Source organism: Serinus canaria, chromosome 1 (genome assembly GCF_022539315.1).
Source record: "Serinus canaria isolate serCan28SL12 chromosome 1, serCan2020, whole genome shotgun sequence".
NCBI lineage: Eukaryota > Metazoa > Chordata > Aves > Passeriformes > Fringillidae > Serinus > Serinus canaria.
Window position 1 is genome coordinate 109,432,719 of NC_066313.1, and position 126,894 is coordinate 109,559,612.

The 126,894-nt window shown below is 46.5% G+C and overlaps 4 protein-coding genes across 17 annotated transcripts; all 4 read left to right on the forward strand.

Moving 5' to 3' along the window:
- The first annotated feature begins 24,546 nt into the window (after positions 1 to 24,546).
- Positions 24,547 to 38,514, forward strand: U2AF1 (U2 small nuclear RNA auxiliary factor 1). 9 transcript variants are annotated; one of them, XM_050970170.1, is made up of 9 exons: positions 24,547 to 24,662; positions 25,501 to 26,026; positions 27,071 to 27,158; positions 29,951 to 30,017; positions 34,170 to 34,219; positions 34,835 to 34,933; positions 36,078 to 36,211; positions 36,494 to 36,586; positions 38,262 to 38,514. In XM_050970170.1, the coding sequence occupies exons 2-9, from the start codon at positions 25,857 to 25,859 to the stop codon at positions 38,395 to 38,397; spliced, it is 837 nt and encodes a 278-aa protein (XP_050826127.1). In that variant the 5' UTR covers positions 24,547 to 24,662; positions 25,501 to 25,856; the 3' UTR covers positions 38,398 to 38,514. The 9 variants fall into 9 exon arrangements, with proteins under 9 accessions (XP_050826127.1, XP_050826120.1, XP_050826130.1 ...); XM_050970163.1 differs by lacking the exon at positions 29,951 to 30,017 and adding an exon at positions 30,820 to 30,886; XM_030234124.2 differs by lacking the exons at positions 24,547 to 24,662; positions 25,501 to 26,026 and adding exons at positions 27,370 to 27,426; positions 29,335 to 29,365 and having other exon boundaries at positions 26,033 to 27,158.
- Positions 38,515 to 49,269: 10,755 nt separating this feature from the next.
- Positions 49,270 to 76,596, forward strand: LOC103815752 (cystathionine beta-synthase). 6 transcript variants are annotated; one of them, XM_018913436.3, is made up of 18 exons: positions 49,270 to 49,437; positions 55,416 to 55,546; positions 56,469 to 56,680; positions 57,501 to 57,607; positions 58,383 to 58,517; positions 61,480 to 61,559; positions 62,003 to 62,137; positions 62,652 to 62,721; positions 64,735 to 64,826; positions 65,651 to 65,776; positions 66,929 to 67,013; positions 67,182 to 67,287; positions 68,027 to 68,101; positions 68,814 to 68,948; positions 69,874 to 69,982; positions 70,282 to 70,311; positions 72,470 to 72,554; positions 73,841 to 76,596. In XM_018913436.3, exons 2-18 carry the CDS (start codon positions 55,505 to 55,507, stop codon positions 73,948 to 73,950), a joined length of 1,734 nt encoding a protein of 577 aa, XP_018768981.2. In that variant the 5' UTR covers positions 49,270 to 49,437; positions 55,416 to 55,504; the 3' UTR covers positions 73,951 to 76,596. The 6 variants fall into 6 exon arrangements, 4 of the variants coding, with proteins under 4 accessions (XP_018768981.2, XP_018768980.2, XP_009087830.2 ...); XM_018913435.3 differs by having other exon boundaries at positions 49,271 to 49,452; XM_018913437.3 differs by lacking the exon at positions 49,270 to 49,437 and adding an exon at positions 51,586 to 52,822.
- A 4,243-nt stretch (positions 76,597 to 80,839) lies between these two features.
- LOC115483834 (cystathionine beta-synthase-like) lies at positions 80,840 to 108,943 on the forward strand. The gene is given in 18 exon segments (XM_050976761.1): positions 80,840 to 80,879; positions 84,649 to 84,794; positions 84,796 to 84,831; positions 87,584 to 87,726; positions 90,886 to 90,992; positions 92,920 to 93,054; positions 94,074 to 94,153; positions 95,318 to 95,449; positions 96,317 to 96,386; positions 97,879 to 97,970; positions 100,331 to 100,456; positions 102,322 to 102,406; positions 103,963 to 104,068; positions 104,599 to 104,670; positions 105,839 to 105,973; positions 106,505 to 106,613; positions 106,957 to 107,041; positions 108,846 to 108,943. Coding segments are annotated over 18 exon segments (1,797 nt in total).
- A 4,378-nt stretch (positions 108,944 to 113,321) lies between these two features.
- Positions 113,322 to 115,997, forward strand: LOC127059801 (fibulin-2-like). Its single transcript, XM_050976767.1, has 2 exons — positions 113,322 to 113,408; positions 115,487 to 115,997. The coding sequence occupies exon 2, from the start codon at positions 115,491 to 115,493 to the stop codon at positions 115,995 to 115,997; it is 507 nt and encodes a 168-aa protein (XP_050832724.1). The 5' UTR covers positions 113,322 to 113,408; positions 115,487 to 115,490.
- The last annotated feature ends 10,897 nt before the right edge of the window (positions 115,998 to 126,894 follow it).

Below are 126,894 nucleotides of genomic sequence, written 5' to 3' on the forward strand. Positions count from 1 at the left end.
AACCAGCCAAAACCACACTAAAGACTGCTAAGAAGGCAGGCAAGGGCTTAGGTTCCACCTTATGGAGCTCCAGCAAGAAAAGGCCCCATGGTCCAGCCTTGGCTCTTAGGCATGAAGGATTTTCTAAAATCAGGTGTCAAAAAGAGATCAATCCCCCCTCAAGCCATGGAGGAAAAAGCCGCAAGAGAAACCTAGCCCCTCATTTATTCCCATTGTACCAAATCTGTCATTTTGTTTAAGGAATTAAGGGGAGGCAAACAAGTCATAAAGCACTACCAAGATTTTTTTTCAAGAACTGTGAGATTTGTCCTGGCAGTGAAAAAAAATCTCCCCTCAGCCAGTCAGTTCCAAAGACCTGCTAACCTGTATTTATCCAGCTGGCAGCAGTGACCTGATGCAGAATGCATCACCTGATGAGCAGGGTAAGAGGAAAAACGAGAGGAGAGACAGAACAAATTCAAATCCCAAAAGCACTCACTGGAACCCCCAAAGCAAGTTATTTATTTGGCTGGTGGAAGAACTCTGGGAACTGTGCTTACAAAGAAAATGAGAGAGATGTGGGGGTCTGACAGACCATTTGGGCCCCAGGTGAGGGGTGAATGCTATCCCTAAAGTTTGTTGGGAACATCCTCTCTGTGTTTCCCAAATCAGGAGTTATGGTGGGAATACAGGGAGCAATGCACACAATGGCAGGATCCTCTCTGGGCACCCTTCAGTCCTCACAAAACTTCCAAACCTTTGAGCTCTGACCTCCAGAGTGTTCCCCAGTTATTCCCTGGATTATTGAGGCCAGGAGGAAGGAAGCAGCCCAGGCTGCTCTAAGCCAAATCCAACCAGGCTTTGAACACTCCCAGGGATGGGGCAGCCACAGCTTCTCTGGACAACCTGTGCCAGTGGGCAACATACAGGGAACCAGAGCCCTCTGTATGTTCAGAGAGATGAAAAGAATTGGCTCTTTAGAGAAAAATGAGAAACACGTCTTCAAGTGAATTTAATCTGAATTTATGTCTATTACCACACGCTCAGATAATTGAAAAGTATCAGCCAACTTTGTGGTTTTATGCCTTTACTTTCTTCTGGACCTACATTTTCATGGCTTTCCCTAGAATTAATCATATCCATATGTCTTAGGCAGACATTTTTGTCTTTTGTGGGCAAAAATATTTCACTGAAATGTAAATTTCATTTACAGGGTTTTTTTATGATGCAGACTTCACACTGCCTGTATATCTCTGGAGGAAAAAAAAAATCTCCTGAGATGCATCACATGTGATTTCCAATGGCCTAAACCTTTTGTGTCCTGTTCAGATGAGTTGTCCATGCTGCCTGTCCAGCCAGTGGAGGGACAGATGCCTCCAGGTCACATCATCATGTGGGTGGGCAGGAAAGGTGAAATGAGACCCCTTTCAGCAGTGTCTGTGTCTCAGGAGGGAGCTGACGAGGCAGTTCTAATTCTAATCTCCTTCTGGACAAGCAAAGCTGCTGAGATGAATCCCATCCAGTGGGAATTTGGTATGAGAAGAGAAAGTGATCACTTTGCATCAGTTCAGCAGACCAGACCTCACAAGACACACAACATTTGATCATCATTATCACCTGCTGAGCAACAGCAGTGAGATTTGTTGGCAGAAATTGAATGGAAGAAAATGAATGCATCTGGTCATGAGCACATCCAAGAGCAATGCATCAAAGGCAGATTTTTCCCAAAGATTCATTGCAAGTTTAGAACATGAGTCAAACTTAGAAATTCCTTCAGAATGTTCTGCTGTCCAGCTTACCTTTGACATAATCCCTTCCTAAGCCATGATGTGTAATTGCCAGCATGTGAGTGAGACATTTAGTAAAGGAAAAACTGCAGAAATCCCAGACCATGTTCCTGAGAAAAGCTGCCATCAGCAATCCCAGCCCTCGCTTGTGTTTAGCTGCTCTCAGTTTGTCTCCATGACTGACTCCCACCTCCCCATTTCCAGGAGAGCCCAGGGCTGTCTCCATCCCCCTTGCCAAGCTCTGTGCAAGCCCAGGGTGAAGAAAAAAACAAATTTTGAAGTGGAGGAGTCACTGGTCAGGTGTAGTGACTGGTCAGCAGTGACTGGGGAGAGTTTGTAGGAGATTCTGAAGTGCTGACAGAAGAGAGGTTCCTGTTCCCAGCTGCTTTGCTGCAGCTCCAGGAGAGCCAAGAAAGGCAGACTCTGCTCTGATCTGCCTTTCTGCTCAAGTGTACCCTGTTGTCACTGTCATATTTTCTGAAAAATCCCTTCACCAGGATTTTTTCTCCTGAGAAGCTGAGAAGCCTCAGAGAATTATCTGATTGCTTCTCCTGTGTTTGGCTGCTTTGGAATGTGGTTGGAGATGGTTTATCCAACAGGTGAATGTTTGATTGGTTTCATGTGAATTGTTTTTACTTAATGGCCAATCACCATCAACTGTGTCAGACTCTGAGGAATCAGTCATGAGTTTTTAATTAGCATCTTGTTAAGCCTTCTGTCTGTATCCTTTCTCTATTCTTTAGTATAGTTTTATACTATTCTTTAGTATAGTTTAAGTACAGTATTCTTTAATATAATATAAGCACATAAAATAATAAATTAGCCTTCTAAGAACATGGAGTCAGATTCTCAAGTCTTCCTTCATCCTGGGGACCCTAGCACATACCACACCCTGTCACCCTGCAGAGGATGCAACTCTTCAGATAGATCTCACGGAAAACAGGAATGCATCCCACTGCTTATTTTTTCAAAATGCACATATCTACCCCCAAAGCACAACTGTACTCTTAAAAGGTCCTCTCTGTTTAGATGTCAGCTGTTTAGTGATGATATAAAGGATTGAGCAATCTCTGGCAATATTTAATGATAAAATTGTTTCAGCATGCCAGTCAGACTGTTTCCACTTCATAGAAATCTATGAGTTACAAAAACAAGATCATGAGAGGGACATGAAGGTAGAGTAAATAATAATGTGATTTTTTGCAAGTTTTCTTCCTGCCACTCTTGCTGAAGTGGAAATGACCACTTAACATGTGTAAGAAAGCTGGTGAGTGGGGAAAAGAAACAAAAGACCATGTTTTTCCTAATCTTGCATAGATCAAGCTTTGGAAAGGATGCAAGAAGTCAGTATGAAGTCACAGAAACCAGAATGCAAGCAGTCAAGCACAAAGGGCAGGCTCACTCCTGGTTATCAGTTTTGGCTGCTAAGCACTTACTGAAAGCTTTTCCTAGAAATGACCACAGAGCATCTGTTTCTTTCTCTTTAAGGGAAGAGCCCTTGTTTTTTATAAGACTCCTTTCCTGTTCCTTATGGCCAGGAGCTTCAAAACTTTCCACCATGGGCAACCTGGGATGCTGCTGGAGGAAGGAGCAGGTGATTGCAAGAGCAGTGAGACTCATTTCCCTCCCCACCAGCCACCATGGAAAGCAGGACAGCAGTGATCCTGATGAGTTCTGGATGCTGGTGACATCTTGCTGAAGTTTATAAGGGATGGGAGGAGGGGAGGCCAAGTTATCAGTGCAGTTTGCACAATGCTTATCTGGGGTTGGGGCTGCAGGGCAGTGCAATGGCAGGCCTGGCATGAGAAATGGCAGGTGCTATTTTTTTAAAAATTAGATTAATTAGTGATTCTTATTAAAAGCAAAGAGCACTTGAAAACAACTCTTGGGGGATAGTTCACAGCAAAAAAGGAAGCCAGTTAGTAGGAAGGTCACTACATGCTGAGCACCTTTGAAAAAACAAACAAAAAAAAACCAAACAAAAAACCACCACCAAACTGGGCTTGCTTTCCTTGTAAAGAGAGACCAGCATATCCCTGAGAGCCCTGCAAATTCCTGTGCCTCTCAAACGGCCCTGAGCTGACCAGCTGGGAGCAGGTGGGCAGCCCCTGCCCTCCAGACTCTTGGCCAAGCTTGTCCTGGTACAAACTACCACAACTCTCCCTTCCCTCGCCTCTGCAGCTCCTGCCTAAGGAGTGGTCAGCCCTGTACCCCAAAGTTTGTCCCAGGTGGTCCCCACTCATACTGACATGGCTTTTGTCCCACAGGGACTGTGGCTGCAAAGTTGCTGAACAACAGAGCCAGGGAGGGAACAATCACAGTGGGGACAAGTCGTGGAGGGGACATTTTTGGTTTTCTACTGACAAAGAAATCTTCGCCTCACCACTTTTAAGGCATAATCATCTATTTCATTGCTGCTCTTTGTGATTCTTTTTCTACTCCAACATTTCCTTTTTGCCCTTTTTAGAGGGATGGGGCAATTTTCATTTTACAGCAATCCACAGTCAGCTTTACAATTCAGCTGTACACTGGAAAAGTTAAACATCCACTCTACTTATCCCAAGACTGATATTTATTTTATCTAAAGAATTTATATAATATCAACAGTCTGCCTTGGTGCAGCCAAAGAGGCTTAAAAAATTACTAGCAATCCCTTTTTTCCACATCAGAGCCCACATCCTAAACACTGAACAAATCCCATCAGTGTTTAGGGCACATAATATCATTGTTGTCAAATCAATGGTGAATTTACGTGCTGCTAATCCTTGGCACTTAGTCAAACAAGCTCAGCAAGTTTTAGCAGCACAATGCATTTTATGTTTTCATCAATGGATTTGCATAGGGAATGAGGGATGCTCTTTGCTTCCCAGCCTGCAGCAGCTCCCAGAGGGTGGGAGATGTGGAGAGAGCATCTCACACACCCCCAGAGAGCAGGAGAACGGGGACAGGAGCAGGTCTGGAAGTTTACAGCTGCTTAGCAGTGATGCTTCTCCCCATCTGTAGATCTAAGGTGAGTATCATCCTGTAAAATGACTTGGCAGAGGTACAATTTCAGCCCTTTCCACTCCCCTGGTCCTTTCTTTAAAAAAAAAACATCTTGCTTGCAACTCCACAGAGCTTGCTGCTGAGTTCCCCTGCCTTGCAACCAGATCTCATCTCCCTGAGCCTTCCATGGCCCCTCATTCTACTGTATAAAATATTCTCTTGGCTCTGAAATTGGACCTATTTTTATTTTAAGGCCAGAGAATTGGAGGGCGTAGGGTTGTTTTGTGACATGATGTTTACTTGTCTAAAGCAAATGATTATTGCAAATGAGGGAACACCTTGAGGAATTAAAATCTGGGTATTTTTTCAGAAGAAAGGAGAAATTATGTCTATTCTTGGTTTGGTGTGAACCTCAAAAAAAAAAAAAATCTCTTCAGATAGAGATCCCTCCAAAAATAAATCACAACTTGCCATAACTTTGAATCCATAGAGTAATCTTCTTTTTTCTTCCAGTGTTCTTGTCTGTTTACATGTGGGTTATTTCTTTACAGTCCACATGAGCATTCCTGCACTGAGCAGATCATTCTACAGAGCCCACTGCAGGGTGATCATATAGAATTTTCTTCTCCAAAGGTTTGATATTTTCTTCTCCAAAGGATTGATACCCAGCCTTTGCACTGGGAAAGTATGGAATACAGGGAGGAGTGGGTAGCCAGGAAGAGGAGTGAGTAGCCAGAAAGAAAAGTGGCTTTATCTGCTGGTGTGGGGAGAGTGGTGGTGGTGTAGTGGGGAAGGAGAGGCAAGAGGAGGAGGTCTGGAAGAAAGAAGACTGGAAGAGAAGATACCATGGAAAGAGAGTGGTCTGATCAGGACAAGCAGCTCTGTAAAAGGCATTCTGCAAATCCTGTAACCACTTGGTGATGGTGCAGTAATAACCCAGTCCTGGTTTGAGTCTGCCTCTCTCTGTCTGAGCAGGGCTTGGAAGGGAAGCACTAAACATTGAATGCAGACATCATTGCATGAATCATGAAGCCACCCAGGAAAGCTCCAAAAGCTGTCTGATTGCAGGTGATGCTGCAGGAGTTGTTTAGTGCTCAGGGGCAATGGGGGACTGGGAATTGAGCTGCTTGTCAGTACAGATTGCCTTGCAGAGATGGTGGACAGGACAAGAAGGCAGTATCAGATCCAGAGGGACACTGATGAAGGGGGTTTGGACAGGCAAGGCTTGCTATTGACTCAGGCTGGAGAGTGAGAGGTATTGAGGCACATGCTGGTACCACAGACACTGAAACCAACTCGATTCTCCACCAGCTTCTGAGTGCACACAGGCTACCTGTACAACTAGGTTCTTTAAAGTTAAACTAGCAAACCTACAGTGATTGAACAGCACACATCCAGAGACTGCTCCAGGGAGCAGGACTCTTCACAGGAGTGAATCTCTCTGAACCTCCACCTGAGCTGCACCACGGGATCTGCAAATCTGCCCGTGCTGAGGAGAAACACAAAATAATCACAGCTTTTATCTGGCTTGCAGGGACCCATTCTGCCCATCCAGCAACCTAACTGAGAGCAAAACAAGCCATCTCTTGATGGGATAATGATCTTTGTCCCTCACTCCTGGATGCCAGACAAGTCTGTTAGGCTGGCAGCTGTCTGGTGACTTCAAGAATTTATTTTTACAGTAGCTTGGTGATGGGAACCTCAGGAAAAAAAACCATCCCTTGGCAGAGAAAAGACCCTAATGAACCATTTGTCTAAGCTGCTCCCAAATCCTCTTGCTGGATTGGAGTGCACTCATGTGAGGATGAGCATTAGCAGGAGGTGCTGGGGGTTACTGGAGGAAAGATTAGCGCGGCAGAGCGGCGAGACTGAGCCTGGCTCTGTGCGTCACCGCGCCCAGCCTGACCCAGCAGGGCTTCTCAGCTGCTGCTCAGCTCCAGGGCTGCTCTGCATCCCCAGGGCACGGGAAAGAGTCACAACAGAGCCACAAAATCCCCCCTGACGTCTCCTTCAGAGCTTGTGAGGCAAACAGAGCACACGGGCTTGTAGCTCTCAGGTTTCTGTGGTTGAGATGATCCCGAGGTATTAGAGAGTCTTTTCTTTCCAGCCCCATGACTGAAGAAGAAGTCGAGATTTGTTGGTTTTGCTTTTCAAGGTTGTTTATTTTTTCTTATCTATCACATTCTTTCTCTGACCTGCTGAGGTCTGTCCAGCAGGTTGGGTTGTGGCACAGTGACTGCCCTTAGGGTGGTCACTGTGCCACATATAACTTTTTATACAACAAATTATGTGTACTTTATTTACAATAATTTTCCAATACCCATCACCTATGTTAGACAGTCTGTCTCTAGTCTAAACCAATCCAGCAGTGCCACCATCCCAGCAGAAGATGGACAACAAGAAGAAGGAGAAGAACAGGACATGCCCAGATTCCTCCAACTTGCTTCTTGAACCCCCATTCTAAATCCCCAAAATTCTACTTTTGCACCCTGTGACAAATTCACTATCATTCTACTCAAACTCTTGTGGCTTGTAAATCTTCACACAAAGTTGGTAATTGTTTCCATGGGCTAAAATCAAAGGCACAGATGTTTTTGACTCTGTGCCAAGGTCTCTGAGCCCCCTTCCAGGGTCTCGAATCACCCAGGGCAGCCAGAGGAATGTCCTGGGTCCTGACATGTAGCCACATTTCTCTTCACAGAGAAAAGCAAGGCACAATTTTTCCCAAGAATATTTCTGGGTTTCACATTCTCTGAACCTCAGAGAAGGGAAGGACAATTCCTGTCTCATTTGCTGTGCTGTGTTTGTGCAAAAGTAGAATGCAATATGGAGATTGTTTACCCAGAGTAATGTTTTGTTTTCATTGGCCTGTCAGGGCCAGGTGTGTGTTTGTTGGGACTGTGGGCTGACAGTCACGAGATTCTGGGCAGTGGAGTGCAGTTGAGTGCTTGGCAGATTCAGTTTAGATGTAATGTAATATAATATAGAATAATATAGTATAATAAAGTAATTAATTAGCCTTCTGATAAGATGGAGTCCCATGCATCATTTCTCTCCCCTTCGTTGGGGGTGAAAATAAATATCCACTGTACAGGCCAGACAGGAGCACGCTCCAGGGGAGGAGACACAGACTAAGGGACAATCAAACTGGAGAGCATCACATTTCCCAGACTTTAACCCACAGCACAGTGCTGTGCTCAGGCACAGCAGATGGGATCATTGGTGCTGCTGATGCTACACCAGTGGCCATGGCTCTGCTGTGTATAATTTAGGTTAAATGATAAAGATTGTCACAGCATCTGCAGTCTGAAACAACCCCTCTTTTCACTTTCTTTTTTTTTTTTTCCCCTTCCCAGATGTTGTATGCATTTTGCCAAAAGGTCATAGATGGGGGACCAAATATAGTGAGGGAAAACAAGCAAACAGAAAAATCCCTGCTGCAGCTGCTGAGTAAAAGATATAAAAGAATTTGTACGTTAGTTCTGGGAAAAGTGGTGCAGTGGAGGGGACTTGCAGCTGTGGGTGCAATAACAGAGGAAAATTCTGAACAATCATTTTTAAATGCAAGGTCCCAAATCTAAACTCTCAGCATGCAAACATAAAAGTATTTGAATAACATTTCTCACTCCCTAGGCTGACACAGTGACCTGTAGATCACAGAAGGGCTTTTCAGGGACCCAAAGAAGGTGCTCTCAGTTATAAAGGTTTAAATAATGCACTTTATGATCAGCTGTGGATGGAGGAGAATGGTTCTGGAGCCTTCTCACAGCTTTCAGGCAGATGAGCAAATGAAACTGCAGTCGATTGCCCAAGGCTTGGTGTTCTTTCTCCACCTAGAGCACAACAGGAGGAATGTTCTGCAGCCACACAGAGATGTGAGAGGGAACTCTCCTTCAGTGATAGCCACTGTTTTGCCACTGATTGAGTGGGCTTAACCTTCCTTTCTACCTCCAAAGCGTTGTCCTCACCTCACTCTGACTCTCAGTTTTATATTCACCAGGAAATCTGTGTATTTCTGTGCTGTGGAGTGATTAAAACCTGTCAGTGCTCTTCAGCCTTCCTCTGGGAATGCTGACCTTCCCAGAGGAAGATTCTATCCCAGAAGATAGACCTGTTCCAGGGTTCCTAAAAGAGTTGGCGCTTCTAAAGAGCTTTTAGATCCAGTTAAAAGCATGCCACCATTCTCTGAAGGGTATGAGATTTCACTGCTGTTGTGTCCCTGTTGTGCCCATCCTCTTCCTATCCCAGCCTGTGTTGGAAGCTGGCTCCTGCCCCAGGAGCACAGGAGGGATAAGAGACAGAGGGCAGACATTAAATCATCCCTATGGATGATTTAAATCATGACATTAAAAAATGACATTAAATCATCCCTATGTCCCCAACAAAATATGGTCCTGGGGGCTCCATCAGCTCTGCTCCTCTTGAGGGTGGGCACTGCTTCCCAGGTGGAAGGAGACATTCCTCACCTGCAAGGAGACATTGACACTTTGGTGCTGATTACCCTGGAAAGGGGAAAAGGGGATCCAGGCATGACCACACTGTCTGTGGTACTGGCCCTACTCAAAATGGGTGTAAAGAAAGCATCCACAGAGGGCAAAGGGACTTTTCCTATGGGAATAGTATTCCTGAGAGTCACAACTCACTCTGACACACAGCACCCTTCCTCCTGCTCTTCCAACCCACAGCACTAAACCTAGCCAGTCCCTGGGCATTCTGTTTCTCCTCTCATGCACCACCTTCTTCTGGAATTTGGGGGGGGTTCATTTTTTACTGAAGACAAGAGTTTCAAGAGGCTGCAACTGTGAATGAGCCAGTCCTTCAGCCACTGTGCACTGCTGCAGCTGCGACACTTTATTTGCAAACACTGATCCAGGGGGATGGATTATCTTGACTTTCAAGATCCACTTGGGTTGAAGAAATAAAAAATTAGCCAAGAGAATACCTGCTGTGATCCATAAATCATCAAAAAATATTGGCATGTATCTTTAAGAAATTGAGGCCAACCTTCCCAAAAACTGCATCTGTCCCTCTGGGATTCCCATAACCTGAGAATTCCAGGCCATGTGAGTAGAAGTGCAGTCCTTGTAAGGACATGTAATAAATGTCTTCACACTGAAAGGAATGACAGATTTTGTCTTTCCAAACAAGCTGTGGGTCTGCTGGTGGATAAAACCAGCACTGGGAGATAAAAGAAACAATGGGAAGGATTACACTGATTGATGAATGGAAGAAGATGTTTGCTTTTGCAAATAAACTTTAGGTTTGCTGATAAATGAAATTAGACATTGAAAGATAAAATAAACAATGGGGAAGACCCTAAATTCCATAAGAATTAAAAATTAAAAAGGAGGGTTATACATTAGAGGGAAATCTCTGGTATCAGGTGTTTTGGGAAGCCTGTACCTCTCAAGTACCTCAGCCAATGGGGAAAGAGAGAAGGGAAATGTGCCCAGGAAATTGGGATAAAAAGGAGGATGCATCCTCCAAAAATCCAAGAGACCCCAGAGGAATGCTCCATGGCCTCTCCCTTTATTAGAATAAAGTTACAGGACTCCTCTGTCTCCTTTTTGGACATAAACCTCTGGTTGTTTGTGGATTAATTTTCTTGACAGCACCAAGCAGAAGGGACATTGCCCTTCTCCAGTGAATGTTATTCCAAGGGTTTGGATGTGGCTGCTCCATGGCTTACAGTGGCTGGCAAGGGCTTTTTATCCCCAGAAACTGTAGTGCTGGCAGTTTTTCCAGTGTGTTCACAGCATATCAGATGCAATGTGCAGCCTTCAGTTGAGATCACAATATGCTCTACATCCATTTAACATCTATTCCCAGAGGTTGCCACACTGCAGAGTTGGCTTTTCCTTTACAAAGCACTCAGGCAAAATATGCTCCAGGGTCTGCAAATCTACCCCCTCTGGAAGGGGTTCTGAGGGGTCCTTGTTACCATTCCCAGGCACTGCAAAAGGCTTTTCCAAACCTCTGGAAAGCACCAACACCCAAACTGCCAAGAAGACCTGAATTAATCAGGAATCTCATCCATCCCAGCGACTTGCTCTGTTAGCTGTCTGTTATTCCCTGCATAAGGGACAAACAGTAGATGCCTTATTCTCACCTTTAAATCACATCTGATTTTCAAAGTGTTCATGTCCCAGCCCATTTTGGTCCATAAACATTAAGATTTTCCCAAGCAGCCCCCAGGAAATGGGCTATATTCTTCTAATACCTGGTGCAGATAGGCAAGAGGCAGGGAAATCCTATTATCAACCAAACAAAAGGAGGTGCAAAGGAAAGAGCTGAGGTTTCCCAAGGTGCTGCTGCCTTGTTTCACACCTCTTTAGCTCATGTCCCAGAGCAGCACCCTTTGGAGGTAAGCACTGGCTTTAACTTGCCCATGCAGGATGACTTCTCAACCTGAGCTCATTCCCTAAATCCTTCCAACTGCAATGGGAAGTTCAGCTCCAGAGCAAAGCCTTGTTACAGGACCCTCAGCCTAAAAGCCATTGTAGAGAATCCAGAGCTGAAAGGTACAGCCTGAGCCCTCCTCAGGCTGCTGCATCCACGGCCAGGGAGCCTCCTGTCCTCCCACATGAGGCATGCTCTGGCCATTGCACCAAGTGCTCAGCTAGCCCAAAAGTGGCACACAGACCTCCCAGCTGGATCTGTGCTGCAGATGGCACTCTGTGCTCCACTGGCCTCGGGGATAGACCAGGGATGGGCATCGCCAGGAAAAATGAACAGAGCAGCAAGTTTTTCCTTCCTGACCTTTAGGTGGATGTAGGAGTGCTCAGGACCAGACACACACTATCTACCTGTGAAAAACACCAATCACTTGTTTTGAAATTTTTAAAAAGTTTAGTGATGATAAAATGGCTATAAAAATAGCAATATAATTAGAGTAATAATAATTTGGACAATTTGGATCAGGACAATATGAGACAAGAGAAACAAAGAGTTATGGACAGTCCAGGTACCTCTTTCTGGGCAAAATAAGCCCAAAAAAGGACCCACGTTAACAGAGGATTAACCCTTAAAAGCAATAGCCTGTTGCATATTCATACACCTCATAGATGATGCATAAATTCCATTCAAACACAGGATTCTGTCTGGTCAGTGTCAGCTTCTTCCTCTGAATCCTGACGGCATCTTCAGAACTGAGTGAGGCAGGAAGAAGTTCATTTCTTCTGATAATGGGGCAATAAATTATTTTTCTCTGAAAGATTTAGGTGTCCTGTGGCTGCTATCTGGTGTGAGTACCTCATTACTTTCTTAAAAAATATCCCACATACATAGTTCCTATTTAACTACAAAAGTTACATTTTAACTGCAAAACTACATTTACCATACTATTAAAATGTTACCACAGCACTACTAATCAATACAACAAAATACATATAGTAAATATCTGCCTAGAGCCATATAATATGGACTTTTCACATGCCACATCAAAACAGAGTGAGGAATGACAGCCTGTAGGATTTGACCTTGTTAATCCAGCTATTTAGTAGAATGTGTAATTAGACAGCAGCTGTAGGTGAGCCTGCACTGATACACCTGCTCAATACCCAGGCACTGCTAACAGGACATTTTTTGCAGCCATGATTTTAGGGCCACTTCTGGTCTAGAAACACATCAAGATTCCCATGACATTCCAGTGAAGACAACTGCTTAGGACAGCAGTTTATGTGGGGGGAATAAAACAAGCAGGCTGTTTTGTAGGCATTGGCAGAGTGATTAAAGGGCCATGGATCTTGCCTTAGGGTCCTCACTGCAGCTCCCATTTGTTGAGAGAGACAAAGGGCACAGAGCCTGTGTGGAAAAGGGTTGGGATGGGCGTGAGCTGCTGCTCTGCCACTGCAGATGTGGAAGTAGTTGGGTTTAATGACTGCCACAGAGGTACAGCAGGAATCCCTCTTCACCTTGTGGAGGTAATTCCCACATTCACAGAATTGCAGAATGGTTTGGGTTGGAAAAGACCTTCAAGATCATCTTATTTCAACTCCCTTCTGTAGACAGAGATACCTCCCACTAGAGCAGTTTGCTCAAAGCCCCATCCAGCCTGAACACCTGGCCTTGAACACTTCCAAGGATGGGGCAGCCACAGCTTCTCTGGGCAACTTGTGCCAGGGCCTCACCATCCTCACAAGGAATTTCTTCCCAATATCTAATCTAAATCTCTCCTCTTTTAGTTTAAAATCAATCCTCCTTGACCTATCACTGTCTGCCCTTACACAAAATCAGACTCCCTCCTTTTTTTGAACTCACTTTAAATACTGAAAGCCCACAAGAAGGTCTCCCCAGAACCTTCTCCAGGTTGAACAACTCCAGCTCTCTCAGGCTGAATCTGCAGCAAAGGTGCTCCTGTCCCTGCATCATCTTTGTGGCCTCCTGTGGACCTGCTCCAATTGGACTTTCTTTTGCTGAGGACCCCAGGGGGGTCTCGTGAGGGAAGAGTAGAGTGGGAGAATCACCTCCCTTGCCTGCTGGACACCCCCCTTGTTTTGCAGCCCAGGACATGGGGAGTTTCAGTTCCAGTGCACATTTTTGGCTCATGTCCAGCAGCATCCCCAAGTCCTTCTCTGTGGGAGCCCAGGAAATCCCTCTAGCTGTCCTGGGGGGCTCAAGACCCTGCCCAGGGGGCTCAGAGACCTTGGCATAGAGCCCAAGACCCCTGTGCCTTTTATTTAGCCCTTGGAAAAAACAATTACCAACCTTTATATGAAGGATTACAAGCCACAAAGTTGAAGTAGAATGATAGTGATTTTATCATTTATTTATTTAGTGAAAAATAGATTTTTGGGGTTTTAGAACGGGGGTTCAGGGGGCAAGAGGGAGGAATCTGGGTGTGTCCAGTCTTTCTCCTTCTTCTTCTTCTTGGCCTCCATCTTCTGCTGTGATGGTGGCACTTTTGGTTTGGTTTAGAGTAGAAGCTCACTGTCTAACACAGGTGATAGGTATTGGGAAGTGATTGTAAATGTTGTACATGTAGTTTTTAGTATAAAGACATAACACTGCCCTGGGGGCAGGCAGAGTGTCCTGGGCTGTCCTGCTGAACAGACCTCAGCTGGACAGGAGAAAGAATTTTATAGATAAAGAACAATAAACAACCTTGAGACCGAGAAATGAAGAGCCCTGACTCCTCCTTCGAGTGCCAGACTGGGAAAAGGGACTTTCTAACTTATCTCAGGGTCACTGTGACCAGCCAGAGACCCCGAGACTTCTCCAGGGCTGCTCTCAGTAAATTCTTCTTCCAGTCTGTGCTCGTGTCTGGGATTGCCCTGCCCCAGGTACAGCACCCTGCACTTGGCCTTGTTGAACCTCATGAGGTTCTTGTGCTTTCACTTCCCAAGCTTGCTCAGGTCCCTCTGCATGGTCCCATCCTTCCACAGTGTCACCTGCCCTTCTCAGCTTCCCAACCCCTGCAAACGTGCTGAGGGTGAGTTGGATCCACTGTCTGTGTCATTGGGGAAGCCATGCAAGAGCCCTGGGGCCAAGGCAGAGCCCTGAGGGACACCACCCATCCCAGCCTGCAGCTGGACATGGAGCGACTGCCCACAACTCTCTGGCTGTGTCTAGTCAAGATCCACTTCAGGCTGGTGAACAACCTGCTTACACACCACAGATACCATTTCCTTCAAAAGAACTTTTACACTGCGCTTTCCAAAACTGTAGTTAAGTACTGCATGTACTTAACTGTAGTTAAGTACTACATGCAAGTACTGCATGCACTTCTTGCAACAACTGATTTTTTTTTTTTTAATAAAGTCTAATATTTGGTGGCAGGTGAGGGTGAGCCAGCTACTTTCAGCCTCTGGTTAACAACCTCTTCCCTAGAGGTGTGTCAGGTTCATGGAGAGATCCCAAGCAGAGGGAAGGAATCAGGTGGCTCCTGGGAGCCCCTTGCTGCAGGCTCGCATCAGTCTAACTCCATCTTCAGCGCTTTCATCTCTTGTTTTGGTAAGGACAGCAATGAAATAAAATTCAGGCCCTTTTTGGGGTAGATGAGACCCCAAAATTCACTGGGACCTGTGAGATCAGCTCATTGAGATTGCAGCAGCACAGTTCTAAAGTCTCCTGGCCTCCCTTTGGAATCTCTCTGGGATCAGCCTGGAGGGTGTCTGCAGTCTGGGAGCTGGAGGGAGCTGAGGGGAGGGACTCAGGTCCCTTGGCAGCTGCCAGCCCAGAGCCAGCAGCTGCCTGGGCTCCTGCACAGGGTCCATGGGGAGGCTTTTGGCCATTCAGCACAAACAGAAGCAAAACAGGCCAGAGAACTGAAATCAGCAGTGCACACCTGAGCCCAGGGGCTGCAGGAAAGCTGCTCCAGGTGCAGTGGGAAAAACCTTGCAGCAGCATCCATGAATGTACAGGGAGACTGTTTAATTTGGGCTAAATGGCTGACTAGCCTCATGCCAGCTGTGCCTTCAGCTGCCTTCCAGCACAGTTCAGGTTCCTTCTTTGTGACACTTCCGGCTCTCTCAAACCAACAAAGTTAACAGGAACCAATGCTCTTGCCTGTGGTTGTTTCAAACAGATTTTAATCTTGTGGGGAAACTGCTGTCTAGTATTACTCCAGCATTCAGTATTGCTCTGCTCTGAAATCTCACCCCACAAGTGGGCTCCTGGGAAGCTCCCTTGGTCTTTTGCTAATGCAGAGTAGAGCAGATCCTTCCCAGGATCCAGGTGGTGCAACACCCAAAGGACATTTCAACAGCCATGCAGTGCTGCGTGGGTTTCCTGTAAGAGATTCACACCCCAAGTGTTACTTTCTGAGCTGGTGTTCCTTCAGCTAGAGCTGCTTCACAGTGCTAAAACCAGTGCTGTAAATACAATTGATCTTGGGCCCTGCTCTGCAAAAAAACAGTTCTGCTGGGTGTTGAGAACATTTACTTCTTGCTAAGCTCCTGGGAAATGCTTTAAGAGCATATAGCTTAGCAACAACACTGACCTTTTTTTAATCTTTTTTTTTCTTTTTTTTTTTTCCTGAACCTCATTGCTTCCTTAGTCAGGTGGCAGCAAAGTCTGTTGTTGCAGTGACTGACTTGAAATTAGGAGCTAAAACAACAATGGGAAGAATTCACATGAGGCACCACAGCTCGCGTCAGAGGCAGCAGCTTTGATGCCTGTGCTTTCACAGGGCTGACTAAAAGATCTGCATCAGCCATCCTGCAAGGCATAATTGGAAACAATATTTTCACAGGATTAGAGCTCCTTGCTCTGAAAATTAGCAGCTTAACTTCGGGTAAAATTTTCCAAGGCACCTGTGAGGAGCAGAGAGCAGAAACTGGCTTCAGCTCAGGTCATCAGCAGCTTACCTGGCTCTGAGGGGTGATGCTGGCAGGGGAGAAATGAGAGTTTGGGCTCAGGCTTCACCTCAGGCTGCCCCTCTGAACCTGTTTGCTGGCAGGTTTCCACTGCCATCACTTTTGCAGGTGTAACTCCTCACCTGTGGTACCCAAGGCCACAAACACAGCCCCACGTGCAGCTTTGCCTGTTGTCCATCTGTGTGCTCACATCAGGGACAGTCTGAGCAGGAGTGACCCCCATCTCCTGCTCATGTTGGGAATGATTTGTGTGAAGGCAGGATGAGCACAGCATAGCAGGGACACCTGGGCAGTGCAGCTGTGCAGGGCAGAGGGAGCTGAACAAAACCCCGTGGCAAAACTGCATTCTTCTTGCCCAGCTCTGGCTGCCTGGGGAAGCAGGAGGGATTCCAAGCAGTCTCCATGGAGCTCGCTGCCTTCCAGAGGGGCTGCTGGGAGCCAGGAGAGCAGAGCTCACACACCACAGCCTTTCTTAGGCACTCCACACGAAGCCAGGGGATCCTGTTTGCACCCTGTGAGCTCCTGAGGGGGTTCTCATCCCCTCTCGGGGCCTGGCTGTAGCCATCCTGCTTCTCTCTCTGCACCAGGAGATGTCACCTCACAAGTGACACAACCAGAGGACACAGTCTCAAGCTGTGCCACGGGAAATACAGGTTGGATATTAGGAAAAAGTTTTTTATGGAAAGGGTGATAAAGTTCTGGAATGGCTGCCCAGGGAGGTAGTGGAGTCCCCATCCCTGGGTGTGTTTAACAAAGCCTGGATGTGGCACTGGGTGCCAGGGTTTAGTTGGGGTGCTGGGGCTGGGTTGGACTCGATAGTCTTGAAGGTCTCTTCCAACCCAGTGATTCTGTGATTCTGTGATTCTGTGAGCTCAGGCTGGTCTGGTAACGCTTTCCTAAGGGCTGCCATGCCAGCAGCTTTTCCCAGGTTGTCCCTCCCTCCTGCCCCTAAATGAATCCCACACCTGGGTCCCCTCACAAGCATCTTCTGTTCCCCCAGGACCCTCACAGCTCCAAGAGGACACAGCAGGCCCCCTGGCACCACCCAGCACCTCTGTACTGAGGTGAATGCAGGCAGCACAACCCTTGGCACCTTGTTTCACATGCCAGCAGGAGACATGGAGGTATAAAATTCCTTGTGGCATCTACATTATCGTACATCAGCAGGGGATCCTGCTGCTCAGAGGGCTCCTGGTGCGGACAGGGCAGCAGCAGCTGCACTGGGGAGAGTCCACACTGCAGAAACCATCCTGCTGAAGCAAATCTGTTCCTGGAGCACAGGGTCACTCACAGCCCTGCTCTGGGCTTTGCTGTCCCCTCGGTGCCCATCCCATGTGACCCACGTGCTCAGCGGGGTCCTGGTGGTGTCACGAAAATTAATCCACAAACACCAGAGGTTTATGTCCAAAAAGGAGACAGAGTAGTCCTTTTACTTTATTGGAATAAAGAGAGAGGCCATGGGGCATTCCCCTGGGGTCTCTCGGATTTTTGGAGGGCACAGCCTCCTTTTTATCCCAATTTCCCAGCTGCATTTCCCTTTTCTCTTTCCCCATTGGCTGAGGTACTTGAGAGGTACAGATTTCCCAAAACACCTGATACCAGAGATTTCCCTCTAATGTATAACGCTCCCTTTTAATTTTTAATTCTTATGGAATTTAGGGCTTTTTCTTCCCCATTATTTCTTTCATCTCTCAACGTCTAATTTCGTTTATAAGCAAACCTAAAGTTTATTTGCAAAAGCAAATATCTTTTTCCATTCATCAATCAGTGGAAACCACTGTTTCTTTTACCTCCCAGTGCTACTTTTATCTACCAGCAGACCCCCAGCAGATTTGTAAAGACAAATCAGCTATTCCTCTCAGAGGGAATCCTGCCCTGGATGATGCCCGGCTCAGCTCCTGCCAAGCACTGGCACCGCTGCGGGGTCTGAGCCCTCCCAGCCGGTGCCAGCGGAGGGAGCTCCAGCAAAGGCAATAGGAAGCTTCTGCATGCCCCCTGGAACTGCGCCTTCCCCTGAGCATCCCCCTGCATCCCCCTGGAACTGCGCCTTCCCCCGAGCATCCCCCTGGAACTGCGCCTTCCTCCCGGAGCATCCCCCTGCATCCCCCTGGAACTGCGCCTTCCCCCGAGCATCCCCCGCGCCGCCGGAGCGATTATTCCGTGTGCGGTCACGGAAAGCAGCACCTCTGCCGCCAGGAGGGGTCCAGCACACACCTCAGGCTGCTTCTTGGCTAAAGCACAGGCAGAAAAGCTTTAGAGCCCCCATGGAGTGCCTGAGTCACAGCCTCTTCACCTGCACTGCCTCCCCTCGCCTGGCCAGGACAGCTCCCAGTGGATTTGGGGAGGTTTTGTCTGAGCCGGGCAAGCAGCAGTGAGCCTGCTGTGGGTGTATGGTGCCTTGCCTTTCTGCAGCTTTCTGTTACAACCGGGCTCTGTGAGAAATAGTTACTCACTTTTCATAGTTTACGAAGGTTTATTAAACCTTATAAAAATACAACAGAAGGCTGAATAGAGAAAAGGTTACAGCAAAGGGAGCAAAGGATTTTCCCCACCATGTGCTCACCCACACAATGGAAGTTTTGCCTTTTAACCCTTTAACCCCTCCCAAAATTCTGTCCATTGACTCCTTCTTCACTGTCTAGTGTGGAGTTTACTTCCTCAAATCCTGATTGGAGTTCAGATGTCACCATAGTGACAAGCAGCCCTCCCAAATATCCCAACCCTGGCTGTCCCTTGATAACAACACAAGGGGGTACAACATAACTATAAATCTATAAATTTTCTTAACCTATACACATGATATTTATCTGTTAATTGTGAGAGTCAATCATTGCATTACTCATCTATCACAGCACTTTCCCTAAACTAAGAATTTTCTGTAAATATATTTCAGGATAAGCCTGGCACGATCCCTTTTTTTGTGAATGTGGAGCTATGAGCAGAGTTCAACTGCAGACAGCAAAGGGAATGTGCAGGAGGGTTTTGTCCCTCCTACAACAACTTTCTCTGATACTTCTGCTCTGCTTCTCTGGCAGAAACACCTGCTATTTTTAGATTTAATATTTGCTGATAAAAAAGCTCCACTGTGAGGGTACAGTCCCATGACAGGCTTGAACTGAACAACTTGGCTGCTACAGAAAAGGAAAAGCTTTCTTTCTTTCTTTTCTTTGCTTTCTTTCTTTCTTTCTTTCTTTCTTCTTTCTTTCTTGCTTCTTTCTCTTGCTTTCTTTCTTTCTTTCTTGTCTTTCGTTCTTGGTCGGGGGGAGGCTGCGTGAGGGCGGGCTGTTGGGCGGGAGTTCGTCTTTGCTTTCTTGCGGTGTCGGGCGTGCTGTACTTGCTTTTCGTTCTTGCTGTCTGTCTTTGTGTCTGGGCGTGCGGTCTTGCGTCTTTGCTTTCTGGGTGCGGTCTGTCTTGCTGGTGGCTTGCGTTCTGGGTGCTTTCTTTCGTTCTTTCGTTTGGTTTCTTTCTTTCTTTCTTTCTTTCTGTGTCTTTCTTCTTTCTTTCTTTCTTGCGTTCTTTCTTGTTTCTTCTGTCATTTCGTTCTGTTCTTTCTTTCTTTCTTTCTTTCTTTCTTCTTTCTTTCTTTCTGCCCGTCCTTCCCTTCCTCCCCTTCTCTCGGTTTTTCCTCCTTCTCTCTTTCTCTCTTTCTTTTTTTTTCTCCTTCTACCCCACCCTTCATGATTTCCCTCTCTCCTCCGGCAGTGCTCCCATCTCTGCAGTGCAGCTTCATTTCCCCATCCTGACTGCAAGATGAAATGATCCAGCTGGTTGACTTGGTCATTTGAGCAAGTTCAAGGCACTCACAATGTGGCCAGACAGGTGTGGGAGATGGAATAAAATAAGCTTGGGAGGGGTGGAGGGAACCCTGCGCCATGACCCTGGGCTGAGCCCATGTGAGCCAAGGTCCTGCTGTACCAGGAAACCACAACCAAATGAAGACAGCCTGAAAACAAACAAAATTATGGGATGGGCACAGCAGATCTGCAAGATTCTTTCCTGTGTGTAGAGGGCTGACTGCTGGCCAAATGCCAGAGCACTCAGGAAAAGAAAATCATCCACTCTGACCCTTTTTCCTTTTCACCAAAAAACCAAGCTATTTCAAACTGCCACACTGTGCAAAGAGCTTGTATGGATAAGTCATTGGAGGAGAGATGTAATAAGAGATTTCCACCAAATTCTCTCCTTTCACTGCCTTGGTGTCCTCTTGGTCCTCAAAGTACCAGAGGGCAGCAAGCAAGCAATACCTGGAGAATTCCTCAAAGAATACTCAGAAAGGTCAGAAGACATCAGCTGCCCCCACAAAATGCTTCACCCAAACTGCCCAGGACAGCCCAGAGAGGAATTTCCCTCAAAGGAGCAGCTGGGTTTGCTTATGAGATGGACTTTGCTTATTTTCCAGTGAATCCTTTTGGAGTGTGGAGGTGGATCAGGGACAGCCCTGGGCAGCACTTCAGAAGGCTGGGAGAGGAGGTGTGAGATAGGAGAGCCAGGATTACACTCACACTGAAAGCAGGAGAAAAGAGATTTTTCTTCTTTTCTTGGTGAACAGGGATGCCATCCCCCATGGCCACAGTACAGTGATGTTGCCCAATTGCCCACATTTGGGGAAAGCACAGGGATGAGCTCAGAGAGAGGCCAAGGGATGGGGTTCACCTTGAGAAAACACCCACATGGTTTTAGAGCTCTCCTGCCAGGCTGGAATTGCTACAGTCTCTAGTGACACCTTCTCTTCTGGGCCAGGCTAGCACATATCCTGAACAAAACCTGGAATTCCTGCCTAGCAAGGGGGGCATGGGAGGGAAGAACAGGGAGAAAACAAGTAATTTGCACCCAGATAAGGAGAGTGTTGACAATGGGGTTAAAAAAAAAAATTAAAAAATCAAGAAATGGTTCTGGAGGAGCCAGAAGTGAAGCTCCAGCTGTGGGCACCAGATGTTACTTGTGCACTGAGTCATGAAGGAGGCCACAAACACACCAGTGCTAATCAAAGTGCAGAATATTTCTCTTTCTGTCTCCTCACCCTCACAGCCAGCTCAGAGGTCCTGCTGCCTCGTGTGTGAGCAAGGAGACTGCATGTGCAGCCTGGTGAACACTCCAGCTGAGCCAATGAGGCTATCCCTAAATTCTTACCCTCATTCTGCTCATCTCCTGCCCACCTTGAGGCGAGGAAAATCACCTGCTCTCTCTGTCTCTGTAAAGGGGGGAAGATGGCATTTTTGTCTAGCTTGTAAGGAGAGAGGGCTTTTTACAAACAGCAACTGCCTAATGATGGCCTTGACCCCAGACTGCACAGCAGCTTGCTGGATGAAAGTTCTAATCACATCAAATATTGTGTTGAACTTACAAGCCCTGCAATTTTATTAATTTTGCTGATTTAAAATTGTAAAGCTGTCCCTAACAGAAAATAAATCAGATAATAAATCAGCAGTGATCCTAATCAGGGGCTGGATCTCAAAGCCTCTCCAAGGAAAAGCTTCTCTAAGACACACAAATCCCTCAGCCACGCTCTGCAGTGTCTGCACTGCTGCCTCTCCAAGGCTCTGACTCAGCATCTCTCTCCTCTTCCCTGTCACTCCTCCAAACCCAGGGACTGCTCGTGGTGCCAGGCTGCTCCAGTACACCTCAGCCACAGCATCAGAGCAGTGTCCTCACAGCACTACAGGGCCAGGGCTCCCTGGGGGCCTCAGACAGGCTCTGTCCCCCTGTGCTTGCTGCTACAGAATGGGAGAAGCCCCGTTCACCCTGGCCGGGTGCCTGCACTAGTCCATGCCGCGTCCGCGTCCTGCCGTCCTAAACCGGCAGTAACAGTCACTTCCCTCCCTTCCCTTCCCTTCCCTTCCCTTCCCTTCCCTTCCCTTCCCCCTTTCTCCTTTCATTTCCCCTTTCCTTGCCTTGAAACTTCCTTGAAATTTCCTTCCCTTGAAATTTCCCTTCCTTTCTCCTCCTTTATCCCTCCTTTTCTTACCACAGCACTGCTGCCCCAAGAGATGAAACAAAGCCACAGCCTGTCCTCCCCCAGACCCATGGGGAAGGTACAGCTGCAAAGACCTCACCCTTCTCTCTGCTGGGCTGTGCAGCCTCTCCTGGGGTTGCTAAAATTGAGGATATTACCAAAGATCTGCTTATATAACCATGGTGATTGGTGAAGTATAGGCATGCAAGGAAATTAGATGGGGTTACCAGCTACAGCTCTGTTCTAATGTACACAGGCTGCCTTCTCAGATGATTTTTTTGACATTACAGCTTAAATTGGTTCTCTTTCCTCACAGTTGTGCCTTGTTCCAAGAGGTGTCAAGCAGAGCACTGGCAAAAGTGTTCAAAGGGCTTGCTGGCTGTGGGTCAGTAATTATCCCTGCATATGCACTGTTAGCAAAATCCCTTTAACCTGAGAAACCAAGTCCTGTGCACTAGCCTGGAACTCCAGGTACCTCTTTAGCACATAGTTCTGGGCACTGGAAACAAGAAACTGCTATTTTCCAGTGAATGCTTTAAGTACTTCATGTACTGACCCCCCAGATGAGTTTCTGTGTTTGCTTCAATCTTTTTTCTGTATCCAAGCACTGCTTTCTTTTGCTTCACAATATTTTTTTCTGCCTTTCCTCCTCTCTTAAAACCAGCTGCTTCCCTCCTCATTTTTCCTCTCAGCCCTTTTATCTCCAAACCACATCTGGGTGTCACCATTTTGTCCTGGGTTGACGACCATGGGCCTTGAAGGGTTGTGGCAGCATTAAACCCAACAGACCTGAACCATCTGGGACAGGGAGTAACCCGCAGTAAATCACTAACCTGAGATTTGCAGATAGGTATAAAAAAAAGAAACATGGAAAAAGACTGGCTGCTGCTACCATGACAGGCAGAAATCCCTCCCCCTGACTCACACCAGCACACAACCCAGCGTGTTTCAAATATTGAAAACATGTCTCGATTCCCCAGGAAAAATGTATTTTGACATATTTCAGCTGAAGGCTTTAACAAAAGCATTGGAGCAAAGATCAGTGCAAGTTTGCTGTAAGGAGCAGGGGAGCTTTACACCCCCAAAGACACAGAAAGACCACAAAGGACATGGAGCAGTGTCTGTCCTGTCCTGAGATAGGGCACAGCTCAAACCAAATCAGGAATTGCAGGAGGTGTCAGGTTGGATGGGGCTTAGAGTGGAATCTGGGACAGTGGAAGGTGTCTGTGCCCATGGCAGGGGCTTGGAATGAGGGGCTTCCACCCCAACCCATTCCATTACCCTGTGAACAGTCCAGCTGGAGCTGTGAGCTCTATGGAGTGCATTTGTTACTGCTTCAGGGAACTGCAAAATGTCTGAGATGAACTTTACTTGTCTCACATTGAGGGCTCAGTCTTGTTTTCTGAATCAGCAGAACCAGTTAGTTTATTTCCTGACTTACAGTGGTTTTCAGTGATGTACAGTACTGGAATCTTCCACATGCACTGCTGCTCCATCGCAAAAATTTCGGTTCACTGGGTTCAGCCTTGCAACTTTTGGCCTGTAAATCCATGAAACCTCCCTGTGAAAAATGTATATTTTATGATTGGATTTTCGCAAATATTAAAATGAATATTTTATGTGTTATGTTAGAAAGTTATGCTGTATTATTTTTTTAAGTAGTGTGTTAAATATAGTTTAGGTTATAACATTATGTTAAAATAGAAACTAGGTATGTGAGATATTTTTTTTAAGAAAGGAATGAGATACTCACACCAGATAGCAGCCACAGGGCACCTCAATCTTTCAGAGAAAAATAATTTATTGCCCCATTATCAGAAGAAAAGAGCTTCTTCCTGCCTCGCTCAGTCCTGAAGATGCCGTCAGGATTAAGAGGAAGCTGACGCTGACCAGACAGAATCCTGTGTTTGAATGGAATTTATGCATCATGAGTAAGGTGTGAGTGTTCAAGGCTGTTGCTTTTAAGGGTTAATCCTCTGTTAACGTGGGTCCTTTTTCGGGATTATTTTGCCCAGGAAAAGGTACTCAGACTGTCTGTAACTCTTTGTTCTTACTGTCTCATATTGTCCTAATCTCAATTGTTCACATTTTTATTAGTCTATTAATATGACTATTTTTATAACCATTTTATTAGCATTAAACTTTTAAAATTTTAAAAACAAGTGACTGGGGTTTTTCAGACTCCCAAAACAACGCTCAGAAAGAATTTGGTCCTACTTTCCGCTCTGCTTTTAACTCAAAAGCAAGGTTTTGGGTTTGGTTTTTTTTTTTTTTTAATTTAAACCAGTTCAGAACCTGCACACACACACAAAAACATTCCCTTTGCGGGAATCCCTTTATTCCAGCACTTTTGGAAGTCACGACTCCCGGTCAGCTCCGTCCCCTCAGACGCTGCCGGGGGGGGGACTCGAACCCCTGGCCTAGAGGTTCCGCCCCAGGCCCCGCCCCTCCACCCCTGCGCCCATGCCGGGCGACCCCGCGTGTGGCGCGGACCCCGCCTCCTCTCCCCCTCCCTTCCCTCAGCGCAGCGTTTCCGGCGCGGTCGTTGTGACGCGGCGGCGGCGCCGGGGCGGTCCGGCGGGCGGGCGGGCGGTGGGAGATGGCGGAGTACCTGGCCTCCATCTTCGGCACTGAGAAGGACAAGTGAGTGGCCCCATTCCCCCGCTCCCCGCGCCGCTCCCGCGGCTACGGCACCCCCGGGAGGGAGGGGGGAAGCTCGAGGGGAGGCCGGAGGCCGTAGCGGGTTGCGCGGGGACGCGGCCTGTTCCGATCGCGGCGGTCAGCCCTGCTTCCCTTTTCCCTGCCCCTCCTTCCCTGCGGGGGGACCCCCGGCCCGTTTCGCCCATTTCTTCCACTCCCGCCTCGGGGGCGCCGCCCGGGACCACGTCCCCCGCCTTTCCCATCCCGCTGGAACGCGGCGGGAAGAGGGAAGCGAGAGGCGGCCGCGCTCCCCGTTCCCTTCCCCCACCCCACCCCCTCCCCCCCCCGCCATCGCCTCCCTCAGGCCCTTCCTCTCCCCCCTCCACCCCCCCCTTTCCCAGGCGCGCGCGCCCGTCGGCGCGTGGGTTTCGCGCGTTCCCGCGCGCGCGCCCGGCGGCCCCGCCCACGCGCTTTCCTCCCCCCCCTCCCCCATCCCGGGCCGGGGCCGTTCTCGGGCACTCCCTCCCCACCCCCCACTTCTTCCTCCTCCTTCTCTTCCTCCTCTCCCTCCCTTCCCCTCCCCTGGCCGCCATGAGGGTGTGCCGCGCCTCGTGGCGCGCTGCCGCCCTCCCCCGTCCTCCCTCCGCCCTCCCCCCTTCCCCCCGCGGCTGCGCCTTCCTGCCGGGGCCGCTGGGTGCCGGAGCTTCCCGCCGCCTCCTGCCAGAAAGCGCCTCCTCCCCCTCCTGTTCCCCTTTTGTTCGTGTCCCTGAGCCTCGCAGCAGCCTGAGAGCTCCCGCTCTGCTGCAAGGACAGCGACTGGTTATTTCTCCCCCCTCCCCAGGGTGCGGAGGATTTCCCCGACTGCTGCATCCTGATCCTACAGGCTTCTGCCTGCAGCCTTCCACGCGTCCGGGAACGCCTCTAGTTTCTCTGGTTGTTGGAAGCACACACACAAAACCCTCCTAACGAAAATTTGGTCACCATCGGCCTGACCAAACCGGCGTGTTTTTCCACTCGTAAAAATGAAAAGGGGGCATCGATGTGCTGCTGGACTAAATTACTCTTGTCAGCCCCTGGCCGTGGGGCTTCTGCTCTGCTCTGTAGTGCTGCCATTCCAGGAAAGCAGTGTCGGCAGCCTCTCTTTTGAGCTCTGTTACTGTAGCATCCTTTCACACAAAGGAGATACATAGGAATTTAATGCATTACAGTTTCAGAGTCTTAATCAGGCATGAAATTCCTGTACAGCTCTTGTTTTCTGTTAAAAAAAGCAAACGGAACCTTCCAGAAGGTGCTGAAGTTGGAGGCACTATTGGAAATTTTGTAGTTAGGTATTTCTTTTTGTTTCAGGTTAGAGTTCAGAAAAGACAGTAAGTATTTTATCATGCTAAGTGTTTGTTTTCAAAAACATAATGAAGAGTGAGCATGTTGCAATTTTACAGTAGAATGCTTTGCTAGAGATCAGATGTGCTTTAGTACTTTAATAATTCTCCCCACCATGAGTTGATGTTGGTTACACAGGATTGTGGAAAATAATTGGTGTTAATTATGGGAATAATAATTTTTCTTCCAGGAGAATTCTAATATTTCATTTACCCATATATAGCCCATAATAATTTCCTTGCCCATCAGAATTTTGCATTTCCCTGTCAAGGTAACTAAACTCCTTGTGGTTTTCTTTCATCATTCTATGTGAGTTACACCTTTTTGTGGGAGTTTCAGTAGCATTTCTAAACCCAGATCATTATCAAGGTGTCCTGAGATGGATCATTCAAGAAAAGCTTGTGGTTTAAAATAAAAAGCAGCTTACTCTTAAAATCATTAATGACATTCATGGAAATGGCTTAACTAAATGGATTTATTTTGCTTATGTGTATTCTTTCTGTAACTTGATTTTCTCTTCCCTGAATTATTTTGGATACTGTGTTGGTAGCAGCCTAAGTTTCCCTTAGAGTATGACTTAAACAGGTGGCTTATAAACGTGAGAGAGGTGCAACTGTGACAGTTTTAAATCAGATTTTATTGCCCGGACCCGGGGCTGCATTCAACTCAGCCACAGAGCTCCCAGTGTCAATTTTCAGATCGTTTTTCTCGTCACTTGCCATCCCATCACCCAGTGAAACTGATGTAAAGACAAGAATGGAGAAGCAGAAGAGTAAAACAGAGATCACTTGTGTGTGGTGAATCTTAAAACCACTTTGGGGGAAGTTGGTCAGATACTGGCTGTAAATTAGGGGGAAAAGGGATGAATGTGGATAGGTTTGTTGGAATGCTTTCCTGTACAATTTTGATGTGGGTTTATTTTCTGTGTTACTTATCCACATCAAGATAAAGACATTTAGGGCATAGACTTTTTTGCAAATTAATGGTTTCTGTGCCAGTGTATAACTACCTTATTCACTTTTTTCTTGCAGAGTCAACTGCTCATTTTATTTCAAAATTGGAGCTTGTCGCCATGGAGACAGATGTTCTCGGTTGCACAACAAACCAACATTTAGCCAGGTTTGTTTCCCCTTTTTTCTCTTTCTTGTGGAAGTATACTCTGGCTTCTTTAAAACATAGATTCTCAGATATGAGTGAATAACTACCAAGCTCCAGATTAATTAGTTCAGTTTTAGCCCCAGTTTATCTGGGTCTTTGCTTTTTTTTGGGGGTATTCCATTTACTTCTCCCAGCATTTCTAATTATCTCCTGTCACCCTTAATGGCTGCAGGAAGCGATGCTGTTGTAAGCTTGCCTGTAGTAGAGACCAACCAGTGCTAACTTTCAGGTGAGTGTGCCTTCTCAGTGGTGTTCAGGCACTTAAACCATCCCAGAGTTCTTAAATCACAGACAAAGGCAGCTCGTTCCACCTGTCCCAAAGGTGGGAACTTCAATATTTTATGCATATGCTAGAAGAAAACTAATTAATGGATAGAAGTGACTCATCTGTCATTACACTTGCTCTCTGACCCAGGCTCTTAAGTTTCAAGAGTGACTCGCATACTTCCTTTGAATGTGGAAGAAATGGTTAATGAAAACAACTTGCCTGGTTGCTGGGGGTGAATTGTCAATTGGCATGACAGATTGTTTAATCTTTGGCTAAGGAATGTTAATAAGAGACATGATGTGTGACTGCATGTCTGCCAGAAATTAAAAAAAATTTGAAAAGGTGCAGGGAGTGACTAGAGTTTTCATTATTGTTGTTATATTATGAGCTGTACAATATTCACGAATTATATTCCTGGAGAAATGTATTTTTTTCCCTCTTTCTATCAATGCTGATTGTCAAGGTACACAGATTAATTTCTTTGAGAATTTTGTGCGTGAGCAGTAGTGCCTTTGGAAGTTACTGCACTCTTCATCTGCTGTAGTTTTAAAATTACAGAGAAAAAGTTCACGTAACAGCAGAGTCTTCTGCAAATTCCTTTAATCTGCTTAGGAGCAGAGTTGATGAGAAATATGAGCTGATGCTGGTTTGGGGAGAAATGAGGGAGGGGAGTGCTATCCATGTGACAGGTTCAGAGCTAGGATCATCTAGGGAAACTGTGTGGGGGCCAGGGGACTTCTAGGGGAGAATGTCAAGGTTACTGGTGGATAGGGACTTCTGGTACTTAAGCAACAAAAACACCTCTTTGCTTCTGGGATTTTAAAATTTTGTAATGCAGATATTGTATTTCAAATGAGTATTGTCCATTTTTAAAACTATCCCATGTTGCTGACCTACATGGAGTACAAGTTAAAGTGTAGTTGGTTATTTAGAGACCTAAATTTAGGTCATTGACTATGAAAAAATATTCCGAAAGCAGACTGTTTCTACAGTAGTTGTCTTTTAAGTTAAAAAAACCTACAAAAAAACCCCACAACCCTTATATTTTTTTTTAAACCAATAAAAGTTTGTGTGCAACTGCAGCTTTCTGTCAGAGCAGCCTTTTGCTTTGCTTTAGACTCTGGTTAGCAATGCCAGCTGAAGTGGGTCAGCAGGGCACATCCCATTCAGGCAGGGATGTCTGGGACTGCACAGCCTTGCGCTGTCGGCTGTGCTATGACATCTCCCGGGTCCCTGGCACTGTGTGGGGTCTGCAGAAATCTTTATTTGTGTGCAGGTTGACAATCAGCTGTGATAGAAAACAGAACAGAGATCCTGCTAATGTGAAGTTACCAGCACAATATTTTAACCTTGTGCAGCTCTTGCTGGTGCAGCTGCTTTACAGAAGAGCTGTGTTAGGAAAGGTCACACAATCCAGGGTGATCAAATTACCCCCAATCAGCAGAAACACCCTAACGAGATGCCTGTTTCTGGCACTCTCCAGTTGTAGGCTAAAGCATAGGTAGTTTAAACCTGGGCCACGGAAGCACAAAGCTTTGGTTGGTATGGCTGGACCTGTAATAAAACAAGTGTGTGATTTTAAATGTGATGGTAGAGTTGTATTTTTTTTTTACATGTTAAATGGCTAGCTTATGTGGGTGCGACATTGCTGGTCCTCTGACTTCTTTAAGCTCTGAATTCTTACTGTGACTAATAATAATAATAATGTGTAAGCTAAAGTTACTTGGGGATTGCCATTCATACTGACTAACATTGAGCTTGTATTTTAAGTAATCAAATCTCAGTTTTTGAGCTGCTTACAGTGATATGGACGTTTGGAATTTTTTTGTAATATTAGTTTACTAACTTAAACATGGTTTGTTTTTTCAGACAACTTGATTTTAAGAAGAACGGTACAAATGTAAGGTTTCAAGTCTGCCTGGGCTAATTCTTCAAGTAAAAAGCAGAAGGGCTAAAAGGATATTGTCCTTATTTGAAGGATCGGAAACATGTGAACCTATGATGCTATTATATTATTTAAACAGAAATTCCACCAAGAAAACCCTGATGCACAAAACAAGATGAAGCAGTTGCCTAAAGGCCCTTATGGTCTGGTGTAGCATTTTGGACACTGTGGCATTATATATAACATGCTGTGCACATAACACTTATTTTTTCCCCCTAGACTTGCAGTAGTGAATCTGGTCTCAAAAGTTTAGGCATCTCCAGAATACTTCATGTGACATTTTAGGTTACTGGGCCTCACACCTCCCATTTTGAGGCTAGCTGTTGAGACAAACGCAGCTCTTTCTTGGTGGTTAATTAAAACTGTTTTCATAATATGATGGTCTGGATACAATTTTGGAAGATACTCTACAAATACAAAAGGAAGTCTTATGGATAAAATATGACTTTTAGCTGTTTGCAAACAAGTTGTCTCTTTGCAATTGTCTATTATATGCACAGCAGCCAGTAGAATTCCCCTTTTTATTTTTTTTCCCCGCAGACCATCTTGATTCAAAACATCTATCGTAACCCCCAAAACAGTGCACAGACGGCTGACGGCTCACACTGTAAGTCCCACAGTTGGAGAAATTTTTTTAAAGAATGGTGTTAAAGAGCCCACTCCTAATTATGATAAAATAATGTTGGCTTCTGAGCTGCTGACATAAAGCTGTTGCAAACAGGACAAGTGACGGAACTCTTCTTGCGCACAGATCAAGAATTTGTGGAATGTGTGCAATTCTGAGTGCAGAAAGGGCTGCACAAATTGGACTTGATGCAGATTCCCTTTTGTGCTGCAAAGTGAAACTTGATTACTTAACAATACTGCATTCTTTTGAAAGGGTTAAACTGCAGACATTTCTCAAATTCTTGATATAACACAAAAAAAAAAAAAAAAAATAGGTATACATGTACGGTAAGTCCCAAACCTGGGTTTTCTTTCATCTTAACTTTTTTAGGAAAATGGAGATGTCATGTTATGCTCTAATTATTGTATTACTTCCTTTCCTGGGATTTTGCTACTAAGAAGCCGTTCAGTAATACCAAATAGAAATTATTATGCTTGTAACGTTGCTGTATTTGGATACCACCTACTTTCAGAGCTGTCTGAAATAATGCAAAACCCCTTTATAGTAATATTGGTGAATGGAGTGAAATTAAGAATACAATAATGGAGTATCATGAGATCTCTATTACTTTACAGTGTTAGGTTGATATAGAAAGGTCACCAGCTAAGTGTAAGTTCTCCTGCTTGGGAGAGAATAACCACCTCTCTTTCAGCACAGACTCGACTAAAGCGACCCTAAAGGAAACCAGTTTCTTGTTAAAATTATTTTCCATAATATAAAGTTGTTGCGTTTTGTATTTCAGACCATTGCCCTCTTGAACATTTACCGTAACCCTCAAAACTCTTCCCAGTCTGCTGACGGTTTGCGCTGTAAGTTCATACAAGTTCCTTCACTGGTTCCCTGGGCTTGATTGTCAGAGCTCAGTGTCGACTTAAACTGGTCTGCCATTTTAGTTTAACAGATCAAACTGACCACGTTTCGTTACATGTGTTCAAAACAAACACAAAAAAAATTAAACAACAACAAAAAAAAAAAAAAAAAAAAAAAAACCCAACTTTTTTGTCCCACTACCTTCTTCCCTACTCCCAAAACTATGGGGCAATCTGAATACCAACTATTAAATCAAAAAGGGTTAAAATTGTACTTCCCCTGTGAAGCAGTGTTGGTTGCACTGCTTTCTTCCTGTCACCTCTCTCCCTGCCAGTTGCCTGCATCCTAGGAATGGTTTTCTGTATGTTTTGTGCTATCCATTAGGTTCCACTATTGGAAAGAGCAGGACAGTGACACATTGACTTCATTCAGAACAAATGTCCTGCTCTGTAAATGTTAAGAGAACTTGAACTGAAACTTTTCAGACTGCATGCATAAATTTGTCCTAGGTTAATGCAGCTTCCATTTAGGGATTGCACTTTGGAAGAACATGACTGACTAACCCCTTCTGGCAGCTGTCCTTTTTGGATGGGTGCATGCTTAAAATTCTTTCCATACTTTGAAAATTCAAATTCTAATGCCATTTGGCACATTTACCTAAGACAAGTATTTTTTTTTAAGTACTTTTGAGGAGGGGAAGGCATTTGGGTATGGTCATGAAGTAATTTAATGACTCCTCCTGAGATACAAATGGGCATAAGCAAACATACCTCCTGTGAGACTGGCAGCAATTAATGCCCAGGATTGTTGATCGGCGATTAACTGATTTATCATTGCAATTGAATCATCGATATTAAAATAAGATTTAAAAAAAAAAAAAGTTTTAAAACCAAAAAAGGGTCGGTGTTCTTTTCTAACTAATCTTTCTTGTTGAAGTGAGTATTTACTGTGTGGTAATAAAGCTTTGTTTGGCTATTCTTTTTTTTTTTTTTTTTTTTTTGACTGTTGGTTTATAGACCAGTTCAGATTAGTTACCAGCATTTGATTAGAAGTGCTCTGTGAATCGGCCACTAACTTAAAAGTCAACACTGTCTCTCTTGCTTCAAAAAGGAATAATGGCTCTATTATGTAATTTGTGTTTTTGTCACACAATCAAGCTGGACATGTAAATGAGCTGTGTATTTCGTCTAGGTGCTTGACCAGTTCCATTGGTTTGTAGGCTTTCTCCTTGCAGATGCTTAGTAGTTAATGCTGTTTCAGTAGACCAAAACATTTCCATTTGGGTGTTTCCACTCTCCCTGAACTCTCAATGCGCTGGTAACTAATTTGCACAGAGTTACAGCAGTTTGGTCTGTGGAGCTGTTTAGATTTACAGCTGCAAGAGTCCTGCACAGATCCTCCAGTGTTGTAAATGCTGGTATCCAACTCTAGTTTGTTGTGACAAGCCAGTAGATGTGTGCTAGAGCCTGACTGTACCTCCTGGGGTAGAGCTGGAGCTCTGCAAGCAGTAGGTTTGCTGAAACTCCTGGCTCCTTGGTTTTTGATATTTGTCCCTACTTAAGTATTGCATGTATTTTAAATGGATAACTTGGGTAGCTATTTAATGCCTTGTCATTGTTGCTTAACTGTCTTCCTTTCTATTGCCGTCGTAGAGGATTAACCTTAGTTTGGAACAGCAGTAGTTTTTCTGAGTATTTTAATTAGTAATTGGGCTTCTCATGGTTCAGATACCATTAGCCCTGGAATATGGATGTTTGTAAAGCCTGTCATATGTATACTTCCCACTTTAGAAGGTCATTGAAGTAGTCATTAACTAACTTTTGCCTGTGATATCCTACTTTGACAAAAAACCATTTTTAGCACTTGTCCATCTGGTAAAAAGTAGTTATTCCCACTGAGGCTCCCAGAGCCCCTGTCGGATACTTCTAGAAACAAAACATAAAGATCTTTAGGTGTTAGTAGGCTGTTATCAGTGATGTTGGCAGAACCTTGGGAATATAGTTAAGTATTAAACTGCCTAGAATTACTGGTTTAATGTTTGATATTCCTTAATTCGCTATAACCATGGGGGAGAAGAAATTTCTTAAAAGCAAACATGTCTCAAATGCAGAAACACTGTCAGCCTAAACTATAAACCAAATGCCCCTTAGGCTCTTGTGGAGGTGAGCTGGGTGGAAGAACAGGAACTGCAGTTCCAGAGAGCGTGGCTGGTTTAATATTAGAGCCTTTGAAGAAAAACATAAAGTTTGTCCAGATGGTAATACTAGTCAAAAATTTTTTCATACCAGCCTGAAAATGAATAAACTCAGCCTTATTGGCTCAGTTTCTTTTCTTTCACATTCTGTTAACTAAACCAGTCTGGTTTGTAGTTTTAAACACTTCTAGCATAAAATGCAGGGTTTGTTGTAAAACTGCTCCTCTTGATCTTAATTAACCACTTAACTGCTGAAGAGCTGATCTGATGGCTTTAGTGTATACAGCTTGTTTAAAGTGCTGTAGACTGGAAAAAATAAACTGATTTTTATACATTTAATGCTTTGAAAAATAAGCCACACTTATGTTGGGTTTTGTAGCAGCAGGCAAGCAGCACTTGTTTTTGAAGTCCAGCTTGTAGCATGAAAATAATCTTAACTTGAATATAAGGCTGGCTTGTCTTGCACTGAAAGGTGTTCTGCAGGGCTGCAGAAAAATGAAGTGACCCTCAAACTTAAACTAGAAAATGACTCTCTGCAAAGCATTGAGGGCACTGAGATAAGTGTGTCATTTCAATGACTATTATCAGCAATTAAAAAAAAAATTCTGGGCTATTTTACATTGTGAGCTCTCAAATTCTAGTGAATATGCTGGAGAAGTAGGCATAATTTTCTGCCTTTAGGAAGAGGAATACTAAATTTTAGTAATATTTTAAGGTATGGAATTGTAACAAAGCACTTGCCTTCTGTTTAGGTAAAATTGTTGGTAGTTAAGAGAGTGGGACTATACATTAAATTTTAAGTGATATTTCAGAGTAATTCTTTTCCCCTTTAAATTTGTGGCATACAACTTCGGCTCTGATTAAAACTTGCTTTGATTTGATCATACCTATGTAATATTTTGACAGATACTTTGGGGACTCAAAGCTCTTCATACATCCTTATTTTGCAATATTCCTGTTAGTTAGCTCCATGCTATATGGTGTCTCTCATGCTCCAGATGGCCTCTTTAGATTGTTTTGTAGTTTGATCAAAATCTCCCCTTCCTTATTGGCAGGCTCTAATCAATCTGACTCTTTGACTTTTGCAGGTGCTGTGAGCGATGTTGAGATGCAGGAACATTATGATGAATTCTTTGAGGTATGTAAAGGTGCATTACAGTATCCCTGGATTTGTCACCACAGATAAGTTAAATGGATGTAGTGAATAGCACAATTAGATTCAGGAAAGAACCGCTTATTTCCTTGGGTGTTCCTATAAAACATACAACTTTGTATTAAATATTTCCTGGTGTAACCATTGGTTAGTTTGACCTTAATTTGACTGCTTGAAACAGTCTTTGTTTAACATCAGCAGTTTAAGTGATGTAGTACTTTGATTGTATATTCTCCTTTTTTATAAATTTGAAGTATTCCTAATATTTGTAGAAAAACAAAGTACCTGAAGCTAGCATCAGAGTTTCTGTGTTGTGTTTTCAGTGCATCCTGTGTGTTCTGTAAATGCTGTGTGTGTTTTCCATAGGTTTTTCTTGTATCTTGGTAGTGCTGTGCTTATAGAAGGCCAAGAAAGTATTCATTTAAAACCCAAAAATGTAAAAAAAAAAAAAAAAAAAAAAAAAAAAAAAAAATTAAAAAATCAAGTGATCTTGCTTTTTTCCAAGGAGGATCTTTTTTATACTTACTTAAAAGTAGATGCAATATTTTTGTACTTACAAGTAATGTGCTGCAAACTTGTGCTGGGTTGCTTTGTGCTTAGGAGGTCTTCACAGAAATGGAGGAGAAATACGGCGAAGTTGAGGAGATGAACGTTTGTGATAACCTTGGAGATCATCTAGTTGGAAATGTATACGTAAAGGTAGGATAAAGAGATGTTCATGCAGGCAGGAGGGGTGGTGTTTATTGATTGAGAATTTTAAAAGCTACTCTGTGATTGTAGATTTCATTTTATTCTTCAGGAAAGCTCTTCAGTATATAAGCTACTCTCCAACTTCACAGGAGTAAAAGTGTTCAAGGAATCCAGAAGAAATTTTAATGAATTTTGAGAAGCTTTCTTGATAGTTAAGATGCATGTAATTTTCAGAAAGATTTTTTTTCGTTTACATAGTTATAAACAGTCACCACTACTAGACTGTTTAGTTTGGCAGGGTTAGTTTGGGTTAGTCTAGCATCATGCTGTCCTTTAAGCACATCAGTATGAGACAGGTTTTATATGCCACAGGTGCAATAATTTTCTGACTTTCCAATTAAACACAATATCTCTAACCAAGTTAGATTTGGCAGTAGCTGGGTGGTTCAAGGTACAAACTGGAGCACTTAGGTTTAACTTTGCAAAGTCATTGGGATCTCTTGAATAACAAAATTGTCACCTGCAGAAATTTTACTGTGTGTTCACAGTGTGGGGGAGGTGTGAGAGAGTTCCTTTGAATATTTTGGCTGTACATTCCCTCAGTTGGCAAGTATTTTCACACCTGAAATTCTGGACTGATTAGGTCATAATCAGAAAAAAAAAAGTTATTTTAAAAAAGTTAGCTGTGAAAAAGCATTTCAAATTTAAATTCTACAGTCATTGTAAAACAGGATCTGATTTTTGTGAATTCTCATTTAAATGAATGCAAGCTCCAGTTTTTATAAAAATTTCTTTTAAATGTTTAAAAAAATGCATCACATCAGGACTGTGGTGCTCCAGAAACTATTTATAAGCATTCTCTTGGTTTAAAGCTGTACTAAGAAAACACAGTATCTTGTATTGACTAACTTTCCTACTTGAAAGACCAAACAGAGCATAATGAAGAGGAAAATCAATGTTTTTATTATCCTTTGAGTCCCAGCTAATGAAAAGCTGGCATATTTACCCTTGATTTGATGGACTGTCTGAGAAATCTGAAGTAACTTCTAATTTCATTTCTAGAACCCTGAGGCTCAGATACCACACAACTGATGTGATAGGAGTCTTTTATCTCCTCCTGTTGCTTCTCTGAAAAGGCTGATTTTGCTTTCAGTTCCGCCGTGAAGAAGATGCAGAGAAGGCTGTGATCGACCTGAACAATCGCTGGTTTAACGGGCAGCCCATCCATGCCGAGCTCTCGCCTGTGACTGACTTCAGAGAGGCCTGCTGCCGTCAATACGAGATGGGGTAAAGCAGGGCCTTCCTCTTGCCTTGGACAGCAGGGAGGGTGCTTGGGTGTGGATTTCATGTAGCTGAGTGCAGGAAGAAAACCACTTCAGGTACCAGTAGTGTGGAGGACCAGCAGTGAACTTCTTGACTTCTGCCATCTCTTGGGGATTTTCACCTAGAAGTGCAGCAGTGTCAGTAAATGATGCTCATAATTTACTGTGTCTATATTAGAGGTGTAAAGGTCTTAGCAGATAGTGTAGAGCTGGGAATTGTAACTGTGCCTCTTGAATTCTGTTTCAGAGAGTGTACACGAGGAGGTTTCTGCAACTTTATGCATTTGAAGCCCATTTCTCGAGAGTTAAGGCGCGAGTTGTATGGGCGGCGTCGTAAAAAGTAAGTTTGTTTTTAAACACTACTAAAACAAGTAATTTAGGGATCAGTTGCTGAAAAATCTGAAGGCAAATCTTTAAACTCGTGCCAAGTCCTCTTGTTTTTTCTGACACATTTCCGGCACATGCCAAAGGGCATCAAGTCAAGCTGGCAAGTGGCCAGTTTCCAACAAAGGAGTAGGGGTCTAAAAATATGGTGCTTCTTGTTCTGCAACACTATGGATTCTGAAGGTTGGAGTGGCAGGCAGGGTTCAAGGAGAAGACGACTCACTGAGTTACTGAGGACATAGGCCCTACATGTTCAGGTACTGGTGGACATCACTTGGTAGAAGTTGCTTTATGCTTTTTCTGCTTTATTCTCTTTTAAATGTGTTTGCTCATGGCCTTCGTTAGATGCAGGCTACTTGGCCAGTGGGCATTTTTGGTAGCAGGTTGGCAGCTTTCAGCATCAAGCATATCTATAGATTATACTCAGGACCCAACCTTATTTGCTTTTAACTGTTAATGGTGAAATGTTGTAGCCTGTATTCATTTCTTACTGTTAATACCAGCCAGTCACTGTATGGAGCTCACTTTTAGCTTCACACTGTGTCCCTTGATTGGAATTCCCAGTAGGAGAAAGGAGAAGTAATTTTACTTAATGGTAAAAAAAAAAAAAAAAAAAATTGATCAAGACATTTCATTATGTATTAAATTATTCATTTATTGAGGAACCTTGCAGAAAGGCTTTTACCACTGCTGTTACTGTAATGGTTCACTTGGAACTGGATTCAATCTGGTTGCATTTAAAACCTTGTTATTTGGAATAGGCATATAAAATTTTTGATCTTGCTTTTTTATATAGAGTATGTTTTTTGTAGATTTCTGTCAGTCATACAAGGACCCTGGGATTGTGAATGTGTTTTTCCTATAAACATCTCTTGGCAGTGTTTCAGAATCTGTGATGATGAATTTAACTTTGAAAATTACAGATTGTGTTGCTTAGCCACATGTATTTCTGGCTAAGTAAATTTTTCATATATTTGAATGCTTTATGAAAAAGACCACATGTGTTTTTTATATTAACCTTTGATCACTGCTACAAATTTGGAACTCTCAGGTTCAATAATGCTGATTGGTAGTGGCTGTGATAGCAGTATGTTGTGGGTGGTTTTAGCTCCCTTCCTGAATTTATCAACCTAAGAGACAGGGAAGATAATTTGCCAGTGCTTGTGTCCTGCAGGGGTAGAAATCACATAGAGGGAGCAACAACAGAGAACTGGTTTTTAATTGCTAATTAATGCAGTTGATTTAATACAAGTGAACTTAGAAGCAGCTGTAGGCTTTTGGTGTGTGTTGCTAAGAGCTATTCCTGTCTGCCAAAGCAGGTGTCCCCTTCTCCTGCTTTAAATAACAGCAGTGTAACCGTGCCTCTCCTTAGGGCTTGCACATCCATTGTAAGAGGTGACTGCAGGGAGCAGCCAGTTCTTGTACCTGTTTATGCTGACTCCTGAAATTTGGGCAGTTTGTAAATACATTGGGCTTTGCAGCCCAAGTGCCCATTAACCAATCCTTCTAATGACACACTGCCTTTCTTCTCCCTCATCACTCCCATTCTTAATTATGTGTTCTGCTGTGTGGTACTGCAAGTAAATCACTGCCTGAGGTGAAACAGTAAAATGTCCAAACTCTCTTTGAAGGCATCGATCCAGGTCGAGGTCCCGCGAGCGCCGGTCTAGATCCAGAGATCGCGGCCGTGGAGGTGGAGGAGGCGGCGGCGGCCGCGAGCGTGACAGGAGGCGGTCAAGGGATCGCGAACGATCCGGTCGATTCTGAGCCATGCCATTTTTACTGTATGTCTGCTAGAAAGTGTTGTAGTTTGACCAAACAAGTTCATAATGACATTTTTTTTAAAGATGGGCTTCTGAATAAAAAATTTGTAGTGATACAGTATTCTTTGTGTAACTTGTTTCTTGTGGGGGGAGTCTTTTTAACTGTCATTCCTCTATCTTGACAAATACCTGGATAAGTCTGCCTGAAGGAAAGGTGGTAAATGTATTGGAGGAGCGCCAGTTCTGGTTTGGGGTTTTTTTAATTTTATTTGGGTATAATTTGAACTGTTGATGAAAATGTGTGTGTATATAATATAAAATATTATATACATAGTAAAAATAATATACTGCTTAAGAAACAGTTACTCACATAAGTTTCCCTTTTCTGCTATGCTGTCTGCTTATTTAGGTTAGTTTAGGCACATTTAAGAGGAAGGCTGTGCAAAATGCATTTATTTACTGAGTAGAAACGCTTAATTACAAAAATGTATGTTTGTTTGTTACCAGAAGTCTGTGCTCTGTCTATCAATGTGACTGTGGCATTTACAATAAATCCAATTCTTGGTGTAAAATCTAAAGCCTATTTTCTAAGCACTCTGGAGTAGTTGAGTTGCTACTCCTGGCTGCCTATTTTCTAAGCGCTCTGGCATAGTTGAGTGGCTGCTCCTGGCTGTGCCAGAGTTTGTAGTTCAGGTTTTTATAATTCTTGACTAAACTCCTTTCTTTTGCTGGAAAGAAAGTTGCCTAGTGCAGTGTGGGAAAAGATAATATTTTTATTGCAATGATTCATAATAGGCAGGTGAGGGTTTTGTGGAAAAAAAAAACCACCAAAATTATGCTTCATGCAACAAAATAGACAAGTGCTATTGAAGGAATTGCAAGGTCCTGAATGCAAGGATCAAATTCCTTAACACAAATTTTTTTCTAATCTATGCTCTCTCGCCTGTCGTTTAATTAAAAGCATTTTGTTGGCATTCAAGGTCATAGAAAACTAATTGGATGCTAGTGGAAAATGAATCTTATTTCCACCTTTCTGATGGTCAGGAGTGTGATGAAAGCTAATGGACAGATGGCAGTTCCTTCACAAATACTTTTTTTTTTTTTGAGCTCGAATTGCTCAATCACTGAACATTGTCAGTTGTGTCCCAAAGCATTAAAGCTCCAGTGAAAATGTTGGCATTCTGAGAGACAGTTTGTACAATGGTTGACTTGCAGTTTCACCTCATTCATGTCTGCTTTTATTCAAAGTGTAATGTAGCAAGAACTTTTGGTCATTGATCATATTTCTGCAAAATGGAACTGTGTGTACACAAAGCTACGCAATAAAACACAGCTTTCCAGTGGGAGAGAGAATTTGCTAGAGCTTCCTTAGTTCTGAGCCGGATAACTTGCTAAATGATAAATCTCCTTGGTGATTCTTTTTAAAAAAATGGAAATAGGATGCATCACATAGTCAGATGATTAACAAACCAGCTTCTTTCTGCCTCTTAAGTATAAAACCATTCTTCTTTCTGGAATTTGGAAAACAAAACAATATAAAAAATGAATTTTTCTAAATTAATCTGCTTTGCTTCTTAAACTAAATTCTTGTATCACTTCAATTTGAATTTTTTTTGTTCCCACTGGATGGTTTGGCTAACCAGACTTTGGAATTTGGTGTGCCAGGACTCTTTTTGATGAAATATCACTCAAGCAGTGAAGCCCATCTCCACATGATATTTTGTTGTAAGTTCATAAATCAAATGATGCTTTACTGGAAATTGAGTAGTGCCTGGCATTAAATGATTGAGATGAAATGTATTTCTGCTGGGCATTAGGAACTTCACATTGATAATTTAGTTCTTAGAGTTTACAGGATATTAATCCAGTTTCATATTTCTCTTAAGTGAGATTCAGGATTATTGGTGAGCTAATTTAAATCTCAGGCTACAAAAGGTGAGGATAGTTTTTGGTTTTTAAACAGTACCTAATACAGTGTGGATAGTATTTAAAAGGTTTAAGATTTGCTCTATAAAGCTAGTTTAAAAGTTAGTTGTTCTATGAAGTTAGTATAAAACAAGTACAAATGTGTCCCTGTAATGGCTTTAATCTGTTTCTCTAAATCCTGTTTCACTGCAGGTATATTTTTGCATGAACAGATAGTGGAAGGTGGATTTTTCTATCTCCCCTAACACAATTTTACTGAAAAAAGCATTCTAGAATTCTACCAAATGTATAATTTTGTGATCTGATTGCACAGCTGCCCAAAAATTCCCCAAGTAACTGGAATATGTTGGAATGGGCACTGAAAGCAGTGAATTTTACTGGATACTCTAATGGGTACCTGTAACAGCATTCAGCATATGAACTAAGCTCATGACATATCTTGTTAGGTTCACCTTTTGAGACTGGTTTACCAGTAAAAGTCATCAAATTTGAAGTTTAAACTGCACCAATTTGGTTAAAACATTGACACCTGACAGACCCAAGTGTTGGTTCACCAATACAAGCCAAGTGGAAATCCTACCTCCCCCTTCTCTTGTTGCCCACAATGTCTTTAAGATTTGTTTTTTCCCCCTCCTCCCCAAGGTTCTTACTTCTCAAATATTTCATTGTTGACTCTTCTGTTGAACAGTGGATCTTAATTTATGGAATTCCTTTACCTCAAATAAGTGACAGCATACAGGATTTTCTGAAGTCTGAGTCAATTAGGTTGAAATTGTTAATCCCAAGTGGCTTTCTCTTTGTATTTGGCTCTTATTCTGTGAAAATGCTGCTTGTCCATGAATATGATGTATGTTGAGACTGTAAAACCAAATGGAGAAAACTTGTTCAAAATAAAGCCTTTTTTTTATAAGAATCTGACAAAAATTATCCCTTTCCTTTAGACTGGATGCCACTCTCTATCTAGTGAGCACTTAGACTAAAGTTTCAAATTCTTATGTCTTCAGCTATTTTTTGAGCATATCTGTTTTTCAGAGCTGGTGAAGCATGTCTTCAGCTAAAATAACCCCAGGCTCTCCATATTTACATGATCAAGTTGAATTTTAAGAGCGCAACTTGGGGTTATGAGTTGGGGAGGGTTGGTTTGGGTTCTTTCAGTTGATAAATCTTTTGGTTAGGTTGTTAAGGTTAGGAAGAGCCTGCAAATTTCTATTGTGGTCTGCAGAGGACAAGAAAGTTCATTTTTACAGAAAGAATGTGTTTAATTGAAAAAAATAGGTAATCAAAGAGAGTTAGGACTTTTTAAAGATAATTCCTCCTGGTGTTGCACCATTCAGGCTGCAAAATTTTGGGTGTTAATGATTGTAACATCAGCACTTAAAACTGCATCTGTTGTCTATTCCATTGGAAGTGAAACTGCTTTCATGGCAGCTGTGGGTAAATAATTTCATTCTGACACTGCTGTACTGAAGATTCCCTAAAAACAGTCCTTGTCAGAAAAAGTTCCAGCTGAAAAGCAGAGCTGGGTTGGTGTTTTCCTTGTAGCTGGTAAGAAAGTTATGTCTGAGTGGCAAGGCTGTCACAGGAGAGAATGTTTGTAGCTGCATTTATCACCTACTGCAAGGCTGGAGCTGAGCTGTGTTACTGTACAGTTTTACCCTGGAGCAAATAGATTTCAGTTTTGAAAAAATAGCAAAATTGCATCCAGATGTCTGTAGGAAAAAATTAATGTGTCTTCACTTTGAATTGATACCTGTTGCTTTCTAAAGCCATCCACAAGTATTTCAGAATTCATGCAATTAACTGGTTTTTTATGAAGTATAAAATAATTTGAGTTGGAAGGGACCTTAATGACCACTATGTTCCAACCCCCCTGCCGTGGGCAGGGATACTTTGCACTAGACCAGGTTGCTCAGAGCCCCTTCCAGCCTGGTCTTGAACACTTCCAGGGGCAGGGAGTGCACAGCTTTTCTGTGCAACCCGTGTGGCACTGTCAGTGGTGAGCGTGTCTCCAAATTGTTCTTATATTTTGTGATTTTCCTTGTGTTAAATACATTTGTATAAAAAATTCAGCAAATCTCCTCAGCTATGTAGACAGTCCTTCCTTGTCAGCAATGTGCTCATAGCCAAAATCTTCTGATCCCATTAACCTTTCACATTTCATTTTTTACAAAATTATAACCTTAGCAAGAGGAGCCACGAGCAAGAGGCCAGCACAGTGCCACTCTGCAGCCCTGTGGTCCTCCAGCAGCAGACCTGCTTTAGCAGGTCCGTGTCTCCCTGCTGATGGTTTCTGCCAGGAGAGGAGTTAATTCCAGGAGGAGGTAATTGATCTCAAGTTTCAACTGTAAATTGGATGTGTGGGATCGGTGGAACGGTGGCAGCCAAGAGCCCAGGTCAGCTGCCAGCAGCCTGGCTCTAGTAGCCAGCGGCTCGTTTGAGGTATCAAAGGCTGGAGGAGGCAGGGTGTGCTTATCTCTGATTATCTCTGCTCAGATGCAAGTGCCAGGATCGGGTCAGATACTTTTGCATAATTTGTGTTGTTTGGGTGTTTGCTTTCCAACAAGATTGTTTTTACAGGAAGACTGATGAAGGGGTGGGATGTGAGTGAGGGGTGGGCAGCAGCTTGTGTGTGTGTGGCCCCTTTGATCCGAGTGCCTTAACAACATTCGTGGAGCTGCTTTCCCTAGGAAGAGATAATTACTGTGATCCAGGTGTTCCTTTGGGACAAACCCGTGTGTTAATGACAAAGGTCTGCAGAATATTGTTTTACCAAGCACTGTAGGGCTCTTCTAGCTCTGCACTTCCATGACTGCACCTGTAGTTAAGTCTGGAGGAAAAAAATAGTTTCTGCTCTTGTTGAACAGCGAGACAAAGTGGGGAGAAAGGCAGCAGGCAGCAATGGAGTCTCCCTGCCTCCTTGTTTTTCAGGGAAAAGCCTTTAGTCTGCCAGGCTGAGCCTTGCTGTGCTTTTGCCAGCACCTGGCTTCATTTCAAGTCTTGCTACCTATTCAGCTGAATATTGGATGTGTTTCAGATCCTTCTCACTGTCTTCCTGAAGCTGTCTGGGATTCTGGCCAGGCAGAGGGAGGGAGGGAGGGAGCTGCTCCCACTGCAGGCTCTGCACCAGCCTGCTCCTCGGCCTGGGGGCTGGGGGAAGAGTCAAGGAGAACCATCACTCCTCTCTTCTCTGCCACCCATTTCCTTGAGAGCTAATGCTGCTCCTGTCCTAGAGAGAAATGAGAGAGAACCTCACGGATCAGAAGAATCCTGCATCTTCCATCATCCTTTTCCTTCCTCTTCAGTGAAGATGTAAAATGTTTGCTCTTGTGTTGTAGGAAAAAAGTCCTGGAGAGAGTTGATAAAGGGACTCTAGGCAGGACATGAAGACATGAAGAACTGATTTCTGGACAAAGCACCAGTGGAGAGTGAGCAGCCAGTCCTTACTGCCTTGGGGATTGCACGCAACAATAATTATTGCAGTGCTGGACTGGAGATGGGTGAGGGAAGTTCCAAAGTCTCACCAGAATCTCACCAAGTAACAGTCTCGTTAATGTCTGGGCCATTTTTTCATTCTGCAAGGGTTTAACTTGTTATATTTTACCCTTTCATGACCACAACAATGAGATATTTAATTGCCTTTCTTGCTCAGTCTCCAAGGAGGCCAGCCTTTGGTCTTTTGGACAACCCTGGGATTCTCAAGCACACGTGTGGTGGCAGCTGTTACACCTCACTGAAAAACATCTTCAGCAAAGAGAATAGACCTGCAGTGCAGAGTCTATATCAGCAAATTGTATTATTTCTTCTTGTAGTACTTGCAGCTGATTTGAGCAAAGTTACTGACAGTCTGTTTTCTCTTCTCTGACAACTTCACTTCTTTCAGTCTTTACTCCTGGCCTGTATTTCTCTCTACAACTTCTCGCGTTCCCCGAGCCACGTCACACATGGGCCACATCATTCCAGGTGGGACAAGGTACCTCCCCACAGCACATGGGTGCTGGGAGTGCCATGTGTCCTGCAGCCTGGATCCCTGTTTGCTTAACCCTGATGTTTACTTTTTACACAACAGCACGGCCTTGTTGACTCACATTGAGCCTGCCTGGCACTGTACTCATCCCTTCCACTCCACACAATTCCTGTCCAGGTAATGGCCACACAAGCAGATTATTCCTCCTGCCTGGCTGAAAAATTTAGCCCTTGCCCTTATTGGCCACCTTCCTATTTTACTTTCTTTTCTGATTTCTCCTGTCTGCCAAAGATCATTTTGAAATATGATTCTGTTCAAATTGTGGCTTATCCCATGCAGTTAAAATAAGGAGTGATTCTTTTTGGGCTGTGTTTTCCTCCCTTTGCATAAAAACATTTCCATGAACTTGTGCAATAGGTTTCTGCTCTCCCTTCCCAAAAGGGCTCTGAGTGCCACCAAAGCTCCATTGATTCTTTTGGTGACTTCAGCTGCTGCTCACAAAAAACTTTCTCCACTTGATCTCCTCCTTCAGTGATCTTACCACAACAGCATTTACCTTTTTATTCCCCTATTTGATCACTGACTGTGCTTCTCCAAGGGGTTTCTCTTCTTGACCTTTCAGTCTTCAGCATGTCTACTCATCACTGATGCACCAAACATCATTCTCTGCTTGCCATTCCTAAAGAAGCTGTTTATTTCCATGTTAATATTCCAGCTGCTGTCACTTCACTGCTAGGCTGGTCAGATCATAATTTTGCTTTTATACCAGCCCTCACTGCAGCTCCTCTTACCCCTTGCAAGAGAAAAAAAGCCAATCACTGCCTGATCTCAGGAAATGGATGAAGTGGCTCTCCTTATGAAATTGGTGCTGATTTATGGGAACTATTCTCAAAGCTGGGATGAGGAATAATCTGTGTTCCACTGATTGGGCTAAGCCCTAATGGAGCAAATTAGTGCTGTGTATTCATTCCCAGACACCATGATTGATTTTAATGGCTTTTATGCCAATGACACAGTGTGGGCTGGTGTTGCTGTGGAGATCTTTTAAATCAGTTTATTATGTAAAACAAAATCAGTTTATTATGTATAACAAAAACTCCCTTGTAGTGGAGAGAGACTTTCTAGAAGAGCATGTAGTGACAGGACAATGGGGAATGGCCTTAAGCTGGAAGAGGGCAGGATTAGATTGGATATTAGGAAGAAATTGTTCCTTGTGAGGGTGGGCAGGCCCTGGCACAGGTTGCCCACAGAAGCTGGGGCTGCCCCATCCCTGGAAGTGTCCAAGGTCAGGCTGTTTGGGGCTTTGAGCAACCTGGGAGAGGGGAAGGTATCCCTGCATGTGGAAGGGAGGTTGGAACTAAGACTTTCTTTAAGGTTCCTTCCAAACCAAACCATTCTTCAGTTGGCTGCTGCCTTGATGGAGGAAATTGAATCTTAAGTGCAGAGCTGTGCTGCAATTACAAATCCCTCTAATTTGCCTCACACATTGTGTTCAGCTAGTTTCCAACACACTTGGAGCTGTCACTTGGTCTTACAAGTTTCTCTGAGGTGTCTGTCTTACATCTCTCAGGAGCTGGCACATCCATCTGTGCTGGCAATTCCACACCTCACCACCCATCTGCCTGAAGTTGCAGTGGTTGCTGCAAGGCTGGCACTTCTTCAGGCACAGCAGCTGACTCAGGGCCTCTTCTCCAGTCCCTCCTGAAAGGCATGGAAGGTATGGATATCCCTCCTTGGCTACTCGAGTAGTATTGCATAAGAAGCATTCACTGAAGTGGTACAAAGCTTCTGTGCAATTAACAATCTGTTTAAACCACTAAAAAGCTGTGCACACCTCTGTGAAAAACACATGTTAAAGAAATAAGAAACCCAAGAACTCTCTTTTTTTTTCCTTCAAGCCAGCAAAGAGGCAACACCTCTTGCTGTTGCAAGCAAAACTGAGCTTCAGAGAAAAGATTCGGATTCTTGAGGGATCTCTCCAAGAAAAACTCATGTTAAGTGAAGTGCCTTTAAATGCTATAGCAGTATTTACTGATGGCTCCAGGAAAACACACAAATCAGTAATAACATGACATGACCAAACAACTAAAGCATGGGAATCAGACATTCAAACAGTCAAAGGTTCTCCTCAAACTGTCAAATTAGCAGCAGTACTTAGAGCATTTCAGCTATTTCAGGAGCCTTTCAATCTGATTACAGATTCTGCTTATGTAGCTAATGTAGTTAAAAGAATAGAAGGATCAGTCTAAAAGGATGTTAAGACATCCTCAACCAGAAAATCTTAAATTAACAAAGCAAAACGACTACAGCTACCACTGCAGTTTGCCAGTGCTTGCACTCCTTCTCTTCCAAATGTTCATGGATTTTTGTATAGCTTCACCTCATGTGTGCTCTGGCATTCTTTGAGACCCAAATCAAAGGCCAGGCCTCCTTAACACCACCATTTTCACACTCTGTGCCATCCCATAATTTATCTGCACCAGGTGAAAGCCACATTCTTATTCCACATGTTTCTCCAACTGATGTTTTACCAGTGGGGCAGATGGTTACTCATGCAGATGTCACTTTATAGCATATTTCAGAGGCAGTTAACTAAGCAAACTATGATTTAGAGTAAATAATTGTTCTGTTTAGAACATTATTTATTTATTTATTTATTAAATTTTTATTTCTGTTTAGAACATTATTTTCTAGTAAACTCTTCTGTAGTAAAATTAGAATATGGAGGGTAGGGAAAAAACAGTGTCATTTCAATCAGATATTCTATTTTGATGATCCTTGTGGGTCCCTTAAACTCAGAATTTTCTGTGACTATCATTCTGTAATTTGTCATTGATGTGGATGTTTCTATGCAGGTTGTGAATTTTTAACAATGTAATGAGACAGCTGATTCAGTGTCTCTATTTATGGCAAATATAAAATATCTGGCCCTTTTCTTGATTTGTTTGTAGTTGCTCAAACAAATTTTTTGTTTTTCCTGCTTTTTTTTTTCATAAATTTCACCCTACAATCTAATCATGGTCCATTTTCTTACCAGAGAAACAAACTCTTGACTTTTTAATGCTGAAACTGGTCCCTCAGCTATAGACCAGTCCCATCCACTTGGAAAGTCTTTTCTGTCACTTTTACCACTTGATTAAACCATCCTATTTCTTATTCTTCCTATTTCTACAGCATGCAATATTCTCCAAATAGTTCCATATAATATATCCCACGTGCAGATGGAGACATGCAGCTGTCTCAACTCCTTCAATGGCCTGAAACTCATAGAACACTTCAGGGTGAATCTCATGTCCTAAAATAAACTACCTTGAACTGCTTTTCTCTGTATTAGTACTTTTTATAGATACAGAAGAAATTGCTGCTTGGACTTTCCAGAGCCACAGGCTGCATTCCTTCACAGGAGAGGACCTTCTCTTTGGTAAGGCCTTTCACTATCTTCTGCTTTCATGCAAAGTTTTCTTTGGTTTTGTTTGGTATTTTTGTCTTGTTTTGTTTTTTTAAACTTTCTGAATAATCTAGAGCAACTTTTAAGGAATTACTCTGAGATAATTTGCGTGGAGTGTATTAAATTCACCTCACCCTGTGTTCTACACCATCAAGCCCTGCTCACACCAGTGAGGATGCAGCTCTTGTGACACTGGGCAGTTTCCCAGGTGAATAACTCATGGCCACATTCTCAGAATGGCCTTTGGCTGAAGGAAGATAGGGTTTCAATACATATTAGGAAGAAATTCTTTACTGTGAAGGAGGTGAGGATCTGGCACAGGTTTCCTGAAGGTGTGACTGCCCCTGGATCCCTGGAAGTGTGTAAGACCAGGCTGGACGTAGCTCTGATCAACCTGGTCTAGTGGAAGGTGTCCCTGCCATGACAGAGGGATGGAACAGGATGGTCACTGAGGTCCCTTCCAACCCAAACCATTCCATGATTCACAGGCTCCCTGCCCTGAGATGGGCTGCCTGCACCTCTCTCCCATCTTGCTGACCTGGGCAATGCCTGCACAACCCCAAGGCCTTTTTAGGAGGAGCAGCTGACTGGTGCCCCAGCATGAAGCCCCTCACAGACCCCTCAGATGCAGCAGGAATGTCCCCCAAACCAGACAAGCAGCCACTACCACAGGCTGTGCTTGGGAGCCACTGGCAGCCACAACTGTGTCCCCCTGTGTGGTACTGCCCTTGGGGACACAAGTAAAACATCTTCCAAGGTGCCCTGGCAGAGCCCTTTCTCCAGGATCACAGGATCAATTCGGTTGGAAAACACCTCTGAGATCATCAAGTCCAACCTTTGGGTGATCTCCACCATGTCAAATAGACCATAGCACTGAGTGACACATCCAGTCTCTTCAGGGACAGTGACTCCACCATGCCCTCGGCAGCCCATCCCAACATCTAATCCTGAGTTCTGTGAAGAACCTCTTCCTAATGTCCAACCTGAACCTTCCCTGCTGCAGCTCGAGGCCATTTTCTCTTGTCCTGTTGCTGTTTGCCTAGGAGAAGAGGCTGACTCCCACCTGGCTCCAACCTGTCAGGGAGCTTGATCATCCCTGAGCCTCCTTTTCTCCAGGCTAAACACCCCCATGTCCTTCAGCCACTCCTCCTGCTCCAGACTCTTCACCACATCCCCAACCCTTCTCTGGACACGCTCCATCACCCCACTGTTCTCTCTGAATTGAGGCGACCAGAACTGGACACAGTCTCTGGAGGCCCTGGGGGTAAACCCTGGGTGTTCCCCCCGGCTTTCCCTCAGCGATCTGGCCGGACATCGCCGGACATTGTCAGATTCTGTCGGGACATCGCCGGACATTGTCAGATACTGTCGGGACATCGCGGGCATCCCCGGACATCCCCGGGCGCTCCGGCCCCGCGCACCACGCTCCCATTGGCTGACTCGGAGTGGCCAACGCCCCCGCGCTGACCAATCAGCGCTCGCCGCACCGCTCCCGCCCCTCCGGGGAGCGGCCGGGGAGGGGCCGGGGCGGGGCCGGGGCGCGCGGCGGGCGGGGCCGCGGCTCGCGGGCTCCTCTTAAACCCCGCGCATCTTCCGCACCTTCATCTTCCTCTTCCTCCTTATCACCATCATCATCATCCTCATCCTCATCCTCCTCACAGGCACCATCCCCGCCGACCCCACAGCGGCGGTGTCCTGGGCAGCGGGTTCGGATCGTGCGGGTGAGGTGGCGGCCGGAGCGGAGGGCAGGGCGGGGGCCGCCGCATCCCGATGGCCGCAGGTTGCATCATCCGCAGGATCGGGATGTGGGGGGTGAGAGCTGGAGGTGGCCGTGCCCCTCATCCCAGAGGGGACGGGGGATGGAGAGCTGCAGCGGATTGCCCACAGAGGCTGTGGAGGCTCCCTGGGTGAGGATATTCCAGAAGCGTCTGGATGCCGTCCCGTGCCATGTGCCCGGGATGGCTCTGCTGGCGCAGGGAGCTCGGACCAGGTGCCGCACTGTGGTCCCTCGCAGCCTGACCCATTCTGTGGTTCTGTGCTGCCCTTCTCTTTCGGTTTTGCTGTGAAGGAAGAGGCAGCCGCGGGCGAGGGAGCCCCGGGGCCGCCCGGGCGGTGCTGGCTCCGCTGCGGGTGCCCAGGAGGGTGCCTGGTAGCGCCTCCTCCGAGCCCGGAGCACAGATGGGCTCTCTGCTTTTCCTACAGGCTCACAGGATGACTTTGTGCCTTTTGGGTCTCTCTCGGGGTTTGGCACCGGCTCTCCGGCGGGTCTTGGCTCGCTGCCCATTGTTCTCGTGGGTGCCATGAGGTTCTCCTGCAAGGTGTCTTTGGCGAGTCTGGCCGGTGCACTGGACCATGGAGCTTATTTTTTACATTTGATTTCATATATTACCCCTCCCCAGTTGGGAGGGGTCCCAACTTGGCTAGGACCTGAGGGAGCTGTTCAGTAGCAGTGTTAATAACGCTCCCGGTGTCTTGGAGCAGCCGCAATTTCAAAGAGGAGTGATTCTTCTGTCCCTGTTTGAGTATCCGGTCTGCCGTGTGTCTCTGTGCTCCCAGAGCCTCTGAGCACGGAGGTTTTGGAGCGCTGGGCCCCGTTCCAGCAGAGTTGCTCACTCTGCTCACCTTTGCCAGGGGTTTGTTTGCTGATCTGAGGCGGAGAGCTCCCAACGCTTGCGCTGTGGAGAGGCGGAAAAACACCGAGCGTGGAGGCCGGGGAACGTGGGGATCGTGTGTGGGACAGGAAAGGCGTTCCTGGGGAGCTGGGACCTGCTCAGAGCCTGCTGCTTCCCTTCTGGATAGATCACCACTGATGAAGTGGGGTCTGGGTGCCAGTACTGGGGCATTTGCACTGAGCATCCTTCTCCAGAGCAGCTGGTGGCCCTTGGTGCCCTGCCATGCCCTCTGTGTGAGTACCCTTGGTGCTCTGCTGTGCCCTCTGCGTGAGTAACCAGCTTCCCCGAAGAGGATGAGAAGGTTAGAAGTAGAGCCTGCTTCTAACGAGGTGGTGGCAGCCAGGGGCAGGAGTGACCCATGTCCTGGAGTGTGCAGGCTCAGGGACTGAGCTGGCACTGGCAGCACGACAGCCTGCCAGGGTGGATGGCATGGGCTGGCTCCTGGCTGCTGGCCTGTGGCCTGCATGTGAGCCCAGGAGCCAGGCACACAGCAGTGCTGTGCTCTGGGGATCCTGCTCAAAACCCAGGAGCCAGGCACACAGCAGTGCTGTGCTCTGGGAATCCTGCTCAAAACCCAGGAGCCAGGCACACACACAGCAGTGCTGTGCTCCTGGCTGCCATGGGGATCCTGCCAAAAGCTCCACAGGTGCAGCCAGAGTGATGGCAGCTGTTTTTTCCCACCAAATATGCATCAGCCAAAAGCTGCCTTCCTGCCCAGCTCACTGGCAGCCTTTATCAGAGATCCCTGAGCTAGCAAAACTTGTGAAGCCTTGCAGGAGGCAGCACAGCGCTGGGGAAGGGGTGCTGTGCTTCTGCCTGTCTTACAGAGCTGGTCAAACACTGAGAGCAGCTCTCTCTTTTTGTCATGCTGGGTAACTTGTTTAATCTCTGAGCATGTCACCCTGCCTGGATCCTCCTGTCCCTGTGCTTGGTGAGCTGGGCAGATCAAGAGCACTGCTGCAGTGCTGGTCCATCTCTGTGTGCTCAGGAGAGGGAACCAGAAGCAGGGAATGAAATACTGAAAGCTTCTGACTGCAACAGGTGAAAACACAGAAAAAGCATTCTCCAGCCTTTTCTCTAATGCTGCTGTGCTCCTGAGGATATCAGTTTTCATCAGAAGAGTTATCATGTGAGTCCAGGCAGGGTGAACTCAGGACATGGAGCTGTCAGACACCTGTGTGAGGGCTGCAGGCACAGCTTCCTTTCTCTGGGGGCACAGCAAACTGAGCACTGCCCTCTTCTCCCTGGCTGGTTTCTAGAATAACAATTGCCACAGCAGTGGAAGTTGCTTTGCTGCCAGAGTTTAATCTTTGCAGTGTTGCAGAGGTGAGGGCATTAAAGAGCTGCTCCTTTCCTTCCAGAAAGTTCTGAGTGTGCCAGTCTGGCTTTTAAAGAGTGATCATCGAGAGGATGTGCATGTGCTCACCTGCTCTGTAGGAGAAAATGGAAATAAGACTTTGGATTCTTGAAGGGTCTCTTCCTAGAGCCTGATGTTAATTCATTCCCCTGTTACTTCCGGTCACTTGATACCTCCTGGCACAGGAGGGATGGCTGCTCCTGAGGAAGTGACAAAGACATACACTCACAGAGAAACCAGAGCAGCAAAACAACCCAAATGTTTGCCTTCCTCCTTAATCTCTTCCAGCTGTGGTGTTTCCAAAGGCTGGATGGGTGCTGCTGCATCTGGTTACCTACAAAGATACCCTGTGGTGCTCAGGCTGGGCAGAACAACTGTTCTGCAGTGCTTTATTTGTACCTGCTTAACACCATCAAGTTGCCCTTTCTCAGGCTGCAGCAGAGTGGAATTCTGTATCTCATCCCTGCCTGAGCAGCATTTCCCTGTGATTCAGCTCTTACACCTCCCTCACAGCTTCATCCGTGCTCCAGGCCAGGCTCAGCTCGTTTGCTGTCGCACAGGGGGTGTTTGAAGGGTGCAGTGCCTTAGTGCTGATAGCACACACTGGGCACAGCCATGGAAACTGCAGCTCCTGACTCACCTGTGCTGCTCAGCCTCTCAGGATTCATTTCACTTACTCAGGCCCTCAGTTCTGTTCTCGAGGAGCTGAGAAATAATTTAGGTCTTGGCCTCCCTGTGGAGATGGATCCAGAGGTGTGAGCCTTGCCCATGAGACTTTCTGGATCTCCCACTCCCCTTTGTGACTTAGGTTTTGTAAATTCTCTTTCTGATGAATTCTTTATTTTTTTTTTTTTTTTGCCTTGTGTGATCTTGGAACACAAACCCTGTGAGGAACGTTTGAAGGAGCTGGGGCTGTTTAGCCTGGAGAAGAGGAGGCTCAGAGGTGACCTTATTGCTCTCTGCACCTTCCTGCAGGGAGGTTGCAGACAGGTGGGGTTGGTCTCTCCCACTGGGCAGCACTGACAGAACCAGAGGACACAGTCTCCAGCTATGTCAGGGAAGGTACAGATTGGATATCAGGAAAAAATTTTCACTGAAAGAATGATAAAGTACTGGAATGCTCTTCCCAGGGAGGTGGCAGAATCACCATCTCTGGATGTGTTTAAAAAAGACTGGACATGGCACTTGGTGCTGGAGTCTGGTTGAGGTGTTAGGGCATAGGCTGGACTCGATGGTCTTAGAGGTCTCTTCCAGCCTCACTATTCTGTGATTCTGTGATCTGCAGGTATAATGGCAGGAGCTGGTCAGGCTTTTCTAGTTAGACTCTACCCACACCCCCAGCTGGTTATGGGAGTGTTCCCCTTTAGAGGAATATTAAATTCAGGCTGACAGATTTTCTTTCCTAAAGATGAGCAGCTCTTCCTGCAGCTTATCTCCCTTGGCCTCTGCTGAGCAGTGTTGAGCTGCAGCTACAGAAGCAGAGTTGCCATCCTCCTGTCCTGCTTCCCCAGGAAAAAAATGATGTTTTGGGCCTGTAGGGAGGATCAGGGTGAGGATTTGGGTGTCCTAAACCATGTCTGACCCCATTTTGCTGAGCTTGTGTCACCTAGGGCTGTAAGAAATTAATTATGTTGCTTTAGGTTAATATTTGGTGACAGGAATTTTAGCTTTTTGTCTCTCTCCTTGTTTTTGTTCAGAGTTGAAGCCCCATTATTGAAGCTTTGATCAAACATCAAGTATTGCCATTATGAAAATATGAGAGAATCTCACGGCTTATTTGAGGGCAATAAATACAGCTTTTTCTCAGTTTCTGCTGCTCAAGAAGTAATGGGAGTTGCTGTTAGTAAATTATTAATTTTTTTGCCTTACAATAAAGGAAATGAGATGCTATTGCTTTGCCCAATCCAAAAGGCAGCTTTTTGAGAGCCACATTAATTTCTTTCCTGCAGTCAATACAAAAAACAAATACTGTAAACCTCTTATTTTTATTTTTTTTTTACTGCAATGAGTTTCTTCCTCTTTCATTTCAGTTTTTGGACACTCTTGAAAGACACTGAGAGCTGGTGATTTAAAGCTTTTAAAGGTTTTGTGCTATTTTATGATAACTTGGAAGCAGAACAAAATATTCAGTTTCCTGTTTCTAAACCTTTGCTGCTTTTCTCCTCTATTTTGAAATTATTTGACCCTTTGGCAGCAAGGCCCCTTTTTAACTGGACTTTGTCAATATTGTCAGTGTTACCTGTGGCACAGGCAGTCACTGTTTGTGTCCAGTGTTTCGTGCCAGCCTGGAAACTCCTCTAGTATTTTTCCTTTCCCAAAAAAACCTCCACTGATACTCTGGACTGTGAACCAGAGTATCCTAGAAAGAGAAACGAGGGCTGGGTTTCACTCTGGAACTGGAAGTAAGCTGATTTCTGGTGGCAAAGGCAGGTTGGTGCTATATTTTGTGTATTTATGGGATCTTCGCTTTTTTTAGACTGGTGTCTCTCATTCTAACCCTGGTCAGCAGTCTAGGGCAGGTTATAATCCATCTATGACAGGTTATAATCCATTTTGGCTCTTGGGCATGTATTAACTGATTAAGTAGAATTGTATCATTTTGGTGGCCTGGAAATCTTTCTCTTGAAGGAAAATCATTTCAAGTCTTAGTCTGGAAAGTTGATCTTTTCAGAGGTTTGGTTTTGGTTTTTTTTCCCTAGAGAAGAGCAGTTTAAATGTTTCAGGCATTGAAGTGCCCAGGGCAGCAGTGGTTAGTGGTTAGTGTTAACTTGCAGGATCAACTACTAGAGGTCACTGATGCTGTGATCCAGATTTTTTTCCAGTTTTCTCACCAGACCATCAGCTCTGGGTGTTTTGTGTGCATCTGCCAGGAGGATGAGGCCAGGGATCCTTCCCAGCAAAATTCAGTAATGGAAAGAGCTGAACCTTTCTGCAAAACAGTGATGAAAAAACAAATATTAGGGGGAAAAAAATACCTCATGCTTTCCAAGATTTCAGCCAGATTTTTGTCTGTATTTGCTAGGAAGCAGCCAGGCTCTGTGAACAACTGGTAGGAGAAATGAACTTATTATTTTGTGTTTACTAATTTCTGGAGCTAGAAGCTGCTAGAAGCATGAAGTGTTTGCTGTGTGTGTTCTATGCAGCATCACTGAAGCTGTGCATGCAACACTGATTAATTTTGGGTAGGAACTTGTCAGGTTTTGCTCTCCTTGAGGGTGGAGAGGCCTCTGTTCCTGGATAAAGTCTTTTCCAAACTTGTGCCCAGGGTCTTTTGGGGACAGCACCATGAAGAGCTGTACTGAACAAACTGTATTTCCTGTGAACTGAAGTATTCCTATTACTTTTGTGTACTTTTTCGAGCTCCTGGAGTTGCAGAAGGTCTGATAAAAGATGTTTTGTGCTTACTGTGGAGGACAGGGCAGAGGGAAGATTAAGTAATGCAGCAGAGACAGGGTCAGGGCACCCCCATCAATCCTGCACAATTTCTCTGCTGCAGGATTTATTTTTAATTCTACTTGTAGAAGTCGTCTTCACTTTGTTTTGCAGCTTCTTTTTTTTTCCCCTGTGAAAAAGATGTGTGTGTTTTGCCCCTGTGAGAGAGTTCCCTGATAGTTTGGTCTTTTTTTCTTTTCCTTCTAATTTATATGATCTACAGCTTTGAAGAGGATTCCAGTCTTGTGACCCACAGCAGTCCTTCTCCTGAAGAAAATCTGGTTTTCTGTGCCACCACCCCCACCAAAAACCATGGAGAAGTTTGTGTCAGAAAGGCCTATTCCTGTCTCTAAGGTACTGACAGCTCCTTGGGGATTACTTGTTTCTTAATCAGGCTAAGCAATATTTCTTATCAAGACTATTTATTTATTTACCTATATATATATATATAAATATATACACATGTATGTATGTGTAAAAAAATACTGCCTAAATTAAGTGGTTTGTTCCTTACTTGTTGTGTCTAAAGGCTGGCTTTCCAAAATGTTTTTCATTTGAATAATTCAGAATCATAAAATGTGTTGAAATAAAGAGTTACTGAAGCAGAGCCCAAGAGAGCTCTGGAAAGTTCTGGATTCCCCCCCCCTCCCCCCCACACCCCATTCAAGGGATTAATAAATAAAAAAAAAAAAAACCTGAAGGGAATAATGCTGGGAGTACTGGAGTGGAAATGCAGGCTGAACAAGGGGAGAAATTTTCATTTTTACAATTTTTTCCATTTTTCTCTTTGGCTGGAGAACTTTCCAGGGAAGGGCCAAGACCAAGAGGTTTCAAGGCCAGGTTGGGTAGGGCTCCGAGCTGGAGGCAGGTGCTGGTGAAACCTCTCTGGAAGAGTTCTCTGTGACCACTCAGCCATGCAGAGTCCTCTGGCACAGTTTTCTAATCAGTCACCAAGCAGCCTCACTGTGTTCCAGTCTGCTTGGAACAGGGAGGTTTTATATCAGAGAGCTTTTGGTGTGGGAGGGGTGTCTCCCTTGGGAACAGCCCTGGGTTTTTTGTGTCTGTGCTGGCTGGTTACAGTGAGCCATGTGTGTTTAAATTATCTTTGTGTAGAGCACTGTGGTGAGCCTTTGCTCCCAAAGTTGCAGTGCAGGTTCTGGTGCTGGTGATAAGGCAAATCAGGATGATGCTGAAACACTTCCCCTTCCTCACAGCCCTATGGAAACATCAACTCCTTTTTTTTTCTTTCTTTTCTCTTCCTTCTCCCTACCTCAAGAATGAATTCCCTACTCTTCCCTCCCAGAAGAAGCCAGATACCAACTCATGCCCTCATGCACCTGCCAAGTCTTTTGTCTCTGGTGGGGTGGACACTGAGAACTGCAAGGCTAATGAGAAGGAGAGGCAGTGGATCCGCCCTGACACACCCAGCAAATGCACCTGGAAGCTTGGGAAGCCCCTCTCTGCCTCCCCCCACCATCATACCACCCTGTAAGTGTTACTTTATTTGCTGATTTCCAGCACAAATCTGGCTCTGATTAATCCATGTTTTAGATCAAGGTGTTGATGTTGTGAGTTTGTATCCATTGGATATTCTTTTGAACTAAAATAGCTAAAATCACCAGCCTGACAGAGGGTGTGGCAGTACCAGCTGTGGGTTTCTCTGGGTCTGGATTGAAGGCACTTGAGACAGTAATTCATGTTCTGACTCAGGTGTTTATTATTTCTTATCAGTAAAACAGTCTCACTAATGTGAGTTTGGCAGCTTTTCATTAGAAGGCACAAAATGCCCAACAATCTCTTGTTCCAAGGTCTTTCAAGACTGAACTATCCAATGAAGAACTGACACCTGGATTATTTCCCCTTTTACCCCAATAGCTGATCCCACAGAGCTGCAATGGGGACTTTTCTGCCCAATTACAAAATGCCACCCAAACCCATGGAGAAGGAGGAAGAAGAATCTTGAAAAAAAACCCAGGACCACACCCTGTGCCCTCCATCTTGCTTCCATCCACAACATGCTAAAAACCCCAAAACCTCAATTTCTCACCCAGAGACACACCTACACTGCTCTCTATAATCTATTTCACACTTTTGTGGATTCCAGTCTATCTTGAAGTTTGGGAAACTTTCTCCATGGATGAGGGTCAAAGTCAGTGCTGCCCTGGGGGTCAGGGCACCCCAGAGCAGACAGAGAAATATTCCTGGTGCCCTTGGTTTCCACAAAAGGAGAAATAAATAGCAGTAAATGCTGTGTGGTTGTTGTGTGACCCTTCTGTGAATACACTGACTTTATTTGTGTTTGTGCCAGGCCAGAGCCTCTGAAGATCCTGCCCAGCATCCTGAATAAAGTTGGCAATACACCTTTGGTGCGGATCAACAAGATTGGGAAGCACTTTGGGCTCAAGTGTGAACTCTGTGAGTTGCTGCAGGCAGAGAACAAACTACAAACACTGGTTCAGAAACTTGGGTAGATGGGGTCAGTAATGTTATATAACCTGGCCACAGGAGTGCAGGTGATTGGCAGGAAATGGTGAGGAAAAATTCCTGGTTTTCCCTGGCAGATTTAGCATTTGGTCATCTAAAACATCTTTCAGTTTGTACCTCACAAGAACAATTCCTGCAGCTTTTCCATTTCTGTAGAAAACACAAGATGTCTTTCGTTGAAAATAATTTTTTAAATTTAAAGCATTTGTGTGAAGTTTTTGACCACTTCTCCTGTTCAGAGTATTCATCAGTGTGTGCAAAAGGCAGCTCTGCAGTTATCACTAAAGATCACTGGAAATGGTTAAAGGGGTGAAATGGTCAGTGGATGGTTTCTTTTGGTTTGGTTGGGTTTTTAAACCCAGCCCATACTGTGTATTAGGAGTGCTAAGGCTGTAGATATTAGGAGGCTCTGATCAGAGTGCTGAAAGGTGGTGAAGGGATTAATGCTGGGAGTTCTGGAGGGAAAGTGCAGGCTGAGCATGGGGACAAACTTCAGGTTAATCTGAACTTTTTTGGCTGGGGAGCTTACCAGGAAAGGGGAAGGGGCAAAAAAGGTGAGGGGAAAGGGGCAAGACCAGGGTTTAAGGCCAGGTTGAATGGGGCTTAGAGCAGCTTGTTCTGGTGGAAGGTGTCAGTGCCCAGGGCAGGGTGTGGAGCTGGAGGAGCTCTGAAATGCCTTTCAGCCCTGCTGGTTGTGTGTTTGCAGTGGCCAAGTGTGAGTTCTTCAACGCCGGGGGCAGCGTGAAGGACCGCATCAGCCTCAGGATGGTGGAGGATGCTGAGAGAGCTGGGATCCTGAAGCCTGGGGACACCATCATAGAGCCAACCTCTGGGAACACAGGTAAGGCATGGAGAGGCTGAGGGAAGTGGGGGGGAAATGCTGTGGTGGTTTTCCTGGAAGAGGCAGGTTTGAGGTTGCAGCCTGTGCAGGGAGGAAAGGGAATCTCTTCCTGCCTGCGTGGTCCAGGGAGCAGTGCCTCTGCCACCTCACACAAGGAACAATTCTGAACTGTCCTCTGCTGACCAGAGCAGATGGGAAGGAGTTCTGCTCAACTGCAGAGCCTCTTTGCTTTAAAGAAAGGAAGTGCTAGGCCAGACTCATAAGAGTCTCTAGGAATTAAAGTCTGACTGAAATTATTGTGGGAAAAAGCACCTGTAAGACTGGTGTTGATGCCTTGTGAAGGCTGCCCTAGAGCAGAGGCTGGGCAGAGTCCCAGAATAAAGCAGGGATTTATTAAAAGGATCTCCTCCATGGATCCACCTTGGGCAGCACAAGAGCCCAGCCAGGGCTGCACCCAGGATGCCCCAAAATGGTCCCAAAATGCACGGCCGGGCATGGGGTCTCTCCCTGGGATCAGCTCTGCTCCATTCCCACCTTGCAGTTCATTGTCCCATCCCAGCTTTAGCCCAGGCATTCCCACCCTTCTTGTTTTTCTCTCTCCAGCCCACGGGGTTTGTGCTCCTGGGCTGAGATTTGGATCATTTGTCCTTGGTGCCCAGCTGGAGCAGGAATTGTTTTGTCTCCCTGCTCTGTGCAGAGAGTTCACCATCCCATAATATGGAGCCCAGACCCACACACTAAAGCAGCACAGAATCTGAGAAGCATAAAAGCTGAAACCTGAGGCATCAGAGTGAATCTGGATCTTTCCCTTCTTTCTGCTGGGGAAGTCCCATGGTTCCTCTGTCAGGTTTGAGGAGCAGCCTTTTCCATGCTGGTGCAGAGGAGATGGGAGATGAGCTGTATCCTTACAGCACTGCCTGGCAGAGCCCCTGCACCCCTGGATTGTCAGCAGATTCCACCTGGGCCCACATTTCCTCCTTGGAGGGCTGGAGGAAGGAGCAGTCCCCTTAGGTCAGGGGCCAGGGCAGAGCATGGACGATCTCAGCAGTCTGGAGTTAACTCTGGGCTCCTGTGTCAAAGTTGTTGTCATTGTGTTAAGCTGCTCTACTCATGGGGAGTCAAACACACCTGGAATACTCCCCCTGGAGTAAAATATAAAATTAATAAGATAGTTAAATAGAAATAGTTAAGTATCTAATACACTGCCTCCTCTGAGGAGCTCATGGGGTGAGCTACAAGCAGCCCTCCTGCCTGCTGTGCTCAGGAGAGGTGTCTGGTACTGCTCCTATACTGCACCTAAACTCTTCTCTGGGCTTCCACCCACTGCTGCTTCCTGACAGCCACAGAGCAGGCAGATTTGTTCTGATGTGACTGGAGGGGATGAACTGATCTGTGAGCAGCTCCCCAGCTGCAGCAGGAAACTGGGAAGTCACAACTGTAGGCTCAGCAGCTGATCTGGGGGGATCAGGGGACTCTGGGGACATTCAGGGGACTCTGGAGGCATTCAGGGCAGCTGAAGCCTTGGTGAGTGTGGCTGTAGATCCTGCCTGAACCATGGCCTGGAGTGGAAAATATCCTTGTGTTTTGCATTCCTCCAGTATCCAAGGTCTTACCATGACATCCCTCTCTCTGGGTCAGTACCTAATAAATGATTCTACTTGCCACAGAATCCAAAAAGGCAGAACTGAAGGAGATACAGGACAATTGCTTCAGAAAGCTAATTTTTTTTTTTTTTTGTCACATAAGAGCAAAGACCAAGGCACCCAGTAACCTGAGAGAATTGGTTTTTTGCTCTCTACTGCTCAGAGTTACTGGGTGTGTTGAATGTGAGAGCTAATGTATTATATTTTTGTCTTCTCTGCATCCCAGTTCTCCCCCAGCCAAAGTCCTGTTTTGATGTTTGCTGCATTTCCAGGTCAGTAGCAGAAAGTACAAAGTATTAGAGTTCATGTCTCAAAATCCTTTCTTGATCACAGACCATAAGGAAGATCTGGATGACTTCTCTTTGGCTTTAATGAAGCTGCTGCTGCCTTTTTTGTGTATTTGGGCAACCATATTTATCTGTAATATACTAAGAAAACTTTCCCTTCCCAATATATTAAACACTACTTGAGTTGTTTGAGGTGTGAGTTATGCTCTTACAGGAACAGTTAAAGATGATTAGGGTGGGGATTTTGTCTCCCACAAAAACCAGAGGCAGCTTTGAACAAGCAAGACTCTGTGTAGGGTGAGCTGCATGTGCTGGTGCCCAGAGGAGCAGGGGAGCTGCAGCCTGACCTCTCACACCTCTCAGCCAACCTGATCAGCTCAGCCTGTCTAGCAGAGAGGTGATCTTGATAGCAGGTGTGAGCCTGTCTTCCACAGGGACAGCACTTCTGAGCTCAGCCCTGGGGTGAGCAGGCAGGAGTCAGGCTGGAGGTGGAGATGTTCAGAGTGGAAATGAGTTGTCTGGCTCCAACAGCCAGGGTGCTTCACTGTGGTAGCAAGCTGACACAGAGTGTATTAGAACCTCAATCACCAACAGCATCCAAATAATGTGTTTTGAGACAGGACTTAGCTTCAGCACATTGCAAATAGGGATTTATGCAGCAGTGAGTCGATAGAGGCTCTACAGACCTTTGGAGAATCAAAGTGATTGCTCTCATCTCCTACAGCTTAAAGCACATTCCTTTCCCAAATAACTTCTGGAAAAAATGAAGTGGGTGAGAGGAGGAAGGTGATGTGCATGTGGCAAAGCCAGCAGTTTGCACAGGCCAAGTTCCCCCACCCTTGGCTAAACTTTCTCTGGGCTGTGAACCTCAAACAAGGATCGGCATCTGTAAACCCCACAGGCAGAAACATTCCCTCTGCCACCCCTCTGGGGGAAATGTGATGAAAGGCAGGGCGTGCCAAAGCTGGCACTGTGGGTTCTGTGCCCTGCTGCTGCTCACTGAGTGCTCTATGTGCCTTTGCTTGCTTGCAGGGATCGGGCTGGCGCTGGCGGCGGCAGTGAAGGGTTACCGCTGCATCATCGTCATGCCAGAGAAAATGAGCATGGAGAAGGTCAGAGCTGCCTCTGCTTGCAGGAATTTAAAGATAAACATGTCTGCACCTGCAGAGCTCCTGCTGCAGATCAGTGCTTCAGTAACAAAGGTGCAGGCTCTTGGCCAGGGAAAACTCTGCTGAGTTGCTGTTGCCAGTGCCCGGAGAAATCCAGGCTGGCTGCCATGGATAGAAAATGTCTTTAAGACCCATCCTCACAGCACTGCCACTTTGAAAACTCCCATAATTGTTTTAAATACAGATGTCAAGACAAACTGAGGTTTGCCTGGCACATTGAAGTGGTTACCTGTGCCCCAGGTGAGCTGTCCCTCGCTGAGCAGAGGATGAAGGAAGACAGTGCTGAAGCTTTGAATATCCTGCAAATATTCTGGCCTTGGGGCTGAGTGTGAAGGGAGCCTGTTAAGGGTGTTTTAGGGTTTTGTGACCACCTTTATTTGCTGCAGGTGGATGTCCTGAGAGCTCTGGGTGCTGAGATTGTGAGGACCCCAACAACAGCCAGATTTGATTCTCCTGAATCTCATGTGGGAGTGGCCTGGAGGTTGAAGAATGAAATCCCCAATGCACACATCCTGGACCAGGTGAGAGCCAGGGTGTCAGAGATGCAGGTGTAGCATGGAGGAGGCTCTGTGGTGTTCTGGGTTGTCTGTTCAACTCTCTCCATGTGTCTCTGGAGGAGAAGATGCTCCAAACCTAGACCTGAGCAGTCACCACGTTGTAGGAAAGGATGTTCTTACAGTCACTAGAGAGCAGCAATGAGCTGGTGTTTGCCAGAACCACAGCACTCAGGGTGTCTATTGCCAGTGAGTTGGCAATCCTGTGAGGAAGAATGGACACAGGGGTCATGTTGCTAGGAGTGCTGTCTCACAGACAAGACTGACTTTGGCATGGGAGGGTGCTGGCACCTTAGGACTGCGCTTAAATTAGGTCACTCAGGAGGCCTAGTTCCAGATAATACACAATGAAACATTCTGCAGAGAGGATTTTTTAGGTGTTGTGGGCTTTGGGGATTCTTTGAAATGTTTTTGAACTCGCTCAGAATGTGATTTTTTGTACTTCTGATCTGTTTTATGGCTGATGTGCCTTTCAATGTAGTACCGCAATGCCAGCAACCCCCTGACCCACTACGACACCACAGCTGAGGAGATCCTGCAGCAGTGTGATGGTAGGTCTGCTCTACTGCTAAACCCCTGCCAAGAGCCCCTGGCAGTGCCCTGCTCTTATGTGCTTGGAGAGTGAGCCCTCAGATGAGAAAAGCATGGACTGTGATGAAGCAACCCCCATAGATGTGCTGTGTGTCATTAGAGAGTTACCTTGTTTCAGTGGGTGTGGTATTTTCTGGGACCCCCAATGAAGGAAGGAGTGATGAATCTGACTCCACGTTCTTAGAAGGCTAATTTATTATTTTATGATCTATATTAAACTAAACTACACTAAACTATACTAAAGAATACAGAAAGGATACAGACAGAAGATGGTGATGAAAACTTGTGACTCTCTTTTCAGATCAAACACAGCTTGGCCCCAGTTGTCCATTAAGTCAAAACAATTCAGAGCAGAAACCAATGAAACAATCACCTGTTGGTAAACAGTGTCCAAACCACATGCCAAAGCAGCAAAACACAGGAGAAGCAAATCAGATACTTATTGTTTTCCTTTTTCTCTGAGGCTTCTCAACTTCCCAGGAGAAGAATCCTGGGCAAAGAGATTTTTCAGAAAATATGACAGTGACAAGTGGTCATAGTAATATTTTTTTTTTCATTAAAGAAGATTCTTTGTTTTTTAGACTTCTCTGCCTGTGAGCAGGTAGAGAAAGCAGTGGTGTTTCAGTTACCTTAAACCCCCCCCCCCCGGATAGACTGGTATGGAATAGGGTCAGTCTTTGATCACAAATTCAGAAATAGGTGTTTTAACATTCCCAGAGCAAATACTCTTATACACTGGAACCATCTTCACTTGGGAGTGAAGATGTGTGCTCCTTAGTGTGCTCCTCAGGAGCACAAGCTGCTCTGTGTCACAGCTGTCACCAGCAGGACCCTCTGGCTCTGCAGGGCTCTCTCCAGTGCTGGCTCTGGGCAGCTGAGCCCCAGAAGGGCTGAGCTGAGGCAGCAGAGCTTCAGCTTGGCTTTTCTCAGCTCAGGGACAGCTTTGAGAGCTGTTGGAGACATTCCCTGTGGTGCTGCAGCCACGTGGGCATTTCCATAGTGCACAGAAGGGAGTCCTAAGAAGGCTTCAGACTTGCCTGATTAAACAGTGTGGTTTCTGATTGGACTTTCTGATAAGAAAATCAGCAATTAAATTCATTCACATAAAGATGAGGACCACGTGGAAGGTTCTCCTCCTTCCTGCAACTCTGGCAGTTCAGAGGATTTGCCTTGTCTTTCTGTGACAAACTTGGAGATAAACTGAGTACACTTTTACAAGCTGCCATCCCACAAACTGAGAGTCTAGATGAGTTCCAGATTTAGGCTTCTTGTTTCTGTTAACTTCCCCTTACAGCCCAGGCACTGTTCAGTTATCCTTGCTTGGTGGGGTGTTATTCTTTTATTCTTCTGTCTGCTAAGAAATTGACTTTGTGTGTGAATTGGTGACCTTTTAAAAATCCTTTTTTTTTTTTTTTTTAATTAACAAAGCTGTCATGTGGATGCACCAGAGAAGCTGTAGGTGGTGACACAGGGATGAACTATCATCTCCACACTCACTCTGGGTGCTAGTGACCAAAACAGCCTTTTTCACATGAAAATGAGGGAGTAGTTGTGTTAACACTTCTCTCCAGGGATGCCTATCCCATGCTCTTGGCACTCAGTTAATTAACAAACATAATGGGCTGCTCAGTTTAACTCAGAGAATGAGTTATCTGTATCAGCATATACAGGAACAGGAAAAGTGCAGCTGTCAGCTCTGTGGGCCACATCCAGCTGTGTCCAAAGTGCCACAGATTGGTTCCTTGCCAGGCCTCTGGGGGGACATTTCAAAACCCTTGCTGGAGAAAATGATGATTGAGCAATGCAGTTTCAAGGCAGGTCTCACCACAGGTGCTGGGAAGCAAAGAGTCCTACCCTGCCCTTTTCAGCCACTTTGTGCATTTTTTGTTGTGGAAAGTCCATCCTTAGCTATGTGAGCTTTCAATCCATCCTTCTGCTGGAGATTTCACACTTTCTCCCACACCCTTAAACAGGAAAGGTGGACATGGTGGTGGCCACGGCTGGCACAGGAGGGACCATCACTGGCATCTCCAGGAAGCTGAAGGAGAAGTGTCCAGGGTGCAAAGTAAGTGAGAACTCCACTGCTTTTGCCTTTAGTGTCTCCTCAAACTGCTCCCCTTGGCACATCCCACTCCTTGTAAGGCTCTCTGTGGGAAGCTCTTGGGTGTTCTCAGTTAAAAGGTAGTTCTAGCTGCAGAGAGGGTTTCAGAAATCATCATGCTCTGGTCCCACTGGTGACCAGAGCTCAGGTTTGGCTCAGCAGATGAACACTCACCCTCAGATCCCTCCACGGGGTGCCTGGGAAACTTCCTTCAGCCTGGGAAACTTCCTTCTCTGGAAGTTTCTTCTTCTGCTGCTGTGCTCTGCAGCCTTGTGTTTCCTCCCTGGCTGTGCCTTCCCCAGCAGCTCTGGAGCTGCTGAGGTTTTCCCCAGTTTGTGGGATTGTCTCTGCACACACCAGCCTGTGGGATGTGTGAGATTTCCTCACTGAACTTGGGATCCTGCTTCAATCTTGAGAATTCTCCTACACAGGCAGGGAGTGGTAAAGAAACTAAAACTGATCTGCTTGCACTTGGCACAAAATGAGTTCTCTGTGATGATGCCTGGTGTATGAATGAGGACAGCCTTGTCTCAGGGAAAACATGTTTTCTGTTTAGACCAAGTAAAACCCGTGTGTGGAACAAGTGGTGCCATCAGCCTGAGGAGGTGGGATGGGTTTCCAAGGGGGCCAGAAGCAGCAAAAGCTTTGAATATTGCCAGGAGGAAATGAACAGGAGAGCAGGTTGGCTGTGTGCCACCAGCAGTGGCACAGTGACAAGGCCAGTGCTCACAGGGGCTGTGCTCTCCAAAGCTGTGTGCCTTGGAGGCCTGAGAGGAAATCTTCTCCAGATTATAGGTGTGGATCCTGAAGGCTCCATCCTTGCTGAACCAGAAGAACTGAACAAGACTGACAAGACAATGTATGAAGTGGAAGGAATTGGATATGATTTTGTCCCCACAGTGTTGGATAGATCTGTAAGTCAGATTGCTGGGTTTACTGCCCTTTGCCCTCTGCTGGGATGCAGGACTGAGGTTAAAGGCAGAGAAAAGCTTGGGGAAGAAAGGATTTCTTTGAGCTGGAATGGAAGGGTTGGCAGACAGAACTACTCCTGTTCTTTCCATCAGCATAAACAGCCCTTGAAAGGCTTCTGGCCACATTAGTTTTACATTGGTCAAAATGCTGTGAGTAGATAACATTTTCCTACAACACACTCTTCTTTTTATGCTTAAAAAAAAAACCCAAAACACACCTGAAAAAAAAACAATCATGAAACACACACAATAAAAATAAAACTGTTGAGTTTGTGAGGGTCCCCAGGATGAGGTGAGAGATGAGCAATTGAGAATCTGACTCCATGTTTTCAGAAGGCTGATTTACTATTTTATGATATTATATTAAAGAATGCTATAGTAAAACTATACTAAAGAAAGAGAAGGATACAGAAGGCTTAACAAGAATCAATAATAAAAACTCGTGACTGACTCTTCAGAGTCTGACACAGCTGATGGTGATTGGTCATTAAGTAAAAACAATTCACATGAAACCAATCAGACATGCACCTGTTGGTAAATAATGTTCAAACTACATTCCAAAGCAGCAAACACAGGAGAAGCAATCAGATAATTATTGTTTTCATTTCTCTCTGAGGCTTCTCAGCTTCCCAGGAGAAGAAATCCTGGCAAAGGGATTTTTCAGAAAATATGACAGTGACATAAAACAGACACACAGCAAAGAACACCAATTTACCAATCACAAAAAATACTCAAAACAACAAACCCAAACCTTCCAGCAGAGCATCCCAGCCCCTGCTGGACAAAGGGGTTAAGACTGTCCTGAGCAGAGCCTGTGTCCCTGGGATGCCTTCCAGGAGGGGAGGAAGCTGATGCTACCTGAGGCTGACTCACAGCAGCCTGCTCTCAGAAGGGTTCCAGTAAGGAGCCTTCTGTGCTGTGATATCTTACCTTGGCAAAAAATCCCACTTGGCATTTGGAGGAGGATGGAAACCCCGGGCTCAGTAGGGCAGCTGTTCCCTCAAAGAGCCAGGGCTGAATCCACACTGTTTGTGCAGTTCCCCTGTCCCTCCCCAGTTAAACAGAGCCTTGTTTCTGTCTCCTGCCCCTCCCCAGGCAGTGGACCAGTGGTACAAGAGCAATGATGAGGAGTCCTTTGCCGTGGCACGGATGATGATCCGTGAGGAGGGGCTGCTGTGCGGTAAGAGCAGGCAGGAGCCCTCTGCCTTCCTCTGATGCAGATCAGAGAGCTCCTTCCACTTCACATCTTGTTTTCCTCGCTCTGGGCTCCTCTGTTCTGTCAGCTCCTCCCTTCTGATGGCTTCCATGAAGTGGTTTGATGGTTTTGTCCCTGCTGTGTGTTCTGCAGGGGGCAGCTCGGGCAGTGCCATGTCTGTGGCTGTGAAGGCAGCCAAGGAGCTGAAGGAGGGTCAGCGCTGTGTTGTCATCTGCCCTGACTCCATCAGGAACTACATGTAAGGACCTGCTCCTCTTCTTCTCTGGGGGAGGGGTGAGGGAGTCCCTCAGACCTTGGAACAGCCAGTTATCCCAGCAAGGAATGTCTTTGGGGCACAAGTTCTGAGCTGTCTAAAAGGGGTCTGGCATATGGAGCAGGGAGGATCTTTCCCCCCCTTAAATCTGAGCTCTGATTTCAGTAGATAATCATCACTGGTTAGCATTTCTCACAGCAAAGGCCTTGCTTTCACTGTGTTATTTGTGGGGATCACTGGTTATCCCATTCCTGGAAGAGTTCCTGTGCCCACAGCAGGATCCAGTCCTGCAGCAGCAGTAGCCACACTCAGGGGGAGTTTGCAGGTGGAAATGTCAGGGCTTTGAGCTATGCTGAGAAGTTTTTCTCCAATCACATTGAAGCATACCCCCAAACATGGTATTTTTAGCTGAGTTTCCTCACCTATGTTACATCCAGCTCAATTATTAGACAAACAGAAGCTGCAGACAAGACACATCCCCATTCCAGGCTGTGTCTCTGATATTGCAAGGGGCTGATGCAGTTGGAGCTTTGTTTCCTGTGGGATTCCTTTTTCTCCCCATGAGTATTTCCTCTCTATGTCCCTGGCTGCTAAGCTTGGATGGCCAGTGATGTCGTATTTCCACTTTATCTGTTGGTGGCAGTGAGCTGTGAACAGTTGTCTCTGTTTGCTGTCAGATGTTCAAGCCCTGCTAATGAGCTTTTCACTTCCTGGTGCTCTGCAGGTCCAAGTTCTTGAGTGACAAATGGATGATTCAGAAAGGGTTCATGAAAGAAGAAGACCTTGGCAACAAGCCCTGGTAAGCCAGTCAGATCCATCTGGATTTCCATCAGTCTATTCAATTGAGTTTATGGCAGCTGCCAATTTAAAGCTCATTTCAATTTACACTTCTCCTTTGATTTAGCTGATCTTCCACGCTATTGTCTTGGGCAGCTGTTAATCAAATCTGCTTTAATTAGTTGACATCCTTTCTTGAGTTGTACGGCAGCAGCAGAAAATTTGGTACTAAATGATTGGGTTTTTTTAATGAAAAGCGTTATATCTGGAATTAAAAAAAAAAAAAAAGGAAATATGCAAAGAATCCTTCCAAAATCAGAGTTCTTGAGTGCAAAGCACTGCAGGTCTACATAGCTAGAAGGGAATCTTCCCTGAATTGTTGCCTACAATGACTGTAAATACAGATAGGTCTTTGAGTAGGAGTGCAAAATTTTCTGTGTGAGAGATAAAGAAAGAAATTGGGGAGATCAGTGCTCTCCACTGACTGTCTGTAATCAGAGAAAGCAGATGAAATGAGGAAAAGGGTTTTGATTTCCAAGCCATCTCACACTTAGAGACTTTCTGATGCTGGGAATAACACCCGAGAGCCCTGAGGCTTTATTGACTCTGGCTGAATCCTGACTCTTCCCTGCAGCCTTTTGTCATTCCTGTGCTGCTGGAGGCCACTGTGCACAAAGGGCTGGTTCTGTGCTCTCCATAAAACTGCATGGGATTGTTTTTCACTCCATCCCCAGGTGGTGGAACATCAGCATTCAGGAGCTGAGCCTCTCTGCCCCCCTGACTGTGCTTCCAACTGTTACCTGTGCAAAGACTGTGGAAATCCTCCGGGAGAAGGGATTCGACCAGGTACCAGTTGTTGATGAATCTGGGTATGTGCACATATATCACTCTTCATCCATTTGTATCACTCCCCTCACCAGCTCCTCCGGGATGTCTTTTAAATGCTTGCTGGAAATAAAATGTCTTCTCACCCATCCTTTTTCATTTCTTAGCACAGTTCAGAAGTGTTGCCTTGAACATGCCAGTGCTGGGCTTTGTGTTTTCATGCCAGGACTGTCCTGCCCTTCACATGATTCTAATGATTACTATGATATAATTACTCATTGTGTCTCTGCAGGATAATTTAATTTCTTTTCATAATACCAGTTTAACTTATAAAAGCAAAAATTCCTGTTTAAAACAACCAACCCCAAATGTGCCACATCTATCAGAGCTTTCTTCAGCACACTGTGTTACAGTGCAGGGCTGCAGTGACCCCCATAAACCAGGGTGTCCCCAGCAAGCTGGAATGTTCCTTATCACCCTTCAGCCCTCCTGCAGACAGGCTGAGTATTGAGGAGTTGCTCAATTGTGCTGACCTGAGGGATGATTTCTTGTAGATCCTCACAAGGAGAAGAGAAATGACCCCAGCTGGGGTGAGCTTGTCCCTGGCTGTCACACCTTTCAAAAGGACAGATGGGAGTGTGAAAAAACAAAGTAGTTTGTGCTTTCCAAAAGCTCTCTGAGACTGCAGGCAGTTCTCTCCAGCTGCAAGGAGCAGAGATGAAAAGGTCCTGGTGCTCAGAAGGACCTGCAGCACCTGCTGCCTTGTGTGTGAGTCGCCAAAACCTCTGAGAGCTGCACTCTCTCTCCTGCAGACACACAGAATCCAAGTGTGCCATCAATAATGCTTCATTATTACCATGAAATAGCTGAACTGACTCCTCCAGGCTGGCTGGGACTGGATGCTCATTTCTACAGGAGCCACCTGAGGCTTCCGTGTTGTTTATCTCTGTCTTGTCTCTCCTTCCCCAGGGTGATCCTGGGCATGGTTACCCTGGGTAACATGCTTTCCTCACTGCTTGCTGGAAAAGTTAAGCCTTCTGATGAAGTCAGAAAAGTAATCTACAAGCAATTTCAACAGGTAGGCAGGTGTATTCTGCAGCTCCTGGTTGCAAGTACTGGAGTAGGTGTGCTAACACTGCACAGGCTGGGTGAGGTTCACCTGAGACCATGCCAGCAGCTGTTACTGAGCACAGAATTTCCTTTTAAAAACATGGAATGCTTGACTTAGTTTCCACCAGGATTTAAGTTCCAGCACTGTCCCAAAGTGGGCTGAGGGCTGTGTTCGGGAAGTGTGTTTAATGCTTCTGTTCAACCTGTGAGCCACCCGAGGCTGCTGGTTCTTTATGGACAAATGTGGATTTATTTTTTCCTCCCCAGACAGATAATCCAGCATCATGGGGAAATGTGGTGCGTAACACAACTGCCTCGTTCATGTTCTCCCTCCCTTGGACACTTCAAGAGTTTCTGGGGCTGGTGGTGTAGGATGGTTTCTGGGGTTGCTTTGGTGCTGGCTGCATCAGCCAATTCTCTGCACTTCTGAGGTTGTGGCTCTTGCCATGGGCAGCTCAAAGGCTTCTTTAGTAAAGAACAGCTTAACCATTTCTTTTCCCTTTATTTCTGGTATTTTCTTGGTGGAGGCTGAAAGGGGAGTGACACGAGCTGTGGTACTGATGACATGTTAACTAAAAATGGTTATTTTCTATTTGAATTGATGGGTTAATGGAGAAACGTGGTGGAATGCACCTAACCTCAGAAGTACTGTGGATTTTGCTTTTCTTGCCACTTTGGTCAAGCTGATATGGCTTTTTTATGAGTGAAATTGGGAAAATGAATCATCTGTGTCACCAGAATCACTTCTGGTATTCTATATGGGATACCACAGCCTGCATCATGTAAGAGGCTTAGCCTGCAAACCTGGGCAAAAGGACATTTTGGAAAGATGGGTGCTTTGGCTTTTTTAGGTTGCTCAGAGAGTTTGTGGATTTCCCATCCCTGAAAGTGTTCAAGGCCAGGCTGGATGGGGCTCTGAGCAACCTGAGATGATGGCAGGTGTCCCTGCCCATGGCAGAAGAGCTGGATGATCCCAAAGATCCCTTCCACCCCAAACTATTCTCTGATTTTACAACATGGGCAGCCTGCTTTGGTAGGATCACCTCAATTAATTTATGATAATTCTTAGAATGGAACAGAATGGTTAGAGCTTTTTTGAGAATCCCTGGTACAATTTCAAATCTGGGGATTTGAAACACCAGTCACAGGATAATTTATCAGCCCAAACAACTGCTAGTGGAGGGAGGAGCCATCCTTGTGGAGTCAGATGTTAGTTCCAGTGGTTTGGCTTCCCAGTCATTTGTAGTGTAGTACTCACTGCCTAGAGACCTAGTAAGCTTAAAAACAAAGCCTAAATGTGGGAAAACCTGTGGGAAAAATGTTCAAGAACCTTGAACAAGCAGGTGAAAACTCTGTGGAGGTTCTGTTAAATTTCCACTGAGCATCTCCAGGCATGTTTTTGCCTTCATGGTTGTCCCAGTGCTGCCAAGGGGCTGCTTGTCCTGGTTCTCTGTAGCCTGGCCAGTCCCTGAAGGCAGATTTGGGACTGGTGGGTGACTTCATGTGGCAGATTTCCCACCTCCTTCCTTTCCTGGTCCCCAGGTTTAAGGATTGGTTCCTATAGCAGGTCTCTAAAACACAGGCTGCTGGGAATCCTCTGACTCCCAGTATGGAGACAGAGCTCTGTGCTCCAGTGCAGCCCAGCTGTTCATACTGTGGCATTTATTTCTCACAGAGAGGCTTTTTGAACCTGTAGGGCAAGACTCTGCTCTGAGTTGCTTTAATAAAAGGATGTCAGATGGTGAATGCTGGGGAGAGTCACCTGGTTCATGGAGCTTGCTGCTTCATCTCTTAACTCATGTTTGAACAGTTTTAGGCATTTTTTAAAATTATTGCAGCAGGTGATTGCTGAAGTGTTTTGGAAATATCTGTATTTTCTCAGAGCTGGCACAGGTGGTTTCTTGTTCAGTCTGAGCAAAGTTGAGCTTCACAAAGAAAATGAATTATTAAATCTTAGCTCCTTGATTTGCACCCAAGTCCTGTGTTAGCTGAGCTTCACCCTTGCTTTTGGATTTGGCTTGTTTGGGCTTTTCTGCCTTTGCAGATCATATTCATTTCCATAATGATTTGCAGCCTGATTAATTCACTTTTTCAGTCTTTTTAGAATAAAATCACCAAATATAAAGACTTTTATGGTCACTTCTTTTGTTGAGACACATGGAACATTTGACCTTCTTTGATTGCTAGCATTTTTCAGATCTTCATTCTATTCATTATGTTTACAGAACCAGAAGGAATAACTTCATGTAGTGCTTAGGGTTTTTTAAAAATTAGAAACAAAGAAAACTGATCCTTTAAGTTGGCCTTGATTTGTTGGTGTTTTCTATTGCTTCAGGTGGGAGCAGAACACAAATGCTGATGTATTGATTTTAGTTCTGTACAAAGTGTATGGGGATTATTGACTGCTAAACCTAGAAAAGAGTGTTTTATTCAAGCTTTGTAACTCTCTCCTCAGATTAACCTGAAAGACAACTTGGGGAAACTCTCTCACATCCTGGAAATAGACCACTTTGCTCTGGTGGTTCATGAACAAATTCAATGTGAGTACAAAGTGCTGCACCTTGTGGGAGCAAATCTTTGAGTGGCACCAAGAAGTAAGTGGGAGTGTGAATGTATAAAGGGAGCTCTGGAGAAGCAAAATCCTCATTCTGAGTCTAACTTTGTGCTACTGAGCCTAATTTCCATCCTTGGAGGTGTTCAAGGCCAGGCTGGATGGGGCTTGCAGCAACCTGGTCCAGTGGAAGTACCCCTGCCTGTGGCAGAGGTGGAACAAGATGGTTTTAAGGTCCCTTTCAACCCAAACCATCCTAGGATTAGTAAGACTAAATAAATATTCAAATCACTCTTATATGTGAATAATATTTTGTCCTGTTTAGTCTTCCTAGTAGCAGACAACTTTGCAAAGTTACAAACACAGAGAAATGAGACTGAAAACAATATTAAGTTGTGCCAGATAAATTAATCTTTAGCTTCTCGATTATAACTGGAAAAACTATCAATTTTGGGGTTGTTCTTGATAATCTCCATAAGGATGTGCTCTTGGCTCTGAGCTGATCATTTATAAACCTGGAGTCTCATTGGAAGCTTGCAGTGAAACAGAGATTGAGTGAAAAAAAAAAGCCCAAGACAGTCCAGCTGACTGAAAATAACTGAGAATAGAAGTATATTAAACATCTCAGTGTACAGGCAGACTTTAGGAACTGGAATTTAGACAATTGATAAAGGGCCAGAGGTCGTGTGGCCACTTGGTTCCCGGGTCAAGTCCCAAGACAATGAGAAAATCACTTGAACTTGTGCTCTCAGTGCAGCAAAGACTAAATGGCTAGTGCATTTTTTGGATATAAATGGGGTATTGTGGTTTTTACACTGACTCTGTGGTTGACAGGGATGCAGGAAGATGGTTGTGTCACATTTCCTCCTCAAAGTGTGGTTCCACTGGGCCATTCAAGTGGGGTCACAGGGTAGTGCCACTTGCAGCTGTTTCAAGTAATTAATGTTTGAGGAAAATACCCTTTACAACAAGAGGGCCTGGTTGGAATTTTTGTGTCAAGAACAATAAATCCACTGGATCCGTATCCTTCCTTCCATAAAGTTTCAGTGTCCCTTTTGATGAGGAGCCTTTCTGAGCTGAAAATCCTTGCCACTGCTCTGTGACTCTTGGCCAAAGGTGCCTTTTGGGTCCCCCCTCGGTGTGCCAGGATCACCCCACAGCTCCAGGATCATGGAGCTGGGATGGCTCAGCTCCCCATTTTACAAACACTAAAGCCAAGCAGGAGGGGGTGTGTTTGTGCCTCCTGGAGCCAGAATTGCCTTTTCTTCCCTGCAGATCACACGGATGGCTCCTCCAGCAAGCGGCAGATGGTGTTTGGCATCGTGACAGCCATCGACCTCCTGAACTTCGTCACCGCGCGCGAGCGGGAGAGGAAATCCAACTAAAGCCAGCAGCAGCCTGGAGCCTCCTCAGCATCCTGCAGCCTCAAACAAAGAATCAGGGTCATGACTTAAGTACAATTCTTTTTTTCCCCCTTTTTTTTGGTGTTTTTTCTTTTTTCTGAAAATCAGCAGTCAGCCATCCTGCTGTCAGCTACCCAGCCAATGTGTCTTGCTGCATTGCCCAGCTTCTGTGACCTTGTTTCTTAATCAGGCTAAGCAATATTTCTTATCTCAAGACAATTTATTTTTTTACTTATATATATATATATTTATATATGTATGTGTAAAAAATAGTGCCTAAATTAACTGGGGTTTTTTTCTTACTTGTTTTGTCTAAAGGCTGGCTTCCCAAAATGTTGTTTCAGAATCATAAAATGTGTTGAAATAAAGAGTTACTGAAGCAGAGGCCCAAGAGAGCTCTGGAAAGTTCTGGATTTTTTTTCCTCCCCCTATTTAAGGATGTTAAGTTAGATATTACCTGTGTGGAGACAAAATTGGGACTGGAGCATGGGGCGAAGAAAGGAGGGTTTCCCTTTTGGTGGCATCATTGTAAAACAAGAAAAAATCCTCAGGGCTGAAGCTGAGACTTGCTCTGCTCTGAGGAAAAGCTGGTTTGAGTAGAAGCATGGCAGTGAAGTGACAAACATCAGCCAGTGACTCTGTTTCACACAGTGCACCAGCTTTCCCTGCCATGACAGACCTGGTTTTTTCCCCAATGGCATCCTAATAAGTAAGCACAAGTAAGGAAAGATTTAAAAGGTAAGATCAAGCATCTTGCCTGAAGATTTTTTAAAATCATGCTGTTTCATCTGTTACCTTCCTCTTCCCTGCCTATTTATCTCAGAGTGCCTTTTTTGTGCCTGTTTCAGGAGAGCCAAAGATAATCTGTCAGGAGCTGTGAACTCTTCCAAGTCTTGTTCAGGTGCTCCTACCCCGTAGCGCCTGATTCCAGGAGAAAGCCCTGCCCTGGCTACCCCTTCAGATTGGGTCACTTGCCTTCAGCAATAGCCCTATCCTTACCCTAAACTGTGGTTTGCCATTAAGTTCATACACTTCTTTAAGATTTAAGACAGTTTTTCCCAAGGCTCTGGGAAAAAAACTACTATAAACCAAAAAATTTACAACTTCAATAGTAATTGAAAGTTTCTAAAGGGTGATAAATTTCTTTCTGCCATTGTAGATGACACTGCTGCTAGATTTTGGCATTGCTTGGAATATTTACTTTACTGGCTTTTATCTGATTTTTTCCCCCATTTTCCATCTGACCTTTGCTGACAGCAGCAGGGAGGGAGGTGCTTAGCTCCCTAGGGAGGTGAGTAGCTGAGGTTTGTCCTTTTCCCTTGTCAAACCTGACCTAACTGAATTCAGCAAGAAATATGAAAATGATAGAAGGAGGGTCCCAAAGCTGCTTTTCAGAGCAGCACAAGAGGGGAGTTAAAGGTGGGGCAGCGAATGAGTTAGTTATGTAGAAGTGTAAAGATTTGAATCTGTTTTTCTGCTTCACTGTTCATAGATTAATCCCTTTAGTGCTATGGAAACTGGCAGAATTGTGGGCTGGGAAACAGGGGATGGGAGTCTAAACCATCCCAAGTAAGCCAAAGGATCCAGAGAAATTCACCTTCTCCCCTGGGGTTTGCTAAGAACAGGAACTGCCTCCTGCTCTGCCCTGGCACAGGGGGGAGAAGGCTTTTCTTATTCCCCATGGTGAGACCAGAGGAACTGGATAAATAAATGATGTTGCTGCACTACTGAAAAACTTTCCAGAGCTCTTTCCCATGGTAGGGGTGAAGGCAGCAAAGGGAAGGGGACAGGGAATCCAGCAGGGCTGAAGTTCCTGTGCAAAAGTTTGTGAATGTGATGCTTTTTTGCATGTCTGAGAACCTCACTGCTGGCCTGGTGTTGGTTAGTTGTGGTAGGGCTGATTAAAACTGGGCTTAGCTTTGTTTTAAATACTCTGAAGACCAAGAAAGACACTGCAGTTTGTTCAGTCTTTTACCTGAAATTGAAGGCCAGAGCCTGAACAGAACTGTATTTTTTTTTTCCTGAAGTGAGTGCTGGCACCTTCTGTTTATCTTTGCTGCTGTTACAAGCACTGACTAAACCTGAAAACTATTTTGCACATGGATATTTTTATCAACAATTTATGCTGTATTTGTTTGTCACTGTAAGAGATTATCAGTCCTAATGTTGGCTCTGCAAAAATACTTTTTATTTTCTCACCTGAAGACAGCTGTTCAGTAAAATCTGTACAATATTTTGCAAGCAGTTACCAGGCAATGACTTAAGGTTCATTTTCACATTGTCTTGTCCAGTGTTATTTCCCCATTTCTTGTACAAGCTGTGGCTGACTCCAGAACTCTGGCTAGCAGGGGTTCCTCTGAGCAGCCAGACCAATTTCATCTGCCCGCCAAGCTCATTTCTGAAAACTTCTGTTTGCTGTAAATCTCACACAAGGCTCACTGTCAGAAGTTTCCTGACATTGTCCCTGTCATCCAACAGCTTTTCTTACTGTGCAGTGTCAACCAAGGGAAAGGGAAGACTCCTTATGCTTCAAGGAGCTGGGAAAAATCACCACTATGAGCTGTATTTATTGCACAGATGTTCACAAATGTACCATACAAAGAGTTCAATAAATGCTGTTTGGTTGCAGAGTGGCTCTGGGTTGTTTTTTTTTTTAATGCCAATTCAAGTTCGTAAGTGTGTTAGACTGTAAGATTGTGGTTTTTTAATGCCAGTTCAAGCTTGTTAAGTGTTCTAAGACTGCAAGATTGTGGGTTTTTAATGCCAGTTCAAGCTTGTGTGTTAAGACTGCAAGATTGGTTTTTAATTTTAATGCCAGTTCAAGCTTGTAAGTGTGCTGAGACTGTAAGGTTGTTTTTTTAATGCCAATTCAAGCTTGTAGGTGTGTTAAAATTGTAAGATTGTGTTTTTTTAATGCCAGTTCAGGCTTGTAAGTGTGTTAAGACTGTAAGATTGTTTGTTTTTAATGCCAGTTCGAGCTTGTAAGTGTTAAGACTGTAAGGTTGTTTTTTAATGCCATTTCAAGCTTGTGTGTTAAGATTGTAAGATTGTTTTTAATGGCAGTTCAAGCTTGTAAGTGTGTTAGACTATAAGAAATTTGGGCAGGAGACCCCTGGCTGTCAGTGTGAGGCTCTGCAGTCCTTTCCATGTCTCCAAGCTGCCGGGATGAGTTCCCTGCCCTCATGCTGGGTGTTGAGGTACCTCCCCACACACACAGTGCTCTGTCCTCAGCTTCCTCTCCTTCCCCTGGTCCAGCAGCATGGGCTGGCTTCATCCTGCACGTTCTTCTCGTGGGGTACCTGAAATGCTGCTGTTGCTGGCAGATCCCTGCCTTCCCTTCTGGCAGCTCCCTCAGAGGGGGAGAAGGGATCCTGAGGTCCCAGCCTGAGGGCAGCAGGCCAGCATCCCTCCCGTGTGTGTGAAGAGCCCGTTTCAGCAAAAGGCCAAAGGCTGCCCCAGCACAGAGAGCTGCAGGAAGTGTGAGGGATCAAGTTCCACCTCGCAGCAGGCTCAGGAATCCCTGGGGAGCCACAGCAGGCTCTGCTTGCAGCCCCTGAGGGCTCAGGGCCCCTCAGCAACCCCCAGGCTGGAGCTGGGAGCGGGGCACTGCCCAAACCCTGTTTTTGCAAGAGCTGCTGACAGCTGAGTCACAGCCTGGTGACAGCCCCGGGACCCCTCTGTCCCCAGCCCCTCCTCCTGGGTCACCAGCAGGAAAATTACTGGGTACAATGAGCTGTGCTGGCTCTGCAGATAAAGGGAGGACTTCAGTCCAGGAAGGTGCCTTATGGAAGCAATAAATTCCCTTTGGGGGAGGAGGAAAAAGGAAAAAGCACAAGCACCAACCCAGGCTCGTGTTGCTGATGGAAGTGCTGCTGGCTTTTGTCACGTGCTGGAGGATGGGGGGTGAGGGCAGAGCCCACAGGACCTGGCTCCAGGGCACTGAGAGCAGCCAGCTCACCTGCCACCACCCTGGCCTGTGGAAAAATCCACCTCTGCTTAGAGGAGCAGCCAGGTGCTGTTCTCACTGCAGGTTTCACTGCTCTTTCAGGAGCTAAAAATGTGCCGTGGCTTCTCTCACACCTGCTGAAGCCCAGGCCTGGGGAGGCCCCTGCCCGGCCCAGTGGCAGCCAGCTGGGTTTGTGTGCCCAAACAAGCAGGGCAAGGGCTCTGTGGGCACCAGCTGGCCCTGCCTACCCTGGCACAGGCCCTGCAGGGCCCTGGGGACTCACAGTGGGACCCAGCAGGACACAGGAGTGAGCCGAGCTACCCCAGAGCAGGTCTGACAGTGCGGAGGGGGCACAGGGTGTGCTGGGAGCTGCTCATGGCTCGTGCTCCTGCCAGGAATTGCCAGCAGCTCTGCTCTGCTCCTGCCTGGCTGTCTCTGCAGCCTCCACAGCAGGTGCAGCATCACAGGGAGCTCCTCAGATGGACTGAGCACTCCAGGGGCTGTACTGATGCCTTCTTGGGGATACCTAAAAACAGAGGCTGCACAAAATTAAGGTAAAAAGCAGTTATATTTATTGAAGGGCCTTCAGGTACATTTATGGCAGACAAAGCCCCCCAGGGGCTACACCCAAAATGGACAATGGGTCATGAGTTTTCACACTTTTATAAGTTTGGTCCATTTGCATATTGGGGGTTAATATTCCAATTACAGCTTCAGGTAATGAAGTCATTGACCCCAAGTTTGCACCCCCTCAGCTCAGTTTTGTTTACACTTTTTGGGGCCTGAGACAGTGAGGTGTCCTTGGTTCCCAGGCCTGGAGAGGAATTGTGTTGTCTGACCAAAATGGGAAAGCAGAAGCTCACACTGTGTATGGAATTTAGAGCTACACACTGAAGAATTGCAGGGTTACAAACATGAAAACTATAAAAGCTGAAATCCTAAGGCGTCAGTCCAAGCAAATGGTGACCTCCCCTAAAACAGGAGGGTGTGATTGGCTGCTCCAAGGCAGTAACACAAATGTAACTTTTCTAACCTATTCCTGCCTTGGCCTGGGACAGCTGGAATCCTGTCTCAGCTGCCATCATTTTGCACTGCAGTAAGACTTTTACACCAAGTGTGTTGAACAGGCAAAAAAAATTATATTAAAAGCAAGTGACATGCTCCCTCTTTCCCAGTTTACCCACATTATTCAGATAGCAGGTACCATCACCACTTCTCCAGCTCACAGGCCAATTCTGCTCAACCAGAAGCAGTTTTAACCTCATGCCCTCACAGCAAGATGTTTTTTCTCTACTGGCCAAAAATAAGCCAAGAACCAAGGAAAGCCTGTTCTGCCCTGAATTATTTGCTAGGCCCTCCCAAAACATTGCTAATCCTTCTCCTGTCGTCTCTCAAGCCCTGATGTGGAGCTTCAACTGCTTTGATAAAGCCATTTTGAATATTAAATTTGAATAATAAATTTGAATACTAAATTGCATGGGAGGGAAAATGTGGATTACTTCCCACTTGGTCCAGCAGAATCAGGAACATTTTAAAACTAGTTTGTTTTCCTCTTCTAGGAAAAAAATCACTGGTGGGGGGTGACTGTGGTCACTACAGGTCTTTCTTCCCAAGTGCCCAAAAGTAAAACCTGAGTGCTGCATTGCCACAGGGGGATGGTTTGGGTTGGAAGGGACTTTAAAGTTCATTTCATTCTACCCCTGCCATGGGCAGGGACACCTTTCACTGTCCCAGGCTGCTCCAAGCCCTGTCCATCCTGGCCTTGGGCACTGCCAGGGATCCAGGGGCAGCCCCAGCTGCTCTGAGCTCTGCCAGGGCATCTCCACCCCCACAGGGAAGATGAGGTGAGAACTTTAAAACTCCCTCTGCAAGGAGTCTTTTGGATGGTGTTTTTGAGTCCCTCTCCCTGGGCATGGAGGTTTGTGTCACAGCCTCTCAGAAAAGCCCAGTGTTCTCAGCTGCCTCCCCTCCCCATTTTTTTTGGCTGGCTGATTGCTCTCTGCAGTTGTTTCTCCCCAGCCTGGGGATGCAGATGTTAACCAGTGCAATCCTGCAGGTTAAATGCTGCAAGGCAGCTCTTCAGGGAGAGGATGGGGCAGTGCAAGCCTGCTGGGGAATGAGCACCTGTACCCTGTGCTGGCTTGTGATTTATGAACTTAGTGACACCAGCACTGCAGAACAGCAAGGTGAAATTGGATTTTCTGATGTGTACAGGCTGTGAAATACCTGGTGCTCCTGTGTGGGTGGGAATGTGGCCAAGATCCCAGTGGAGACCCCAGCCCAGCTCCTCCTCTGCTCTTAACCCAGGCACAGGCAAAGCAGGAAAACCCACACCAAAGTACCTGCTGACCTCAAAAAAAACAATTGTGTGTGTGACCACAGGGCTGGTGATGCTGAAGAGCCCATGTGCAAAGCAGCTCTGGGGATGGTGGTGGTGGGAAAATATTGTGGTTTAAACCCAGCCAGTAACTGAGCCTGAGCATTCAGGCCAGATGCAGTGAACAGCTTTAACCTTGCCCCCCCCAAAAAAGGTGAGTTTTTTCTTTTAAAGTCCCCAAACTTGCCATTCAGATATTTTTTTAAGAAAGTATTTAATTTAAAAATGTATTTCTTTGCAGGAAGCATTTTATTTCAAAATTGTCTTCTGTCCCTCCAATACCGATCTAAATCTTGTTTCCTTTCAGGTTGAAAAGATCCCCATTTCTTGCAGTTTGGTCACTGAGGGGAATAATCTTATTTTTGAACACACAGTACTGCAGGAGACAACCAGGAAGGGGTGGCTGGGTTATTCTGTAACTACAATGCCCAGAAAACATAATTCTTGCTGGGGTTGGGGTTATTTGCAGACTCTTCACAGGAGAGCTGCATGTTCTCTGTCACATCAGATAGCCCACAAGAGTTTTCTGTGATGGATTACCTCTGGCAATGTTTTCCAGAGAGTTCATTTATTGCAAGAAGACCAAAGGTAAAGTCATCCCTGTGCTAATACCTACACCAGTCTCGTCTTCAAAAGTTTAATTCCAAAATAAGCATTCTGACAAGCCTTATTCTTGCCTGATCATGTCAGCAGTGGGGAAGTTTCCTTCACCACTGTGTTCTAGAGGAGCACAGCCCCAGAAGGGACCAGCAGCTCTGTGTGCTGCCCTGGCTCTGGGGAGGAGGGGGAAAAAAAGGGACTGAAATTCTCAGGGGCTCTTCCTCTTCAAGCAAAATCTGCATCTATGCAATTTCCTGATCCCCAGGAGCTGGTGTTTGGGAATCACCATGGAGTAGAAGCTGTTCAGTGCTCTCAGCTGCTTTGATAGAAAAGCAGTTGCATGAGAAGCAGGAGACAGAGGTTTAGGGCTGGAGGTGGTGCAGAGACCAATCCTGGGAACCCAGGGGGCACAGAGAGGCCTCACCAAACAGCACCTAACACAGTATATCATTTCTGTCACCACTTCTGCCTGATTCAGCAAGGCCCACACTTGCACAGATGAGCTGGGTTTAAGTTCCAGCACAAGACATGAAACCAAAACAGCAACGAAATTTCTACAACCAAACTGCTGGGGGAAGGGTTCAGAGCACTCCTGGAGATAAGTATGTATTAAAAGAAACAATAAATGGCTTATCTCCTCTTTTATGCCCCAGTCACCTCCCCTTGCAGAGCAATCAGGTGCTGGGCACAGCGAGGTGTGGGGCAGGACCCAATCATGTCCCTCCTGCCGCTTGCAGGTGTCCCTAGCCACCAGAAAATATTAACTGGGGCTCAGGCTCAGCTCAGACACTTGCCTGACGGGCTGCAGGGGTGAGTAGTGGCTCATCTGTCCCCTCCCTGGGAAATGGGGACCCTCAGTGCCATGGGGAGATCTGGAATTTGGCCTCCCCAGCTGCCCATGCTGCGCAAAGGGTGATTCTCACCTAGGGGGTGGCTGTGCCTTCAGTAAGTCCTGAATGAATCAGGCAGGAGGGAGGGTTTGGCTTCACACTGCAAGGGCAGTGGGGCGGTGGAGAGGGTCTTCTGGAGAGATTGTACACCTCCATCCTTGTTGGTTCTCAAGGTCAAAGGAGGGCAAAGCCCTGAGCAGCCTGGGCTGAATGAAGTGTGCCCCAGCTTTGAGCAGGAGGCTGGACTGGGACCTCCAAGGTCCCTGCCAGCCTGGCTCATTCAATCATTCTGCTAAACTGATGTTGCATTTGTCTTGCTCAAAGGCAGCAATGCTGTTTCTTTAGAATAAGGCAAGAAAAAGGCATTTTGGTTCAAATGGAGAGAGCTTGCACGTCCCTCTTTCTGCCTTGCTGAGTTCATCTAAGTTTTCCCTCACTTTACTTAATGAGAATCTTGATTTTCTCTCCCTTGAAGTTAACAGAGCAGCCTGATAACCTGATAACTGCAATCTCCTATCTGCAGAGTGCTCTGTAAACGTTAGCATGTCCTCCTTGTCATATATTTTCATTAAGTGGCAGCAGCTGGCTGTTATCATTCCTGGTCTCTTGGCCTGCTTCCCAGTTCCAGTGGAGATTTCCATTTATCCTTTGCCCAGTCTTATGCCCTCTCAAGACTCTCTATTCAGCAGCGAGTAACGGGGTTGTGGCAGGACACAGCAGTGGCTCAGGTGTGATCTGGTCAGCCACCAAATACAGCCAGGGGTTGGGAGGAGCATTGGGACACAGGTAAGAGTTTTGGTAATCCAGAGAGGATATATCTTCACTTTGTGGTCTAAAACTGAACTGGAGGCAGTGTGGGGAGATGTCTGCACTGGATGTTGCTCCTCTCAGCCATCCCTGGCTGCAGTCCATGGCTGTCCTTTCTCCTCACACCCCACCCAGCCTGTGCTGATGGATGTCACTGAGGCTGGCAGCAAGGGACCAACTCAACCAGTGCTAAGGCCTCCAAAAGTCCTGGATTCTTCCCATCCTTCCATGCCATTTCAGGCCATCTGCTGTCTCGTTTTGGAGGTTCTGCACTTCAGGCAGTTTTCAGTTACCCTCAGAGCCACTGTGGGGTTTTTGACTTACATTAATGTAAATATGAATCCAGACTCTGAGCACAGAAATGCAGTGATTGGGAGAGTGTTTTGTAATGGAAGGAGGTCATTCATGCCATTCCTGCAGCACCAGGAATTGCCCAGCCCTTGAGGAGACACACGTGGCATTCTCCAGCAGAGAGGAATGTGGATGTTGACAAGTCAAAGGCCAGCCCTGGCTTCTTTGTTCCCTGGGTGTCTAGAAAATGTGTCTGCATTCACTTTGGGTGAGAGAACAAATGAAAACCCCATTCCTGACTTATTTTTGTGTCAGATGTCGGGGAAACTGAACACAGTGAGGAGAATGCAACCTCATTTTAGAAGGTGGGGGCCAGCAATGCTCTTCCTTCCATGAAGCCCTCCTGATCCAGGGCTGGAGGGGAGAGGGGGCTTGTGTGGTGAAGCCCTGCAGCCCCAACAATTTCACCCTCCTACCTTGTCCCTTTCCACCCCTCCACGATTATGGTAGAGATGGGCATCACCAGAAAAAGGGAGGAAAAAAAAAATACACTCATAAAATCTATTTTGCCAGCTGCTGATTTTTTAATCTTTTTTTTTTTTTTGGAGGGGGTTAGGGCTGGAATTGGAAGTGCTTGAGAAGGAATTTTATGTTTGGACTTAAAAGTTTATTATTTTTATTTATATTATAGTCTTATAATCTGTGAGTTCTATAGTATTTCACTAACAAGTTACAAAATGGTTCTGTATCTATCTCTACAAGGTCTTTTAAGGAAAAACTATCTAATTAAGAAATGACACTTGAATTATTTTTACTTTTAATCTAATAACTAATTACTTATGTCTTGCAATGTGGACATTTTTGTCTAATTACAAAATACTTCTTAAACTTATGAAGAAGAAGGATTAGCTACTGCTCTAAAACTTCTCTCTAAAAAACTATCTTCTATATATATTCTAAAACTTTATATTCTAAAACTATATTCTATAAACTATATTCTATAAACTCTATATTCTAAAACTTTAAACTCCAAGTTTTCTACTATGTGATATTACACTTTTTTTTTCAAACTACACACTCATAATCTTAATGCTGTTATTCAATTTTGGAACTTTTCTCTACAGCTTCAGGTTAAATGTAGTGTTCTCTTGAGAGCCTGTGTCTTTCAACACAAAAAAATCTAAAATTCTCAATATCTGGAATTTTAACAGCCTGCATTTTGAGTGCTAGCTAGTAAGCTCAGTTGTGAAAGCCTGCTGACCACCTCTGATACACTGTGGATTATCTCTTATTTGTCCACAGGTGACTTTTGCTCCTTCCCAGCTAATTAAATAGGTAAACACAGAATTGCTTTGGGAGATATACTCAAGGCCAGCATAACTCCTGGCTTGCAAAGAAATGAACCATTTTTTCCCCTCTAATCGCTCTCAATGAGCAGCAGTGATGGGGGAGAGCACTGGGAGACAAAGTTTGCTGGGAAAGCTTCTGTTAGCTGCAGGATCCAAGGCATTTTGGGGTGACTGCCCTGCACCCTCATGGTTTCCTGCTGCTCTCTGAGGCTGGGGGTGGTGTCTCTGGAGAAGAAAAGGTGGCTGAGGGTCTGGTGTGGGGCTGGACCAGAGTTCTCTGTCTGCTTTAGCTGTGGGGCCAGGTTCCAACAGGAATTGTTGACCTCCTATTTCTGAGATGCTGTGGGGCCTCTGGATAAGGAGAAGGTTCAGCCACACACCATGAGCTGTTCCATCCCTCTGGTGTTGCTGGAGTAACAGTGGGGTGTGTTTCTGTATTCCAGGGACAGCCCAGCCCTCAGGGACCAAACCCAGCCCCATCCAGAGTGGAAGCCACCAGGGAATCACAGTACAGACCTCGGGCTGTCCTGCCAGGCTGCTGCAGAGAAACTCCCACCAGGAGGGTGAAAGGAGCAGGCAAGCAGGAGGAGGATGGCAGAAATGGTAATTAAGGCTGCCCATGGGCTCATATGTCAAGCCACAAAGAATTCAGATAATCAGGACTCAGCCACATCAGCGTGCTGGCCACTGTGTGAAATAGGAGTCTCTTTGAGCCAGGTCTCATAAGCTCTTAAAGATATATTTCACAGCTAAGATAGCTCAGCTACCTTAGAAGGCATAAAATTAGCAGAACAGCTTCTTTGGCAGTGTTAGAAACAAAAAAGCTTTTAATGAAAGGCAAAATAACAAACTCTTTACAGAGAAAAACCCATCCAGGTGCAAGAGGCCCTCCTGCCCCTGGTAAAACACCTCACAAAAAGCCATTAATTTCTTTTTCTCTTCTTTCTCTAGTAAATTGTCCACGCAGGACTTTTTGGCTCCTGTCCAATTAGATATCCTTAAGTTTGAGGTGAAGTCTCTTAAGTCCTATGAGATGCCTTTTCATCTAATTGCGGAGTGACACTTCTGGGCTTATTTCCTTTTTAAGGAGATAGCTTTGTCACTCCATCAACAAAGAGCACATTCCTGTAACTGTGAGCCACAGCTACTGGCAGGGAGCCCAGGGGGGACAGGGCTGTGGCTTTATGAAGCTCCCCAACTAAACTGGATTTCCCATGGCCCTCCATGTGGCAGCAGGTCTTGCCCTGCTGCGGGCAGTTTGCTGTGTTTAGAAATGGGATGTTTCTTCTTTGAGTCACAAGTTTGGTTCTGTCAGATGGCAAAATGATGTCTTTGTTCTCAGTCTGGAGTTAAATGCAGAAGGAATGTCCAGCATCATGTCTTTGACCATTTCTGCTGCAGCAAAGGTAAGGAAAGGGTTAGACTTGCTCTAATTACAGAATGCACCATCACAGATGTGTAGGGAGACAGGGCAGACTAAGCAGCTTTCATCATCAATCTAAGTGAGACACAAGCCTCCATCCATGACCCTGTGGAGTTTCAAGGTTCCTTTATTCACTAATGGTTGAATCAAGGTAAATTCATTCTGTGAACAAGCCAGAAAAGGAACTTGCAGCTACCAAAACTCATGTGGTTTTTCCTCCAGCTGGTTCTTTTTTTTAGCACACACATGGTGGATGGATTGCAGAGAGGATCAGAGCAGAGAAGTCACACCAAACCTGCATGTAACCCTTCTCTGGGTTTATTTGTTTCTGCTATTGTTCAGTAGCAGATGCTGAAAATAAACTTTGAGCCCAGACTCCTCCTTTTGTCTGTATATGCACCAGCAATACCGAGAGAACAGCACAGCAAATTGCCTTCCTGCAGAGCACTGATGCCATCAGGGCTTGTGTGCTTAAAATCTGCTACTGAACTCAACCCTTTCTAACTTGTTTAACCCTTTTTTCACTCCGTTTTTTATCTGCTCTGCCTCTGTAGTTGTTTCTGATAATTCCATTCTGCCTTGTTATTTACTGCTCGTTATTTGATGCACCTTCTCCAACTCCCCCAGGATTTAGAGCCTGCTCTCAGCACCAGCCTCTTGTCTCATTTCCAGCCTGATCAATCCTCCTCTCTTTAAGCTGGGAGTTGTAAGTACCCCAAGCAACTTTCCTGCCCTTTGCTGTTTTATTTTTGTTGGTTCTTTTTTCTCAATTTTAATGAACTTGGATAACAGAGAAGAGGTGACCTCCAAGTCCCACCATCACCATAAAAGCATTCTCCAATTATTGCTGGGTGGATTTACCTGCAGGTTCTTCACTGCTAGGGTGAAAAAAGCTGTTCTAGACCAAGTAATTAAATTAGGAGCATAAAATTTCCTAGTGGAGGTGATGGTTTTGAGATGGGGAAGAAGATGTACTGGAGAGGATGCCCAGGTGATGTATGGGGTCTGGCACATCACTCCAAAAGAGCAATTTTGTTATGGAATCATGGAGTCATGCAATTGCTAAGGTTGGAGAAGTCTGTTGTGATCATCAGGTCCAGCCAAGAGCCCACACCACCATGTTCCCCATGAGTCTGTGTCCTCAAGTGCCATCTCCACAGGAGTTTTGAACACTTCCAGGGATGGTGACTACACCACTTCACTGGAAATTCTATTAAAATGCTTTACAACCCTTTCATGATTTTTTTCCTAATGTATAATCTAATTTTTTTTCAAATGTATAACCTCCCCTGGGGCAGCTTGAGTCCATTTCCTCTTGTCACACCACTTGCTCCCTAGGAGAAGGGACTGACACTCACCTCACTACAACATCTTTTCATCTGTTCATCTCCTTCCAGCCTCCTTCCAGCCCTACAACCTCCTTACCTACCTACCTTCGTGTGGTTGAGATGCCAGCAAGATGCTACAAGTAGCCTGGCCACCCTGCCTTCACACCCAAAGGCCATTTTTTCCCCTTCTGCAGCTGTTTTTCTCCCAGGTGTCTATGTGACTGTGGTTATTTATTGTTGCAGTGTTTTGAGGGTCCTCAGGACGAGGTGAGAGATGAGAATTGACTCCAAGTTCTCAGAAGGCTGATTTATTATTTTATGATATATATACTAAAACTATACTAAAGAAAGAGAAAAGAGATAGACAGAAGGCTTAACAAGAATGAATAATAAAAACTCGTGACAGACTCAGAGAGCCTGACACAGATGGCTGTGATTGGCCATTAATTAAAAACAATTCACATGCTGGGTAAACAGTTCTCCAAGTCACATTCCAGAGGAGCAAAACATGGAGAAGCTGAAGCTTCCCAGGAGAAGAAATCCTGGCAAAGGGATTTTTCAGAAAATATGACAGTGACATGTGACCTCTGTTTCTACCCCTCAGGAGCTGAGTAAGAAGTGCCCCCTGGTGAATGGCAGGGCTGCCAATGGGCAGGACAGCACCTGGATCCTTCCCAACTTGCCCAGTAAGTGCACATGGACAGCCACAACGTCTGCCAGCAAGTCTCCACACTCCTGTGTTCCCTTGTAAGTAATTCCTCTGTGCTGCTTTCTCCAGGGTGCAGCTCAGCACCTTTTCCTGGAGGTTGTTGTTACACCGGGATGGTCATGGCCAGAAGCCAGCTGTTGTGTTCATGATGGTTTATTTTCCAGATGGCAAAAGCAGCTTTTCTCTTTTGCCATCTCTTTTTCACTCCCTTTTATTTTGCAGAAGGATGTGGCTGGCTTGAGTCTCAGGCTCTGTGTTTTCCAGAGCATCTCTTTGTTTGGGGCATCTTATTTTAGATGGCTGAGAGGCCTTCACAAAAATGGATTACCAGGGCCTGGGCTTTTATATCAGCAGCAAATGGCCCCAGTGCAGAGAAAATTGCTTACTCTGAGCTGTTCTTGCCCTCACAGCAGCAGGTTCCCTCCCAGGGTGATGTGAGGGCCCAGACTAGTCCTGACAAGAGGTGCTTTAATGACCCTGCAAACCAGACACAGACAAGCTACTAAAGATAAGGCTGTCCCATAAATGTCAGAGGAACTGCAGACACATCCTGCAGTGCAGAGATGTGAAACAGGCATCCAGCTCCAGCGAGTGGAGTGAAACTCCTGGAGTCCAGTTGCAGGAATTGGAGGCCATGGGAGGTGCAGCACTGCTCTCCATGGTCATGCCTGACTATGTGCCAGGCAGAACAAGGTCAGGGCACAGCCACCAGCATGTGGGTAGCCCAGAGCAGCCTCTGGGCCTATGCAGGAGGGAGGAAGGAATGGAATGCAGGGCCCTGGAGCTGATCCAGCAAGCTGAGCATGGCTCAGTCCAACCCCTGCAGCTGGTACCTGAGGAGAGAATCAGCTCTTTTCAGTCAAAATATTTTTTTTTCCTCAATTATCATTCTTAGCAGGATAATTTTTTTTTTTTTAACAATTTAGCATCAGGGTGCCATGGTGGTGCCAGTGGCTGGGCCCATCCCACCCCCAGACAGGAGATGGGGAGACATTCCCCAGCCCTGGGCATCAAACACTGCTCTGGGAATGGAGTCTGGCTGTGGGGGGCCACATAGCCGTGCTGGGGCAGGAGCTGAAGCATAACCCACTGTGTAGCAGGGAAGAAAATACACTGGGACACGTCACACCTCTGCAGCAGGGCGTGGAGGGAGAGGTGGTTTGGTTTCCATGCTCTGGGTAAGCCACAGATGGAGCAAAAATCTCTGGACTTCCTGAGATTCCCAGGTGAAATCTGATTGAGTTTTGGGGGTAGAAGCAGAGGGAGGAGACAGGTTGTTATTTTAATTAAGAACATTAAATATTTAAATTTCTTTGAGAGATACAGAAGTAGACTAGTTCTGCCCTCCCTTGAGCTGTTTCTGACCCAGCATAACCTCAGCAGGAATCCTTTGCTTTGCCAGGACTGGTTTTCCCCTGGACATCTCAAGGAATAGCAAGCCATGACTAAAAGCTGGAATCTTAGGGGAAAACCATCCTTTTTGCTGTCCTGAACTGACATCAGCACCTGCAGGATGCAATCCAGATTTGCAGTGCAGTAACTCAGGGCACTCTCAAGAGAGCCAGGCTCCAGTTGAACCTTACCTGAAGGAGCCAAGGCTCAGCCCCACTGAAATCCTTGAGCATTTCAAATGTGGCTTTTGGAGCAGATGGGCAATGGCTGCAGCTGTGGGGGAAGCTCTTTTATTGTGCCCCACATTTGGCAGCACTCAGTGGAGCCTGAGATGTCTCTGCAAACACTTCCCACAGAGGGAAGGGTAACAGCACATCCCATCATTTCTGGGCTAGGGATGCAGGGAGCCTGGAACCTCTTGGTAGGAAAGACCTTCACTAAACCCCTGCACTCCTGCAGGGTGTTTATGTCACACTTGCAGAACCTGCAGGGAGGGGTGTGAGGTCCCTGAGTCACCCCTGTGCCACCTGGGCTTCCTGCCAGCACACAGCCACTGCCTGGCCGTGACAGGGACAGCACAACTCCAGTTCAGGGGTGCAGGGATGGTGGGAGGTGAGGGCTGTGCACAGCAGAGCTGAGCAGTGAGGGAATGGGGAATTGTCACCCCATGGGAAAGAGAAGTCCCATAGAAGTCCAGGCAGTGCCATGTGTGACATGGACACACAAGAGGTTCCAACTGTGTTTCCTGGGGAAGCCTGTGTTACAAGAGGGACTCCTCTCTCCTTGATGAACTGAGAGTTGATTATCTGAAGGGTGGTAACTGAATTGAGAATCCAAGGTTTTGTCTCACTGTGCTGTGTTGGAAATTTGGTGGGGGGAGGAGGAATATGTTGGAGGGTTTTCATTCTGAGTTGTGTGTGTGTTCCTTTTACATAGTATAGCTGTAGGTTAATAAATAAATGTTTCCTTTATTTCCAAGCTGGAGCCTGCTTTGCTCTATTTCTGGTCACATCTCACAGCAGACACTGGGGAGAATATATTTTCATGGGGGCACTGGCATTGCACCAGCATCAAACCATGACAGCTTGTGACCAGGATGTGGCCCAAACAAGCACAGCCCTTATCATCTGTGAGAGAGCTCAGGGGTGTGAGTTCCCTGGCAAGGTGTCTTGGGCAAACAGGTTTTTTTCAGATTGCTGATGCTGTGGTTTTTGGCTCCTGCTGGAACCTGACAGTGACAGGCAAATCTGGACAGCTGGATTTCACTGATCACAGAGCTGGGTTCAACTGTTTGCAAAACACCCCCCAGAACCCTCTGAGGTTTTGGCTTCTCTGATGGCTTGGAGCCATCCTTGCAAGTTTGGCAGTCCTGGCCAGCAGCACTTGGGCCAGAGGGAGCTGGAAATGTGGGGAGCAGAGATGGGGCTGGGCAGGAGGGGGAAAAGAGGAGGAGCTTCGTGCTGTGTCTGCTGGTTTTCTCACCCACAGCATAAAATCCTAAGGCTTGCCAGCATCTTCTCACTCATTACAGATCTGGCCTAGGGTTTTGCAGAGCAAGGCATTTCAGAACAACCTTGAAAATAATTTGCTTACTTTTTATGTAAAAGACCTAATAACTCATGATGGAGAACTGTAACTAACTCCTGGTGCCACTAATTGTTGATGGGGACTTTTTCTCTTGGAATTGGGGTGTGTTTGGTGGCCTTGATAAAGTTGCTGAAACCTCAATCAGATTTTCTCTTGGTTCATGTTGCACAACAATAGTTATGATTTGACCTTTTTTTTGTTTTCCTGCATTATTTCAGGACAGAAGAAAAGAAGATCTTGCCCAATATCCTCAAGAAAATTGGCCACACCCCAATGGTCCAAATCAACAAGATTGGGAAGTCCTATGGGCTCAAGTGTGAGCTCTGTGAGTGTCCCCTTCCCAGCAGGTTTTTACATGCCACGAGGTGAGGGTGAGGGGTGCTGCAGGAGGGGGGCCTTCAGAAGAGGCTCTGTGAGAGGAACAGAGATGGGGAGGGGCAGATGTAGCTCATGTTAGACTCTCCTGCTTTTTAGGCAGTAATTTCTTGGGCCAAACAGGAGGTTTCAAGCAGTAACGAGCAGAGGGGCAGTGGTAGTGAGGCATCTGTCCTGCCAGATAACAGCAGCATAAGCTCAGAGCAGAGCTGGCCCAAATTTGGGGATGGATCTTAGTCCTCTCCCTAAGGAGATGTTAGCTGGTGCTGTGTCATGTAAGGCTTGCCTTTAGGCTGGTCCCCTACAATCACAAGGATGATAAACTCAGATCTGTGCACATGGATTTTTCAGTCTCCTTTCCTATAACTCCTAACCCTGATAATTAATTTGATCCAAATTGGGCAGAAAGGCAGATTCTGAGAGGCAGAAAGTGCCACAAGTGTCACACAGCTGTGTAAGGAGAGACTTGCTGAGCGCTCATCCTTAGCAGAACCCTGCAGTGCTGTGTGGCACCTGGGAACCCCATAGTTATTTATTAAATAACTATGATTAAATTAAATAACTGTGAATAACTATAAGGGCAGCCAGACCCCACTGAGCACACAGACACAGGGAGCACCCTGGGCTTTCCCACCTGATCCCTTCTCAGCATCTGGGGTCCTTGGGCCACCAGCCCTGCAGCCTCCACACTGGAATACCATGGATGGTTTTCCCCTAAGATTCCAGCTTTTATTCATAGCTTGCTTTTCCACACTGCACTACCTCACCCTGCCCACAATGAGAGCTGAGGGGACACCAGGAGACCGTGGAAGGAGCTGCTGGAGGTGGGAGGACAGATGTGCAGTGCCTGGTGCACCTCTGGAGCAGCCTGTCCCTTGGAGGATGTCTGGTTGGTGCTTTAGGTGCTGGGAATACCAGGCAGATCCCACATTTTCTGGGATGGTGTCTCCCTCCCCTGGCACAGGAGGGAAAGGAGAGCAGAACAGAGAGCAGAGCAGCTCCACGGCCCTGTGTCAGCACAAAGCCCCTTCCCAGCAAACACAGGAATGAGAGGAAGCAGCTACAGCTGGATGGGATTGCCTGGTGTTTCCAGTGCCCCCAGGACCCCCGTGCAGCTGGAGCTGTGGCACTTTGCATTATAAAATGTAATGATAAGCACAAGATTTCCTTTCCTGTTCAGGCTGCTTAGGTACAGGGCTGATTTCCCAGCCTCAGGTCGCTGTCTCTGCCAGGGTGAAGTGAAAAACACCCCTGGAAATCCCCATTTCTCCCTGTTGTCCATAAAACAGAGCTCAGTAGCACCAGTTCAGCTGCAGATGTTCATCAAAGGCTTGGTAAGAAGAATGCTGTGGTGTGGAGGCCCCAGTGAGGACTGAGATGTGCCTTGGAAAGTTACTTGGCTTGTTGCTAGCTCAGTGAAAAAAAACTGTAATTTGGCCTGACACTTGAAAATGTTCTTTCTACTGTTTGGGATTTTTTATGGCACCTCAGTCAGGACTACAGATCACCCCTGCAAAAGGGGAGCTTTTTAGATATCTGTTAAAAACCTCAATGCCCCAGGATAGACAGTGAGACCTTGCTGCAAACCCTTGCCCACAGGAGAGTCCTCAAGGAGTGTGGGATCTTGCAGTGACCATGTCCAGCTGATTTTAAACCCATCCTGGGCTGTCCAGGTTGACTTCACACCTATCCAGAGTGAAGGAAACATGGGGGAAAGAAGGACTCTGTGCTGATGGATAATCCCAGACAAACAGGTGGTGGATGCATTCCCCTGAGCAAAGGACAGTCCTGCAGGGGAGGAAGAGGTGTCCTCACACTGCAGTGAGGCCTGGGGGAGCTGGTGCCTGATGGAGTCTCCCCTTTGTTTCCCTTTCCAGTGGCAAAATGTGAGTACTTCAACGCGGGGGGCAGCGTGAAGGATCGCATCAGCCTCAGGATGGTGGAGGATGCTGAGAGAGCTGGGATTATTAAACCAGGAGACACCCTGATTGAACCCACATCAGGAAACACAGGTGGGAAGGGCAGGGATCCACCCTCTGCCTGGGAACTGGGCAGGGGGGAATTTCTGAGGAGCAGGGATTTGCATTTGGAGTTACAAGGTTGGCTCTGGCTCCATCCTCCCCTCAGCTCCCCTCCTGGTGGCCATGGGCTTCCTGGAATGCTGAGGTGCCTTCCTGATGAAATTCCTGAGGGTTCTGTGAGGGTCCCACACCTTCACAGGTGTGCCTGGAAGGTCTCCGTGTGGCAAAGCAGACAGCATCAGGAGCTGGGGCAGCCCTGGGTGTTTTCAGGCTGGGAAGCTTTTGACTTCTCAGAGATTCCCAGACACCATTCCTCTGATGGGTTGGAAGAGAATTCCTGTAATTTTTGCCCTTGTTGCTGTCACATGTCACCCCACCAAACTGTGTCACCCCAGTCCCCCAAGCCACGGAGCCAAGGGGGTCTGTGCTCCCCCAGAGCCGTGTCCCACGTGGATCACACTGGCTCCTTGCCTGCGTGGGGGCAGCTGGAATGGGACCAGGCTCCCTGCAGCCCCTGGCAGGGACATGCTGCTCCTTCCTGCTGCCTCACCTTCCTGCTCTAGCTGGGAGCAGCTGGCTCCATCCATCACCCCAGTGAAACTGGAGCAGAGGTGCCATGGAGTGACATGTGGAGTCCTGTCTGTCTGTCCCCCCACAGCTGAGGGGGAGGGGAAGGCACTCCTGAAGCAAAACCACCTCTCTCCTGCGTTTCCAAAACCACAGGAAGGTGGCTGAGCCTCAGTGAGGGGAGAAAAGCTCCACCCCTGGGAGCAGGAGTGATGCTGCAGCTCCATTTGCCTGTCAGCACATCCTCCCACCCTCCCTGGTGCTCCCAGCACATCCCAAGGGGCTCGTGGAAGGTGCCCTCACCTGTGGCTGCTCAGTGATCCCTCCATGGTTCCATCCAGAAGAGAGGAGCGTGGGAAGGGGTGCCTGTCAGTTGCTCTCGCCAAATTGCCAAATTTCCAAATTCTGGTGCTAACCAATTCCCTGTGCTCCCCACCCCGCAGGCATTGGGCTGGCCCTGGTGGCTGCACTCAAGGGTTACCGCTGCATCATCGTCCTGCCAGAGAAAATGAGCATGGAGAAGGTCAGAGCTCTCTATGGTTTTACCCCACAGCCAGGGAACATCTCCTTCCTCCCTCTCTCTGCCTCTCCCTCCCTGGAGCCCTTTGAACCTTGTGAGCCTTGCACACCCACTGCCACAGCTGCTCGTCAGAACTTTGCCTCTTGAGGGAAAAAAAAAGCAGCCTGTGGTGGCCTGGTGGCTGTCTGGTGTCAGAAGTGCAGCTGGGAGAGCCAAACACAGTGTGTGGGTACAGAGGAACAGAGCAGGCTCTGCTGCATGTGAAGCACAGCAGGAGAGGCAGGGCTGCCCTGCCATAGCTGCTCTCTTCCCTTCTGACATCTGACAGGTCACTTGGTCTCACTGTGTGTTTATGGTTTTCTTTCACCTGGAGACACTTAGAGTTGCCTGAGCTGTTTGTCAGGGTGGTGTCTCAAGTCACTTGCACGAGAGCTGATGGTAAGGGGAACACAGAGTCCTGGAGATGGCAGAAATCCCTCACTGGTGAGCCAAGACCCTCACACACAGCTCAGCTGAACTCATGCCAGTGCAGCCAGACATGCACCCTGACCTGGCTCAAGAATGAGCCCTTCTCCAAAGTGTCACCCTCAATTCAACCTAAATCTCACTCAAGCTCAGTCTGGGTCAGATGCCACCTCCAGCTGCCATGGGCTTTATCTCCAGGTGTCCCAGCACTCCCCTGTCCCACTGACAGCCCCATCTCCCCGAGGAGACACCCTAGGGCTGATTGCTCCTTCCCTGTCTTTGGTGAGAAAAGAGAATGGGCTTAGGGCAAAACCAGCTTTTGGATCTCCCCTTTGCATGCTGGGGCTCCAGTCCCAGCACACAGGAGACCCTGTTCCCTGTCCAGCTCCCTCTGCCCTTTTCCTCTGGCCCCAGGGAGCAGCACACTGTCACCTCCCTCCACCCTGTCCCCAGCCTGCCCTCCAAGTAGGACAGGGCACAAGGCCAGACTCAAATCCCTGTGCCAGCTTCAGGCAGGAGGCCCTGGGCTGCTGGAACTCGTCAGAGACAGCAGAGTCCAGAACTGGACATTGTATCTCCACATGATAAATGTCTCCCACATGCAAAGCTGTTCTGGCATCTGGCACTGCCCTGAGCCTGCAGGTTCAGATTACCATCCCTGAGTGGGATCAGCTGTGTGCAGCTCCTCTTGTCCTCCCAAAGGTCGATATCCTGAAGGCCCTGGGTGCTGAAATCATCAGGACGCCCTGCACTCGCTTTGATGCCCCTGAGTCCAATGTCCGCGTGGCCTGGAAGCTGAAAAATGAAATCCCAAACTCTCACATCCTGGACCAGGTAAAGGCCATCCCTCCACTGGCTCCCCTTCCCAAAGGAATTTACAGGGTGCTCTCCAAGTGTGCCTGTGTATGAGGGCTCCATTTGGACTGGCACCAGAGGCAAATTTCATCAGTGTTTTATGGCATTTGAAATTTAATCGCTCCTCTGCAAAGCTCAGGGGGACAGAAACAAAATAAGGGGCACTTCCAAACCTGCAACACTTCTGCCAAAGCCTGGATGTGGGTGAGGCTGGGCTTTCTTACACAATTCAAAGACTCCTCAAATTGCTTCGGATTTAACTTTGACCTGGAAAAAAACCTCACTTTTTAAGCCTAGCTAGCAGCCTCAAAAATAAACCTCATGCTGTAAAGGGCAAACCCTGGTGACTCATGCCAGAGGTTCCTGCAGGGAACTTGGTCCACTTGGGACCAAGGAGGGCACTTGGTCTGACCCCTGAGTGAGGAGCCCCTGGAGTGCAGGAAAGTCAGACAAGCTCCTTCCTTCTGAGAAAAAAAAAAGTAGCTCAAAGACTGGATGAGCTTTTCAGCTCATTTTTTAGTCCATGGGTGTGAATGTGGGGTGCACAAATATCAGTGCTGCAAAATCCCTCTGTGCATGAACCATCCCCACACCTAAAGGGCACCAGGTGCTGGACAGTGAGGGTTTCCACACTTGACCTCCCAAGTGGGCTTGGAAATCTCTGCCAAAGGGCCATACAGGAGGAACACCTGTGACCTGTTCTGTTGGGGTGGGTTTCTCCCTGGGCAGGGAGAGGAGAGGGCAGCTGCATGCTTTGGGTACAGCTCTGTCAGGAGCTGTTGCTGGTTTGGTATTTGACCTGCTCTCCCCACGGTAACCCCTGCTGTTCTCTGCTGGAATGAACAGTACAGAAACCCCAGCAACCCCCTGGCTCACTACGACACCACGGCCGAGGAGATCCTGGAGCAGTGTGAAGGTACTGTCTGTGCACAGGGCTGCAACCCTGTCTGAGAGGCTTCATTTACATCAGTTATTGACCTGAATGTCTAGAAACAGCTCAAAGGGCCTCTGGAGGGGCAGGCAGAATCATCTTAATAACACTGACACACAGAGTGTAGCAACCTCTCCTAATCCACCCCAGATCCACCTCAGCCTGCAGGGCTTCCCAGCTCTCACCTCCCATTGCAAAACCTAGAGGAGGACACCAGAGGCTTAAGGAACTCAGGTTGAACCTAAAGGAGCCAGAAAATGTCTCTTGGTGGCCATAGTGACCTACCAGCTGGGAACACAAGAGGTCCCACGAGGCTTTGGAGGGGAATATAAATCCACCAGGGCATGGCAAGGCTGCATCTGATCCAGCACTCTCATTTGCAAATCAAAACGGACTGAAACCTCCCAAATGAGTGCCATGGAAGTGAGGGCTGGGGGAGGATAAAGGGCTATCCCAGTACATGTTTGTGCAGATAGAAGTGACATTTACTGCCAGTTCTGGGAGCATTGTAAAGCATGACCAGGACTTGGGTGTTTTAACTGGAGAGCAGTTATCAGAGCTGTAAAACAGTCAGGTATCAATGGCAACAAGAGAATCCCAGCCTTGCCTCCTCTACAGTGTCAGGATTTGCTCCAGCTGTCTGCCAGCTGCAGGTTGCAGGTCCGCCTTTTCCAGTGCAGCTGCAGCATCAGGTTTTGAAGGCCAGACTCCAATTCTGCTCCTAGCAGCCCTAAATCTGTATCATTTCAGTGTAGCCAGCAGGGCAGCATCTGACAGAGGCAGGTGCCAGGGCAGAGCTCAGCCCTGCCTCCACTGTGGATGCCAGCACAGGCTGGAGGTTTGCATGTTAGTGATATTCATGTGTGAGGCTTTCTTTGATATGCTGTGGTTTGAAAGGGGTGGATGTGCTGAGATATTCCCTCCCCTTTGAGCCACAGAATCACAGCCTATCCTGAGTTGGAGAGGACCCAGAGGGATCATAAAAGTCCAACTTCTGGTCCAGGACACCTAAAAAGTCACACCCTGTGCCTGAGAGAACTGTCCAAACTCTCCTGGAGCTCTGTCAGGCTGGTTTTGTGACCACTTCCCTGGGGAGCCTGTTCAGTGCCCAGACACCCTCTGGGGAAGAACCTTTTCCTAATATCCAGCCTATACCTCCCCTGACACATTCTCATGCTGTTCCCTCTGCTCAGTAGATGCCAAAGATGCAGAAATCATGGAGAGCTGCAGTAGGAGATCTGGAGGTCACCTTCAGCTCCCTGAAGCAAGGCAGGATCAGCTGTGCTCAGGTCCTGCAAGCTCATCTGAGCTTCTGCACAGGACCAGGCTGTGGCCACCAGCACGGCCTCTGCCTGACCTCTGCTCACAGGGGGTCTGGGGGACACGGGCTCTCACCTGCACAGGGCTCTGAATAAAGGGCAGATCCTGCTGGGGGCTGTGCTGAGCCCTTGCAAACCTCTGTGTCCTCGATCTGCAGGCAAGGTGCACATGGTGGTGATTGGGTCTGGCACAGGAGGAACCATCACTGGTGTGGCCAGGAAGCTGAAGGAGAAGTGCCCAGAGTGCAAGGTAAGGCTGGAGGCAGGACTGCCGGGGATTTCATGGAATCACTGAGTGGTTTGGGTTGGAAGGAACATTGGGGATTGTCCCATTCCACCCTCCTGCCATCAGCAGGGACACCTTCCACCAGACCGGGTTGCTTAGAGCTGGCCTTGAACAATTCCAGGGATGGGGCACCCACAACTTCTCTGGGCAACCTGTGCCAGGGCCTCACCACCCCCACAACAAGGGATTTCTTCCTATTGTCCAATATAAATCTCCCCTCCTTCAGCTCAAAGCCATTCCCCCTCGTCCTGTCCCTGTGTGTCATTTCTTGCCTAACCCCACAGCTCACCTGAGGAAGTAGTTGCTGTCTGCACTTATTTGTTTGTTCACAGCAATCCTGGCTATTGTTGGAAGCAATTTGGTGATGTTTAGGCTGATCTAGACCCATTCAAGTGCCTTAGAGACCAAAGTTTCCACAGCCCCACAAAACCTCCCCCTGCTGGTGCCTTGCGCTGTGCAGGTCACTTTGGGGAGCACAGACAGCAATTGCTTCTCCTCTGGCACTGCAAAACCCTCTGTGCTTTAGGGTTAGCATCCCTCACAGCGCTCATCCTGCAGAGCTCATGCTTCAAGGCACACTGGAGGCATGCACACACTGGTCTGGTCAGGGTGTGGGTGATCCCTGATCCACCAGGGAGGTGTGGAGCCACTGGGACATGGGGTTGCTTCCCTGGCAGTGTGCAGCTGTGTGTGTGTGCAGTGTCACCATCCCTTCTTAAGCTGCCTGCTGAGGGAGGTATGGTGTGAGGTTCTCAGGATGAGGTGAGAGATGAGAATTTGACTCTATGTTCTTACAAGGCTGATATGACATGATATTATACATTATATTATACATTACATAGTATATAGTATATATTATGTATTATATTGCATATTATGTGTTATTATATAATAATATATATAATATATGGTATATAATATATACTATATTATATTACACTATATTATATTACATTACATTACACTATACTATATTATACTTTACTATATTACAATATATTATAAAACTATACTATAGAAAGAGAAAGGATACATCAGAAGGCTAAATAAGAATGAATAATAAAAACTCATGACTGACTCCTCAGAGTCTGACACAGCTGATGGTGATTGGTCATTAATTAAAAACAATTCCCATGGAACCAATCAAAAATGCACCTGTTGGTAAATGATTTCTAGACTACATTCCTAAGCAATCAGATAATTATTGTTTTCATTCTTTTTGAGGCCTCTCAGCTTCCCATAAGAAAGTCGTAAACAAAGAGGATTTTTCAGAAAATATCATAGTGACAGGGAGGCACCTCAGCCCAGACACAAAGCTGTAAATATCCAGGGAAAATCACCAGAAATCACCATCAGCCAGCACAGCTAGACCCAGAAAGGATGTCTGTATCCACAGGTTTCCACAGGTTGGAGCTCACTGGCTAGCTTCACCTAGAGCAGATTAAGGAGCTCTGGCACTTTCCTCAGGGTTGGGCTTTGGAAGTGGCAGGCTCTGCCAAGGGGGTGATGACAAACACCTTGAGAGTGATAACATTTTAAGCCACCAGTCACTTCTGCAACAGCTGAAGACTACCTAGGATCTATTTAAGAAGACAGTGAAAAGCAGCACCCTTTTATCCTGGAAGCTCTCCATGCTGCCAGTGATTAGGAATATTAATGAATGTCAGAGGAAGGAAATGCTGTTGATAAGTGTGAGAAACAACTGCTCACTTTGAAAATTTAAAAAGGTTTATTAAACCTAAACAAAAATACAACAAAGGACTACATAAGGAAAAAGCTGCAGTGCTGGGAGCTGCCCCTCGTGCACACCACATGGCCAGTTCATCTTCAAGCTGGATGCTCAGTCTTTTACACCCCTGGGGGTTGCATCAGCCAGCCCTGGCCCCTCCCAAAGTCTGTCAGTCAGCTCTGCTTTGCCATTTATCAGTGCAAACTGCTTTCTTGTCACTGGATTGGAGGTCAGGTGTTGCCATGCCTCACCCCCAAGCACCCCCTGAGCTTTTCCATTCCCACCTGCCCCAGGTAAGGGACACATGTGCAGCTTCTTTGTACCTGTCCTGGACAGCCCAGGCTGTCTGATAGCAACAATACAGGGGGGAAAGGGAACTGTGGGGAGAACAGAGAGCATCTAAACTACAATAACATAACTATACATCACTAAAGCTTTTCTTAATATTCACACAATAGTTATCTTTTAATTGTGAGAGCCAATTATCTCATTATCCATCTGTAACATAAGGGTGTGGGTAACTTTTCCTTTGAGTTTTGTGCTTGGCTGTTTCTGAATTCCCATCTTGGTTTGACAAAATGCCTTTCCCTCCCAGATCATTGGTGTGGACCCTGATGGCTCCATCGTCGCCCTGCCCAGCGAGATGAACAAGAGCAACACCACAACCATTGAGGTGGAGGGCATTGGGCACGACTTCATCCCCACTGTCCTGGACAGATCTGTGAGTAACCCTGTGAGATTGAAGCAGGCCAGCCCCTGTGGTAGGGAGAAATGGTGAGGAGGACTTCATTTATATCAGAAGGCTAATTGATTATACTATATTATTCTATACTTATTACACTATATTACATCACATCTAAACTGAGTCTGCCAAGCACTCAACTGCACTCCACTGCCCAGAATCTTGTGGCTGTCACCCAACAGTCCCAACACACACACCTGGCCCTGACAGGCCAAGGGAACAAACCACCATCACTCTGGGTAAACAATCTCCATATTGCATTCTACTTTTTGCACAAACACAGGCACAGCAAATGAGATAAGAATTGTTTTTCCTTTCTCTGAGGTTCAGAGAATGTGAATCTCAGAAATATTCTTGGGAAGAATTGTGCCTTGCTTTTTTCTGTGAAGAGAAATGTGGCTACACTCTGAGGAATGGCCTCTGCCTGCTCTCTGCCTTGCCATCCAGCCTGCTCCCAAGGCCAGAGGTGTGGTGGCCCTGATGTATGTTCCTAGTGCAGAACAAGCTGTTGTGGGGGAATTGGGACACCCAGTTACTTTCTGAGTAACTCTGATTACAACTGTCTTTTGGTTTGTTAATTTAAGATCTCCTCAAATTTAAAATTTCCTGGCCAATGCACCAAAGAGTGTGGTAGGTTTTGGTGCTGGTCAGCACTAATGCATTCCCTTCCTGCTGTGAGATAGGCAAAGCAGGCTCAAAACTTTAAAAGGGTATAAAGAAAATTTTATTAAAAGTAATTAAAAGAAAAAAAAAGTGATTAGAATCAAAACAAACCCTTCAGAACACTTCTTGTCCCCCCACAACCTTTTCTTTCTCACTGATAATGTAAAGAAACAAACCCTAAAATTTCCACTTGGTTTACTACCTTTAAAATAGTTTTTCTTTAGTTCACTTAGGGAGAGAAGTCCCTCTTGTTAAGGTTATGGAGACTTTTCCACTTTTCCAAGAGATAAAAAACATGTGTCTTTCACAGAGGCATATCCAGCTTTTTAGTGGCTCAACAAACTGTCAGTTACACAAAAAGCTTTTCCCTCACTTCCCTAAATTCCTCCCATGTCAAACTATGACCCTGAGCCACAAGGAGAAGGCAGATAGAGGTGAAAAGCAAGCTTTTAACACGGTGTGAGTGTCCTCTGCTCAGCCTCGCTGTTGTTCAGATGTGCCCCTTTGGCTGTGGTCACACAGATGTCTGTGCTGAGGCTGCTCCTCACCACCTGCTCCTTCCTGAGCCTTCTCTGCCTTAGGCACCACACACAGCAAGCAGAAATCTGCACCACGCACAGGCTGGACACAAGATCCAAGCAAGACAGCAGATCATGAACCTTGTAGCTCTTCTTGTCAAGTTCCCTCTCAGTGTATCAGCTGCCACAGAGCTTTGAATCCCTAACACAGGCTGCCTGTGTTGCCCTGGCCTCATTCTAGGAAGGTCCCTCACAGCTTCAGATTCTTTGTGCTTTCAGGTGTTAACTACGTCCCTGCTGTCAGCACCTTGCTGGAGAGCTGTCACCTTAATAATCCAGACTGATTCTTGTAGCTAGATCTCATTTTGATAAATTCTGAATCATTAATGTACCCTGGCCTGGGACATCATAAATACCCTTCCACATCCTAACTCTGGACCTGTCAGGCATCCCTAACTCTCCAAGGAAAGGGTGCTGGAAAGGCGTGGGTGTCTGCAAGCAAGAACTCCAGACTGTGGATGTTCTGACAAATGCTTTCAGCAAGTGTGGAAGGCAGCTCAGAGCTGCCAGATGTTGTGGGCATCAGCACCATGGTGTGCTTCAGAGGGTCAGGGCAGCCTGAAATGCCATTTCCAAGACTCATCCTCCTTGCTTTCCTTCCAGGTGGTGGATCAGTGGTACAAAAGCAACGACAGAGACTCGTTCCTCATGTCCCGCAGGCTGATCAGAGAGGAGGGGCTGTTGTGTGGTAAGCACAGTGCAGCCACAACAGTCTGTCCCCTTAACAAACCTTCTGAACCTCATCCTCTTGGGACCAAAACTCTCCAGAGGAGATGCCCTCTGTATTTTGTGTCTGCTGGCTCAGCAGGGCTGAAAGGCTGAGCCTTGGGTTGTGCAGAGGTCACTGCAGACTCCAGAGGTGTGTCCCTCGGTCTGGTCTGGGCTCTGACTCATCAGCCACAGTAATTATAGAAGGAATCATTCTCTCCTTACTGGAGCACTTTGCAGTGGAACTGGATCTTTGGGCCGTGTAGAGTTACAGAGGCTGAAGGGAGGATTAGTGGGGCTTGGGGCAGGACAGGTGGGCTCTGCCAGCAACTCAGCAAGGCCGTGCTTGGTGTCACTGCCACACCAGAGGTGCCAGCTTTGGACCAGCAAGGTCTGAAAGCAAAGAAAGTGTGAGATGTTCTTATGGAGTATTCCTCCCTGTGCCAACAAGCTGTAAGTGATCCCACTGGCTTCCCAAAATGAACAGGTGCTCTCAGACAGACTCTGCCTGTACCCTGAGAGCCTCCACAGAGCACCAGCCTTGTTTTCAGCCTTCCCTGACGCCAAGCAAACAGACACAAGTTTGCACCCAGGAGCAGACACTACATAGGCTCGTAGTTACAGCTGATAAAAGCCCTGAGCACTCATATCCAGGGAGTTTTGGAAAAGATCAGCCTATATATATGTAATGAAACACTTAAATGTTGATTTAACCTAGCAGGCACGGAGTCACTGTGTTTCAACAGAAACCACTTGTTTGAACTCAGCCATAATTTGTGAACAGCTTCGTGTTCCCTGAGCTGCATTTTTCAGGGCCGTTCCTCGTTTGTTTGAAAAATGTGACCCAGGGATAATTAACCTGCTGTAAAATACGTGCTGCCTTGAATGCAGGGTGTAATTGGCACACAGATAGTGGAATGTGTTTGACTTCCAGCACTCAGACTGGTGGTGGAGGAATTGCCTCTGTAAAGCAGGGAGCTGCTTTCCCTACGTGCAGCAAACCACATGCGTGCACACAGACACGGGCAGCATTCAAGCCTTCCCATCATGTTGGCCTGCTATTCCAAGCATGAATGAAATGTTTATGGGTTTTTTTTTTTCAGTCTTTACAGTGCATTTAAAGCCAGTCTTTGGCTGCCAAGTATGTCAGCCAGAAGCTCCAGAACTGGCATGGTTTTCTGCCCATGGGAAGGGAGGCTGTGGTGTGGGCAGCGTGTTCTGAATGTCCCTGCATGGCACCTCTCAGACCTTAGTCTGCCCACAAGAAATGCTTTGTGAGCTCCATGAGGTGACTTCCATGCTGCCTCCAAGGCCCAAGAGCCACCATATGAGCACATCCCATCAGTCCCTACCTCTGCCTGGCCCTAAAGCCTACAAGGCTTTGGGGTTGACTGTCCTCCCATCCCAGTGTCCCAAGCCACCCTCCACGAGGTGCCACCTCTGCACCCTTATCTGGGGCAGCCTGTGCTTGCCACCACAGGACAGTGGCCCTGGGCAGCCCTGACCCTTGTCTCCCTCCCCTTGGTGTCCCTGCAGGTGGCAGCTCGGGCAGTGCCATGTCTGTGGCTGTGAGAGCTGCCAGGGACCTGCAGGAAGGCCAGCGCTGCGTTGTCATCCTGCCCGACTCCGTCCGGAACTACATGTGAGTGTCCTGCTCCCTCCCCTGCTTCCAGCACCAGGGTGGAAGCTCCCAGGTCCTCCTGTGACAGCAGCTCAGCCCAGGTGCTTGGGGTTCTGGAGAACCACCCCAATAAATCTGATAGCAAGGCACAAGGAGTGAGCCCAGAGCTGGGAGTCCCCCTTGGGCAGATCACAGGGAAAAAGCAAAATAAACAGCAGGGAGGAACAGCACATCAGTGTGGCAGTCACCAGGGGATGGGTGCTGGGACACTTGGGGGTTATTTCCTCTCCTCTCTGACTCACTGCACGGAGCAGGACTCAGCCAAGCTGCACTTTCTAAGCGTGCATGCCTAAAGTGAGGAAGGCAAATAGCTGGCGTGCTTCGAAGAGTTACTGAGCACCCCATGCTCCTGTTGACCTTAAAAGGGGCTGAGAGCAGCCAGCTGCAAAAATCATCAGAGCCCCGGGGGCAGTGCTGTGGTCTGGTGCATGAAACAAAGCATGTCTTCTTCTGGAAGCCTCACAGACTTGCTCTTTGTTGGTGATTTCTAGGTCCAAATTTGTGAGTGATCAGTGGATGATAAAAAACGGGTTCCTAAATGACACCCAGGAGCACAAGCCTTGGTAAGACAACTTCTGCTGGGATAAACTGTGCTGAGGGAATCAGCTTTCTGAGTCTGGAAATCATTATCTTCAAAGGAAAATGTTCCTTTTTAGTGTTTAGGACAAACACAGTAAATTCCAGGCCCCTCTGGGAAGGCTGTAATGTCAGCTCCTCTCTTTTGAGTGGTTATCTCTCAGCTCTCCAATCAAAGTCTTTAAAGGAGCCATTTCTGTCCCAAAGTAGCTGATCCACTCCCACGTGGCAGCCCAGGCCACCTAAACCCTCTGAAAACCTCTCTCTACTCCACATCTGATGTTCAAAGGCCCATCAGGCTGCTGGGGAAGTGGGTCCCTGTTGTAGCAAGCTCCCTTTCAAACAGCTCTGCAGCTCTTTTCAGGCATAAACCAGGAAATTTTCACCTTCCAGAGCTGCTGGCCAGAAAACCTGGCCAACTCTGCCGTCCCTTGGATACCATGGGGAAAGAGTCCCCTCAGGGAGTCACAGGCAAACTGCTGATGCCTGCTGATGTGTGGCTGGGCAAATGCCAGTTGTTTAGAAAAGCTCTTGGTCTCACCCTAAAGACAGCAGCTATTACTGATGTCACCTTCTCCTTTAGCAAAAATTATTGTAAAACATTTCCTAAAAACTTAACACATTTCCAAGGCCTCTTGTGTCTGGTTAGAGTTGCTCTTGGCCCTTCCAGGCTCCAGCATTGCCCTGCCTTTTCTGCAAGGACTCAGGGCTGAGATGTTTGGGAGCTGCTTGTGCTCCCCCACAAACCAGCCCAGCTTGTCCCTCATAAATCACACGAGCATCTCTGCAAGGCTCTCTCCTGCAGGAGCTGCAAATGCTGCCTTGTGAGGACCAAGGATACAGAACAAAGGAGTGAAACTGGTAGGTCACCCATTTATGAGCTTGAAGTGCAGCCCTCAATAGCTTCCTTGGATTCAGGACAGCTCAGCACCTTGCTGGTCTCATCCCTGCCTCTGGAGCTGCATGAACACTGGGCATAGGGAAAGCTTGGCTTCAACAAGACCTGGCCGTGGTGGCATTTCTGCTTTGGCTCTAGAAGTGGGGCTGGCTTTTCAGGCAGACAGGCTGTCCCTCATCTCCTCTGGCCTTGCCCCCTGCTGAAGGCCACAGCTGTGCAGCAGTCACAGCTCAGCACTGCCATTTGTCTTCCAACAGGTGGTGGAACATCAAGGTGCAGAAACTGAATCTCTCGGCCCCTCTCATCCTCCTCCCAGAAGTCAGCTGTCAAAAGGCAATTGAGATCCTGCAGGAGAAGGGATGTGACCAGGCTCCTGTTGTTGCTGAGTCAGGGTAACTATTTCTGCTCGCTGCAGATGGGCATTTGTACCGACAAATCAGTCATGATGAAGCTCAAGTCCCATTTACTCATTCAGAGCTGGGGCTCTTGTGTTGGACTCTGATAATTTTAAAAAGATCATCTGCCTCCTTGGGAAGAGTCATCAATAAAACTTCTGTAAAAGATCCAGTTAAAGCCCAGTCCAGTGCCCACCAAACCAGAAGATGCTGGATCAGTTTACAGGCAAGGGGAGCCCAGGGGAGTGAGAGCTGGGGGGAAATCCACACAAAAAAGCAGCTGGAGAGCCCATGGGTTTTCCTTCTCCCAGCTGCTAAGTCCTGGACTGCAACAGCAGATTTTAACTGCTGTGAAACCAACAGCTTGGTGAGGACAAAGACTCCCTTGTTCTGCTCAAGTGAGGAGAAACCTGGTGCTTCCCCCCAACAATTTAGTCACTGACTTCAGCAAGAGCAGTTCAGCCCCAACAAAAAATGTGTGTTCTACCTCAGGTCTGACCTTCTGGAAAACTCCCTGTTCCCTTACAGGCTTATTTTGGGAATGGTGACCCTCAGCAACACCCTGAGCTCCGTGCTGGATGGAAATGTGGAGTTCTCAGACCCTGTCACCAAGGTCACCTACGACCAGTTCTCCAAGGTACCACTGAAGCTGGGCTGGTGTCAGCCTGTCTGGGGACAGGGAGAGAGGGAGAGGTGTACCTGCAGCACCCTGGGGTGTGAGAGGAGCTGGGAGAAGAGGTTGGTGAGAAGGCAGAGAGGAGTGGGGAGGACCATGGTGACATCTTGGAGATGAGAGTAAGGACAAGCCCCTGTAAAAGCCCTGCAGAGCCAGCAGGGCTCAGATACAGGAGCTTTTCACACCAGGAGCCAAGCACTGACAGGGGATTTCATCCAGCTGGGGAATCAGCACCCTCCAAAATCAGAGCTCAGCCACTGCCAGGTGAAGTAAAACGTTAAATGTTACATTTTGCCCTGTTCAGATCAGCCCGGAGGACAGCCTTGGGAAGCTTTCCTGCCTCCTGGAGAACGACCACTTTGCCATCGTTGTACACGAGCAGATGCAGTGTAGGTACCTGCAGAAACTCCCCAGTGCTTGGCCACAAGTGTTTGAGAGGGGAGAGGGGAATTCTCAAGCTGATTGTGGCAGGTGTCAGTGCAGCTGCTGCACCTGTGCAGCCCCTGAGCCTCTGCCCCACAAGGGGATTCTGCTCTGCAAAGCCCTGGAACTGCCCACTCCTCACCCACGACTCCTCCTGACACCACAGGGATGAGGGGAGAGGGGGCAAAGCTAGCAAGGGGGGAATTAGGGAGATCTGTAGACTTCTGTAGCCCACAGGCAAGGTCAGAAGGAGCATTTGGCCACATCAGGTAAAGCCTGGATGGAATTCAGGCACCTAAGATGAGGAAGCTGAGAAGAATTGGGGTGGGCATGAGCAAGCCCTGTGGCACAGGTCATCAGGGACACTGGTGTGTAGCCTGGGGCAGCTGTGTGTGAGCCTTCCCTGGACCAGGGCTGGGTGGGGGGATGCTGTGCCAGTCTGGGAGCACCATTAAAGCAGGTTTTATTGGTTTTATTCTCAATCCACTGCACAGCCACCTTCCCCTTGGTGTACAAGCCAACCCAGCAGCACCACAGCAGCATCAGGATTGCTGACACATCACAGCAGGGATCACCCCTTGTGCCTCCCATGAGCCAAAAAAGGTGTGGTGGCAGGTGCTGCTCAGCACATCTGACCTGGCACACCTTTCCAGTGCAATTACACCAAAAGCAGCACAGATTTGACCTTGGCTGGGAGAAGTGAGCAACACAAAAAGCAGCCAGAAGAGCCACATTTAGGTCTTGTGAATTAGAGCTGAAGGGTGTGATTGTGCTGATTTGATGGCATGGCACACTGAGCATGCAAAGCATCCCTCAGGTGAGCAGTGGGTGGCTCCAGCAAGGGGCTGCTCAACCTGAGGCCTCCAAAACCCAAATATCCCAAACCTTCTCTCTCCAGGGCCTGTTCTCCCAGAGCCTCATCAGCTCTGAAGCTTACAGGCCCATCCATGTTCCCACAACAGGTTGCAAACAAAAATCTGTCACTCAAAACTGCCTTTGGTGCACGTTTCCAATTCAGTCACCAAAATTAATGCCAGGCAGAGTTTCCTTTCACAGCTATGTTGTCATAAAATAAGGAATATCTCTTCTGTATCATGTTTTGATATAAATTAAATGGTATCAGCAAATTAAATGGCACCCATCATCAAAAAATATCAGCCAGCTGTCTGCAGCACCTCTTGCTCTGATTTTCAAACAACACCCACTTGCTTTCCAGAGCTGCTGTTTAATGCTGTCACAGCTACCCCCTTACTTATTACTTTCTTCCCACACCTTTGGAGCTTGCATTTTATCTTGTGTTTGGGCTCTGGTGGCTAGTTTTCTTTTTATTTAAGAAAACATTTATCAGACAGTTAAAATAATTATTGAAGTGCAGTTTCATTAATGGTGGTGTAGGATGTTATGAGAACAGAGAAGAAAAGTGCCTGACTGCTGCTTTTAGAGAGTCTCATTAGTTTGCTCTGAAAAGTTCTGTGGTGATAGGAGCAGGACTGGAACAGAGGTTGGCTAAAAACAACTGAGAAATTAATTTTCCTGCTCTGGGAAAGGCGGGTTATTTGCAGCAAAAGCCTCTTTGGTGTGATCACAGTGACCTGACTGAGGCTCCATCATCATTTCTGTGGAGGTAGAGTTCAGACAGATGCTGTCCCTGTTGGGGTTTTCTTTTAATAAGTGCACAGCAGCCTCTGCACATCTGGAAGGTGCTGAGGGGGGTGGTGGGGTTCTTTTCTATTTTTTTTGCCACTAAGCTGGAATTTTCTGTGCTTCCAGTCAGTGGAAATGGCAACTCCTTCACGAAGCAGACTGTGCTTGGTGTGGTCACATCCATGGATTTCTTCACCTTTGCCAACAGGAATGAGAAGAAGTAGCAGAGCAGCTCAGCTGCCCCCCCTCCTACAGCAGGTCCAGGTGTGTCCCTGAGCCCAAACCACCTGGGCAAGGGAGCCTCTGGCCCAGTACAGCCAATACTTTCTCAAAATGCCCAGGAGAAAATTGTGATGTGTTATATTTGTCTGCCAAATGCCACCCAGAGTATCACTAAAGAGGAGATAACTGAAGAAATTGTGTTTAACAGCCACGTGTGCTCACATGGAGTTTCCCAGGGCTGGGCAGGGAATGTGGGAAGGTCAGCATGGGAAGGGGATGGTTCTTCCTGCCCAGAGTTTACCAGGAGGAGCTTTGGTGAGTTTGGCAGCTGCAGGTACCTGTGCTCTGCCCGTGGTGCCGCTGCTGAGGGTTATCCTTGGGGGCAGAGCCCATTTCTGCCACAAGAGCAGCAGGGCTGGGGGCAGGTCAGGGCACTGCTGCACCCTTCTGCTCCTCTCTGCCCAGCCAGGCAGGCTACAGGTACCCCCAGGAGCCATTTCCCCTCATCCCTGGGGATGTTTGCTCCCAAGAAGGCAGCAGGAGAGTGTGGAGTCTTCACTTCTGTTTGCCAGGCTCGGGATTAAATGCGTGAGATGGTATTTCTTGTTCTGACTCAGATGTTTATTAGTTCTTATCTCTGTTACAGTCCCACAAACCCTGAGTTCTGCAGCACTTTAACAAACTAAAAATGGAGCCTTTTCTCTCTCTACATGGCCTTTTAAGGATAAACTGTCCAATTAAGAAATGACAACTAAATTATTTTTACTTTTAACCCAATAACCAACAACCCATGCCCACAGTGGGGACTTTTGTATCCCATTACACAAAACCACCCAAACCCATGGAGACGAAGGTGAAGAAGAAGAAGCAGGTGAAGAAGAAGGAGCAGCCTCTGCCCTAAAACATCCATTTTGCTTCATATCTATTACTGTATTCTAAACTCTTAAACTCCAAGTTTCCCACCCTGTGACATTACACACTTCTATTCAAACTCCACACCCAGAATCCCAGCTCTATAATTTCATTTTGGTAGTTTTCTCCATGGCCTCAGATCAAATGCAGTGTTCTCTTGGGGGTCAGTGCCTGTCAGCACAGAAAGCCCAAAATTCTTAGCAGCCAGGGTTCCAACAGGAGAGGTCTGACAGGGCGGGATGAACACAGAGCCCCAGGAGGTGAAAGATGTCAGCAGGAGGGGTGGGAAGGAAAAGCTGAGGGCTGTGATGAGCAGAGGGGATGAGGTGCTGGGCTAGGGGTGAATAGTCCCCCCTGTGGGAGCAGCTGGACTTTGGGATGCACCTTCCTCACCTCTGGGGGAGTTGGTGGCACTGGGTGCCTCCTGCATGGTGAGGGGACAGTGAAGGGAAGGCAAACAAGAAACAAAGACTCAGACACAGAACAGTGACAGGGGCCATGGCTTCATCCCTGAATGTGCATCCTGAGAGCTCCTTATCAAGGGCTGGAGCAGAGGGCAAGGTTTGGTCCTAATTCTGCTGTCAGGCCATGGTGTTAGTGAAGGTCAGAAGAGCCATTTGCCATGGCTACCAAAAAACTTAAATGAAAGCAAATGTCCAAAGTGGGCTGTGGGAGCAAACTGAAGTGCCATTGAAACCCAGTTTGAGTTTGGGGGGTTGCTCTCAAAAGACCCAGAGAGGTTTACAATCCTTCTAGAAGTTTCTGGAGCTGCTCCAAGATGGCAACAACCAATTTCAGTTTCAGCTAAGTGGCTACTCCATATTCTCAATCTAATCTAGTTTGTACAAGACTTTTATTAAGTTTTAGAATGCTGAAGTATTTACATTTAGGAAAAGTGCCTCTGCTGTGTTGTTTCCTGAGTGACATGGGCTATTACCAGATTTTCTGAGAGTTTTTGCTTGAGCAATAATCATATTTGTCCAAAAAAACAAACTGATTAGCTCAACCCTTATTGTACCCTATTTATTTTATCAATTCTGTTGCAAAGTGAAGCATGTTAGTCCATGCATGTGCTCCAAACTCACATGAGTAAGTCTGAAAGTGCCCCATAACTCCATGAAGCCCAGAACTGAGTCTGAATCTGAACCAGCCTGGCTGTTATGGATTAACCCAAAGCCCAGTGCTTCCAGCAGCAGCAGCAGCAGGGCTGCAGGGCAGTGGCTGCCAGCTGCAGACAGGCTCCAGGACAGGCAGATGCACTTCAGCCAAGGTGAAGTAACTGCTGAGTATCCACCTCGAATATTTACAACTGCTCCTCTATGTTAACTATGAGTGTGGGAGCTAATAAAGGTGGGTGTGAGCTCCAGATATCCCAGGATTGCTGCACCTGGGCTGGAGCCAGGCTCACCAAGGCACTCCTGGGGCCCCTTCCCCTGTCCCTGGGGCTGCCCTTTGCAGCACATCCGACAGTGGCACTGCCCTGCCCAGGGATGCTGGTGCTGGGTCTCCTGATGTTTGCCAGGCTGTGACTCTGAGGATGTCCCACAGGGCTGGGTGACTGGCTGTGCCATCCTGCCCTCCATGTCTCTGGCATGGGAGAGGCCTCAGGAGGCAAGGGAGGAGTTTTCATTTGAGTTGTCTGCAGAAATCCCTGCAGGACCCATAAACACGTGCCCATACAGTGTCAGGACCCAGGACATCCCTCTGGCTGTCCTGAGCAGCCAAGACCCCTGCCAGAGGTTTCAGAGACCCTGGCACAGAGACCCTGGCACAGAGGTTTCAGAGACCCTGGCACAGAATGCCTGTGGTTTTGATTATGACCTGTGGAACAAGTTACCAACCTTACATAAGGATCTGCAAGCCACGACAAATTAAGTAGAATGACAGGGAATTTATCACAGGGTGAAAAAGTAGATTTTGGGGTTTCTAAAATGGAGGTTCAGGGGGCAAGATGGAGGGATCTGGGTGTGTCCTGCCTTTCTCCTTCTTCTTGTTGGCCTCCATCTTCTGCTGTGATGGTGGCACTTTTGGATTGGTTTAGAGTAGAAGCTCACTGTCTAACACAGGTGATGGGTATTGGGAAGTAATTTTAAACATTGTTCATATAGTTTTTAGTATAAAGACATAACACTGTCCTGGGGGCAGGCAGAGTGTCCTGGGCTGTCCTGCTGAACAGACCTCAGCTGGACAGGAGAAAGAATTTTATAGATAAAGAACAATAAACAACCTTGAGACTGAGAAATGAAGAGCCCTGACTCCTTCTTCAAGTGCCAGGCTGGGAAAAGAGACTTTTTAACATTTCTTAGGGTTGCTCTGAGCAGCGAGAGGCCCCGAGACAATACAGCATCAATGGCAGAAGCAGCGTGTCTGAGAGTCCCTCCCACCACCCTCTGTCCCTTCTCCACACATCCCTGGGCCTCTCCTCTGACAGTGATGACCCCCTCTGGATAAACAGTCCTTGGAGTTTCTTTTCCTTCCCCTAGCACTGAGTCCCTGTCAGTATTTTATGTCTCCAGGGAGAGGCAGCTGCCCAGCTTGGCACAGCTCTGTGGAGCATGGAGGTTCTGGACCAGAGGGATGGGGGTCTCCAGGCTTCAGGAGCCATGAGAGGGGAGCAGGAGGTGGATGAAGGCTAGGCAGCATCCCAGCCCACTGTCCTGAGTGCAGTGCCCAGCTCCAGTGCTCCCTCAACCTGCAGGTCCACCCCTGCTCTTCTCCCAGCACCTCCCGCTCCAAAGGATGAACGAGTGTGTGCTCCAAAACCCTCACTGCTTTCCAGCCCCATCTGTCCCATGATGCCTCTGCTCTGCACCCCCTGTTCTGCAGGGCTGGGGGCACATTTCCAGGGAGATCACGAGTACCTCAGTGCATTTCCACACCAGGGACCAAACGGCCCAGGGGGAAGAAGCTCGGGCTGCCCGTGCTGGTCAGGGCACATAAATTTGTACATCCCTTCTCTGCTGAGATCCAGGGCCTCGGCTCCCGGCAGCTCAATCCAGAGGAAAACAAACCCCAAGGGCTTTAAAGGCTGCATGTCAAGCGTGTGGCACAGGAGAGCTGCCCTGTCCTGGGAAGGTGTGTGCCCTGAGGGGCTCCGTGCCCACTGCTGGCTCCTGCATTTTGGGGTGCATCACCCCGGAGCTTGCTGCATTTCAGCTGTGCTGCCTTCCCACAGCTTTGAACTCATTTTGCTCTCCCTGTGGCCCCTGGTGTCCTTGTCCCCAGCAGTCTGGGAAGTACGGGGGGCTGCTGGTGCTTCTGAAACCCTGGTGAGGTTTGCCCAGAGGGGCGTGGGGAGCCAGGACAGAGCTGGGATTAGCCGGAGCTCAGGCAGAACCAACACCAGCAGCAAGATAAGCATCTCGCTGGCCCTGCCCAGCACCTTGGAGGCTTCCCCGCCTCCCCTTTCCCCCCGCCAGGGCTCCACCGTGCAGCCACATAAATAGAGGGGCGGGCGGGCCGTGGGACAGGAGACAGGAGCGGGGCTGCCTCCCAAGGGATCCCAGCGCATCCCAACACATCCCAGCGAATCTCAGCGCCCGTCCCACCCTGCAGGTAACCCGGGAGCCACGGGAACCGGGCCAGCCTGCATCCCCAGAAGGGAGGGGAGGCTGAGCACTTCCCCAGGGAACAGCGGGAGCCTGGTGGTGCTGCTCAGGGACGAAGGCATGGCGGGGTTTGGCTGGAAATTGGCTCTGGTGGAGGTGCCCAATGTCACTGCGGGGTGAGGTCGGATGTTTTGGCCATGGGTGGGATTGGTGAGGTTGGGGTGTGAGAAACCTTCTCCCACGAGTCGGTGATGGTTGGTGGGGGTGTCCTGCTCTGTCTGCGTGGGGCAGCCAGGAGGGAGCTCTTGGGGAAGGGAGATCCTCTCCAGAACCCTTTCCATGGGGAGCATGCCAGTCCTCTGGGAATGGCAGTAAAATAACCAACAAGATTAAAATGTGTGAATGAAAGGAAGGGGCAGAACAACTCCAGCAAAGATAAAGCAGGTCTAAGTAACTTGCAAAAGTTGCTTTAAAACCAGAAAAGCTTCAAAGTCTTTTTTTTTTTCCAAATTGATAATGGACAGGGTCTGTGCTTTGAAGGGTTTTTTTTATGGTTATGCAACTTGCAAATGTTTTTTGTTTAAGGAGATATTGAGAAATAACTGTGAGTTGTTGCATGCCTGCAAGAGTAGGAAATTGGTGTTATCAAAGGGTGATGATAGAAATGTAATCAAAGGTGGCAATGGGAGAAGAGACCAGAGCTGGAAGGACCCAGTGGATGAAGGAAGAAGGTGTATTTAATACCCCAGGACAGAAGGGCACTCAGACAGAGGGAAGGGATCAAAAAAAAATGCACTTAAAGGAAACACTGGGTCTTGAAGAGCTGGAAAAAAAAAAAAAACCACCAAAAAGAGTCCTCAGCCTTTAAACAGGAACAGGATTCAGCATGGGCTGCCAGGTGCTGTGCATCCAAAGTGTGAGTGGAGAAGGAGGAGGGAGCAGAGGGAGCAGGCACAGGGAGGGAATTTCATGCCAGGATTGACCCTCTGAAAACAGGCTGGCCAAGGAAATGGAGAAGAAAAGAGGTGAGTGCCACAGGAATGCCCAACACTGGAAACATCTTCCTTAAGAAAAAAAGGTTTTTGCAGTTGAAGTAGGGATGGAGTGACCCCCTTGGCTTCCTTTGAAGGAGTGAGGTGGGTGGGAAAGGCAGGCAGTAAGTGGCACAGCAGGACAGGCTGGGAGTGACACCCAGACCTGGTGCCTGGAGCAGCCACAGGACAAGCCCCCAAAGCAGGCAGTGCCTCTGTCCAGGTCTGCATGTCTTCCAGGAACAATTAATTAGTCATTGAAATGTCCATTATTAGCACCACCAGAGGGTGAACCATTGGCCAGTCAGGACAGCCATGCCAAGGCCCAGTGAGTGCTGCAGTGTGGGCAGTGCCCAGCAGTGCCCACCTGTGTGAGCCCCTGGGGATGGAGGGCATGGTGCCTGAGCCAAGATGGGCTCCTGGGGACGAGAGATTCTGGTTTAGGGCAAACCCCCCCTGATGCAGTTGAGTCAAGGATGGAAAGAAAGACTCCAGTCTTCAGGTGGATGAGAAGGCTCACTTTAATGAAAGTAAAGGGTTTTTTCTAGTGTGACTTCCTAAAGTGATCCTTGATTGGTCTCAGAGTAGAAACATCTCACACCATTGGTGACTATCAATGGCACACTGTGAAGAACCATAACTATAAACAATAGTTACAGAAAGAGAGATGATAATTGTTTTAATTCTTCCCTCCAAGATTCCCAGGCTCGGCCTGAGAGAAATTCTCTCTGTTCTTTCTTCGACTGAACTGAGAATCTCCACAGGCAGCTGTGGGTGACCCAACCTCCATCCATGGGCTCCTCAAGGAGATGGGGCTGATCCCCTTGGCTTTAAACTGAGGAGGGGCCAGCCCAGAACTGGGACCTTCAGTGTGGCACTCCCTGCGTGTGGCACTCCGTGCGTGTGACAGTCCTTGCGTGTGACATTCCCTGTGTGTGACACACCCTTCAGTGTGACAGTCCCTGCTTGTGACAGTCCTTGTGTGTGATATTCCCTGCGTGTGACACGCCCTGAGTGTGACCCCTGCTCCCATTCCCCCTTTTTCCCCCCTCAGAACCATGGCTCTCCCCGCCGCCCTTCTCCTGTGGCTCGCCTGCCTCCTGCTCCGCAGCGCGGCCCCAAAACCCACCTGCGACCCCAGCGCCTGCCCGCCGTGCCCCCAGGGTGACCCGGAGGTGACAGCCAGCCCCGGGGTCACCGGCTGCTGTCCCCCGTGCCCGCTGCCCTGCTCCTGCCCGCCCTACCTGGAGAGCGACTGCGAGATGCAAGGATTCCCCGACGGCCGCGTCCCCGCCGGCCGCTCCTTCTACATCGACTTCGCCCGCAGGCTGTGCACCTGCCGGCCCGGCGGGGACATCGCCTGCAGCCCGCTCTGCCCCCGGCCCGAGCCCGCCTGCCGCGCCCTGGGCAGCCCGGTGGCCGATGGCTGTCCCCGCTGTGTGTGCTACGACCCGGAGGGGATGGCGGTGCCCGCCGGCTCCTCCGTGCGCCGCGGCTCCCGGGAGTGCCGGTGCCCTGCCCTGGGCGGGGAGCTGCTGTGCGGAGAGCCTGGTAGCGAGGAGTGAAGCTCTCCTTCCCCCTGGCTGTCTCCGGCAGCAAAACCTTCCTGGGCTTCGGGGCATCCTCGTTGAGAGGCTTTGAGAGGAACGATGGGTTTTGTCTTTGCAAGCTGTGGGTCTGTTGGTAGATAAAACTAGCGCTGAGAGATGAGAGAAACAGTGGGGAGGGTTCTGCTGATTGATGAATGGGATTCCACTGATTGATTAATGGAAAAAGAGATTTGCTTTTATGGATAAGCTTTAGGGTTGCTGGTAAATGAAATTGGGCGTTGAAAGGTGAAAGAAGCAATGGGGGGGGGAACCCCCAAAATTCCATAAGAATTAAAAATTAAAAGGGAGGGTTATACATTAGAGGGGAATCTCTGGTATCAGGCATTCTGGGCAGTCTGTACCTCTCAAGTATCTCAGCCAATGGGGAAAGAGAGAAGGGAAATGTGTGGCTGGGAAATTGGGATAAAAAGGAGGCTGCGTCCTCCAAAAACTCAAGAGACCCCAGGGGAATGCCCCATGGCCTCTCCCTTTATTCCAATAAAGTCACAGGACTCCTCTGTCTCCTTTTTGGGCCCTTTGAACAGCTTCAAAGGATCCCTGAGGACCTGGGGGTTGCTCCCCTCTGGACAGGGGGGATGCCACATTCTCTGTCATTTGTAGGCCAGGGCAAAGTGTCTGCAGAGGGGGAGCTTGCTTGCTCGTGAGGTTTGTTCCACAAACTGCAGCTAGCGTGTAACTGGAGCAAACACAGCTGTTTATTTATTTGGAAGGTGATTCTGCTTTTGTTTGTGTTTGTGTTTATATAGGCTGTTTATATTAAACTCGCTGGAGCTTCCTCCCAGGAGCCAGGCTGTTTGTTCCTGTAACGCTGTTGTGTGGTGGGACCAAGATCAGAAGGCTGGCTGACACCCTCCCTCCAGTCTTTACATGGTGTGGGAGGAGTTGGTGGGTGAGAACAGCTCTGTGTTCTTGGGAGATAAACCCCTCTCCTGCCTCCATCCTCCGAGCAAAGCCTTGGCTCACAGGGGGATGGTGGCACTCAAGGCTCTGTCCCTCACAGCCACCTTGATCCTACCCATTGTCAGTCCCAGTTCAGCAGGAATGCCCCAAAATTTGTCTCAGTGACTGTGTGCTCTGGATACAGACACAGGATGCAGAACACTGCATCTTCTGAATGCTTTGACATATATAAACACACACACAGGCAAATATATCTATATATAAACCCCACAGCTTCATCAGGCTGTGTTATTAACACATGTTAATTGTTTAAGGATTGAATAAAAGCATTGTTACCTATGAACTTTTCAACTTTTACTGAAAAGGACACATATACTTCTTGTCTTAGCTGGTGCTACTTGGGCCACACAAGGCTCTGTCCAACCACCTTGGCTCCAGGTACACCTGGACACATTAAATGGGTCCCCTGGGTTATTTTAATTTTCTTCTCTTCTGCTCTGTCTGATGCTGTTTGACCGCAAAATACAAACAAACAACAAAAAACCACCCCAAAACAACAACCAAAAAAGAAAAAAAAAACACCAAAAACCCCCAGTGAGCAAGTGGGTTTCAGGTGGAGGGTAAAGAAAAGGTTGGAGGAAGCAGGTGAATTTGGGATGCAGTGGGGGTCTCCATCCACTGGGGAAGGGACCTTAAGGATTATCCAGTTCCAACTCCCCTGCCATGGGCAGGGACCCCTTTCATTGTCCCAGGTTCCTCAGAGCTCCATCCAGCCTGGCCTTGGGCACTTCCAGGGATGGAGCAGCCACAGCTTCTCTGGGCACCCTGTGCCAGGGCCTCACCACCCTCACAGTGAAGAATTTTTTTCCATATATCTAATTTAAATTTCCCTTCTTTCAGCTTGAAGGCATTCCCCCTTGTCCTGCCATGCCAGACATGGAAATTCTCTCTCTCCATGTTTTTTGTAGCCCCTTCAGGCACTGGAAGGCCCCAAGGAGGTCACCCCACAGCCTTTTCTTCTCTGGGCTGAACAAACCCAATCCTCTCAGCCTTTCCTCACAGGACAGCTGCTCCATGCTTCTGTTGCAGGAAAGGGGGTTTGACCTGACAACGCTTCACCCTTTGCTCTTCCCCATTCAGTGTAAAAATCTTAGTTTTTAATGAGGTTAAAGCTCATTGTTCACCTTCCAGAAAGACACCAGACATCCCATGCCACTGTGTCCACCAGCAGCACAAAAATTTCTTCTTCCCATGACAGGTTTCTAATGACCTGCTGTCCAGGTATTTACAGATTGCTGAAGGAAGCCACATCCTGTATGCCCTTGTGAGCTGAGGGTGTCTGAATCCAAGGGGTTGGCTCCCTTTTGTGTCTGCCAAGAATTTAAGGAGATCAGGACGAGTTTGCAAGGGCAGTGATGGGTTTTGCAAGCACAGGGATAATCCAGAGGGAGTCATGAGGGATTTGGAAAGGCTCCTCACTGCCTGGGGAGGGTGGTGGGCTGCTGGGCTTGTTTATCCTCTGTCACACATCTTATCTGTTTGGGGCTCCCTGCTTTGTGTGACTGATAACCTTGGAGCAGGGAGGAATGACCGACAGATGGGCAGCCCCTGCATAATATTGGGATTGTCTGCAGTACCCAGTGTCAGCACGGGGACAATGAGAGAGTTATTGTCCAAATATCCCTGCAAAAAGGTCCCTGTTGGCTCCTTTGCAAGCTGCTCCTTGGAGGTGGTGCAGAGTTTCTTTGCTCTGCCCCCAGCACAGATGTGAAACACCTTCTGTCTCCAGGATCTCTGTCTGCATTTCATCCCACTGAAAGCAGGAGCTGCATTATTTTCATTTTACCAAGAACAGCACATGGAAAAAAAATTAAAAACTCACAGTGATCAGCTGTCAGAATTTATTCACTTAAATTGAATGTCCTGGGGTTTGGCATGCTTTGTTTGGATGGGTGCTGCCCTGGATTCTCCAGGATTGTTACCAATGCACTTTTCAAGCACCCATGTGCTTGTCTGCAATTTGGACACAGTATTGCTGGTGTTGTTTGTGTTTTTCCAGGTCAGATTTTCCCCAGTCTGGGCAGGGCTCCAGTTTTGTGGCTACTCCTTCACATGGTCACTGGCACTTTGCATCACAGCCAGGCAGTGTTTGCAGGGAAGGACTGTAAATGTTTCTCCAGGGCAAAGCAGCACACAAACTCCTGTGGCATCCCTAAGTGAGCCCTGAGAACTGAAACCAAAGCTGAAGTTTGCAGCTCCTAAAAAGAGCTCATTTTGCACCTGGAGCAATCAGGTTTTGGGTTTGTGGGTTTTGTTTTTTTTTTTGTAAAGGATCATTACTGATGTTTAGTTAGTTGTGGAAGGGACAGGGCCTTTCTTCACTGTGTTCATCATAAAATGATTGATTTAAATAAATCCATGCTTTAGCCCTCAGTCCTTTCATCAGCCCTCTCAGTTCCTGCCTCATGAGGCTGTAAAACATTAAAATATTCATGAATGAAAGCCCATCAGGAGCTTCCTTTGGGCACAACTGTGTCAAGAAGTTGAAGTGTTTGCCCAAGTCCTTCTGCCTATTCCAGCAGCCTGCCAGAAGAGAATTCCTCAGGTGTGGTTCACCAGACAGCTTTAGCACCCAGACTACACTTGCAGAGCCCAGGTGTGGGGCCTGGCTGCTTGCCATCTGTTTTTTCCCTATTGTGTTATTATGCTCTTCAGTGATCAGAAATCTTGATCCATGGCAGGTTCTGCACTGGTTATTTCTGATCAGGATGAGAAGAGAAGTTTCCTGATTAAATTAGAACAGTGTCTCAGTGTTGGTAATGGACTGAGCACACCCCCTTAGAAATAATTTTTCTTTGAAATTTGGGGCAAGGGAGAGAGGTAGCATTTGACACTTTTGAATGTGCTCATTATAGGAAATTTTAGGCTGCCCTGACACACCAAAGGTGCAGTGAATTTATTAACAGCAAATTGCACAATGATGGGAGGCACACACAAGTGCACTTGGGTTTTTTATGATTTAATAGGAGTGCTCTGGGATGGGGACAAAGTGGGGATTGGTGAATGGTTGGGCTCTGTGATCTTGGAGGTCTTTTTAACTTAATTGATTCTGTTCTATGATTTAGCTTCAGCATTGTGCATCTGCACTGAAACCAGCTTTTTAAAAAGTCATTCTGATACTGCATCCATAGCAGCACCCACAGCTCATTTCTCCAAGGCTGTTGGGCTTTTTCCAGCAGCTGGCTTTGAATCCTGGAGTGATTTGCAGAGTCATTATTCATGGCTATTCACAGTTCAGAAGTTCAAGAGACACACACAAAAAAAAAAAAAAAAAGTCCAGGGTATGTAATCAAAGATTAATTGTTGCCAGTTTCCAAAGAAAGGAAGGGGGAAGCAGAAAAAACAAAAAACAAAAAAACCCTATAAGAATGCAAAACCAGTTGTTTGAAAGCAGAATGGAGTATCTTAGAGGAAAATTATTGTTTTATTGTTTCTGGAGCTGCTGAAAGTGTCCCTGGGTGTACAAGTGAGTCAGGAACATTGATTCCAGCCAGCATCTGGAAGGCTGGGAGAGCAGCATAGGCATTACCTAACAAATGCCAACCCAGTTCCTCAAAAGCTTTGGAATTTTGCCATTTTGAATTTCATTTGATTGTGATGCTTAAAATTTTCAAGAGCTTTCAGGTCTGGATCCAGCTACAGCACCGAGTTAAGAAACTTAATCAGATTCAGCTGTGCAAAATAGTCCTTTTGTGTATTAAAAAAATAAAATAAAAAAAAGCAACAGAAATATTCTCTCTCCTTCCTGGCCTTAATTGGGATCCTGCCCATGGAATCACATATATTGTAAATATCTAAGAAAAATCAGAACCTGCACAGAAATTGAATTTGTAATTATTGCAATTGCACATATCAGTAAGTTCTGATGTCTTTTTTTCTTTTCTGTGTGCCAGTCTCTGCTGAGAGCAAGGAGTCTAAACCTCAAAAACCAAACAGGGCCATGAACTGAGCTGTGTAGAAATGTGAGGAAACAGAATTTGATGAATGTTAAGAAATTAAGGGAAGTGTCCTTAGTTTGTAGCTCATAGTGAGATGTTGCAGGAGGAGGGACAGACACAACCCTCAAGATGAAAAGTCAATCACTGGTTACTTAATCACAGAACTATTAAGGTTGGAAAAATCCTCTGAGATTGAGTCCCAGCTGTGCCTGATTCCCACCTTGTCCCCAGCCCAGAGCTCTGAGTGCCACCTCCAGGCTTTCCTTGGACACCTCCAGGGATGGGCACTCCAAACCTCCCTGGGCAGCCCCTAATGTTTAACAACCCTTTAAAGGATTAAATTCCTGCTGCTGGCCAAGCTGAGCCTGCCCTGGCCCAGCCTGAGGCCGTTCCCTCTGCTCCTGTCCCTGTGCCCTGGGAGCAGAGCCCGACCCCCCCGGCTGTCCCCTCCTGGCAGGGACTTGTGCAGAGCCACAAGGGCCCCCTGAGCCTCCTTTGCTCCAGGCTCAGCCCCTTCCCAGCTCCCTCAGGGATTCTCCAGCCCCTTCCCAGCTCCATTCCCTGCCCTGGACACACTCCTGCCCCTCCAAGGCTCTCCTGCACTGAGGGACCCAAAAATGGACACAGCCCTCGAGGTGTGGCCTCAGCAGGGCCCTCAGGGGGACAATCCCTGCCCACTATGATCTGCATATTTGTTCAAGACTTCTAAAAACCTAACTTGAAAAATTCTTGGATCTTACAAAAAAGTTATCTATATTAATTTTTATTACCACAGACACATTTAATGAGTGCATCCGCTTGCATTTAGGATTCAGGATCAAGTTAATGAAAAATGTGCAAGGAGTAATTTTCAGGAGTAGGTCCAAGGGCCTCAGCTCCTGCTTTGTGCCAGTGGTGACCCCAAAGTCCAACAGAGAAGGTAAATACCCACAGATTTCCCCTGAGTACTTCACAAGCCCTAGATCACAGCTCAGTTGCATCAGGAAGAGAAACCAAACTTCACCTGCACAGGTCACATTGCTTTCAGATTTTAGGAGGGTATCTAAATAGTGATTTTTAATTCTGTGTTTTAAACACATTACAGATGTAATCCCACATACCTCACACACTCTGAACTTGCATGAATTTATATATGGATAAATAAATACCAGAAATGTGTCCCAGCTACGTTGTTGGATTGGTTTTGCAGAATCCTCATTTCACACTGTGTAGTTTGTTTTCCCTTGTTTTAGCTTTGAGGATATTGCTCTGGTTTTTATGAAGAGAGTTATTTAGGAACAGTCCTAAGTTGCAGACTAAAGGATTTTGTAAACTGATGCTCCAAGAAAACAAACCAGCTGACCAGTTATTTACAACTATTTACCCCTGATTCCTGTAATGGCCTCTTGAAGAGGGGATTTATCTCTCAGGGGAATTTGAAACCATCCAACTAAAAATACTCAAAATGGAACCTAATTTAGTTGACATAATCATATAATCACAGAATGGTTTGGGTTGGAAGGCACCTTTAAGATCATCCAATTCCAACTTCCCCTGCCATGGGCAGGGACACCTTCCACCCTCTCAGGTTGCTCCAAGCCCCAGTGTCCAACCTGGCCTTGGACACTTCCACAGCTGCTCTGGGCACCCTGTGCCAGGGCCTGCCCACCCTCACAGGGAAGAATCTTTTCCAGGATCTAACCTAACCCTACTCCCTCTCAGTCTGAAGCCATTCCCCTTTGAACTTTACAGGTGGGGCATTTTTTTGTTTGTTAGGTTGTTTAGATTAAGGAAAAAATTGCTCCCTGGCAGCAGTGGAGTTAAAATTATTTCCAGTTATATCACCAGGAGTTATTGGCACTACTCTCAGACACCCTTCTAATGCCAGACAAGGAAATGATAAATACTCCTTTGTCTAGAACACAAATGACTTGTCTATCCACAGATTAACCCTCTGACCACAAAACATCATCCAAAATCTGCTCTCTTCCCTTCTGGAGGCACTCGTGGGTGTCACCATGCCAGATGCTGGGGAAGAGACAGCAGGAATAAATAATGCTCCAGCAGGAATGAATAATGCTCCAATAGTCAACAAAGGTAAATCCAAGACTACCTACATCTGATTTAATCTCTGCTGAGCAGAACTCGCTGGATATGAAATGAGTTTGACATTCTTAGTTGAGAAGAATCTTGTAATAAAGGAGCTGCTCATTTCCTGAAGGTTTCTGATTTGGTAGAACATGGTAATTTCAGAAATGTGTTACAGTCTGGCTAAACAAGTTAACATGTGGGATTTGCAGAGAGGAAGTGTTTTCAAATAAGTCACTACCACATATGCTTGGAACCATTACTTGAAGTTTGATGTCCATGCCATTTTAATTAATAATTTCGAAACAACAACAAAAAGAAAAGCCCACCCAAAGTCACAAACATTGTGGACTATTTACCTGCTACTTCTTTCTTTCATCCAAGCTGCTCCTGCATTACAAAAGTGTAATAAAAATCCCCACACTGGTAAGAACTAGTAAACATTTTTCTTCATTTGCATAAACAAGAAACCTCAAACAAATACAAGGGCCAAGGACTTTCCCTGGCCAAGAACTGGTTAAATAGTTTGAAACTATACTCAAGATTTCCTGAAAACGTATTTGTCTTTCAGCCAAACAATACTGTTAAAGCAATGTAAATGCTTTGCTTCCAAAATGTGCTTTTTCTGTTCACAGAGAGCAGCAGTGTAAAAATAAATCATCCAGGAAGCATATTCTCATTTTTAATTTCATCCCTTGATAGATCAGTTGCTTCGAAATCCCTTAACAACCAAAGAAAGAAAAGTTACAGGGTTCACATTTTAAAGATTGTCGATTGTACAGACCCAGTGCTGCTAATCCTTGGGCAGGTCATGGGCAGCTTCTGTCACCACCTCAAACACTGGATTTTATTAACACCAACTCTGAGTCTTTATGGGTGCCTTCAAGGTTGGAAAGGCATTTCCCTGCCTTCTCACACCTTGCTTTTCTCTGGCAAAACCAACTGTGATCACTCAGCAGGTCCTAAAGAACAAAGTCACAGCAAAAGAACGGATTTTGTATTTCCAGGTGACAGGAATGAACCAATTACCTGATCTGGGCAATCACCAAAAAACACATCAGTGCCAATTTCACTGCACTCTGCACTGGACCGTCGGGTTCCTGCAGGACTTGAAAATTAAACAGCCCAGAAGGTCTTTGAAGGAGTTGAGCATGCCAAGGGCAGGGAAGGGGGGAAGGAATCCATGCTGAGTTTGAGTTTGGCAAAATGAACCCACAGCTCTGCTGCAGATCGAGGAGCAAAGTGCATCCAGCTGCTGGTTGGGTGGTTTGCACATCACAGTCACACGTGCATGTTCATGGATCTGCTGTTTTCAGGAGGTGGTGAGAGTTGGAATTTATTATTAGGAAACCAAAACATTTCACTTAATTGTTTAACATGCGAGGTTTTCAGGAGGGAACGAAGGTTAGTTACATTTCCAACAGGATTTCAAAACTACATTTTGCCTGTTCAACTCTAAGCCAAATGTAAGGCTGAAAGGTTGAAGAGACTAATCAAAGGAACAGAAGTCAGAGAGACAATAACAATACAGTACCTAAAAATGGGTAATTCACACATTTTGGACATTTGTGTCTTGCATAGACAAATACTTATTCATTTTTTTTCTCCCAAGACGACTCAGCTTCAGAAAATAAAATGGCAAATCAACTTTAATTACAATTAAATACATGTGTTCCAATTTTTCAAAACACCAGGGTGTTCTGGATTTTTGTTTGTTTAAGTGCAACTATCATCCCTTGGAAAGGCTTTGTTTTATCCCTTGGGCTGCCAAGTTCCTGAAGTCAGGAAGGTGGACTTGTGATTCTCCCAGAAACAAATCCATGGATTATTTCACAGAACACTCTGAGGTGGAAGGACCCACAACGAGTCCAACTCCCCAGGGAATGGCCCACGTGGGGATCAGAGCTGTGCCCTGGCTGTCACTGGCACCGTGCTCTGACCAACTGAGCCAAGCTCAGGTCAGGAGCCAGGGTTTGAGCCACTTGTGCTCCTACTCCATTCCAATATCCATGAATCTAAAGCTACTTTGGAAGCACAGGAACTGGGAACTGCAATTCCTCACTCAGGTCTGGCTCCTGGCTGCATCTTGAACATAAAAAAATATTAATTTGTTGCACCCCGGGTCACCATGAAATCCTGCCCTGCCAAGCTCTTCATCCACACCCAGGTTTCCACTGGAAAAGACCCAGGTGTGCAGCAAGGTAGAGCTGGAGGGCTCTCCAAAAGACTCCTGACAGAGAGCAGGTACCAGGAGAAGGCAAAGGAGCCTGATATGGATCCATGTGGAGCCTCCCTGAGGTCAGCAGGACTCCACTGAGACACAAAATCCAGATGGAGAAAACCTTCTGCAGAGCCAGAGTTGATTCTGAGTATTTTCTGACGTGGTTGTTTCTTTGTAACAGTCATTCAGAAACTTATCCTGATTGTTTTGGAATTGATTTGCTGAACTGCAATGCTTCCAAAGTTAAAAAAAATAAAAAAAACAGAAAAATTGCCTTGCCTGTTCCAGGAATATTGAAAAAATTGGACTGAGAACCCTGGCTTGGGTTATATTGAAAAAAAAAATTAAAAGTTTCAATAATTGTGTTTGCAGAAGAATCACATTGATTCAAAAACCAAATTAGTTCTATTGCATTTGAATATGACTTTAACTGGAGGCAGGGGGAATTATACACAGACTCGAAGTCAGGTCCCCTGTAAAGACTTTTACCTAATGTAAACATGTACCTTTCCTGAATGGTGATGCTTTGCTGAAACCAGCAACCTTTCCTACATAGCAGAAAAAAAAAACCAACAAAAAACCCCCAAAAAAGTTTAAAAAAAACTACTTATTTTTTCTTCTTTTAAATCATGAAAAGAACAAGCACTTCCCTGCAATTCACACCCACTACAGAATTCTCACTGAACAGAAAGAAAATATTTGAGTTTCACATGTTAAGCAATACTTTTACACTGGTGAAGCCTTTTCAGTTTTAGGAATTCAAGTCCCTTTATTATTTAATGTTTCTAATCTGACAGTGAAACTATTCCATACTCCCCTTCCACAGTAAACTCTGCCAACTTTAGTCTCCAGGAATTGATAAAGTAGCTGAAGACAAGGTCATGTTTTGGAGGAATAGACTTCTGCTGCATGTAAGGTGGGGGGAGTAATAATTTAAAATAAAATAAAAAGAAGTAACTAGAAAATGGCTTCTTTCTGAAAAACTTTCAGAAGTTTGCAAACCCTGAGGCCTGATTGTTTCCAATAAAAACCCCAAACAAACCAACAAACCTGCTATTGAATGGAAATGGTGGGCACTCTTGCAGTTTAAAACAATTAAAGCACCCTTGCAGTTTAAAACAATTAAAAACAAAAATACAGAATCTGAGTTCCAGTGATCTGAGCTATCTTTTGTAGGGGCAGTAGACTGAATGCTTCCAAAGGAGCAGGATCTGTACATGGTTTGTCTTTTAAAGGGTTTTGGGGTCAAACTGGATTTGACAGCAGCCTTTGAGATAGCCATGCTGTGTCAAAGCCTTCCTAATTCATCTTCCATTATTCATTTACTGTGCTGTTTAACAAACATGGCACATTAGTGGCAAAGCAGAGAAGTCAGAAGAAAACAAATTCTTAGAAATCACCAGTCCAGTGGAGCAGATCATGAGAGCACTTGGACTAAGGAAGATCCTCAGCCAGGACTCAGAGAGCCAGAGCAGAAACACCTCTTGTGTTGAGTAAAAACCATAAAAAAAAAAACCAAACCAACAAACTCCCAGTCATTGAAAACTCCTGTAATTCTCCATGTGTGTATGGCAATGCCACTGACATTTCCTCCTGAAGCTTTTCTTCCTACCAACTCAGCCTTGCCTTGGAAGACAATCTGCCATGACCAGCTTCCAGCCACTTC

What these genes read in the sequence shown, in the direction of transcription:
- U2AF1 (XM_050970170.1), top strand. Translation starts at nt 25,857, where the DNA reads ATGCATTACAGTTTCAGAGTCTTAATCAGGCATGAAATTCCTGTACAG. An exon ending in TTGGAAATGTATACGTAAAG is followed by an intron (nt 34,934 to 36,077) that starts GTAGGATAAAGA and finishes TTTTGCTTTCAG; the next exon opens with TTCCGCCGTGAAGAAGATGC. An exon ending in TGCCGTCAATACGAGATGGG is followed by an intron (nt 36,212 to 36,493) that starts GTAAAGCAGGGC and finishes ATTCTGTTTCAG; the next exon opens with AGAGTGTACACGAGGAGGTT.
- LOC127059801 (XM_050976767.1), top strand. Translation starts at nt 115,491, where the DNA reads ATGGCTCTCCCCGCCGCCCTTCTCCTGTGGCTCGCCTGCCTCCTGCTC.
- LOC103815752 (XM_018913436.3), top strand. Translation starts at nt 55,505, where the DNA reads ATGGAGAAGTTTGTGTCAGAAAGGCCTATTCCTGTCTCTAAG. An exon ending in GGCCTATTCCTGTCTCTAAG is followed by an intron (nt 55,547 to 56,468) that starts GTACTGACAGCT and finishes CCCTACCTCAAG; the next exon opens with AATGAATTCCCTACTCTTCC. An exon ending in GACTCCATCAGGAACTACAT is followed by an intron (nt 67,288 to 68,026) that starts GTAAGGACCTGC and finishes GGTGCTCTGCAG; the next exon opens with GTCCAAGTTCTTGAGTGACA.